This window comes from Eulemur rufifrons, chromosome 29 (assembly GCF_041146395.1).
Source record: "Eulemur rufifrons isolate Redbay chromosome 29, OSU_ERuf_1, whole genome shotgun sequence".
NCBI classification, from domain to species: Eukaryota; Metazoa; Chordata; class Mammalia; order Primates; family Lemuridae; genus Eulemur; species Eulemur rufifrons.
The window spans coordinates 85,953,802-86,075,697 of NC_091011.1; the positions used below are offsets into that span (position 1 = coordinate 85,953,802).

General features: G+C 38.2%; 1 protein-coding gene and 1 non-coding gene across 3 annotated transcripts; one reads left to right on the forward strand and one right to left on the reverse strand.

Moving 5' to 3' along the window:
* Window positions 1-18,787: 18,787 nt before the first annotated feature.
* Window positions 18,788-121,484, reverse strand: PTN (pleiotrophin). 2 transcript variants are annotated; one of them, XM_069462115.1, is made up of 5 exons: window positions 121,197-121,484; window positions 45,231-45,346; window positions 44,160-44,333; window positions 41,953-42,114; window positions 18,788-19,542 (listed from the first exon to the last, which is right to left on the reverse strand). In XM_069462115.1, exons 2-5 carry the CDS (start codon window positions 45,343-45,345, stop codon window positions 19,490-19,492), a joined length of 504 nt encoding a protein of 167 aa, XP_069318216.1. In that variant the 5' UTR covers window position 45,346; window positions 121,197-121,484; the 3' UTR covers window positions 18,788-19,489. The 2 variants fall into 2 exon arrangements, with proteins under 2 accessions (XP_069318216.1, XP_069318215.1); XM_069462114.1 differs by having other exon boundaries at window positions 18,788-19,545.
* LOC138377717 (small nucleolar RNA SNORD81) lies at window positions 65,944-66,020 on the forward strand. Its single transcript, XR_011231873.1, has one exon. It is a non-coding gene; the product is annotated as a small nucleolar RNA SNORD81 (small nucleolar RNA).
* Window positions 121,485-121,896: the final 412 nt, after the last annotated feature.

Consider the following 121,896-nt stretch of genomic DNA (forward strand, 5'->3'; position numbering starts at 1 on the left):
TCTTTTATAAACTCAAAATTACAGACAAATTAAAAGTAATAGAAATACTTCCTTAAAATGTGCTTGCCAAGAACTTTGCATGTTATTCAGGTTTTGTCTGACTAAGGTAAATTATAGTGGAATTTTATCACCTATATACAGACAATGCAATTCTATTAGATCCAACAAAAACTCTACTATAGATTTTTCAGAAGTCTTTTAATATTATTAATTCATATTGAACTTGTTTTCATTTAAAATCTCTAGGGTTTTAATTAATTTTTATATATCAGTAGCTGTTAGAGCTAGATTCTCTCTCTCCTATTTTGTACTCATGAAATTGATTTTTTAAGAAATAATAAAAGCTTTTCTATTTGTTTGCAGTGTTCACTCACATAATTTCTTGGCTCTACCTAAACTAACAGGCAGTTTGCATTCCTGCCTGCATTATTTTCCTACCTGATATCTCTTCCTTCACACACCACTGACAGATCAATTTTTCTAAAACTCCCACTTTGATCATGCCATTCCCCTGCTTACAATTATTATACTTAATAATATTCTACTGTTTAGTGCATGGTATCTACAGTCCTCAGGCGACACATCAAAACACTCCATAATCAGTTAAAGTCTAATTTTCTAATGCTATTTTCCATTTCTCCTCTGCAAAAATTTTTTGCTCCGAACAAACTAGCTTATATATGATCACCAAAATATATATTTCTGCCTCTGCAGCACTCTTTGCTCTTCTATTTTGTTGGGCTTTTTTTTTTTTTTTTTTGCTATTTTTAATTTTTTAATTGGGAAATAATTTTAAAAGTTTAGAAAAGTTGCAAGAATGGTACTAAGAACACTAATGGAGCCTTTAGCCTAGATTTACCTATTGTTAATAATTTTCTATATCTACTTTTTTATTTTGCACAATAAATCTGACCCACCTTGCTTTTATAAATAAAAAGAAATGCTTTTTATTAAATTGAATTTTTTTACTTTGAGAAAATTATAGATTCATATGAAGTTTTAAGAAATTATACAAGGATATACATGTACCCTTTACCTTGGTTTCCTCAACAGTAACATCTTGCAACTCTATACTATAATACAGCAAACATAATATTAACTCTGATATAGTCAAGATGCAGAATAATCCATCACCACAAAGATCCTTCGTACTGACCTTCTATAGCCATGCCCATTTCCCATGTGCTGCTACCCCCTCCTTAACCATTCACACTATCATCTGCCTTCTTTTTCTGTAATTTTGTCTTTACCAGAATGTTTATAAATAGACTTACACAGTATGCAAACTTGTGGTGTTGGCTGTTTTCCCTCAACATAACTCACTGGAGATTCATCAAGGTTGCTGCATGTAGCAATCATTTATTATGCTTAACTTCTGAGTAGTATTTCATGGTATGAGGGTACAGCCGTTTATTCATTCACCGGTTGAAGAACATCTGGATTGCTTCCCGTTTGAGCTATTACAAATGAAGCACCTATGAACATTCATGTACAAGTTTTTGTGTGAACCTAGGTCTTAATTCCTCTATAATAAATACTTATAAGTATAATTGCTGGGTTGCATGGCAGTTGCATAGTTTTTTTAAACAACTGCCTAACTGTTTTCCAGAGTGGTTGTAACATTTTACAATTTTATTAACAATGTAAGAGTGATACAGTTTCTCTGCTTTCTTACTAGCATTTAGTATTATTACTATTTTCTATTTTAGTCATTCTGATACGTGTGTAGTGATATCTCATTTGTGATTTCAACTTATATTTTCCTGATGCCTAGTGATGCTGAATATTTTTCATGTGCTTATTTACCATCTGTAAATCATCCTAAGTGAAATCTCTTCATTTCTTTTGTCCATTGTCTAATTGGATTATTTGCTTCTTGACTATTGACTTTAGAAAAATTTTTAAGTATATTACAGATGTTAGACATAAGATAAACACAAAGAGATCTATACCTACACACAGTATAATTAAAATTGTTGAAAGCCAAAGAGAAAATATTGAAAGCAGCAAACGAAAAATGATGTGTTATATACAATGGAATCCTAATAAAATTAATAGCAGACTTCTCATATTCAAAGTACTAAAACAAAAAAAAACTGTCAACCAACAATTTTACATCTAGCAAAATTTTCAAAAATGAAATCAAAATAAAGACAATTGCAGATAAATAAGAACCAAAAGAATTTGTTGCTTGCAGACCTATCTTTTAATAAATACTGAGAGAAGTTGTTTAAGCTGAAAGCACACGACACCAGAAAGTAATTCATATCCATAGAGGAAAAAACAGAGTAAACTGGTAAAGATAATTATGTAATTAAAAGAAAGTATGTTCTCCTGCCTCAACGGTATTAAATTAGAAATCAATACCAGAAAGAAATCTGAGTAATTTACAAACATATGAAACTTAAACAAACTCCTAAATAACAAATGGATCAAAGAAGAAATTTAGAAAATACTCTGAAACAAATGAAAGTGAAGACATAACACATAGAAACTTAAGGGATGGAGCAGAAGGAGTGCTTGGAGTGAAATCTATGAATCTATACTTAAGTCACAAAAGACCATATATTGTATGATTACATTTTTATAAAATGTCCCAAATGGACAAATCTATAAAGAATAAATCAGATTTGTGACTGCCTATGTCTGGGAGAGTGGGAATATTGGGAGTAATTGGGGAATGACTGCTAATGGGTATGTGGTTTCAATATTTTGGGATGGTGGAAATATTCTAAAATTTGTGTTAGAGTTTTCACAACCCTGTGAACATACCAAAAAAACTAAATTGATTTGTACATTTTAAATGGGTAAATTGTATAGTAATACTTATATCTTAATGAAACTCACGTACAAAAAATAATTTGGGCATATATTTGTGAGTTTATTTCTGGGTTTTCTGTTTCTCTTCTCTTCCATTGGTCTATATATCTATCTACCAATACCATACAGTCTTGATTACTATAGATTAATAATACATCCTTAAATTGGGTGGAGTGATTCTTCTCATTTTATTCTTCTTTGCCACAAAAAAATTTTACCTAACCTAATTCCTTTACCTTTCCATATAAATTTTAAGATAATCTTGCCTATATCTACAAAAAATATTACTGGGACTTTGATGGAAATTTCATTAAACCTGCATATTACTTTGGGAAGAATTAATATCCTTACTATATTGAGTTCTCCATTCCATAAATATAGCATGTTTCTCCATTTATTTAGACTTTTTATTTCTTTCATCATTGTTTTATAGTTTGCAGCATACAAGTCCTATATATTCTTTGTTACATTTATACCTAACAATTTTTTTGCTGAATCATTGCAAATGATATTGTATATTGAATTTTAGTGTCCACATGTAGGATGCATATATTTATACATATATATATAGTATGTGTGTGTATATATATGCTTATTGCTACAACACAGATATAACTGATTTGTGTATGTTTATCTTGTATCCTGGGGTCTTGCTGGACTCATTTTTTGGTTCCTGAAAACATAGGGGGCAGGTTGGGATACTTTGTTAACAGCCTTGCAAGCATGCAAATCAGGGCTCCCCACTCCTCCTTTGCTGGTATGGTGAGGAGTGTGGTGGGGCCAGAGTGTTTTCAGTGGTGTTTGAATGGGTGGAGCAGTTATTGTCTAAAAGTTTTCTGTTGGGTTAGGCCTCCCTGTTCCTGGTCCTTTGGCTAGAGAGAGCAAGCTTTTGCTGGAGTTTTTTTTTTTTTTTTAATCTGCACCCATTGGTGTTTCCAGGTTGCTGGCTTCATTAGCTCCAAGTCTGGAATATACGAGAAAATAGAAAACCCACAAAAGTCACCACTGTACTGTTCTTCAAATGCTGAGGTTTGCTTTCTCTCCACTTTTCAAAGTCTTCTTATATTTGTTTTATGTATCATGTTCTGACTTTTTCATTTTACTTAGCTAGGGGATTAGGTGAAAGTACATCTAATCCATTTTCCCAGAATTGGAAGTAAAATATAAGGCTTTATTAGAACACTGCTCATTCATTTACGAATTTTCTGTGATTGTTTTCACAGTATAATGACAGAGTACACCAAGAGCAATAGAGATCATAAGCCCTAAAAAGCCAAAATGTTTATCCTTTTTGCCTATATAGAAAATAACTGTCAATCCCTACTTTATTCAGTAATTTTCATGTATGTTACACCTACATATATTATAAGCTCTGTAAGACAATGTGTTCTTTTTATTTTAAACAGAATATGTTTTTTAATTAAGAGGAATTACAGTCCTTTATATCTCCCCCAATATTTATTATTCCCAATGCTTTTTATTCCTTTTTCTTCCTTCATGAAGATACAGATTTTGATCTTTTATCATTTTATTTCATCCTGAAGTCCTTCCTTTAGCATATTTTATGGTGAAATTCCTCCCCCTCTCTTATTCTCTCTCTCCTTTCCTAACTTGAATATCTATTTATTTTATTTTCACTTTTGAAGCATACTTTTGATCATTATAATATTCTGCGTTATATTTTTCTTTCTCTCAGCATTTTAAAAATGTTTTCCACTGTCTTCTGGCCTCCATGGAGTCAGATGAGAAGCCAGTAGCCATTGGAATACTTATTCCCCTGGATGTAACATTATTTTCCTCTGCCTGGTATCTATGTGTTCCTTCTGTCATTGAGTTTCCCTAGATTTACTATAATGTACTTAGCAGTGGTTTTCTTCATCTTCATCCTGACTGGAGTTCACTAACCTTCTAAAATTAGAACAAGAAATCACAAAAAATAAATTTGTAACAACAAATTGCAGAATTTTACAGCAATTTAAAATTTTGTTCCTTCGTTGTTCTTTCTCCCTTCTCTTTCTGGAACTTCAATTAAATGTATGTTAGGCATTTGATGTTGTCCCACAAATTCTGGAGGCTGTTACAATCTTTTTTTTCCTTAGTTTTTCAGATAATTTATAATGATTTGTCTTCAAAGCACTATCTCTTTGCTCTGTTATCTCCACATTTTTGCTAATCCTATACAGTAAAATTTTTATTTCAATGATTGCATTTTTAAGTTATATTTTTCCACATTCTATTTTATTGCAAACATTTCCCTTTATAACCATGAGTTAATCATAATCACCTTGAAGTCTGTCTCTGAGAATGACAAATATCACATGTTCTCACTCATGTGGAAGAATATTATATAATATATAATATGTATTAATAAAAATTAAAAATCTGTTTAGTGCTACTAATAATTTCAATATTTGGGTGGTCTTGATACTGTTCTCTGTTAATGGTCTTTTTGTTTGAGAAGGGGTCATAATTTTTTCCATTCTTTGAATACCAAATAATTTTAAAATTCTTTCCCTGGGCATTGTGAGTGTTATGACCAGATTCTGTCATATTGTCCCAATAACTGTTTTTTGTTGTTGTTTATAAACTTCAGTTGACAATTATCTTCATTGGACTCAAACTGCCAACTCTTGGGTGGCATGTGACATATTAGTACAGTTATTTGAATGTTTTGATGGGCTGCTTTTAGTCTATTCAATACGCGTATGAGTCAAGTGTCAGGGATTTGGGCAGATTTTACACAAAGCTTAGAATTTGTTGTCTCTGGTTCTCTCTTTTCTAGGATTCTTCCTTCATTATCTATTGGCTGCAGTCTCCCTGAACTCCTTAGACTAAAACGACTTTAGATTTTCTAGCAGAGATCTTGACATTCTGCATGGTAAAACATAACCTACCCTAAGGCTAGAAAACATAAGAAATTGCTAACTAGTGATTTATCTATTTTGATTATTTTAAAAAACAGGATTTTATTTATTGATTTGATTTGAAGTTTTTCTGTTCTCCACTCTTTTTTTTTTCTCCGAGACAAGGTCTCCCTCTGTTACCCAAGCTATAGCATAATAATAGCTCACTGCAACCTCAAACTCCTGAGCTCAAGCTATCCTTCTGCCTCAGTCTCCTGAGAAGCTGGGACTACAGACATGCACCACCATGCCCAGCCAATTTTTTAATTTTCTGTAGAGACAGGGTCTCACTAAGTTGCTCAGGCTAGTCTCAAACTCCTGGCCTCAAGTGTGCCTCCTGCCTTCAACTTCCCAAAGTGCTGGGATTATAGGCATGAACTACCATGCCTAGCCTCACTCTTTTTTTATTTTTTTATTTTTCCTTCCTTGTGCTTTCTTTTGTTTTATTTTTTTTGTTTTTTTTTAAAGTATTGATAATTTATTTATTTTTACTTTTTTTACTTTTATTGCTATAATTTGACATTGTTATGCATTTTCCTTTGATTACCACTTTCACAGTATCCCATAGTGTCTGATATATGGGATTCTTATTTTCATTAATTTTCAAAATAACTTAAATTTCTGACATTTGTATCCTTTCATTCAAGAGTTGTTTCATTACAAAGTTGAATTTCCATGTAGGAGGATGTTTTTGATTTTTAGTTTGTAATATTTCTATTTTATAAAAACTAATGATGATTTTTGATACATGAGCAATTTTTAAAAACATTCCAAGTGTTCCTGAGATGTTTTCTCCATCATCAGGATATAATGTTTGTACATATCTGAAAAATTCTACTTTATTGATTGTATTATTTAGATGATTTTTATAGCCTCATTTACTTTTATGCCCACTTGTCTTCTTTTATATTGAGAGTGGGTTGTTGAATCCTACATTATTAATGAGTTTTTATCTACGAACCCTTTCATCTCATGTTGTGTCTGTTTTATATTTCAGTTCTGTTATTTGGCAGATAGGTATTTATAGCTGTTATATCTGTGGTTCTTTGAAATGTGGATTTTAGCATTAACTATATATTGTGAAATGTGTTTTTAACATTTAAAATATGTTATTCTTTGTCTTCTTTAATGCTTTTTAATTTAAATTCTACTTTGTTATCAGGATTGCAAAAACACTGCTTTCTTATTTTTTTCTTTTTCTATCAAATCTTTGTACACACATTTAGTACTAACCTTTTGGAAACACTGTGATTTAGGTGTATTTCCAATGTAGAGCATAGGGTAGAATTTGGATTTGTGTGCCAATTCTAGATTACTTTTTTTTAAGGGCTGAAAAAAACATAAATATAAACACATTTCACTATGGAAATATCCAGTTTTCCTAGCACCATTTTTTGAAGAGACTGTCCTTTCCCCACTGTATGTTCTTGGCAACTTTTTGAAGATAAGTTTACTATAGATGTGTGGATTTATTTCTGCGTTCTCTATTCTGTTCCATTGGTCTACATGTCTGTTTTTATGCCAGTACCATGCTGTTTGCATTACTACAGGTCTGTAGTATAATTTAAAGTCAGGTAATGTGATGCTTCCAGTTTCATTCTTTTTGCTCAGGATGGCTATGGAGTTTGGTATTTATTCTAACCTTCTTAGTCTGGGCTTGTCTGAACCCATCCTTCTTGAGAAGGCTTTCCAGACAGTCAAAGGGAATTGAGTGTTGTGATCTAAGTGTTCGGTCACTTTGGTATCATATCAGCCCTGGGGGTGCCCCAAGATCAGGAGTGCTATGACCCTTGCAGACTCCTGGTGGAACCACCTTGGTGGACTTGGGTAAGATACAGGAGAATTCCCTAGATTACCAGGCAAAGTCTCTCTCTTCCCTCACTCTCTGTACTGCACTGCTGGAGGTGGGGAAGGAATGACGTGGGCACTCCCTCATGGCCACGACAGCTGGGAATGTGCCAGGTTACAGCCGAAGCCAGCCCAGCCTCTCCCAAAGTCTGTGATGACTGATGACTGGCTACCCCTCATATTTATTCAAAGCCCAAGGACTCTTTAACCAGCAGGTAGCGAATCCAGCCGGGACTGTGTCCTTCCCTTCAGGGGCAGAGGGTTTCCTTCTGGCCAAGGGTGGGAAGTAGGGCCTGGAACCGGGGCTTCAGGAGTCTGCTTGGTACTTTATTTTATTGTGGCTGAACTGCTACCCAAGTTGCCAAACAAAGTCCTCTGACTCTTCCTTTTCCTTTCGCCAAGTGGAAGAAGGGTCTCCCAGAGCTGCACTGCCTGGAGTTGGGGGAGGGGTGGCACAGGCACTGGCTCGGCCTCAGCTGCTGGTGTTTCACAGGGTCATGTGCATTCCAAGTCCCCCCAGCTCCAAGCCAGCACAGCCACAGAACTTGACCAGGGACTGTAGTCTCTGCGGCCTGACTGCGCTATCAATTTATTCCTAGCCCCAGGCCACTTTCTGTCAGCCAGTGGTGTGGCTGCCTGGATTTGTGGTTTCTACCACTAAGGCAGAGGACTTCCCTCTGGCCAGGCTGGTCTAAATGTTTTCTCCATGGGCAGGGGCAGAATTCTGCCCTGCGCTGTGATCCCCTGTGACAGGGCGGCCCTGAGTTCCACTGCAAAATCCCACAGCCACTTCACTCTCCCTCCCCCAGGCGCGCGGATTCTCTCCTCACCTGGCCCACGGGCCTTGGCACCGCTGGGGTTGGGGGAGGGGTGGCGTAGGCAACACGAGCCTGTCTTTCCTGCCCTCTTCAGTGCCTGTTTCCTTCATATAATGTTAAAACCAGGTACTGTGATCACTTACCTGATTTTTGGTTCTTCTGAAGGAGCTTTCTTGCATAGATAGCTGTTTAATTTGGTGTTTACGCAGAGAGCTAATCACAGCAGGTTTCTATTCCGCCATCTTGCTCTGCCCCCCCCCCCATACCTGTAGTCTTTAATACTACTTCCGGTGCTTAGTACCTATTGAAGGATCACCGAAAATGGGTCCATCAGGCAGCAGAAGGACAAAGGAAATAAATTTCCGTTTGCTACACGTTCTCCATCTCTTTCCTATTAAATTTCCCTTCTCAAATTGAAATTTAAAGTAGCCAGAACATGCTCAGATACTTTGATAATGACACAGTCCATTCACACATTTTCTGTGAACCTTTCTAAAATTGATATAAACACTATAAGAAGTATCATTCCAGTCTTGAAGATTTTTCTTGGTATATAAGAAATCTCCTCCCCTTACTTATCATCTTGTAGTCTCTCTTTTCTCTCTACTCTCATAAAATGTTAGAAGAGGCTTCTTTCAGAAGGTTATTAAAGTTTGTTTTGCTGTCCACTGGCTGGTAATGAGATTTCCCGTCGATTTAATTTTGATGTGTTTCCTAAATTGGGTTTAATTCTCTTCATCCCAATGGATATCAGAATAAAGAACCACATATTACTATGAATGTGTACTATAACTACGAAGCTGATGATATTTTAAATAATTTAATATAGAGCACTTTCTACTCTGGTAATTTTAATGGCCTATATGGACTGCAGGAATTTCAAAAATAGTTACATGAAATAGAATTATCACTTGACAAAGGAAAGCTGTGTCCTATAAATTATCCCATGGGCAGCATTACATTGGCTGGTATTCCATGACCCCAGTTGGCTCAAAATTTTAATTATCAGCATACAAATATTGGACACATACAGCAGATAAACTCACATTAATCATGTTACAGAGCTGATACATAAAATCATGATGTCTGTGTATTAATTTATAGTAATAAAAATAACTGTATTTTGGGCTGCAATACTCACTTTAGCACAGCGTTGATTTTCTTCCTATATGGAGACCTAAACGGGGTATAATATATTCTTCTTGAGATGAGTACTGTCAAGTCAGTGGGTATGAATGAGCGGGTGTTTTGCTGAAGCATCTGCCTCTCCTCAGCACACTCATGTTTGCGCTGCAATATGGGCTGCTGCAACTCCCCTTCCCTACACTCACATCCTTTCTCCCCTCCCTCTCATACTCCACCCCCAACTCCTGCTCCTAGTTCTGATTGGTACCTCCCTGTTTGGTAACTTTGTGACATTAATACCTTGTACCACTCAATTCCTTGATCTAACGGCCATTCTTCCTTTTAAGTTGCATTTTCATGTGACCTATTGAGCACTAATTTTGTAGATTCATTTTCAAAAGGTAATCCATTTCCTGTTAAAATGGCCTTCCAGATTCTTGGAGACTGTGTCTCTGTAGACTCCAACTACTGACAATAGGTAAAAATCAAACTTACCTAATTGATTAGAAATTGAAATGTGATAACTTAAAATAAATCTGAAAAGAGAAATGTATTTATGAATTGTGAAGTAGAGTTTATTATGATAGTTGGCCACTAAAGGAGCTGAGTTCAAAGAACACATCTTGATTACTCTTGTGAATAACATAACTACTTTTGAGTGCCACAGACACAGTACCAACACAAAATAAGAAACAGTAGAGTATAAAAAGTGAGAAACCAATGTTAGAAAAAATTTTCCCACAGTAGTGTTAATTTATAATGACAAAATAATGGTATCTCAGGCAGGAATAATTATTTTGACATGAAATTAATTTTCTCTCTTATATAGATATTAATATCTACTTTTTCAGACTAAACGAATCTTACCCAACACAGAGACAGTATCTGTGGACTCCTTAAAGTCTCATTGGTACCATGGGCCCTCAGAGCCTGGGGAAATGTCTATGACTTCTGTTTCAGAGAAGGAAGATTCCTAAGTGGGAGAATCTCAGCCACAAAAGTGGATGTTAAATACAAAAACACACATTAAGGAGAAAAGTCAAGAATAGGACTATTCATCTATTATTCCGTTTAATATTTCGATAGAATTTTTACTATTTCTTTGGATGTCCTAGCATCCTCTAGACTTAAAAATCTCATAGACCTAGTCAAATACATGAACATGGGGCAAGTAATCTTTGATAGTTCTAAATGTTTTGAATATCAAACTCTGCTACCTAAGTTTATTATTTATTTGCATACATATCTTTTTTATTTCTTTTTCTTCCAATTTTACTACATAAAGGCTAATCTCAAAAAATGTGATACCATTATATATTTTGAGAATCTGGGATAGGAGTAATCACACAATATAGAAAAAGAAAATTGTAAAGCATCACTTGGTGTAAAGGTTATGAAAACTTCTGAAACTTCTTTCCTTTCATACTATAAAAAATGCATTTCCCTGATTTCTAAAAATTATTATTTTGAGTGGAAGTAATCTTGGATCTTAGCTATGAATACTTTCCCTCTATCTTATAAAAGACTACAAGATGCAAACAGGCTTGGAAAGTAAGTTTATTTTTTATTTTTTCCATATCAATAGTTATGTAATAGTATAAAAATTAGTCAAGTCTATACTCATATCCTAGGAAAATTTAAAAATTTAACAGCAACAAGCATTGAAAAATGCAAGGAGTAATGGAAACTGCCATACTTTATCAGTGGGGGTGTAAATTTTGTACAAGAAACCTGCATGAATTTATAGCAATTTGTTTTACTTTAGAGTAGTAGATAGCCTCACAAGCCCATTACCATTAGATGCCTAAAAGTCTTCACTGAAGTGTCAGTTCCCTGAATTTTCATAGGATTTATCTTCCACTCTCTGGATCACAAGTGTCTTACCAAGATTCCACATCCTAGCCACCTCTTGTTCATCCTGCCTGATTTGCTTGATATCATTGATACAATAGTTTGGGTTTGATGTTCTGTGGGATATTCAGGTAGTCCAGATTTCTTCACGCTGTGCCAAAGAGTGGGGCAAAACTATAAATGAATAGTGTCTATTCCATAAACCCAAACTGTTTCTGATCCTTTTTTCTAATTGGAATCAAAAAGAGCACATTTGCCAAATCAATGGCTGGTATAATGTAGCTGAGGCATCGTTAATCTTCTCTACCTATGATACCAGGTCTGGCACTGCAGCTGCAATTGGGGCTTCTTGCAGTATTCTACAGTAATTTTTCAAAATACTTACATTCTGTAGGGGGGCAGACTGTCAAATTAAAGACAGATTTGGAACCACTAGCACATCTTTCAGGTTTACAATGGTGGTGATAATCTCTGCCATACACCTAAGAATGTGATTCTGGTTTTGATTAGCTGTGTTGGTTGCGGTGGGAGGGCAGTTTCAGAGGTTTCCTATAATAGCTTTTATTTGAGGCTAACGACCCAACATGGAGGTTACTACAATTGCTAAGGATATCGATTTCAACTCTACCTTCTGGGACTGGAAAAGTTACCACTGGGATTGTCTGCAGATGAAATGATGCATCTGTGACTTGGACTTTATCCAGGGCATCATTTTTTACTGGTTGCTGTATGCCCCAACTCAAGTAGGAGGCCGTGATGATGTTCAGGTCTTAAGGTATCCGTGCCAAGTCAGACGTTTTGTTTCTTTTTTCTCCAGTATATAGTCATCCTTTTGAGTGTCCATAGATCCATTTGGGGAAGTACTAAAGGAATCACTATGGTCTTTTCTTACTACAGTGTTGCAAAGTCTTTCCTTCCAGTGACCTGAACACCTTTTTCAGTCATTGGATTTCAAACTTAAAAATTAGTTCAGATTTAGGAACTGAGCAAGGAATCATAACTATTTTTGGGGGGTGGGGGTGGCAAACACCTCAGCCTCCTGCTTTTCTAGTCTTACCTTTTCTGGTTGTAAATGTTCAGTGTCACTGATATTGGCTGCTTTGCCTTACTCTTTTGTCTCTGGGAACACCAGACTCCATTAACCATTTCTTAACCTCTCTTCCAGTTGGCCGATCCTCACACCTTCCTGGTCACTAAGGAAATTGCAGCCTCCTAGCAATTGGCTTTTAAGCATAAACACCTGCTGAATTTTTCGGTGAAGCCGGTGTTCCTCTTTACCAGTGCATTCCTGATGGCCTTGGTGAATGGCATGTCCCCTGGGCCCAAGGTGTAACATAATCTCCTGGTGGATTTTCTGGTTTCATGCAGCAGACCCATTTCAGCATGCCCACTTCCCTACGTCTCTCAATATTTTTCTTTACCATTTGACTTGAAAGCACAGCCATTTTCACTCCACTCAGTGTGAATCCTTGTTTTCTACAGGCTCCTAAGAGCCCCATTTAACAGCGAGTTTGGTTCATGTGATTCTTGCCAGAGTGTTAAATTCTGTGTCCCAAGAAAGTACTCCCAAGTCAAAGACTTGAAATCTTGTTTATCTAGTGTTACATTAAACATAGTATCTGAGCAGTGCATTTTCTCAGCCCCCACAGGGGCACAACACCAACGGAGCAGACAGAACCCAGAACCCAGCAGCCAAAAAGTACAGGAGGAGTAGGCCAGAGGTTAGGCAGAACCTGATAGGAGGAAGTCCAGCAGGAAGTGAAAATGTTTGCTGAAATGTAGCCAGGAGTCATGGCAGCAGGTATTCTCAGATGAGGCAAAATAGAGTGGAGATATACTCTGGCCTGGAGATTTGATTTGCATCACGTAAGTCTGCCCAGGTATGATAAGGGATTCAGAGAAAGATTGCATCTGGGATGGAGATGGTGTGTTGGTGGAGGAGGATTGAAAGAGTAAAACAGAGCCCAGTCTTAAGATTGCTAGAATATTTGGCTGACTAGGAAAAAGTTAATTAAGAACAGGGTAGAAAAGAGTAACAAGCTGGAAACTTTCTCAGGTATAAGACATGACCCTAATTCTTACTCCTGGGGCACAACATGAACATGACAGAAGTAAGGCTGACTTGATACCCAATTTCCTATCAAATCAGATCAGGAGGAAGGAATGGCTCACAAAGCCCATATTGGGACCCAGTCTGCTAGTCTAGGTAACCTGATTTAGTTAATAAGAATGAAGGGGTACGAAGGCAGGGAACCAGGAAGTTTATGACAACTTGTCAACTCTCTAAATCGGCTTCACTCTCTGAGCAATAGTCACTCAGCACATGAAGCAAAATGTGTTATTAAGTCAGACCTCCTTGGATCACAAAGAAGATAGTAAGGCAACAGTGATAGAAGCAGAGAAAAGCAATAATCAAGTGAAAAAATAATTGGGTTGCCCAAGGCAAAATATATGACAGATCCGAATGGCCCTCATTATTTCTCAGCTGGAAAATTCCAATAATTTCCTAAATTGCCTTCCCATCTTAAGTGCTTCACTATTCAAATTTATATTATAAGCCATTTCCAGGTGACAGACTAAAATTCCTCAAGTGTAAACATTGTCACTCACTTCAGTCTTCTTGGTGGAAATATTAACAACTGTTCATTGCCTAATAATCTCTTTTTCTTTGCATTCAAATTTAGTCCCAACCCATGCCAATGCTTATTTCCTGGTACTTCTTATTTTTCAATATTTTAATATTGAACATTTAAAATAATTAAAATATTTTTTATTGAATACTTTGTTTTGAATATTTCCTTCTTATTTCTAACAAGTGTGTCCTTCTTCAAGGACTTGCTCATTTAATTGTCCATGTGATTCTGGTGGGCAGCCAATCTGAAAACCATGAATTTTCAACAACAGCAGTGCCACATAGCCCAAGTTAGGCCAACCAGAGTCCCTTTCCCAGGAGGAATGTCCCAAGAACACAAGGACACACAGGGATCAAAATTGATTGGAACTAAGTCGTGTGAGAAACCCTTGTGATGCTCAGATGTTCAGAGAACCTGTGTCTTTCATTGTTCTCAATGTCTCTGTTCTTCTATCTTTCCCTGGACTCTTATATTCAATGCTTTGAGCTACCTAATATCCTTTTAAGAAAATCCTTTACACACATACACACACACACACACACACATTTTTAGGTTTAAGAATAGTAGTTTCTATTGTTCACAACCAAAGAATGCTAACTCAGTAGGAAGGGCTGATAGGTGAAGTTTAGGAAAAGATTAGAAAAATCCTCAAGGATTATTAGACTATGGAAAATTTAATCATTAAGGCAAAATGTCATAAAGTGCAACAAGATTACATTAATATTTTAAATTAGGAAATTAAGAGGCCAGAATACGCAGTGGAGAGCTGATAAATAAGGTTGTTGACTGGGCCACCAGGGATACTGAGGATGAAATTCTTAGGAACTAGTAGGTATTTTAACAGATGGATAAATTAAACTGAAGTTGCTCCTTTTTGTAGATATATGTAGACTTTCTATCTCTATAATATTAAAAAATTAATATTTTCACTGATAGGGCATTACCTATTAGAGAAATTTTATTATAACTAAGAAAAATTTGCATATATTCTCAAAATGACTAATGCTAAGTAGTGCAGCTCCATACCCAGTCAACATGTGAAATACAAGTGAGATAGAATGGAGATTGAAAAAGACAAAGATCGCTGTAACACTGGTAGTTACTGATACAGAAATAACAGATAGTGCTTGAATATAACTGACAAGTCCAAGGGTAAGGACACTAAGGATTATTTTTTCTAGAAGGCAAGAAAAAAAATGTTTAAGAGTAGTTTGCTTAATTCTGAAATCCACTTGTATAATTCTATATAAAAGTCACCATATTATATTATCCTATAGGTCAGGGAGTAGCATACACTTCATTTTATCTTCATTAAGAAGAGACAAAATTTCCATATTCATTCAATCCTATGACCCATGGGCAACACATGAGAAAATATTTACAATTACAGCTGCCAGGGTAGAAAAAAATAACCCAATATTCATGGTGACAAGAATAAGTCTTTAAGAGCAGCCTAATTTACATTTTTCATGTTCTTTTTAAAAAGTAGTGTGGTACCTATTTTTTTTTTTTCAGAAAGATTATCAGGCAAAAATGACTACCTTCAAAGCATATAACTTTCTAAGTCTGAAATTTGTGTCACTCATTGCAAGTATCTCAATTTGTTGATCATTCAAAGTAAGGGAGGCATTCATGTAATTCTTTAAGAATCTTATAAACTAAGATACTTGAAGCTTTTCCGTGTTTGAAGGATCTGACAATCAAAAAAGAAAAAATGACTCTGTGTGGTTAGTTTATCTCATGCAACATCTGTAACTTCGCTAAGAGCAAATAGAGAGTGTGTGGATACAATCTCTATAGCTGTGCGTTCCCTAAGGCATCCCTCTATCCCCAGGAGTTGAGAGATATGATGTCAGGATTTTCCATGTTTTTGTTCTCTAACAAGGTATATGCCTTATTCTGCATTGTCAAAGAACAAAAGAAAGTATGTGGTGATAATCTAGATATATAATACCCTTAGCCCAGCCCCTGACTAACTTAATACAGCAGTTGTAATGGATATATGCATAAGAAACGCATCAATGTTCTACCTGTTAAGGTTTTGTTCTTGTAAAAAAAAAAATCACTTTATAGAAGTTAGATATTGGGGCTGTTTTTCCTTTATAATAATAATGATTTTAAAAGTAAGTCTGCTTTCCTCATTTATGTTGAAATATTCCTGAATTACATTATTTTACTTGTGACTCCAGCCGGATGAAACTTTTTTACTTTACTTTTGGTGTTTTGCTTAGAAGAACAAAGGATTGGGAAAAGCAGATATGGCCGTCGGGGGCGGGTTGTGGGGCGGGGGGAGGTAGTAGTGATTTCTAAGATTAAAATGTTTTTCTCTGTTTAAAAATGCTCATATCTTTTATTTCGGGAGAATTAGAGTCCACATAAGTTTGAAGTGGGCATTACCTGCTGGATGCTTAGAATAGCATTCTGCCCCTTTCTCCTCATAGTAATGTATTCCAAGACCATGTAAGTTTTTTAAAGTAGATTGAATGCTCTGACATTCTATATCCAAGGATGGTGATCTGCCTTATTATTTTTGGAGAGGATTAATGATGAAAAAAGCCCCTTTACTTCACTCCATCAGAAAACTCCATGACTACAGGTTGATAAAGTTCTAATTTTTTTATATTTAGGAATTATTTTAAAATAATTCAATTTGTAAAAGATGATATTTCCTATTGCCCTACTCAGTGCTTCCTAAGGCATATTTACCTCTGTTCTTCATTTAAAGAAGTTGTAAAACGATTAAGACTTTCAGAATTATGGAGCCAAAAATTAAATTTGGAAAAAAGATGTGTAACTCTTATTCTCAGAGAGATGTCTGTCTCCTCAATGAGAAGGCTGTAGCCTTTCCTTTCTCAATAAGACGTCTCGCGGTCAAATGAAAATTATTTCACTTTTTTGTTCCTACATCTTCCTACCCACCCAACTTGGTAGAATTTCCCTTGGTAAATATTCAGAGCATTGAACTGTGAGTTCCACTTCTACAGAGTTAGCAAGATGTTAGGATGTCATTGCAGGAACATATGAAGTCAAAATGTCTTTATCCAACATCCTCTTCTTCACAACCTATATGTAGGAGAATGGGACAGCTTCATTTATTCAAGATAAACTGGAGATCTATCAGAGTACAAGTGTGAGGGATACAACACTGAGGAGAACAAGGATATTTGCTAGTCAGTGAAGGTTTGTTCTTTCCTGTGTCTCGGTGAGGTAGCTTTGCACCGCCCCCCCACCCCAATTATTGGATGGAAAGTTTGTCTTTACTCCAAGGCCATTTAAAGGAACACAGGTGACTTCTTTGCATTTTTCTTCCCTTCCTCAGGGCTTAATGAACTTTGGGTAAAGTTTATAAAACTCAGAACATCTGGGAAGGGATAATTTTCTCAGGTACACTATGAAGTGCCTGATGACAATCTGTTTTTTCCTATTTGTGAGAATCAGTGATTTTTTTTAACTTGTCCTTTTGCATTTAAGTTTCAGTGCTTTAGTGTTATTTAGCAAGAGATGTTTGAGCAAGGAAGATTAGCATTCTGATTCTTGTTTTAATGGAGAATCAAGAAGTTATTATAGGGTTTGCTAAGTATCACAGTTGACACAGCAGGGAAATCTTGCACTTTTGGCTTCCTGCCATGTCCTGTGAATAAGGAAGTATGCCATGGTTATTTACAGGACTTTTTCCCTTGAGATATTTTATTCTAGTTCACCTTAACTTTTATTACTGATTCATGGGCTGATGTTTTGGGCTAAATGATGATGGAGGAGCAATGTGAGGCTAGCAAAATCTGCTGCAGACTCTTCCATCATCCCACCCTTTTGGAACTTTGCTGTCAAAAAATCCACTCAAGACACTGCCTTTCTTTTATCTCTTCCATTCATTCCCATGAGTACTTTTTCCTATTAAGGTCAGCTGGTAAAAGGACTACATTTACTATTCATGTGTCTGTCATTTACACTTCACAAGGTACTCTGTTTTTATTAAGTACCAGTCCATCAAATGCCTTGAAGTTCATCTCTTTTTCTATTCCCTACTGGCAGTTGGCTTCAACTTAGAGGGGAGAAATGGACCCACTCAGCATTCCTGGCTCAAGCAGTCTTAGACTAGATGGCAAAAGTAGTTTAGCAGCCAAGACCCTTTGGCCACATCGTCAGAACAGTATGTGATTATCTACTTAAGAGCTACCCCAGGGTATGTTGAAACCATCATTTCTAAACATGGACTTACAATTATCTTGGTAGATAGGTGTTTATTTATTGAGTCTTATCCATTTACAATTTGAGGTGACTATGCAAGTGAAATACTTTGAAGCTAATCCCAGCCAATTTCCTGAGACTTTATTTCTCTGAATAATAGAAGCACAGACTTGTTTAAAGACTGTGCTTAGAGTCCAGCAGATAAGAAAGTTGTACAGATGGTCTTTAGCATTCATGGTGTAAAAACAAAGTGGGAATTCTTGGTTTATGTAAACTAAACACAAACTACCATTTTGCATATTGTTATTATCATCCTGAGTTGGACCGGTGCTAGCCCAAACTTACTCAATATAAGAAGAGCATTTTCCCATCAAAATCTAGACTACTTTGGGACTTCTGTTGAATTCAGTAGCACAAGTCTAACCTACTAAGTACCAAGAGAAAGTACAAGCAAACATACAAAAACTCTGTGTAACATTTGTGTCAGAGTGATTTAACTAGTTTGTACGATAAATTCTCAGTGCTTATATGTTAAATGGGTGAGTGTAGGTGACAAAAGGAAGAGAGTTACAATATCAAATTACTACACATGAAAGCAACTTTTTTTTTTCAACATCACCTTGATTTATTTTCCTAGTATGTTTTTTCCCTCAGATGGAAAAATAATTTCATCAGGAAAACAAATGTTTCTGCCAAAGTGAAAGAATTTCATGTTTTAATGCTTTCGTTTAAAAAAAAAAATCGACATTAAACTAGGGCATGCTCTGCCCCTCCCCCACCCACCCCACCATTTTGTTGACTACATTTTGTTTTTAATCCATTGGCAGAAAACAAGATATTTTTCTCAAATAGAATGATTATATTTTATTGCTGCTTGGTTTAGTAGATATTTTTCTCAATTGGGAAAAAAATTCTAGGTGAAAAAATTTACTTAATGAACAAGAAGTAGTTTACATGGTCATAACATTTAAATTGCTGCCAAAAGAAAAAAAAAACATAAAAAAAAAGTAAATGTAAAATATCGCATAACTTCAAAAAACTTACCTCAATTCTCTATCATTTATCATGTACTATAAGTCAACTTCCTAAATAAGATTACAGTCCTTTATTGTAAGCCTCTAGTGATACTATGGTATACATTTAAAAAATGCTACTACAAAAAAATTTCTTTTCGTTTTGTTTTTGCCTATTGTGTACTTAGCTATAGATAATTTTTGAATAAAAAGCCTACAGTGGTATAAATGCAATAGTTAACTGATCCTGTTTGCTGATGTCCTTTTCATCTTCCATGGAGGTGGCATTTTTAATCCAGCATCTTCTCCTGTTTCTTGCCTTCCTTTTTCTTCTTCTTAGATTCTGCTACAATTGAAAATAAAGAGAAAGAGAAAAATAAGTGTTAAGTTGTAAGCTTCGGGGAGGAAATAGCCACTTTTCTTATAATTGGCCAGGAATGAAAAGATTAGATCGATAGGCAAGTTGCTTGCTCTTGGCAGTTCTCTTGGTAAGTAGAGAAGAAACTGTGTGTGGGGGTGTGTGCGTGTGTCTGCCTGCTTAACAGAGCATCTATGAAAGTAGGCAGGAGGAACACAGCCTACCTCTGTGTGAATACCAGTAAATGCCTGGTATCTTATTGGTTGCCTTCATTTGATGTGCAAAATGTTGTCCTGGGTCCTGCTTAGAACAGAACTATAGCAGGCATCCCTTAGAGAGTTACCCAGGTCACTGCTCAGCGGAGAGCTACAAGAGCTCTGCCTGGCCCCTCACTTCCCACCTTCCCTTTCCATGGGACTGTTTATTAGCATATTTTCTGAGCAAACAATTTCAAAGTGCTTCCACTTCGGGTCTGCCCTCTGCTTATATATTTGGCCAGCTATTTACCTTGGGAGGACTGGCTATGAACCACATGCACTCTGTCTGGAGCTTTACCTAGATGGACTCCTAGTCTTGGATGAAGCAAATGGAATGTGCCAACTTGGGCAAAACTAGATAAATAAGTCACTGAGTATTTCAGTCAAAAGACTCCATCCTTTTCCATTCAATCATCTTGCTGCCTCCACTTTCCTAACAGGAGAATGAAATATAGAATAGGACACATATAATTTGGCTCCAAAGGTGAGAATGGTCAGAATCGCTGGGCTGGCAAGTGAGAGAATATTGTTCAATATTTCTAACCGCTTCCCCGATTTGGTTGACAGGAGTGGTAGAAACATACTGGTTAAGTACAGGCTTGGGAGCCAGACTGCCAAAGTTTTAATCCTGGATGCATCACTAAGTCACTATGAGACTTTGAGAAAGCTAATTAATGTATTTGTGTCTCAAATTACTCACTTTTAAAGGGGTATGTGACTAGTACCCTATCATATGATAGTAACCACACAGTTTATTTCCAAATAAAATGAATTATATAAAATCCACTGAGAACAGAATGTGATACAATAGAATATACTTAATAAAGGTTACCAGTTATCATTAGTGTGATAACAGACTAAGAACAACAGGTCATTAATCTGTATAATTAAAATTCTTTATCATTATCAAGACATACTGACTGAGCAGGTCAATGAATATGCTAAGGAACAGAGGATCACTGGGACAAAAACAATGACCAACAGGGATTAGGGCATTGCTCGTTGGAGCATCCTGCCTGTGTCCAAAAGGCCCCTAAGACCTGTGATGAGAGAAGACATGATATGATGCCAACCAGAAGTGTTGTATTAATACATTTCCCCACTCATACTCAAACAGAGCTGGAAACTTTTCTGTTCCTATATGCTATCCTCATTACCTCTTAACGTAGGTCCCAAAGTCCATTACATACTAGGTGAAGTAGTATTTCTATTTACTGAAATTGTCCTAAGCTTCCTTTACTCAAGTTTCAAGGGTGTATCATATGCAATTAGGTCAGCAGTTTCTAAGCTTCTGCTAAATTGTTGTCCCAAAATTTATTCATTCTGTCCATGCCTATCCTCAGCTTTCCTCATTTCTATACTGAAAGATTCAATCTTGTTTTTATAAATCTCTCTCTCTTTCAACCTATGAAAGGAGACATAATACAGAATTTCTAAGTCAAAGATACCCGTAAGGTCAAAGAAGGTATTCTATTTAATTTCTCAACAAATAGCCAGTGTCTGAACATTTAGCGATTCCCAGACTTTGGCTGACATTTTAAGCAACAGCTGTACATTAGGATGGTGTCCTCAGGGAACAATCCAGGAGGTCAACTGAGACCTACCTCTTGCTTCTCTTATCTCAGTTTCCTCATTTCCCTTTCAGGGGAACCCTCAGGAATTTGTAACCCTCTAGGTCTCCAGTAGTGCAGATGTTTGTGGCAGTAATTTTCTTATTTTAACTAGCATATCCCTATTTCATATGTAAGTCTGAGTAGATGCCATACTAATCAGGTTTTTGTATACATTTATTTTATAAAAATTCAAGTTATTCTGAATATTGAACACTATTTGATCTACCTCATATAGGTTGTCCATTTCAAGGAACACTTTAGGAATGGGAATCTTTCCCCAAATTCTCCTTGATAAAGGTGAGAATACACCCTCTCTGTTACCTGAGCCTGACATTTATTTATTTGTTATTTACTAATTGACAGCTTTCCAAATACCAGCAAATCAACCACTGGCCTATTAAACAGTAAACAGCAATGGAAAGAGGGAAGAATTTGCATTTGCATTTTCAATAGGGTTGATTTGATTTCTCACATAAAAAAGTGTCTGAATTTTTGCAAATAAAGAAAATCACGTCAGTAATATTACTTCCAATCTAAAGTAGTTTTTTTTTTTTTTTTGTGACTTTTGTGCAATTTAACTGACAGAATAAATGAACTTTGTCACTGCTTCTCTCTGTGGCTTCAAAAATTTAACAACCTCTCAGGCCAGGCGCGGTGGCTCATGCCTGTAATCTTAGCACTCTGGGAGGCCGAGGTGGGTGGATTGTTTGAGCTCAGGAGTTCAAGACCAGCCTGAGCAAGAGCAAGACCTCCGTCTCTACTAAAAATAGAAAGAAATTATGGACAGCTAAAAATACATATAGAAAAAATTTAGCCAGGCATTGTGGCACATGCCTGTAGTCCCAGCTACAAATGAATAAAGAGAAACATTCAGATCACCTCCCTTTACTTCAGTCTTCATACTTCGCTTATTTCAATTACCCAAGAACATCCTTTTTTTCCTCTCTCTCTAGACTTTGGCCTTCAAACCCACTCTTCATTCTATCAACCCCGCACTTTACTACTACCTTTGTCTTGGTAGTGCCTCCCATCCTCCAGGTACCAGCTTTGACATCACTCCTCGTTTGTTGATCTCTCTGTTTGAGTTAGCTTTTTCTCTTCTCTTATGAGATCTCTACTATTGTAATTGCCACCAAAGTATAAGCTGCGAGAGGGCAGAATCTCTACTCAGTGCTGTACCTCCAGCCCATAACACAGTGCCTTGGGCATAATAGCTAATGAATAAATCTTTAGCGAAATAGATGGATCCATAACATGACAAGAATACATCCCACCCATCTTCCTTATGGAGGTTCCTTGAATTTCTTTGCTTCTTTTCGTCTCAGCCTTTATACCTTATGTTCTTTCTGCCTGCATGAGTGTTTTTCCTCCTGCTATCCCAACTTTGCTCAGCAAACACCTACTCATCCCTAAGACCTTAGGCTCAATTTTACTTCCCCAGAGAAGCCCTCCCAGAACTCCCAGACAAAGCAGGTTCCACTCACAGACACTCTCATTGTATTTTCCAAAATCAGAATTGAACTTTTAATTTGTTCCTAATTATTTAATATACATCTTCCCCTTCCTATGAGGGTGGAGACCACATCTGTCTTTTGCATTTGTATTTTCAGTGCCTGATACAAGACAAGTGCTCATGAAATACTTGTTGCACCCAGAGTAGACAAATGAATACTTGAATGGGAAAAAAAAGAGTTAACTATTACTGTATGGAAAAGTAGTATCTCTCAAGGAAAGTAAAGAGTGTAAATTCAATCAGAATCTTGCCACATTTAAGTCTAACTTTAAAAATGAAAATTTTATGAAGAAGAAAATTACCAACATACATAGGTGAAATTTGTGCAGATTTCTTAACAATTTTGTTCTTATCTTTAAAATAGAGGCCTGAATGAACTCTGTAGGTAAAACTAATGTCCCATTTTAGTGGCCTTTCAAAGTTACAGTGAGAGAAATGTTTACAATTAGCATGAGACTACAAATGGGCCTGGTGCTATTACTGAGTGAAACCAAATACTTTGTGTAGAAGGCATAGAGCAGCTACTCTGGAGGGTTTTGAGCACAATAGGCTCCCCACCCCGATGTGAAACAGTAGGGCATCTTAGTTCACACTGAACAGAGCAAAACTAGGGAAGGAAGTATACACATGCCACACATCAAATGACACCCCAGGCTACAGGTCCCTCTTCCCCACCTGGATTGAGACTGCAAAGCAGAAATGGATACAAACAGGAAAGGAGCCATTGTCAAAATGTGACAGCAAAGGGCACCTGCCTGAGAGGTGCCCTCCTCTGTTCTCACCAGGACATCACCACACTGGCATCTTACAGCTGTGCCTTTGGTATGTTTAAACTTCCCAGGTTTGCAAACATTCATCTTTTCTTTGGCCCATTTTTGAGTTGATAGAGGATAGTATTTTTATAATCAGGATATAAAGGTGAGAGAGGATGGTAGGTGTGAAAAACCTTGTTTATTTGAATACAAATAGATTTTTTTGTTTAAGATAGGTTTGAAAGTGTTCGGAAAGTCCTAAGACTTTCCTAAGAAAAAAATACCCTGGAAAGGATTCAGGCTTCTATCCAGAAAACTCAAAATTTAGCCAAGAAAATTCTTTCCATGTATGGTAACTACTGATAGGAAAGAAGACAGGCAGTGAGAAGACAGGAGAAATTAATATAAGCCATGCTACGATAGGTTCTGAGCCTATGTTTTTTTATATTTTGAATAAAAATAAATCTTGATGAACACTAAAGTAGTAAGTGGCACCAGAGTCTTTTGGTTCAGTGAGACAATGAAGAAACAATGAAGTTTTGTTAGGATCATACTGAACACAAAGTCCTAACCTAAAGAATTGGTTCAAATTGATGTCTGCTACTTGCCAGCTCTGTGATGTTGGCCAAATCAATTATTCTGCCTCTATTTCCTATGAACTGGGGATAATAAAACCTATACCCTCCTCAGAGGGCCATTGTGAGTATCATGTGAGATTCTCACACACGAGATTATGATACTCTAAGATGCCATTTACCACCACTGTTCAACAAAACATTCGTTTCTTCATTCGGTAAATATGCAGTCCATATCCACTATCAGGCACTGTCCTAGATGTATAAAGGTGAACAAGACAAAATTCTGCCCCTGACATTTCAAGAAATCTTTTTGAGATTGTGGGAGACTCTTCCAAAATTGTAACGTGTTCTAAAAGCATATATTTATACTAAAGATCATGAGTATGTGGCAGCTGTTGTTATGGTTTCAAGGTCTACTTTCTTCTTGCTAATTTACTACATTCCAGAGGCATGTGATGTAAAACTGCGGTCCCCAAATCCCAGGGCACGGACTGGTATCATCTGTGGCCTGTCAGGAACCCAGGCTGCCCAGCAGGAGGTAAGCAGCCAGCTCATCTGTATTTACAACCACTCCCCATCTCCCCATTGCTCACATCACTGCATAAGCTCCACCTCCTGATATCAGCAGTGGCATTAGATTCTCACAAGAGTGGGAACTGTAAACTGCGCATGCGAGAGAGAGAGATCTAGGTTGCAAGCTCCTTATGAGAATCTAATGCCTGATGATCTGATGTGGAGCTGAGGTGGTGATGTTAGCACTGGGGAGCAGCTGCAAATACAGATTATCGTTAGCAGAGAGGTTTGACTGCACAATAAAGTACTGGGTTTGAATCATCCCAAAACCATCTCCCCACTCCCACCCCCGGTCTGTGGAAAAACTGTCTTCCATGAAACCGGTCCCTTGTGCCAAAAAAGTTGGGGACTGCTGATGCAAAAGATTGAACATCCACTGGGAGAATGAATTACAAGGGAGAAAAAGTATATCTATAGTATTAATAGATTTAGCCTGCTGAATGAAGAGAGCTTATCCCTGAGTTATTTCATTCTTCTTGAAAAATATTAATTATTTTTCTGATTTTAAAAGTATTACAGGCTCATATGGAAAATAAAGATATACATACATTAATGAAAACTAACCATAATTTCACAATATAGAAACAATGCTTTTAACCGTGGGTTCTATTTATGATCTCTTTCTATGACTTTACGTAGGAATCTATTGACAGTTGACATGGTATTTCATGCTAAAAATTCAATTGAATCTATTGTCCATGCCACTACATGTACTTTGAAACATACCTGAGTATTATTCCTTCATGTCATTCTATTCCATATTTTTTGTAACCTTTCCTCTTACATAGGTCAGTTGAATTGTTCTAACTTCTTGTTATAAATAATGATGCAGTGTTGTTTTTGTTCACAAATCATTATATATTTATATTTTGCCTTAATATGTATAGATTATTATTAAATAGAAGAGGATTTGCTAAATGAAAGGTCACGATTTTTTTTATTATTTCAGATTATTATGAGGGTACAAATGTTTAGGTTAGGTTATATATATTACCTTTGCCCCATCCAAGTCAGAGCTTCAAGCATGTCCATCCCCAAGATGGTGCGTACTGCACCCATCAGGTGTGAATATATCCATCTCCTCCTCCCCCCTCCCATCTGCCTGACATCCAATGAATGTTACTACCATATGTGCACATACGTGTGATCAATTAGTACCAATTTGATGGTGAGTACATGTCGTGCTTGTTTTTCCATTCTTGTGATACTTCACTTAGTAGAATGGGCTCCAGCTCTATCCAGGATAATACAAGAGGTGCTAGTTCACCATTGTTTTTTGTGGCTGAGCAGTACTCCATTGTATACAATACCACATTTTATTAATCCACTCAAGTATTGATTGGCACTTGGGTTGTTTCCACATCTTTGCAATTGTGAATTGTGCTTCTCTAAACATTCGGGTGCAGAAGTCTTTTTTATAGAATCTCTTTTTTTCCTTTGGGTAGATGCCCAGTAATGGGATTGCTGGATCAAATGGTAGTTCTACTTTTAGCTGCTCCAAATCAGGACATTTTTAAAGCTCCAGATATGTATTGGCAAATTTATTTCCTGAAAGGAAGTACTAATTTAAATTTTTATCAGTAATTTATATTACAGTCTATCACAGCGAACTCTCAAAAGGCAAATAATCAAACAATGTGCATCATCTTTTTTCCATCTTTTCACAGGCCCTTTACGAACAGGATTGCCATGTAGTTGGTACAAGTAAACATCTACTCCCATTTTCAATATTAGGAAAATCTGGGAGAAATAGGGTTCAGAGAAAGACATCAATTTAAATTTTTTCAAAGACCTTGAAAGGAAATGTTTTTCCAAGAAGTAGAAGAGTTGAGAATTCTGGAATAAGCTTATCTCATTCTTTAGCAAAAAGTATTGCTTTGATTACTTATTTTTAGATGGCCTGTTGTTGTGTATACAGAAAAACTAAAAAGAAAATTAGGAGATGAAATGATTGAGGATTAAGGGGATCCCAGATTTTAACTAAAGTGAGTCAGTCTCTGCTTGCTGCTGACTTAAATAAAGTAACTTTGGGTCATTAAAGCAATGGGAAGAAGTATTGATTAGAATAATAATATGAGATTTGCTCCTTCTAAGAGGTAGAATTTATATTAGAAGGAGGCTAAAAACACTCAGAAATGCACATTGCAGATTCAGAGGTCAAAGAAGCCAGCAGGACAGGAACAGCTGGAGGCATGCCACAGAGATAACTCAAAGTTCACTTTTGGAGACTTGTTTAATAAATCACAAGAACTCATTAAAGGAAAAGGATTATATCACTGTCAAACTGTACTATCACAACATAAATATGTCCAAAAGCCTGGATATCACCAAGATCCTTTTAATGCTTTGTGAACCTATTTAAAAGTAACTCACTTGTGCTTAAGAATTAGCTGCCTAGATACCTGGAAATACCCAATCCCTCATCCCATGCCAGCTGTGCCTCAGAACTGAAAATAAGGCTTGTCAAATTGTGAAATGTACAACTCAGTGATCCAGTATTAGAATCCAGGTACTAGTTGGCTAGGCTTCCTAACATGGCACCATTTATTCAATTTCCAAGTATTTCCATTTAAATTGGAGTAGCATATATTAAGTGCACAACACAAGAAGACATTTCTATTTAAAAATCAATAGTATAAACTTTTAAAAATTTGCTCAAAATATTAACAGATATCGTTCAGTCCAATAGTTATGTAATAATTGTGTTGTCTCTTCTTTGACTTCTTAATTGTAGCACCACTTGCTTCATTTCATCTTTTATGGACTCAGTGCATTTACATCATGTATGAAATTCATATACACATACATGCACACACAGAGCCGCCCCTTAGTGCTACCCACGTGCTAGTACTTCTCTGTCTCCATACCTGTTCTTTCCCTCACTGTCCACCTTCCTTTTCACTCACCATCTCTCTATTTCATGGTGATACCTCCTACTAGTGTTTAACTATCTGCCCTTCTGCACACGTTTGCTTTCTGACGCCAAGTATCTGTGAATAAAAGATTGTGTACATCTATGTCTAGATATAGACTAAACATGTCTGGACCCTTTCAGGAACCTCTGTTTTGCCTCCATTCATTTGGGGAGTGGTTCAGCATTTAACTGCATCTCCTCAAAATAGGAAGTTTAGTTGTAAAAGCACTAGTGAATAATGTAGATTTAAGTACAGATTTAGTGGAGGAGAGGAAGAAATTATTTCATCAACCACACAGAAAAAAATTAATAAACAGTCCCAAATATATGAGTTATTTTTCAAAGCAACTCACCCAGCATCAGTAGCCTAATGCCTCTCCCCACCCCTCTCTGCCATCTTTTCAGCCTCTTTGCCCTCCTGTCTCTCCATTTCCCCTTCTTTTGGGGAACTGGACACACATGAGTATGTTGGGGTCACTTACTGATCTGCCTTCTATATATACATATGTGTGTATATATCTATGTATATACACACACATACACATATATGTATACTAGGTACTCATATTTTTAGCTCAACACATCTGTATCATCCTTATTTATTAGCTACACCTATTTAGACACACACACACACACACACACACACACACAGCGAAAGCCATAGATGGGAAATTAATACTTGGGTTTCTTCTTTTCAGCAAAAGCTTCTGCCCTTCCTCAATCTGTAGGCCACACTCAAGACCTTGCACTTCTTGACTATTACGTCCCTACACCACACAGATTCACTGAATTCTTCCACTCCCAAACAAGAAAGAAGAACAACTATCTCCAGGACATTCAAATGTTTAAGAGCTTATTTCTGCAATAATTAGGGCACAGGTAGAAAATATGCCTTAGTATAAAATATTGTGAATTATATCATTAGCTTCTGTCAGAATTTAAATATATTATTATAATCAGTAGTAAGTAATTCCCACTTAGAACATCATTATTTTCTAATATCGTATCTGATGTCTAATATAATATGACCATGCTACTGGGAAATCAAATTATGATTTATGGAAAAGGTGGACAGCTTGAACTCTAGAATATATAAAATTTCAGTAGGTACACCTTCATAAATCTTTTCTTGTTTGCTCCCTAGTGAATTTCTTTTTTTTTTTTTTTTTGGTTCAAAAAAGTCAGACAGAGATAGAGATAGAGATAGAATCAATGGGCTAAAATGTGTCTCTCCTAAATATTCATGCTGAAGTCCTATCCCCATGCTTCAGAGTGTGAACATATTTGGAGGTAAAGTCTTTACAAAGACGATTAAGTTAAAATGAGCTCATTAGGGTGGGCCCTAATCCAATCGGACTGGTGTTCTTACAAAAAGAGGAAATTTGAACACAGACACATATGGTGAGGACATAAGGAAAAGACAACCCTCTATAAGCCAAGGAGAGAGGCCTCAGAAGACAACAACCCTGCCAACACCTTGATCTCGGACTCCTAGCCTCCTGAGCTGTGAGAAAATAAGTTTCTGTTGTTTAAGCTACTGAATCTGTGGTACTTTGGTCAGGGCATCTCTAGCAAACTAATACATCCATGAATTAGATTTCAGTCTATATTTCACTTTTGTAGATTTTTCAGAATATCCTCATCAGCTATAGAAGTATAAAATGCATGTGAGTTTTTTGTTATTTTTTTATTTGCCCTCCAGAATTAAAGAAAAGTTTTAAATTTTAAATCATTTAATGATGTGACTTTGGTACTAAGTAATGTAGGATTTTACATGTACTAACGGTTTCACAAATGCTTATTGCATTAATCCTTTCACACACCTCCACACCTGTCCTCCCAATCTTAAGCAGGTGAGCTAGGTTTCCCCACCACGTGATTTCCCAACACCTGGTGCTTCCTCTTACCCCCACAGGCCCAGAGCTCTGTCTACAGTAGCAGCAGCAAAGGGTAGATCCAAAGACCTTTCCCTGTACTTCTCTATATTTCCTTTTTAGTTTTGTGTTTGTTTGTTTGTTTTTTAATTTTATTTCGGAGTATTATGGGGGTACAAAAGTTTTGGTTACATAAACTGCTTTTGTACAGTTTGAGTCACAGTTGTAAGTGTGCCCATCACCCAGATAGTGTGCATTGTACCCATTAGGTGTGAATTTACTCATCCCCCTTCCCCCTCCCACCTGCTTGATTTCCGATGAGTTTTATTTCCATATGTGTGTAGGTGTTGTTCAATTAGTTCCAATTTAATGGTGAGTACATGTGTTGCTTGTTTTTCCATTCTCGTGATACTTCACTTACAATAATGGCCTTCAGTTCCATCCAAGTTAATACAAGAGGTATTAGTTCACCATTTTTTTCCCATGGCACAAGAACAGAGACATAGACCAATGGAACAGAACTGAGAACTCAGATGTAGAACCATCCTCATATTGCCATCTGATCTTTGACAAAGCAGACAAAAACATATGCTGGGGAAAAGAATCCCTATACAATAAATGGTGCTGGGAAAATTGGATACCCACATGTAGAAGACTGAAACAGGATCCACACCTTTCACCACTCACAAAAATTAATTCACGATGGATAATAGACTTAAACCTAAGGCATGCAACTATAAAAATTCTAGAAGAAAATGTTGGAAAAACTCTTATGGATATCAGCTTCGCAAAGAATTTATGAAGAAGATCCCAAAAGCAGTCACGGCAACAACAAAAATAAATAAATGGGACCTGATCAAATTATCTACATGTTTTAGACAGTAGTCTTCATACCAGCTTAATTTATTATTCTTGTGCATCTGGGTGAAGATCCAAAAATATTGTTTTCTATTTTCTATAGAATGAAAATGATTTCAAAAGCCTCACAAGAGAGAGTGTTGTGAATGCATTAACCTGCAGTAAATATCTAGGCCTTGCCTCCTACGTGCATGAGCAGGGGCACACCAGGAAGATGTGCATCTGCCTCTTGCCTTTTGGATTCCTGATGAGCTCTTCCACAAATATCATTTACTCCTCTAGAAAAAGCCTTTATTTTTTTCTTTTCACGGCTTCTGTGTGCTGAGCAACAGTCAGCCTGCTCTAATTTCTCTGTAGGTTCCCAGAGGCTTTGCATCAGTGCTTAACTGGGTGGAGTCACTGGTGCCAAGTGTTCCCACTGGCAGTGTCTGTTACCAGAACAGCCATAGCTCGGATGCTGGTGCAGGACTGGAGTCACTGTAAATCTCACAGCGGAGAAAAGACGATCCTGAATCCAGCACAAGGTCCATCCTGGGAGGCCAAAGGGTATAACAGAGTCCTTTGCACTGCTCTTTCTTACTCTCAAGGAATGTACCCCCATGAAAGGACCCCAGCTTTAGAAACGCAACTCCAAAATGTATCACTTGATTTCAATGCAATTGTTATATAAAGACAAGCTTGGGCCAGAAATTATCTGACAGAACTGAATCACAAATGACCCCAAATATGTTTGTATGGATGTTTTAGGATTATCATGGAAACAAAAAACAGATTATGCATTTCTTTTTCAATACTGAAAGAGATCCTTCAGGGAGCACTCGGTTTGGGAAGCACTGGTATAATAGAAAACAACTCTGGAAAGGGACTGTCCTGACTTCAAGTTCAAGTCTGACCACCAGCGGGCTGGGTGACCTTGTACAAGTTGCAACCTTACTGTCCTAGTTTGCAAAATGTGAATAAAACTCCTTTAGGCTGCTGTGAGGATTACTTGAGACAATGCATTCTAAGGGATTAGCATAATGTCTGTCATATCATAAATAATAAACAGGAACTACTTTTACAATGCTTAATAAATGACAATAGCTACATCTTTAAACACAAGTAGAAATCCTCAATTCAGAAGTTAGAAGGGGAAAATGCAAAAGCTTCAGGGGGTAAAAAAAGAAAAAAAGTGGGTCCCTCATCCCAATAACTAATTAGTGTGAACATTGTTCTATTATGCAGCCTTCCTTAATACTAATTATTATATAGCTGTTTTGTGTGTGCACAGCTAATGAGCCTCAGAGCTTGGAATTTACCCATGGAGATGAAAGCAGACACACAGTGTGAAGTAAGCCCTACAAATATTTATAGTTCCTGGTTCTCACATCTGCCCTGGCAATTAGGACCAAAAATTCCTTAATAAAGATGGGAGTAAAACACCCACATGACTCGTATTCCAGGTGAGGTCATTTTGCTTTCATGGTGATTTCTCTGTTAGTTTTTGAAGCCAATGAATGAATGATGAGTCCTAGTGAGCCAGACCAAGACAATTTAGTTGGATTCATCATTCGTTCATTCATTCAAGTCAGTATTCTTCATTGAGTTTCTCTCGTGGACTAGGGACTATGAGATTTAGTAATTTCCAGAGGTGAATAAGATGTGACTTGCAAAGAGTTTCTCTATTAGGAGAGGCAGCATGGCATAATGAAAGCCTTATCAGAGGAGTGACCCCTCTTACAGAAGGCACTGACTTAATATTTGAGAAGGGGATTCTGGGAAGTTTTAACACTGATCTCTTTTCTAGTCCTTGAGCAAAACAAGCTCTTTTCAGCCTCAGGGACTTTGGATTTCATTCATTTGGGACACTAGTATGCCTAGCCCCTGCTCTCTCTCTCAGACCAAGTTCAAAAGTTAACTTCTCAAGGATGCTTTCCCTAGTCACTCTGTCTAACCTCCTCTTTCCAAATTTCTCTATCACTTGACTTTGTTTAGTTTTTAAAGTTGCTTATTCCAATATACACTTACCATTTTAATTATTATTTATTTCTTTTGGTCCTCATTGTCAACCCACCACCACTCCCACTGGAACATAGCAGCAAGAGGGAAGGAAACGTGTTTGCCTAATATCGCTAGCACTTAACATACTGTGTGCTCCACTGCAGGCTCTGAACAGATTTTATAAATAAATGAATGAATCAGAAATGATGCCAAAGGACTCTCCACTTCTCTTTTCCATAGCATTTGTCACTTTGTGTGGTACATTGAGATTTATCACTCTGCTTCTCCTAATGCACTCACTATAAGACCATTAAGGTCACTCACTTACCCCTGGTGCTAACTCTAGCATATAACACCTACTCAATAAATATTTGTTGCATGAACAAGCTAGGTTTTACAGAAAGAGCAGGAATATATGAAGAACAGAAGAAGGAAAACAGTTCCAGGTTTTAAGGACTAATGGTGCAGAGAAAAGGACACATAAGACATCTCAGCCCACTCAGCTGTCTCTGGGAGTTTGGTGTATCTGGGGCAGAGCCCACAAGCAATGTCTGGAGCAAGGATCAGTCCAGAGCCCAGTCAGGATGGTACATGAGCAAGACCTGCCACTGAAGAGTCAGGACGGCTCTGAAATTCATTACCTTTCTTTGATAAGCAACGTACATAAGCTGTATGGTATAGATGCTGGGGAAGGAGCTCTGTGTACCATAAGAGATCTAGAGTCAGACTGCCTTGAGTTCAAGTCCTGGCCCCCTGCTTATTAGCTGTGTCACCTATACTGGGCATCTGACTTGTCTAAAGCCTCCGTTTCCTCATATGTAAAATTGGGGATGATAATAGTAACTATTTCATAGAGTTTTTGTGAATCTTCAATGACACCATGTGTGAGCAATGTCCTAAACTTTACTCAAAACACACTAGGCTCTCAACAAACATGAACTATAATTACTATTGTTGTAATCACCATAATTCTCCTTTTGCCTGAAAAGGTGCTGAGAGAAACACTTCAAGAAATTCATTTGGAAGGAAGGAAATAGTCTTAAAACTACTGCATATTTACCAAGCATTTTTACCTATAGTACTTCATTTTGTTTTTACAATGATACCATGATGTTCTCATTGTCAACTCTAATTTATAGAAGACAAAAGAGGTATCGTTCTAATAAGAAAAGGGCAGAATTAGATCTTTCCGCTTCAAGTTCAGTATCATGGATACAAAATAAAACATAGGTGTTAAAAGACATTTCCACAAGCAGAATAAAAAAGAAACAAAGCTCTTGAGACCAAACTGAGTAGGAATGTTTCTCTCTGATCAAGAAGGACAGAATTCCCACAAGGCACCCCATGCTGCCTCTTCTGGTCAAATACAAGGGCCATAATCAGCAACCTTGCCAGGGGGTCTCCAAGGGGAGGGAGCCGGTCTTGGACTACCCTGTGGTGGGATTCTGCCCCTTCACCTCTCTCAACACAGTTAAAAGTCTCCCAGCCTCGCAAAGCCTGTCCACACAGTGTTGCCATGCTCATGCCTACAGGATGTCAGTGCCCAGAACACAGAAAGAAATGTTGGGGAACTTCTTTTATCTTTAAAAGAACTAACAAAAGAATCCATTTAGCAGGGGAGAGAATTGAGAATGCTGGGAATATCACTTTACTGACCCCATTTTTCCCATTTAATAATCAGCTGCCAAAAGCTGTGTCCTGCACACAGTTGAGTCTTGCACTTCAACAGTTGCCGTCCTTTTGATCTTCAAAGATGAATTGTCAAACTTAAGAGAGGGCTAGGCAACTTTCCAAAAAAGAGCAGCAAGACGGCAAAACTTTTCGAAATAGCTGGGAAGAAAGGAAAGCAACTGGGGTTATCATGAGCAGGGAAACTTAACAAGGGTCTGGTAATAGCAGAGTGTGGATGGGTATGCACGGCAGGAGGGACTGACATTCGCTCCCTGAACCTCCTGTAGCACAGACATCCCTCCATGTGCCCCCACCTCTGCCTGTCCCAGAAATCATTTGAGAATGTCCCTCATAGAGACAAACTTTTAGATAAATGTGAACACCATGTTGGCTTATCAGTGCCAAAAGGAGCTTGACAATACCCCTTATTTATGCATCTTATTTAAAAAGCAGCAACTGATAATTGACAGATGAACAATAACCCAAGATCCTAGAATGTTCCAAGATGATCATTAGGCAAAGTGACCTGTGGCCCCAAGGAAAATCTCAGCTCATGCTGGAGCCTCCCACACAAGCCCCAGCTTCAGCCTCAGCTCCGCTCCGCACTCCAGCAACAACTCCCAGAAGCCTGTCCCACAGGGCTGCACCCACTGCCACAGACAGGACTGCTACAGCGCCCCCACAGATGGATCTGTCCTGGCCACATCACCTGTCCTGGCCATCTTCCAGTTCCACAGTGTGCCCATCCTCTAAGGAGACCACTGAGAAACAGTCGTGGCTTAGGGGAGAGTTATTTGCCCTCTAAAGAGTTCTCTGCTCTGACATTTTATGCAGTGCTATCAGCAAAGACTCTCATTTTCCCTTTCTTCACGGTTCACAGAACAATTATCCCTGTAGGGAAAAACAAACAAACAAACAAACAAAAAAAAGGGTAGCTCCAAGGAGGAGAGACCTAACTCTCTCTACAGTGGGGTAGTCACTGTCCCAACATAAGATTATTCTTGGCAACTTTTCCTCCATGGAGTGGCACCAATGCCTCACCCAGCTCCACAGGAGAGAGGGGGCACGCCCGATGCTATACTCCATCCCATGCCGACATTCCCGCACACTCGGTGGCAGATTAGCTCACCATGTACCAATGCAAGACCCTTTCAGCTTCCTTCTTGTGTCTAGAGGTAGTGTCTGGGAAGTCAAAAACACATTTCTCAGACTCCCGTGCAGCAAGATTGTTCTATGAGACTTAGTTTCTATCAAGCAATCACACCTAAAAGAGACAGGGAGGTAGAAGTGACGAACTAGAAATAGGTGCCAAATTTGAGGAGACTGAATATTGCCACAAGAAAGGAGATGGAAGTGTCTGGTTTTGGGGGGACATCTCTGGTGATGTTTCCAGTGTTCAATTTTTAGCATTATAGATGCTGAGCAGTGGACAATTTCGGCAGAAGGATTTGTGCCAGATGAGTAACATGTGTGATTAGATATTTCTCCTGGATCTGTTGCCTTTGGCTACATTATTCCTGGCCTTGCAGCATCCAAGCCAGATCCTCTAGCCTCCTGGAGAGTCTTTGGACAATATAATACCTTGAATAAAACTCTTTCTGCTTAACTAGCTAGAGTGGATCTTGCTGCATCTAAACACCCTGACAGATACACAGTTTTAATTAATTAAATTAATCTTAATTCATTAAACTCTTAATCTCTTTTCCTAAGAAATTAAAATCACAAGTATCCAACACAATTGTTCAACAATTTATTCCTACTAAACTATGGTCATCGTTAAGCAAATTCCAGTTACCATCTTTCGGTCAAGCAACGGTCCTTCCCCAGAATAACACTGCCTCCATCCTACGTTCCAAATATGCATCCTTCAATTCTTATGTCTCCATAAGAATAACAGTACTTCCTCTTCTTCCAAGTATATAATATAGAAGTGGATGGCTACAAGCTCTCCTCAGATGAAGTGGGTTCCCACACAAGAGGATCTTTAGGTAGGGGTTTCCAACTTGACATCTAGTATCATCGAAATTGTGGACTGAGGCTACAGTATAGAATTTGCACAATATTGACATAGCAATAGGAAGAACTGCTTCTATACCTCTAGAGCTAATGCTTTAGACTGGACTGTGATGAATTTTAAGGCCATTTTTAAACAAAGTAAGTGAGATATTTAGTAATTTCCCAGCATTTGGATGGCAACGCTAGCTATTAAGCCTCCCTCCACCTCCTTGCCGAGTCTTTTAATCTGTTAGCTTCATTATTAGTAATCAAGTCACAAAGATATTCTCCAGCCTCCCCTCAATTTATCACTGGATAGCCACAACCTTACTAACATCTTTATGCTCCATTCTAAAATTTAAAGAGCATATTTTTCACATCGAAAATCAGGCAGTTTGCATATTAATCCACTACCATTTTCCAAAATAAATGAGGTCAGAAACCAAGCAAAGGTGTTCTGTAAAACAAATGAACAAACAAAACACAAACAAATAAACAAAACACAAACAAACAAAACAGAGCCTCATCTTCTATTTGGTAAGAATCATAGTGAAAGGAAAAGAAGGGACTTTCTGGCTCTGAGCTCAGTGACCGTATTATATGAAATGCAGTCATGTGCCCCGCGCAATGTTTCAGTCAGCAAAGGATCACATATAGGACTGTGGTCCCCTAAGAGTATAATAGAGGTGACAAATTCCTAGCACTTGTCGAAGTTTTAGGGCAACCCATTACTCACGTGTTTACGCTGATGCTTGTGTAAACAAACCTACTGTGCTGCCCCGCATATGAAAGTGTAGCACATACAACTGTGCACAGTACATAATACTGTGCATAATTGTATGTACATATATTGTATGTACATAATTGTATGAACACATAATTGGTATGAAAATAAATGTTACTGGTTTATATGTTTACTATACTATAATTTTATTGTCATTTTAGAATGTACTCCTACTTACTAAAAAGAAAGTTAACCATAAAATAGCCTCAGGCAGGTCCTTCAGGAGGTATTCCAGAGGGAGGCATTATTATCACAGGAGATGACAGCTCAATGCGTGTTATTGCCCCTGAAGACCTTCTAGTGGGACAAGATGTGGAGATAGAAGACAGTGATATTGATGATCCTGACTCTGTGTAGACCTAGGCTAATGTGTATGTTTGTCTTACTTTTTAACAAAAAGTTTTAAAAGTAAAATAAAAAATGAATAATTTTAATATAAGAAAGCTTATAGAACCAAAATATAAAGAAAGAAAAAATATTTTGGTATTGCTGTATGATGCACTAGTGTTTAAGCGAAGTGTTACTACAAAGGAATCAAAAAAAATTTAAAGTTTATAATGTGAAAAAGTTACAATAAGTGAAGGTTAATATATTATTGAAGAAATAAAAATATTTTTTCATAAATTTATTATAGCCTAAATGTACAGTATTTATAAAGTTTATGATAGCAAACAATATAATGTCCTAGGCCTTCACATTCACTCACCACTCACTCAGTAATTCACCCAGAGTAACTTCCAGATTTGCAAGCTCCATTCTTGGGAAGTGTCCATTTTTTCTTTTATACCATATTTTTATTGCACCTTTCTATGTTTAGATACACAATACTGTTGTGTTGTAATTGGCTACAATATTCAGTACAGTAACATGCTGTACAGGTTTGTAGCCTAGGATCCAAAGGCTACATACTACATCCACAGCCTAGGTGTGTAGTAGGCTACACCATCTAGGTTTATGGAAGTACACTCTACGATGGTCACATAATGACTAAGACATGTAAGGATGATTTCTCAGAACTAATCCTTTCATTAAGTGACTCATGACTGTAATTAAACTTAAATTTGAATAATTACTGAATTTCCTCAAGACCACAATATCCTATTCTGTTTTTGTTTTTTATTTTTTTTGAAACTCTGACAGCTATAAATTGTACCTTTCCTATAACTCTGTTTGAAATAAGGAAAAATCATGAAAAGAGAACGAAACCTGGAACTCACTCTGTTACTATACAACAGGATGGACATGGATAAGTCATAGATTTTTTTTTGTCCTCATTTGTTACATGAGGGTCAGATCGGATAATAGGCAAGGTCCCCAAAAGCTCTACCATTTAAAGATTCTAGACATAAAGATGTATCTAATATGACCAGAATTTCATGAGTTTATAATACCCAGAAGCAGCATGGTGCACTTGAAAAAACGATGGGTCTTTAGTGTCAGTCTGACTTTGAATTTGAATTCTGGTTCCACCATTTACAAGGTGTGAAACCTATAGCAAGTTTTAACCTTTCTCAGCCTATGCTTTTTCATATATCAAGTAGGATAAATAAAATTCACTGCATAGAGTTGCTTTGAGACTTAAATTAACTGATGAGGAGCTCCTACCCCAATTCAAAATCAGTGAGTTCCCTACTTCTCTCTATCCTCTTCAGGCACTGAATTAAAATGAGAAAGCATTGATGACTTATTCTTTCCTAAATGGGAGAAGAAAACAATTTACGATTATATCACTTTGAGAAAAGTTTAGTTAAATGACTTATTTACTATGGTTTCCACCAGTCTTTGGTGGATTTAGTTTGGAAAACCTTTTTCCATTTAGCATTTATTTATTACACAAATATTTATTCTGCACCCACTATGTGCTACCCCTTGTACTATGCACAGGAAATATAACAGAGAACAGAATAGGCCAGGTCCCTGTCCTCCTGAAACATATATATTCTGGGATGTCTTCCAGAACAGTCTTAGAAATAATGTAGTAGAAAATGTCTTCTCCCATTCAGCCTATCAGTATTGGGCTTTCCAGAGTTCACCTTTTCCTATTTCAAAGGAAAATATAACCCACGGAGGTTAGTTCATACCCATATGTGATTTAGGTGAAAAATCATCAGAGTACAAAAGAGAACATGAGTTTAGACTTAGCCAAATCTTGACTCTGACAGTTATTAGAGATATACCATTGGGCAAAGAAATGAACCAGTGTTCCTCAGTTTCCCTTACAATAATATTTACCTACAAAAATATACAGGTGTTATGATTTACTGTAAGTAAAACACCTAGACCAATGCATAAGAGTAGAAACAGAATAATGATAATGGTAACACAGATTCCATTTTATTATTATTTGCTTTTCCATTGATCAGAAGAAAATGAGCTATCTTAAGGTTAGAGACTCACAAAGGAAAAGCTATTATATCCATTCTGGATTACTTGAAAAAAAATAAGACAGAAATATATATAACTCACATATGATACTTGTTACATTTTATTTAAACTATGAAAAATATGTCATGGAACTTGTGTCTATCCCATTAAGAAAATCTACCTGAAACATTTCCCTGGCTCAACTCCTACGATAAGATTATCCTTTGTGCAGAGTGTCTAGTGTCAAAATGACATTTATAAAACCATCCACTGTTGCGATGGCAAAGATTGGTTAGTTTTAACAAAGGTATGATATGCATAAAGAGAAGTCTTCATTTTAATGACCTATAAATTACATAACTAGTAGTTTGAAATATAGAGCTCACTCGGGATAATCCCATTTTCAATTAATTCTATACCTTAATTCATTTATATGCATGAAAATTATAAAATGTCTATCCACTTGAAATATTTTTACTGCCATTTTAAAAGCTGAAAGCCTGAAACAAACTTTTAACCTTCATTAAATATTATTAGATAGGAAAATGTAAAAAGATGAAATATTCACCAGTACAATTAAAAGGAAGACTTCACTTAATGTATTTACCAAATATCCTTAGGGATCTTTCTTAATCAAGTCTCCTGATTTGCCCTATTTATTCTGAACTTTTCAACAGTTTCCATATTCACCCAGCTCCACTCTTCCCCACCTAATCACTTTCCCATTTTTCTATCTGCCATTCATTAAGCTGCTGTTTCTCTCTTCTGTAGAAGAGAACAAGGACGGGGTGTGTGCGTGTGTGTGTGTGTGTATGTGTGTTTTAAGTGTTATGTGTGCATGCATGTGTGCATTCTCTCTTGTCTATGGATTTCATACCAGAGCAGTTCTCAATTTTGGCTACATCTTGAAACCCTCTAAGGAGCATTTAAAATTTTAAAACTACTGATACTGATTTAGTTGGTCTGGGTTATGCCTGAGCACTGGGATTTTTATAAGTTCCCACTAAATATTCTAATGTGAAGCCCAACTTGAGCACTCCTGTGCTAGAACGTGGAAACGTCCTTAATTTCTTTTCCTTTCCATTCTATATTTATGCTGAATTATTTTGGTTCTACAGCTCAGTTAAAAATAAATTATTCTGAAGACTGTATCTCTGAGTTCTTCCATTTTTGGAAATGTTTCACTTAGTAGATATGGCTACTGATCTTGACTAGATCCATGCGGTTGCCTCAGGACAAGGGACATTTGCAGAGTTGGCACAAGCACTCGAGCGCAGGCCCACTCATGCATTCCCAAAACACACTACAACAAGCAGAGATTTCCATGATCTGGAAAAGGCAGCCTGAATCCTAGATCCATCTCTGCAGGTTCAGCCTATACCTGACCATCCTCAAGTTGGATGTAACCATTTTCATGGACCACTCCATCAAAGCCCAAAAAGCAGGGCCTATGAAAAGAGTCTTTTCTGTCCACTGGCAGCAAACCAGCCAATCCTCAGCCTGTGGGGAATTTTTTTTTTTTCTATTTTCAATTATTATGAGAATTTAGTACATGGTTATTTTCCTGAGTTTCTCCTTATAATTTCTCTGGAAATATTAATTTTTATGTCTGTTTTAGAGTTCAAATATTAATACAGGCCATTAAATGAGCCCCATTGTAATAGTTGGGTACGGTTGCCATAACAAAGTACCACGGAGTTGGCTGCTTAAACAAAAGAATTGATTTTTTCATAGTTCTGGAAGCTACAAGTGTGAGATCAAGGTGTCAACAGGGCTGATTTCTTCTGAGGCCTCTTTTTGGCTTGTAGATGGCCATCTTGTCCCTGTCTCTAGAATGTCTTCCCTCTATGTGTGCCTGTGTCCTAATCTCCTCTTCTGACAAGGACACCACCAGCCGTGCTGGATGAGGGCCCCCTGTATCACTGCGTTTTACCTTAATTACCTCTTGTTAGACCCTGTCTCCAAATATGGCCACATTGTGAGGTACGAGGGGTTAGGACTTCAACATATGAATTTGGGGGAAGACAATTCAGCCCATAACACCCATGAAATAAAAGAATTTAATTCCTCCTTGACTTCCTTCAGCTTGGATTCTGTTTATATAAAACCATGGCCATGATAAAGCTCCACAATTTTAAAACTATGTGATGAATGTAGGTGGGAAGCTAATCCAACTCAAAAAATATAAAGACTCTGAAAGAAGTATAAGAAATACAGAACCTATCAAGTTATGCAGTAGAGAAAGGGACAATGTAAAATAATTTTCCTGATTTTGTGAAAACTACATTTCATATAATCTGGGAGAGGCTTAAATTAAAATTTTCTGCTTCATAAACATCATAAATTTCATCTTGTCAGAATGTAGCTCCAAATTAGAGTTTGAAACATACAGTTGCCCTAGAGTAATTGTCTTAGTTGGCATATTTTGCTAAATTATTTGTGTTAGGAGACTATATTAATTCCCCCATCTATGCAGAGGATTTCAATTTGAACCCATAGCCTGCCTGCTTAAAAGTACTTTTGTGATGCTCAATATATAGAACTTTTCAATTGCTTTCTTTAGGTAATTCACCTAAGATTTCCTTCTGGAAAATGTGGGTTTCCACATGTGAAGATCTTGCCTCATTCTATCAATCCATTAAAATTATGGTATAACAGCAGGGACCTACCTTGAGGTTTGGGCTTGGTCACTTTGCCACAGGGCTTGGAAATGGTGACCGTCTTCTGGCAGTCAGCATTGTGGAGGGCCCGCTTCAGACTTCCGGTTCTGGTCTTCAGGGCCGTATTCAGGTCACATTCTCCCCAGGCCTGGAACTGGTATTTGCATTCCGCTAAAAGCAGGGTAGAACCAAACAGAAATTTTTTAAAGATCCTATTGTACTTCCATGACGATAAAGGCACAGTTTTGTTTTTAAGTTTTTGTATTGAGATGTTAATTGTGGATTCATGTGCAGTTGTAAGAAATAATACAAAGAGTGCATGTCTGTGTGTATTTAATTCTGTGCAATTTATCACATGTGCAGAGGCATATGACCACCATCGCTATTAATACACAGAACAGTTCCAACACAAGGGTCACTTGGATCATCTTTTACAGCCATGGCCTAGCCACTTTCCTCCCTTTCTACCTCCCTAATCCCTGGCAATCCCTAATCGGTTCTCCAGCTCTATGATTTTGCCATCTTAAGCATGTTACATAAATGGAATTATACAATATGTAAACTTCTGAGATCAGCTTTTTTTACTTAGCATAATTTCCTGGAGATCCATCCAAGTTGTGTGTATCAATAGTCTGTTTCTTTTTACTGCCGAGTAGAAGTCCATGGTATGGATATAGCACATTCATCAGTGGAAGGAAATCTGGGTGGTTTCCAGTTTGGGGCTATTACAAATAAGACTGCTATATATATTCATGTACATATTTTTGTGGAAACATAAGTTTTTATTTCTCTGGGATAAATGCCCAACAAACTGCTGGGTTCCATGGTAAACACATGTTTAATTTAGTATAAAAATCCTGCCATACTTTTTTCCAGGGTGGCTGTACCATTTTACATTTCCACTAACAATATATGAGTGATCTAGTTTCTCTGCATCCTTGCATCATTTGGTATTATCACTAGTTTTTATTCTGACCACTTTGATAGATGTACAGTAATATCTCATTATAATTTTAATTTCCATTTACCTAATGGGGAAAAGATATTAAACGTATTGTAAGCTGTGTATTTGCCACCTATATATCCTCTTGGTAAAATGTCTGATAATGTCTTTCCCCACTTTCATATTGAATTGTTACTTTTTTCACCACAGAGTTTTGAGAGTTCTTTAATAATCTAGATGTGAATGCTTTAAGATAGACCTTTTAAGCTTTTTGTAAGTGTATCTTTAAGGTGCCCCTATACAATGTAAAATAAAATATATCTGAACTCCATCATGCCTTCACAGAACTTATCTCCATTAACAAATGGACATATAACCCAAAGGTTATAGAGGAAGAAAAAAGATACATGTGTGTGTATTTACTCTTCTTCACTTGCCTATAGACCATATGGCATTTCTGCAGAATGCAGATAGGACACTTGGGGCATCATGTCTTATCGTGGCTAAGAAAGACCAGAAAGTCTGGCATATGGAAGAAAGAGGTTATTTGGGGCTTCAATAGTGGATTTAAAATTGAAAGCGTTAAGAGATCCTGTCTCAAATAGATCAATCAGGCCAGCATGAGGCTAACAGTAGTAAGTGAGAGAAAAATCTATAATGTGGCTGTGAGGAGCCAAGCTGGATTCAACAAGTAAATCTGTGAACCTGTGCAGAGGGTGGGAGAGATCAAAAGGCAAAGACAGGGACCTGGAGGAGGAGAAGAATGAATAAGAAAAGGGGAAAGTAAAGTAAAAGGAATGTAAAAGTAGAAGAAGGAAAGAAAGGGGACAGAAGATAGATCAATGAACATTATTAGGAGGAATCAAGAGCATATTTTATGTCCCTCCTGGTATGACAATGGTTCTCAACAACGAATGATTCTGACCCTCAGGGAACACTTGACCATAAGTATCTGGAGACATTTTTAGTTTACACAACTGGTGGGAATGAGGAGTGTGACTGGGAACTAGTGAGTAGAAGCCAGGGGAGCTGCTAAATATCCTACAATGAACAAAACAACCTCCACAACAAAGAATTCCCCAGCCCGAAATGTCACCAGTGCCGTGGTTGAGAAACCCTGGGGTTAGGCAAGATGTCTGGCCACTTTGTGTCTGATAAAGTAAACTTATTTAAAATAAAAAAGTACTCAACCTCAAAAAGACATTTGGTCAAACATTCGAGAATTACTTAAGAGTAGGAGATTAAATCAGTAGAACAACAGAATGAGACCTACCTCCAAATTGCTTTTTCCAGTTGCAGGGGATCTTACACCTCTGGGTCTTCATGGTTTGTTTGCACTCAGCTCCAGTCCGGGTGCCCTCCCGTGTGCCCAGCCCACAGTCTCCACTGGTGGGCACACACACACTCCACTGCCATTCTCCACAGTCAGACTTCTTCACTTTTTTTTCTGGAAGGAAGGAAGAAAAACTAATCAGCACTCAGAAAACTCTGTAACTCCCAGATATAACTAAGTTCATCCCAAGCACTGTAACTGCAGGGTCTGTGCTTTTTACCTCTGCCCTTACTGTCCAGTAAATAACAGGAACATGGCAGATGTTAGCCAAATGTTTGAATCCATGAATAATCAAGAGCAGAGAGGAAAAAAACAGAGGAAGGAGCTAGAATTAACATTAACTTAGTTCTTACTATGCGCTAGAGACTGTGCTAAATGATTGACATCTTTTAGAAGCAAACATTTCTACAAAAGAAGAGATGATCAAAAACAGATAAGCCTGAAAAAAGAGAAAACATTCTGTTCGAGGTAACAGTTGTCAGATTAGACATTTCAATGCAAGTTGATATTCCTCCTCTGTCTTGTAGATGGAATGGCATAATTGAAATATGGTGGATCAATGGCATAATTGAAATACGGTGGATCACAGACTTAAACAGACTCCCAGTTCCACAGCCTGCTTGGGACTTTGGGAGTGGCATAGGGAGGGTGCTTCATCCTCTCCAGACTTCAGATTCTCCCTTTATAAATCTGAGATTTAAAAACAAACAAACAAAAAAACCTTGCATCGAGGAAGAGAGATAACATAAGTAAAGCATCCAATTTCTGGTCAATGTTCTCTATATAGTAACCACTAACTTGATCATTATGTTAATGATCATCATCATCTAAACTCGAGGACTTACATTGGGAGATAAATACGAAGGGATTTCTCTTAGGTTTCTCTAAATAATTAGGGGAAAAAAGGAGAAGAAGGAAGGAAGGAAGGGAGGGAGGGAAGAAGGAACAGGTAGTTGGGCTAGATGGACATAAATCAATGAAGAATTTTGCCTTCTCAGTCCTACTGCTTACCTGGTTTCTCCTTCTTCCCTGCTTCAGCAGTGTCCACAGCTGCCAAAATGAAAATGAATGCCAAGAAGGCAGCTGCAAATTTTCGACGCTGCTGCTGGTACTGTTGAGACATCATTCTAGGAATAAACAGAGAAAGAAAAGAAGGGAGCATTAACCTAAGTCTGGGACCAAGACTCATTGAACTCCCTGATGAAGGGCTCCGCTTTCCATTTCTGGAATGTTAGATTTCAGCAAGATTCATATCAATTGTCTTGGGCAGAATTTTATCTTTTCTCACCAACAGCCACTGAAACAAGTGCTATTCTGTAATCAGTCACATATTCACTGACAAAATGCAACAGTTCTCCACATAAGATTTTGCAACCATTTGCCAAGTATGACTTGGGAATAATGGAACTGAAAGAATTTTGAAGGCATGTATTTGAGCACACTCCTACAGGAGTGAAGCTAATAACATCACTTGGTAATATCAACAATTACAGCCATCTTCAAAATTCCTGACGATTCCTAGAAACAACCATGATGTTGCAGTCCACAGGGCTAATTTGAATGGACATGATGAATAGAGTATCTATACAAGTATATGTTTATTGTTTAGATGCATTAATAATGACCAACATCTCTGATTTTTAATCATTTTCCATGATCATTACCATCATTCTATCATTATTCTATTATTTATCAATCTACAGCAGAGTGAAGCCCAGAGTAGAGCTGGCACACTTGTGATACATATTAAACGTACTTATACATTCACATGTGCTAAAGATCCTCTAATTCTAGTACACAGAAACATTTACACTCACTCATAATTTGAAATTTTCCACATTTGACGTGAATCAAAATCCCAGGATAGCACTAGAAAGACTCTCCTAGAACTGGAAGCCACTCACAACAGCCAAGTGACAATATGGTCATCATGTCCAAATTACCCTTGCAGAAGTCTCAGTCCAAGCCCCAGGACAACCTACTTCTCAATGGCTATGCCAAGTCGTTGGCCAGAGCAACTTGCCTGGCAGTTATTTTTCTCCATGTGCTGTGTTAATGGTGTTTTATATTTAATATACAAATGACAGTGATGACCTGTGGCCATTAGCTTTAAGGATTTTTTTTTCCAGAAGTGGTAACACATTAGTTCATTTTTTTTAATTTCAAAATATAATATTAAAAGGGTACAAATGCTTTTGTTACATGGAAAGACTGTATAGATTAGTTTACATGTTTTTACATTTTCTATAGTGTAAACAATAAAACCTTTCGTATCTATGAGGGATTGAGACTACTCTGTTCTCTAATTTATTTTTATCATTCAGAAATGTCTGTGAAATGTATCCTCATCACGAATTTGTCTCCTCTTCTGTGACATTGGACATGCTTTCCCTTATTGGTGGTTTTTTTGACTTTGGTGTGGATGAAGCATATTTTACTTACCAATTAAAATTAATATTTCGGTCATTCTGCTTTTTCACTGAGTCACAAGCCTTGTTTATCTACTCACCATCTCAAACACTTTCTACAACAGAATATTGGATGCTTTGGTCTTCTTCCTCATGCTAAATTCTTACAATTATACCTCGTGGACAGTTACACAGAAAAGTTCCTAATGATTCTGAAGGTTTCCTGTGCTTTTTCATTGGCATGAATGACATGAGAAGCCAGTCTAGACTTCCTGGTTTGCAAGTCTTCTCAGAGTTCCGGGAGTTGAGTATTCTGGTGCATCTATACTACTATACATTTTCATAACACATTTAAGTATCATTTAAAATTATTAAGTGTAAAAGTGAACCAAAGTGGAAGTCCTCCAGCTTTTCCCAAAGGCTGTCTGAGAGCCTTCTTCCACTGACTAGCCACTTTGAAGGCAGAAACTGTTTTCTTAAAAGGCAAATTAATTTTTCAATTCAGAACTTTTAAATGCTAATGTATTTCTTTCCAAGTTAGAATTTTCCTCCTTGTCCAAAAATTACCTACAAATACCTTAAGTATTTACACTGTTGTGAGCTATGTTACTGTGAGAGTCTGGAAATTCCCACAGCTCTTGAGACAATTTTCTGACCAAGCAACGGGACGGTCCTCAACGGTCCTGTAACAACATCTTCAGCAGGAAGAGAGGTCAGAGGTGCCTCAGAGCCCACTGAAGAGACATGGTTATTTGGCAGAAATAGAAAGAATCCTTCCTTCCATAAACAACACAACAACACGCGCACACACGCACACACACACCCCCCAAAGTTATTAATAGAAAGGGGCTATCACTAGTGAGTATTAACCTCAGCATTTCTAGCTTTACATCACTAAGCTCTTACTTATTTGTTTATTCAATCTTGTGTTCCTTCTAGTTTGGTCTTCATTTCTAAAATATTTTTCTTTTATTTCTAATTCTTACCTAAGTTCTGTCACCTCATTCCTAAGTTTTTCTAATTATGATTTATGATGTTCTTTTACTTGTCATATCATTTCTCTAATGTTTTTCTAGCTCATTTTGAAACAATATGTTATAAGGAATTTTGTTTTGCTCTGTTTCTTACGTTCAATAATTCTTTCATTGCCTATAGGGATATTAGTCTACTTCTTTTTCTCTTTATTCTAGCCTTTTCATAGTTACTTTGTATGACATTTGACCTTAATACCTTTCTCTCACTCATATTTATGTTCAAATAGCTTTTCTAATTTCACAAAATCCACTCTATTTTTTTCACATAATAGTTAAAATACCGCAGCTATCTTTCTGAAATTTCCAGGTTCTATTTTCCTCTCCTTACTTTTATCTGGACTTTCCTTCCCTTTCTTTGGCTTCTATTGTTGCTCCTATGGTCAATTTTTATTTTAGTCCCAGCAGTTTATCCTCACTGTGGCTTCCTGTCCTGGGAGGGAGTCCCTGTGGGTCAGCTTTTATTCTGAAATTGGCCCACCAGGATTTGTGGTGCCTTTGGCGCTGTTTGGGGTTCTCCCACCATCAGGTTTGTAGGTTATTTTGTTGCTTCCTTGTGCCCTGTTTTGTTCAAACACCAATACCATGCAAGTCTGGTGATTATTAGTGGTTTTCTCTCATTCACTTTATTTTCAGGTTTGTGGAAAAAGAATCTGTCCTGGTTTTGCTTTAAATCTTGCCCTTGGGTTTTGGTTTTGCTGTCAATCAAGGTAGTCCATCTGTTTTTATGTGAGGATTCAGGAATATCCTAAAACCATCCTGACACCTCCTTCCTCCCAAAATGATTTCATTATACATTTTGGGAGCATCTACCCTATGCCAGCCACTGAGCCATGTTCTCAAGATACAACAGTGACAAGTGATAAGATACAGGTTGGCTTGTTCTCATGTAGCCTGTGCTATATAAAGTTTAAGTGACAAATAAAGCCAATTAGAATTCATTATCCTGTGATAAGTACAAAATGTCATGAAGTATAAGGAAGGGCAACTATTTTGCCTTTCCCTTTCTTGGTTGTAAATAAATTTATGACAGGGATTCAGTTAAGGTCAAAGATTTAATTTCCCTGAAGTTCCTTATAAAGCAAACAAACCCACGTATAGCTAGAAATTCTGTTATGGAACATCAACTATCATCATTCCCCTGATTATTTTATAATTGAATCAAATGCCTATTTTTTTATACTTATCAGAAATAATTGATTTAGTTGAAAGATGACCAATCCTGATTTCATCAGTGAGGATCAGTACAGCCCATTAGAACAATGTTCATTCAGTTAATAAATACATTTATGGTACTTTTTTAATTCAAGGACCTGTTTTAAGCACATCACAAATATTGACTTACGTTAATATTAACTGAAATTTGAATCATTACAAACTGTATCAACTTACTAAATTATTCAAAAACTGTATATTTGTAAGAGTTGAATCCTTTGTGGCATAAATTGTTCTAGGCAATGGAGATAAGGAGTTTAAACGAGATAGACAAGATTCCTGATATGATGCTTACAGTTAGTGGGCAAGCTAGAAAATAGCAAGTAAACAAATACACAAGTAAACAGATTCATAAACAATATAATTTCTGACTGTGGTAAATTGGTGAGAAAAATTAAAAATGATGCGATAAGCGTAATTCGAGGAGGACTATTTAGGTAGGTGGGTCTCAGATGGTTTCACAGACATGACTGAGAAAGACCCAGTGGAGTGTGGTATCTCCTACTGATAAATATTTTTCATCATGGGCCCCCAGTTATTATTTTTCCTTCCTCAGTGTTCTTTCATGAGACTGAATGGTCATGCTTTTGCCTCTAAGCTTTTGTAATTCTAGAATTCAGTAATTAGCCATCCACTTCTCCTTCTCCTGATTGACCTTGTTCTCCTCACTCAACTACAATCTCTGGATCCACTTAATTTTCTTACGTTTGACCAATATCAAACTATTTCTCACTTATATTGGCTCACTAATAGGCAACCTGGTCAAACGTGAAATCTTACTGGTTTATAATCTATACTAACATGTCATGTCATAATTTCAAATTGAAATCCAACAAATAAATAATAATTTTTAAGAAATGTTAGCCTTACCCAAGAAACACAATGGCTACCCTTCATTTATTTAAACATGATATCACAATGTTCTTTTCTCATGGTTTTTGACTTGGTAATATAGTTGAAAATCCATTTTGACTAAAAGCATGTAGACTTTCACCTCTGGCCCCTATTAATCTTTACAAGAATGTGTAGGTTTCTGGAAAATTGCTCTCTACTTTAAAGTCAACTCTAAATATACAGAAGCATGCAGGAATGAGAAAGGAAAAAATAAATCAACTGAGAAATGTATTCAAAGGGAATGCATTTGGTTTTTTCCTTATGATATGATTGTGACTGTAAAAGTATGTTTATTCAATTATTTTGGGATGCCAAGTAAGTTCAAAACGGACTTGGGTTGTTTGTATTATTCCTTTACTACTTTAATTTATTATAATCAAAAGGAAATGGAGATTGACTTTTAGAATTTTAGAATTTTCTAGTTTCCTCCTAATTCTTTTCATATACATCTGCTGCTACTTAGTATAAAGTAACAAGAAAGAGTTTTAGAGTAAGTCAGACCTGAGGTAGAATCCCAACTCTGGCTAGGTAATGTGAAGCAATACATTTAATTTCTCTGAAGCATATTTTTCTTAGGGTATAGTATCTCCCACACAATGTTTTGGGATCAGAGGCAAAGTGGCATATTATTGATTCCATAAAATGTAGCATATAAAATGGAAAAGAAAATGGCATGAGCTCCCTAGACCATTATATCTAATAACCATCACATCTTTAGACTCTTTCAATTTCTCTTCCTTCATTATCAGTATTAGCAGTTGACTCTTTTACAGCTTTTTCTTCCTGAAAAAATAAATTAAGTTAAAATAAACTAAAATCACATTATAATTGTGATAAACAAAGTAGAGAATAACAAAGCTATCCTGAGAGACGGATACTGAGAAAAGTCAACTAAAGTTCTTCAATAGCTAATTGGCTGGTTCCCACACACCAGTAAAGAAGCAAATTCTCATATTAGGAAAACTACCAGCAATATAAGCCATGGACCTTTGAGGTCCTATTAGAATAACTGATACTTAGACTAGCCTCAACTGATGAAGTTCTATCAAAAGCTTTTGAATAATAGTTTAATTTTCTGTGTGGCATGTGTGACTGTGATTGTGTTTGTGTATGCATATATATAAAATAGTGTGTGTATACACAAGCACTTGTATATACAATAGCATGCACGTGTATACACAAGCATTATATACATCATCCTTCAGTAATCAATGCATCTTTTAAGGCAGCAGTCCCCAACCTTTTTGGTACCAGGGACTGGTTTCAAGGAAGACAATTTTTCCATAGACTGTGAGGTAGGGGGGGAGGCGGAGCTCCAGTGGCGATGTAAGCAATGGGGAGAGGCTGTAAATACTGATAAGGCTCCACCTCCTGCTGTGTGGCCTGGTTCCTAATAGTCCACAGCACAGGGGTTGGGGACCATAGCTTTAAGGGACAGAACATTATTTTTTTTTTGGTTCATTTGTAAGGTTTAGAACAGTGTTTATATAGTCATTTATATATTTGTTAAACAAATGAATAAAATAAATTAAAAAGCAGAAAACTAGCCTAGCATCCAATATGATAACTGAACACGGTATCTAAAATAGCACCCACCCACACATCTCCACCCCCTCACCTGGCTTTGTTTTTCCTTGGCTTGAATTAATGTTGCACGTATTACATCTTTATTTTTATATGCTAATTATCTCTCTCTCCTAAGAGGGCAGGCCTAGAAGAACAGCAGCAGGTGCTGGCTATGGAAACCAAATTGAAAACTAGAGGTGGGAGGTACACGGAAATGTAAAAAGACATTCCAGGGGATCTGCAGAGCGCTGGGCATTATCTTCAATGGGAACTATAAGACATTTTCATTTTTTTGCTTTTAAACCTAAAGGACCTTGATTTTAGAAAAGCTCATTTTTAAATTTAAGTCAATTTTCTCCACCTTGCTTATGAAATACAGAGACTTGTTAAGAGTAGTTTTCTTCTAAGGTTACAAGCCAAAAAGTCCGTTTGGCAAATATTCCAATTTTATTTTAGCTTTCCACTTTATAAATTTACTTAATAATGATGATTTATCTCTTGTCACCCTTCTTTATTCTCATTAGTACTTAATTCTATGAGTGTCACACGGTTTGACATTGCCCTAGATCCCTACAGTCTCACAGAAGCAGGCATTATGTTTATGATGGAATCTATTGCTAAATCAGCAACTCACTTTGGCCTTTTTGAGCAACTTTGTTTAAACACCACGCCAAGAAACAAAAGAGTCCCAAGTGCATGTCTATACACCCTCAGGTGTACCCTGCTTGAGCATGGAAATGAATTCAACAGTGTTCCATCTCTGATTTTCACTAAGTGCATATCAATTAGATTAATCAAGTAGGTCATTTATTTAATTTTGGATGATTCAATGTCTCAAAAACAGGGAACTTTTAGGCTGAAAAATGTCAGTTGCATGGTGGCACCTGCTGGAGAAGTGTGATATTCTAGGACATTTGCCTTAGGCCTTCATTGACCAATTTTTAGAGTACCTACTAAGGGCTGTGTCTGTAGTGGAGAACGGGAATATGAGAAATGGATGTGATACAGCCCTCTTCCTAAAAACTCTTGGTCTAATTTGGAGAAAAAATAGATAAACAAGTATTATGATTCACTGTGGCAAATATGAAAAATTATACACCCAGTGCTATCTGAGTACATGAGTATGTAAGCCCAAGTGATAATTTTCCTTAGCAAGATTGAGCATGGTAGAGGGTTGGAAAATATTTTTTATCAGCTTTTTAAAAATAAGAAGTAGCTGAAGTCTTCTGAGTGAAAAAGGGAGGCAAAGAAGGAAATTTCGGGCAGAAGGGACCATGTAAGCAAATATGTGGAGGTGGTGTTTGTAAAATATTTAGTGACAAAATGTTGTTGGAGTGTACAGTGGACAGTAACAAGTAACAGTGAATGGACCTCACAAGAACGAGGAAATGAGCTAATCCTGGGAGCTGTAAGAGAGAGACACAAAGTCACTAAGTAGGGTGGTGAAGAGGCAACAAAAGACCATCAAGAGCGTAAAAGGCTACACACATGTTATATCAACATGGCTAAAACCGGATTTCCCCACCAAGGGGTCAGCCACCACCATAGTCAATAGTTCATCGAAATATCCCTTATATAGCACTTTAGTTATTATTTGTTTGGCTTTGCTTTTATTTCTGTTTAGCAGTCTTGTGGATGTTTTGAGTATTTCAGTTCACTTTTGGATGTTTGTTTATTATAAAAATACTGCAGTACTACAATTAGGAGCCAAAAGCAAGCTCTAGGACCTCCAAATTTCAGACACACACACATACACACACAAATTTCCTCTGATTTTCACTAGAAAATCAAAAGTGGGTTAAAGCAGTGATTTTTAGAGCACTGATATTTCCACACAGGGGCATCAAGGGCTGGGCAAGGCCCTGGGAGGGTCCTGAGCAGGGGCATCGACACCCCCTCCAGGCTTCTCCTGTCCTTACCGCAGCTGCCACCAGACCAGCTCCTCTTTAATTATGACACTTATTGACTTCTTTGTAATATCTTATTTATGAAAAAAGAAAAATAAGTTTAAAAGCCACTGGGCCAGCTAATATCAGAGTCTATCCAGTAGGGGATATGGCAATAACATACAACAATAGCTCTTAAAAAGGTAGAATAGGGAAAATGCCCCAAGGATGGTGATATAAATATGAAATATATTTTGAGTATGCAAAATGCCTTACTCATAAGTACTCAATAAATATTTTGTGGAATTATATTTTAAAATATGAATTTTATAAGTGTATATTTTAAGTATACTATACTTTACAATAGAATCTGAAATGATTTTATCCTCTTATCAAAGATCAAACACATATCCTAACAAGTATTATTATAATTATGAGGAATACAGGACAGAAAATTGTAAGGTATTAGAAACAAATATTAACACCGCAGAAAGAGAAAAGGTTTTGAAGTCAGTCAAAATTTTTCCACATTGGCTTCATCACTTATTATATCTCTGATCTGGGCAAAGTCGTCAATCTCTTTTACTGTCTGTATCCTCCTCCATGAAAACTTAGAATTTTATTATGCAAGCTCATATTTGTTTGAAGATTACAATGAGATAATGTATAAAATGCCTGGCATCTTGCCAGGAACATACTAGGTCTTCCATCAGTGGTAGTTCTTGCGGTTCCTAAAGGAAGAGAGTGGAGGTGAAAGAGTGTGTATCTTTCTGAAAAAATATAGGAGGCAGTTTCATAAAGAGGGAGGTGGTAAGGCAACCTTTTAAGATGGTTTGGATTTGGATAATTAAGTCTGGAGTGGAAAGTATTTCCGATGGAAAAAATAGAATAAACCAAAGTTTCAGGTGTGAAATCAAGAGACCAATTTGAAGTAAATAGTTCAGTTTAGTAGTAAAAGGAGAAAGTGTAGTATAGATAAGCTGAAGCCATAGCCGACAAAGCTTTGAAATCAAAATTAGTATCAGTGAATATTTAGCAACCACCTACTATATGCAAGATAATATCCTAAGCTATAAGGAAGACTCAAATGGGAATTATATATGATATTGTGAACTCTACAAGATTATGGACACATTAAGGAGACTGAGGCAGTAAGAGTATACACCATATTTTTCTGCGAGATATAAAAACACTATAACTAAAAGTGTTTATGATAAAAAAAGAGTCTAATATTCTTGCCAAAATCTCTTGTGGAAAATTAAAAGGAGACTTCTCAATTTTTGGCAGTAAAAACTAAAAGAAACCTTCTGTATTGGCAAACTGAACTAGTTTCTAAACACAAAAATCTCTGGTATTAACATGTCATGGATAAATGCCTGATCTTGACTAAAATACAAATCCATGTTCATGCAGCCTAGCTCAGTAAGAAACCACATTTAAAAATGTGTAAATTGCAGCTTCAAATAAAAAGGTATTTCTGTCAAGATTGTGTACACTTCTAAAACAAATCACATTTTTGTACACTTCTGAAACAAATCAGTACAGCTTTATTAACTACTGAGTTCAGATGGCATTTCTAATAACTGGTGGTTTATTTGTTTAGATGAGGTGACTCGATTAAAAATATAATTAACAAAGCAGCATGCAGATTTTCAGGTTCACTGGCACACCACCAAGCAAATGAAGAGTCCCACATGTTATGTAGCTGGTGGGAGGTAAAGAATAAAGAACATATAGCTGGTCTTGTTTACGTGTGGGAGGGAGGGATGTCTCAGAGCAGCTTCAAGCACCAACTCAGAGAAGCAGCTGTCCAACATTTGCCACAGAGGTCAAACTCCTAAGGAAAGTGCCCTATCTAGGAAGTGAGAATTTTGAAGAGGGACCTCAATTTGTTGATTGGTCTATTACAAATGATTAAATTTGTACCAGAAAAAACATTGATTATTGCAGCACAATCCCTGGATGGCCCCAGCCCTTCCGCCTTTCTCTATTTATAGTTCAAGAATAACTGTAGAATATGCTGGGAATGCGACATCCTGAGTTAAAAAAGGACTGATCAGAATAGCCCAGGATCTGTTCCCATCTCTCCTAGAACGGAATGTCCTGCAACACCTTTGCCCAGAGGTTCCAGGTGCCTGTGGGTATAAAACCAGGTGGGGTGGTCTTTTGGGGTCCCTCTGCTACAGTGCAACATGGGCACATGCAGAAGAGACACCATCTGCCCTGGGCAGCTTTCATGAGCTTTGGGGGACTGGCTTGCCATGAATTCTAGGGTTCTGTTGTCCCTTGATGGCTCTCTGTGAGTTGTATAGCTGCTTTGCTTAACCTGTGTGAGTGTTCTGTCTCACTAGACTCATGCAAATTGACTGACACTGGTGCATGGTATCAGTGAACTGTTTAGTGTCCTCTGATGGGATATATAACGGTACTCAGTGAATTTGATTCACAATTATCGCTTTTGACAGTGAAAAAAAAAAAAATCACAGAAAACCTTTACCCAGTACAGTTTGATTACATCCAGAAGGTCTGAAAGTCTGTACCAGTTTTCTCAATTTGATACTTAGAATTAACAAAGAGCCTGCAAGGAATAGGATTCTATTTACAATTCAATGGAATCCTCAAAAAACTACCAGAACCAATAAGTGAGTTTAGTAATGCTGCAGGATACAAAATCAATATGTAAATATCAATTATATAAGCATATATTTGCAAAATATGTGTTTGTCAAATGACTTATCTAAAATACATAAAGAACATTTATAATTCAATTGTAATAAGAAAGCACTACAAAATATGAGCAAAAGAATCAAACACTTTATTAAAGAAGATACACAGATTGCAAATAAGTGTATGAAGGGATGTCCCAACAATATTACAAAAACCTCAATCTGACACCACCACACAGGCCACTCAATTGACTGACTGACCATAATAAGTGTTGGCAAAAATGTGGAGCAACTTTAACTCTCATATGCTGGGAGTGGAACTATGAAATGTTTCAAACACCACTTTGGAAAACATTTTGGCAGTTCTGTAAAAGTTTAAAAATCCATGTATCATACAACCCAGCCACTCTACTAAGTCACTATTTTCCAAAAAGAAATGAAAACTTATATGCAGACTAAGACTCGTACAAAAATGTCCATAGCAGCTTGCTTTATTTGTAATATCCAAAACTGGAAATAACCAAAAAGTCCATCAACAGGTAAGTTAATAAATAAATTGTGGTATATTCATATAATGCTATCCTAAGAAAAAAATAAATAAAAAGAATTATTGATACATGCAACACGTATGAATTTTAAAATAATTATCCTGAGTGAAAGAAGTTCTTAAAAAATAACATCTACTGTATCAGCAGTCCCCAACCTTTTTGGCACCAGAGACTGCTTTCATGAAAGGCAAGTTTTCCATGGACCAGTGGGTGGGTGGGGGGATGGTTTCAAGATGATTCCAGTGCATTATATTTATTGTGTGCTTTATTTCTACTATTATACAACTCAACATAATGCAGAATCAGTGGGAGCCCTGAGATTGTGTTGCTGCAATTAGACAGTCCCATCTGGGGGTGATGGGAGACAGTAGCTGATCGGAAAGGAGGCAGAGCTCAGGCGGTGATGCAAGTGATGGGGAGCAGCTGTAAATACAGATGAAGCTTCATTTGCTCAACCACCGTTCACCTTCTGCTGTGTAGCCCAGTTCCTAACAGGCCAAGGGCCAGTACCAGTCCATGGTCTGGGGGTTGGGGACCATAGTACTATATGATTCTACTTACATAAAATTCTAGAAAATGCAAAGTCATATATAGCTACAGGAAAACAGATCAGTGGTTATTTGGATATGGAATTTGGGGGAGATGAGGAGGAAAGGAGCATGAGAGAAAATTGTAAAGATGCATACAAAAACTTTTGGAGCTGATGAACATATTCATCATCTTGATTGTGAAGATAATGTCACAAGTATCTACATAAATCAAAAGTCATCAAATGCACAGATTAAAGATCTGAACTTTATGCTTTGTCAAACCCAGTAAAGCTTTAAAAGAGTAGACACCAAAGAACTATGAAAAAGGACACAATCAGGAGACAGACTAGTCAAAGGATGGGGAATGTTTTCATGTTGGAAGGCTGAACTAATTTAGCTATAATCAAATAAGGCCACATTCAAGAAATGTCAATTAGCTATACTAAAAATATACATTATTTTGTAAAAATCTAACTACTATGTACTTGATAATTCAAAAAATGAAAACTATTTCTTCATTTTAGAGTTAACTAACCTTTTGATGATTTTGTTGTGTCTGCTTTTTGTTAGAAAGCATTTGAATATTTGGTTGCAACATGGAGGTCCACAGTTTCAGTTGATCCTCTAGATGGGTATCAGTCATTTGTGACCTTAAGGGTATCTTGATTTGGGTTAGGTAGCAGAATGTAGATTCACAGCAATAAGTAGTTGAAAAGCAAGAAAGCATCTTTCAGGCATGTTGCCAAAGGCGTGGGTATCCTACTGCATTTTCCCATATTTCAGTTGGATCTTTCTTAGCATCAAACAATGACTTTAAAATGTCATTTACTGAGAGATCAATCAACTCCATCTGTAGTTCTTTAGGTGCCTTGGTGATAACCAGTAGGTAAGGCTGAAATGCTAATTTGAGAGTGATGTCATGATTCTCAAAGTCACTGAACCTTTCATTGTATTCTCCAATTAATAGGTCTCTAACAGGTGCGTATTCTTCAAATGATTTTCATGTATCATCCTGCTAATCAATGACCTTTGTTAACTGGGGAAAATGTTCATCCAAAATTTCCTTTTGAAGAAGTGGTTTGAAAAAAGATAGATTTTTTTAAATGCTTGGATTTTTGCCACATATCATATACAGACTTAGTTTTACCTTGCAAAGAAATAAATATTCAAGTCACTTTGGTTTGACATGATATCACACAGAAATGCTGCATTCCTATAGAAATCTTCTTTCAATAATACACATTGCTGATTCTGTTCTTCATAAAATTTAACTATGTGTTCTTACAGAGATAAAATTTTGGCTAACACCTGTCCCGGCAATAGCCAACACATTTTAGAATGATATGGGAAATCCACTCTGAATAACTCACTGTTCAACTTTAGCATGTTATGAACTGATGATTCCATGTTGCATTTGCATGAATATAGTTCACTATACTTATAATTTCTTGCAAAGTGTCACTTAAAATAGTAGCTTTAGCACAGAGATTTTGCTGATGTGAGATACAAGGGAAAGAAATGAGAGCATCTCGGTCTGTTAATACTGTTTTTTATTCTGTGCAATAAAACCTTCATGTTTTTCTACCATGGAAGGTGCACGGTCTGCACATACACCCACTAAATTTACCAAATTCAGTCCAACTTCACATTTATCTTGAAAGTTGTTGAAGATATCTATTCCCCATGTTCAGTTTGCAAGAGTGCCCAAAGTGAGTAACTGTTCGTAGCAAAGAAAATCTTCTGTTATGACCTGAATGAAGTATAAAACCTGTACCAAGTCAGTAGTATTAGTTGATTCATCCAAAGTGATTGAATAATATTAATATATATTTTCCTTTTGAAGTATTACATAAAGTTTTTCTGTTAAGTTGAAGGCTAATTCAGGCTGCTAATCAGTTATGGCTCTCCTTGAAAGAGGCAGTTGTTTGTACTTTAAGTGTCATTGGGGTCTACAACTTTGACAATGTATTCTTTCACAATTTCTATATCACTGAATGGCTTCCCCTTTTTCTCAAGTATATAAGCTACTTTATAAGTTGCTTCAGTGCCATTATTTCCAGGTCTTATTGCTGCCTGAAAGAATTATCTTTGCTTTTGCTTTTCATCTTTTAATTTCTGTAATACAATCATTTGCACCTCTCCCTCTAATCAATATTTGTGGTCCTTATGAGTATTACAGTGCTGATGAGCATTGAATTTTCTTTGATGTTGACATTGCACTATCACAAAGCAGGCAAATCATCTTATCTTTAGCAGAAACAAGATAATATTGCAATTCCCGATCCTCATTAAAAAATCTATTTTCTTCCTTCAGTATTCTCTTGGTCTTATTTGATATGATGGGCTGTTAAGCAAACAGAATTAAAAAGTACTAGACAGAAACAATTATTAATTTAAGGTAGCATTGGTGTAAAGACTGTTTTTGGCCAAGGGATATCCTGTGTGACCCAGCCAAGTTATTATGTTAGAAGAGTCTCATAAATATTCCATGTGAAATAATAAAAGGCTTTTGGAGCTGATACAGTGTAAGGGACAAGACTCTGTCCAAGAGTCAAGGAGCCGAGTCCCTGCTAAGGGATCTGGTATCACTCGAAAGGATGCAATAACAATGACACTTCTCAGAAATAGAACATCATGTGACTCTTTCAGATAATTTTGGTTAGAATGATGAAGCTTTTATTCATAAAAGAAATAAGAGACCATTTCATTGCTTTTGATTGTGATTCAAGGAGTTCTAAGAACTGGCTACTGTGGATTTTTATAAAGCTCTGAAGATGATACATACACCTGTCATTGTCACCCCTTGCTATACAGAGTGCTATTCTGAGGACCAGTAGCATCAGCATCACCTAGGTGCTTATTAGAAATGTAGACTGCCATTCAATCCAGCAGTCCTAATACTGGGGATCTACTCAAAGGAAAAGAAATCAACTTATAAAAATGACATCTGTGCCCATATGTGTATGCCAGCACAGTTCACAATTGCAAATATATGAAAGCAAACTAAGCGCCAACCAACCAAAGATGGGACAAAGAAAGTGTGGGGTGTGTGTGTGTGTGTGTGTGTGTATATAATATATATTATATATATATATATTTTATACACACCCCCCATGGAATATTACTCAGCCATTAGAAAGAATGAAATAATGTCTCCTGCAACAATTTGGATGGAACTGGAGGCCATGATTCTAGTGAAGTAACCTAGGAACAAAGAACCAAGTGGTGAATGTTCTCACTTCTAAGTGTAAGGTAAGCAATGGGTGTGCATGGCCATACAGAGTGACTTAATGGACACTGGAGACTCAGAAGGGAGTGGAGGTACAGGATGAAAAATTACCTATTGGGTACAATGTACACTATTTGGGTGATGGGTGTATTAAAAACCTAGACTTTTCCACTATACAATTCAGCCATGTAACAAAAAACCACTTGTACCCCTTAAATTCTATTTAACTAAAGAGAGAGAAAGAGAGAGAGAGAGAGAGAAAGAAATACAGATTCTCAAGCTGTACCCTAGAACTTTTGAACTAATATTTACATTTTTACAAGATCAAGATTCCCAGGCAAACTCTTATGCACATGAAAGTTTGAGAAAAACTTCTAAACTACCATGTCTCTAAAAATATAAAAGTAAGTATTTGGTAATTATTATTTGATTACTTATTTAATTTATTTATAGTCCAACTTCTTCTGGTAAGTGTTTAAGGCAGCTTTTAAAGACATATCCTCTATAAAGATTAAAAAGTAAAAATTTAAAAAAAAACAAGGGAAAGTAAGAGTAGGGAAATATAATAACCATCATGTATTAAAGTATGCTAAGAGCTTTATCTAACACAACTTTAGAAGGCGGCAATATTATTCTAATTTTTCAGGTGAAGAAAATATAAGAAAATTGAGATACATTGTCCAAGATCACACAGTGTCAGAAGTAGGGTTTGAACCCAGACCTGCTTAACACCAAAGTAGAACTGTGCTTTTAATTACAAAGTTAAATAGTCAGATTAAGCTGTAAAATGCCTGTTACATATTTAAATATATTTACTCTACATTTGGCTGTAAACTTTCTAGAAGCTGATGTGAAGAGAGAATATAAGTGATTGTAACATTCACAGGGTCTGTATTTAATTCTCTGCCTCTCGTAATTTTATTTATGTGGTAGAAGAGAGCTATCACTTTTTTTAGAGGAGCTATATACATCCTTATGAAAGTATGAGTTATGTAAAACTTCAACAAACTGAAATGTATACCATGGGTTTAAGGTCCTGTTTCTTAGCTAATGTGTTTATAAAGACTATCCAGACAGTTTTTAATATTGTAGTATAATCTTATAGAAACTTTAAGTGGTTGACTGATAATTTATTATTCTGATGTAGAAAATGTAGAGAGGGGTAGGTGGACAAGTGGTACTAATCCCTCTCATTGACGGCTATTTTATCATTGGCCACTGGGCAGACTGTCTAGTACCGTAGGCTTTTTGGAGGTCTTTAAAAATCTTTGAGACCATGGGGGAAAAAAAAGATGTGACTAAAGAAAATAGAAGCAATTGAAATTACGGTTTAATAATGGCTACATAACCAAGCATTGTGTCAATTTCATAAATAATAATATTTAACAATGTTTAATATTTTAGAAATTCCCTGTATTTGAAAGCCATCTTTAGATTAGATCGTCTCACTTTACAAGAATCCTTCAATATGCTTAGTGATGCTCCAGAAATGAATCACTTGAAGACAAATAATTTTCAAAAGCAAAATTACAAATAATTTTTACCCCACAAATGTGTGTGTGTGTATATACATATATCTCCTGAAAAAATATTAGAAGTCCCTGCCCTTAACATAGGTACCAGAGTAGATGAGGCTACTTGACTTCCAGAGCTCCTAGTTTCTCCTCTGTCTGTAGTGTGGGCCCCATCCTAGGGGAGAGCACAGCAGGAACTATCAAAGGGCCTGAAGTCTACCCTCTGCACCACCCCCCAACACAAATGATGTAAAATCCCTTCCCACACAGTTCCCACACTGCTAGGAAGTGTCCCGATGGGGGAGGGGGACACTGCAAGGTAAAGATGAGATGTGTATTTTCTTGGCTTAGCTGGCAAAAGCTGGGTTATTAATGCCTGGTTCCATACCGGGAACAAAACCCTGGAATAATCAAACAATTGCCCAGGAAGCCATTTGGACTGCAGTTAGCCTCTCCTTCAAGAACGGAAGAGCTGAACTTGCCAGCTTTGATTTGCACGGCTTTCAGCTACTATTTCCAGCCAATTCAGTTCATACAACTCCAGCTTTCATTTAGGGCTGAGCTCATTGACTAAAAAAATAAAGAAGAACTGAAAAAAAGAAGAAAAAAAACAAGAAAAGAAATCAAGGAAAGGCTTCATTGATTATGCAGAGTGTTGCTTTGGGAAAGAGGAAAATCTTGTTAGAAGCCTGGCAAACTTACTTCATTAAGGGACCTAGTGACATCTTCTAAAACCAGAACATTACATCAGGTTAGTTTGAAACATCAAGTGGCCTTGTAATTTGGTCAGGCTACCCCATCCCCATCCATTTGGTTGCCACATTCTTTGCATTCCTCATCATACTTTTAACAATGGTGAAAAGATTGTTACTAAAAAATATGCTGCAAGAAATGTGGCTTATTAGAAATTAGAAACACCAAAATCAGGGATGGTAATTCCAACCACTCACCCTGTCCTCTAAAAGCCCGTTTTCTTTTTCTGCTTATATCATCAATCGAACCTCATTTCTACTGTACTCCTCTCTCTTACATATAGTCCCACTCAATCTCCTTTCACCTAGTGATCCACTAGACATGCTGTCGATAAATGAATGTGAATATGAACATTAGATCTAAGAATGGTGTGTGACAATCAATTGCTTCTTGTCCCTTCAGAGATCCTCAAAAAAGTTCTGCACCGTTTCTATGTCAAAGAAGGAGGTTGTTTAATTTGTTTTTCCTTCCTTTCTCTGGGAGCACCAAATGCCCCCAACTCACTGACCTCCCTCCTTTCTAGAATTAATTAGCCTAAGAACTAAAACTACCATTGAAACTTATCAGAGAAACTAAGAGATCAAAATGGTTCAGTCGTGCCAAACAAACCTTGTTTAGTTCTGTGAGAAAATGGCTAACAATGGTGATTTTATTGCCATAGATTATCTTGGTTTCACGAAATTATTTGACAACTATTCTGAAAATATACTGCTGAGATAGTGAAGTTTGAGTCAGACAATAACATTAGGAGGTGAATACACTGTTAAATGACATTTCAGAGAAATCAACTTGGAGAGATGCCTACAAGAAATTAACAGAAGATTCCCTCCTTAACCTAGTCTATAAAATATATTATTAATAATTGGAATAAAAACATCAAAAGGATTCTAGTTCAATGTACAGGCTACTTAATATTGGGATAAATGTGAAATTATATTGGTGACAGAATAAAGATTAATTATATTCTCAATGGAACACAATATTGACTTGAAATAAATTAATTAGAATTTTACAATGATCACTGTAAAAATCTTACATTTGAATGCATTTAAATCAATAACTTAAATAAGTAATAGAAGATAAATTGTTTCACAGTAGTTCACAGGATACAGTGAATGTTTGACTTGACCACAAGTGTAATATATATAAATGGTAAATATAGGTTTAAAAAAGGTAATGAAAAAATTAGAATATTCCATTTTTGAGAAGCTCAAATTGTTAGAAAATCCTTCCTTACATTGAGCTGGAATCTCAATGTAGGTTTAATTTAATTTTTCTCAGAGAGAAATGAGGTTGAATTCTTGGCAACTCATACCTAGACAATAGGATACAGAATTAACTCTGATTATAATGTGTCTGATGTGACTATGACAGCAGGGAGCAACAATCAAACAGATTAGAGACTAATACTTTGTTGCAAATTTTAACTGAATTTAAAGTAGTTGCTAACCTAGATCATGGTATTTCCTTAAGACCATACAATAACATCTTTTTTTAATTAGAGTATAAATCCAGCAGATTCACGTATCTTAAAAACTTCATCCTATGTAATCTTCCTACCTCTATGTCCAGGAAAGTGCCTAGTCACCTGGCAAATAATGAATGAATGAATGAATGAATGAATAAAATTAAAAAGACTGACCAGCTAAACCCAATGAAACAATACCACACAGTAGCTACCCTTAGGATATTAGCCATTATCTTTTGAATTTGTATATAATTCTGCTCTCTTGGCGATCAGGTTTTCAAGTCTGTAGGAAATTATAAGGAAGAAAAAGAAATGTTATAGCCAAGTATATTTGCATCAGCATAAAAATAAAGTAAAATATGGGGAAAATATTTTCAACTCATATATATATAGTTTAGAGTCATTTAGGGTAGACTCAAATAACACTCAATAACTCAGTTTACCCTAATGGGACCACCCACAGACTTCACAGTATTGACATACACCAAGATAGCTAAAATCATCAAGTTATATTTTTGTGGCATTATGTGGTCAGCAATATAGGAAAGTATGTGCAATGCCTTTTGCAAGACTACAGCTACAAAGTTTATTAATTGAAAAAAATAGTACATAAAGGCATAAACTCGCAGCTCTCTAAATAAACCCCATTATTCATGGTTACTTGCTCCCTCTGGCACACTGACAGCCTGTTTCATTACATTTCTAGAAAACCTCCATAGCAACTCATGTCACCAGCTTCCAGCAAGAGATCTTTTCTTATGAGTGATCCTATTTTCACCTCAATTGTCATAACACCTCAGAGTGGCAGAATGAGAATATCATGTCCAATTTATGACTGTCTAAACCAAATTAACACAAGAAAAGTAACCAGGATAAAAGTAAGCCAGTCTACTATTCAAGGGTAGAGCTTTTGTTTTGTCATACAATTATTCATTTAGAATGAACGAGTTTATGGTGTGAATTCATACTAAATACCAGGTACCAGGCTCGGTGATGCAAATGTAGACATAAGCAACTCTCTTGAGAAAACAAGACACATAAATATTTAGGAGGGTTTTAGAATGAGTTACAAATCAGAAGGTACCATGCACATAGTACTAAACTTTCTTCATTCAAGTGTATTTCCATACTGAGTTGAACTGAATAAGCCTTAACTACTTTTCAACCCCAAAATGGTATGATTCTATCTTGCTCAATTCCCCAAAATCAGTGTGAAATAAACATGGCAGGAATTGTTAATTTGCAGTTAATAGACTATGAAATTGAAGATTTAATAGATTACATAACTTGCTCCAAACCACAGAGCTAGTTAATAGTGAAGCCAGATAAGAAGTTAACTTGATTCGAGTCCTAATTAATTATTCTATTTTTTATGTAATGCACCTCATCATGTTTTATGATAGGAAATCATCAGCTATCCCATTTCATAGGTTGAAATCTCATTTTGGTGGTATGTTTACAAAGCAGCACATTGAATAAATGAGACTTGTTCCACAAATGATGTAATATTTGGTGCTTGACTAGTAAATTTTTTCTGCCACTTCTCTTGGCATTTCACATGCACAATTTATGAGCCAATTCACTGTTACCTCTACTTATAAGTACTTCTTTCACATAACTGCTGTTTCCAGAAGACTTGTAAAAAGTAATTTAAGTGGCTCAAACCTGATTACTATGTATATTTAAAGCTTATCAGCTATTGCTGGTATGACACGGAGTTCCTTTCTGCTTAAGATCACTCAGGATGTGATCTAAGTACAAACAAAATATATATATTTTTCAGAGAATTTTAGAAAGGGGAATGACCTTAAATTGGTTCTTAAGTTCCTAATCCATCAAGCAGAATTTATTTAGTTCTGGTTTATGTACAAGATCTTATCGACAAATGAAATAAATATAATATATGACCCCCTCATCCATAAAGAACTTAAACTAAAACTTGAAGGTTATCATGAAAATTTAAATGATAGTGTCTATGCTCCATATGACAAAATGTTCCATAAAATTAAAAGTCTTACAAATACATGATGATCTCGCCTCAGTTTGAACTCTCTCACTGATTACTTGATGACAATAAAAGATCTGATATTCTCTGTCAAAAAAAAGAAAAAAAAAGAAAAAGCTTACATTGTACATGCTCTCAAAATTTATGTAAGTGAAGTTCATTCTGAAGCCAGGTTGATCTATTAGATGACTTATTTTCTTTAATAAAGATTTTTTTCCAGATATAAAAAGCATATATGATAATTATTGTCAACTGCTGATTTCCCTCTAGAAGGCCAACCAGAAAAATCTATTGACTAAGCAAAGCTAACTTTACTAAACTACTGCGATAAGGAAGAGTATTACCTTGACTACATTGCAGTGTCTCCTAAGGAGTAGTTGGAGGAGAATATTTACAGGGCTGTGGGGTCAGGTCTCAAGTGATATAAGGTGAATCTTTCAAGGTAGGGAGTTGATTGGAATTCAGCAAAGTTTCTGTTCGTTCAGTGAGGCAAAGGTCTTAAAGTTAGTCTTCATAAGTAGACTGCTGTTTACCCAGGAAAGTAACCGATTGTTCTAATAGGAGAGCAATTTACCCAGATGAGTTAGTTGTTTGGATATATTAGCTTTCAGGAATTTTATGAAGCAACAAAGTTATGCTTTGGTTTTACTGCCTTATCTTCCTGGCCAAATATTTCCTAGAATAATGAGATAACGTGGGAGCTCTGCCTGGATTTAATCTCAGTTTTGTCCCTCAGGCGCCAGGTGACATGGAGCATGCCTTGACCACCCAGTTCTCTTACATGTTCAATGTGATTTGTGATTATTGTTTATGCTTTAAAGGATATCTGACCACATTCTAGGGGCGTCCAGTGAAACTATCATACCCTTCTATTATCACATGTGTTTATTTAATTTTATCTAAAGGTAAATGTGTTTTTAAATTTCACATTGGGACTTAAAATCAAAGAATAAATATTTGCATAGAGATGGAAAAACATTTATTTGGAGGGAAAAACTGTTATTTGGAGTTTGGAAAGTTTGGACTTATTCCTCAAGAAAACTAAAATTATATATACTATATTCATTAATAATGATGTTATTATGGTATATCGCTTTCAGTGAAAGTAGTAGAAGGGCAGAATTAGCTCTTCTCCTGGATAGTGGACTTAATTTCAAAAGGCCAAGAGGAGCAAATATTAAAAATCTGACAATAATATAAACCTCCCCACTGAATAATAATATAAACCTCCCCATTGAAACAGTACTAAGATTACTATTTATTTGGCATTTTCATGTAGGTGTGTATATATATATATATATGCACTTACATTCTTATTTAATAGTCACAATGATCTTACCAAATGGGTAGTATTATCACCATTTCACAGGTGAAAAAACAGAATCAAACAAGTGAAGCATGTTGCTGAACTCATATAGGTAGTGGTAAAAGCAAGATTTGAACTTGGTATATCTGATTTCTAAGCCTGTTCTCTTAGGATTGATATGAGGAGGAAGCCTGGCTGTCATCATGAAATGAGAACCTTGGTATTGACATGTGATCTCCCATCTCCCTAGAGCTTGAACTTAATGACTCTTACACCAGAGGGTTTCTTTTTTTCACAAAGAGTGCGTAGTCCTGTGAATCACTGGAAGAGAACAACCTTGGCTTTCAGGTGTGTGGTAGGCAGAATTCTAAGATGCCCCCAAGAACACACACTTCTCCTAGTCATTCAAACAACCACGAATCTAAGTGTTGCTCTAAAGGGATTTCATAGACGCAATTAATATCCCAAATCAGTCAGCTTTAAAATAGGGAGATTATCTGAGGGGGCCTGACCTAATTATGTGAGGCTATTTAATCTGGGTCTTGTGGTCAGAGACAGAAGAAATCAGAAATTTGAAGTGTGGGAGGGATTTAGCCCATGAAAAATTTTCCTACTGGCTTTGAGATGCAGGGATCACAGGGCAAGGAATGCTGATGGTCCCTGGGAATTAAGTGGCCCCCAGCAGAGAGCCAGCAAGGAAACAGGTACCTCATTCCTACAAGTGCAAGGAACTGAGTATGGCTGACAATCTGAATTATCTTGGAAGGGGATTCTTCCCCAAAATCTCCAGAAAGAAACACAACCCAGCCAACATCTTAATTTCAGTTTCTAGAACCTGAGGAGAGAACCAAACTGCATCATACTTGACCTTCTGAACCACAAAACTGTGAACTAAAAAATGGATATTCTTTTAAGCCATTATGTTTACATTAAATTATTACATGGCAATAGGAAAAAAAGGGAGAGTCTAAATACTTTTATAAAACAAGATTGTTAACCTTTTATTATGATTTTAATGGGTGCTTCAGGTTAACTTGAAAATGAGCTTGCATTATCTGTAAATAGTATAATCAATTCATACAAACACACACTTGCAAGAAAATATCAATGGTGTATAAATAAATAGCAGGTCTATCAAATCCCCCTGGTCATCTGATCATGTGGACTTTAAAAAAATAATGATTGTATTAATAATGGTATGTAAATACTGTTTTGGAATGTTCAATGTACTTATACATTCATTATATCATTTTAAAACCTTTTAAAACTCAGTAAAATAGACAACTATTATTATCTCTCTTTACAGCACAAGAAATGGATATGTATAGAAGACAAGTGATTAACTCAAGACCAACCACAAGAATTTTGGGGGTGTGGTGGGGTGTCTAGCAGATGACAATCAAGGTCTTTTGATTTCTCTCAAAACCACATTTTATTTTCAGGGCTGACCTAAAATATTTTGGGAAAACATGAAGTTATGTTTCCCTTTCCCCCTCTCTTCCTATTTCAAGAAATAAAAAAAAATAACTAGAATATATTATACTTGGAATAATTGTTTTTCTTTCTACATTAAACATTTCTATCCCTCACACAATGCGGACCATTTTAAAGTTATTTTTAAAAAAAGCATTCAAACTGGTTTTGTGAAAGTTTGAACTTAGTTTCAAAATAATTGAAGCAGTATGATGAAAAATCACCCATAACCAACATAGGATATATTACATACATCTATAAAATGGAATTCTATGTAGCCTTCAAAGTGTGATTTATAGCTATCCACATAAAAAGTTGTGATATATATTTATTGATATGAGAAGTTGTTAATTCCATTTGCACACTACAAACCCATTTTTTAAAAAAATGTACATATGCATACATAATACATTCACACACATGTAATATACCAATTTTTGACAGAGGTGATCTGTGGAAAGTGGGGCTTTTTAATTTCCTTTTAATATTTTTCTAAATTTTCTGCACTTTTAAAAATACTATAGTTTATAGTATATGTTTATTGTCAGAAAAAAATGACACTCAAGTCATTTTTCACAAAATAATTCTATTGAAACTGTCCCTCAGTCTAGTTCTATCAAAGCAGCATGGTTATTATTAAATATGCAAGAGTCTATATGAAGGTTGAGAATGAAATATAGAGGAAGGCTTTTATCTCTATCACATATCACTATTTGTTCCCATGAAGGTAGCTGGGCACCTGGACATCACATGCCGGATATCTGCAGCTTTAGTGACCACTGCTTACAGCTCTCTCACCACCAGGTAGTTTTGACTTAAGGAGCAAGTACCAATTAACATCCCCATCAGCATCTCAGATTTCGTAAGGTACTCGGAGCACCAAGGTAAGCCTCAGAGAACACTTGGTTCCTCTGACATAAGTGCTGACTCCACGTTTTCAAAAGCTCAACTGAAGTGAGTTGAGGGGAATTTTCTTGCCTCACTTTCTACTTCATGGACTGTAAAAATGCCAGACTCAATTTTTAAGTCCAGACAGAGTTGGTGAAACCCATAAAGTTCTAGCCAGAGACAGTAAGATAAAAATGACTGTGGGTTGTTTTGACACACTTAAAAAGTAAGGTGTAAACCTGGCCAGGGGTTCAGCCGCCCAGACTTATTGGGAGTATGTCCTTTGCCATCCTCCACCAGTAACCCAAGGTCATTCACTCCCTGTGTTCCTTTATGGCTGAATAAGAAAACTAGGATTGGGATAAAGCATGAGAAAACTTCAGTCTTTGGCTTGACCTGAACCAGTGAAAGTGCACACAAATTTTGTAGCTTCCTGCCCACTGCCACTGATGGAAAATACAGGTGGCCCTCAGTATTCACGGGGGATTGGTTCCAGGATCCCTGTGGATATCAAAATCCAGGATGCTCAAGTCCCTTATATAAAAATGGTATAGTATTTGCATATAGCCCATGCACATCCTCGCATATACTTTAAATCATCTCTAGATTGCTTAAAATATCTGATACAATGTAAATGCTATCTAAAGAGTAGTTAATACTATATTCTTTACGGAATAATGACAGGAAAAAATATCTGTACACATTTGGTACAGATGAAGCCACCCATTTTTGTTGCTTAAATATTTTCAATCTGCAGTTGGTTGAATCCATAGATGTGGAACCCACAGACAGGGAAGGGCAACTGTATTCCATTTGAGGTCTAATGGGTGGGTGAGTTTTGGAATGTTGGTGGGGCCATCTTCAAAAAGGAAAGAAAATGTAGTAGAAATGTGGAATAAGAAATATTTAAACATTTGAAAAACAAAAAACTTAATCCTTAGTCCTAACACCTTATCAAAATTGTTTTAATTTCTAATTACCTTCAACCTTTTACTCACATGCATATTTATGTGTTAGTGCATAGTTGCCATCTCATGATACCATTTTGCATTCTTCTTCTTAAACTTTAACAAGCCTTAATTCTTTCTCCATGCTTTTATGCAGTATCTAATTTCTGTTTTAATTGGCTGCGTAATTCCTACCAAACAGATGTACTACAATTTGGCATGTCCATTATTCCTTCCCCTTTCACCAACTTCCAAAATTTAACATTCTTGCCTAAACATTAGACAAAGATACATAGTAGGCAGCACAGCCATACTGCTCAGCTAATGTGTTTCGAACTAGTTCTACATACCACACACCACACCCTGGATGGCTTTACTTTCCTAGAGCTATTCTTGGCCTTTTTTTTTCCTGAGACAAAATTTTTTTCACCCTCCTTAGAGTGCAGCGGCATCCTCATAGCTCACAGCAACCTCAAACTCCTGGGCTCAAGCAATCTCCTGCCTCAGCCTCCCAAGTAGCTGAGACTACAAGTGCATACCACAACGCCTGGCTAATTTTTCTATTTTTTGTGGAGATGGGGTCTCACTCTTGCTCAGGCTGGTCTTAAACTCCTGGCCTCAAATGATCCTCCCGCCTCAGCCTCCCAGAGTGCTAGGATTATAGGCATGAGCCACTGCACCAATCCATTCCTGGTCTTCTAAATAAGTTAACATAAACTGGGTCTTGTGATGGAGCTAAATACCAGAGTCTCCTTAGGCCTAAGACTGCTTAATATTCAAATTGAGACACAAGAAAGAAGAGGTGGAATCCACAAATAGATGGAGTGGAACCAGCTCCTACTTTCTGACTCATGAGTAGAAATAGGTACATGAAACTAGCGTGTGCTGGTGTGGAGCAGGCATTCTTCCACCTCCTAGCAGGGCAACTATACACTGAGAAAGAATCAAAAAGCAAGCATCCATAAATACCTTTAGGAGCCATTCATCATTCAATTAATAAAGTTTCTGGGCTAGCATACTTGAAATGCCAGTAATTAGGGTGGAATCACTAGTGCAGGGTGCTGAGGAAGACAGACCTATTTTATCTTGGGAAGTGAAGTTCCCAAGATACAGCATCATGAAGGTGGAAAACTGATGTCCTGACTTTGCCTTTTTTAAAAATAGGCTTTTCTTTTTTTTTTTTTTTTAGAACAGTTTTAGATTCACAGCAAAATTGAGTGGAAAGTACAGAGATTTCCCATGTGTCCCCACAAATGAATAGCTTCCACCCTTATCAGCATGCCCCGCCGGGGTGGCACATTTGTTACAATTGATGAACCTGCACTAACACATTACTATCACCCAGAGTCCATAGTTAAACTGAGGTTCACTCTTGGTGTTGTATATTCTATGGGTTTGGCACATTTGTTACAATTGATGAACCTGCACTAACACATTACTATCACCCAGAGTCCATAGTTAAACTGAGGTTCACTCTTGGTGTTGTATATTCTATGGGTTTGGACAAATGTACAATGACCTGTATCTATAGAGTTCTGTGTAGCACCATACAGAGTAGCTTCACTGTCCTAAACATTCTCTGTGTTATAAACTTACTTTTTAAAGTGAAGGATTTATTATGGAAATAGAGATTATGTTAAGAAAGGGTAGAACACTGAATCTTTTTAATTATAACTATCGTATTGTGTTTATAACAGTTAAAAAGCTTTTGTCTTAGAATTTACAGATGAAACAACAAAACGTTTAGGATTTGTTTAAAAATACTTAAGGAAAAGAAAAGTTGTGGTATACCATGAAAGCAAAACATGTTGATAGAGTATTACAAATACAGTTTGAGTCTACTCTTATACATGTATTTACAGTTTCCCTGCCTTCCCCCCTCCTTTATTTTACTTCCTAGAAATAAATAACCCTCATATTTAGATACAAATTCAGATATATAAGGGCTTACATATTATAGACTAGCTGCAAATTGATTTTTTAAATTGTAGTTATTATTTTTACAGCTTAGTTGAAGGGAGTTCTTCCTTCTGGCCATGAGTTTGGGTGTTGAACACAGTCTGCTTAGGTCCTAAAGCAGGCTGTTTATGACCAATAGTGTCCTTACACAAAATTTAAGAAGGTACCTCTTCCTCCAGATGAACACAAGCCCATAGCAGGTTAGAGTGAGCCTATATTTTTCTCCCTATTCTCCCCCTGGCTTGGGTACCTTTGTGAAAGGCATGATTTACATCATGACGTGTAATAGTCTTAGTCCTGAACTTTTAAGTTTCCTTTTAAAACATAGACTCTGGCTGTTTTGCTTGGCAGCCAAGTATCTGCTCAGAAGCCAAATTAAGATCACTTGCTCCCCCCGGGGACATCTCATGCCCCACCAAGAGTTTGGCCTGTTAGCAAATTCCTCTGCCGTCCACCTCAGCCACCAGAAAGCGGCCAAGCTGCAGTTACTGAAAAGCCCAGTATCTATTGTGTCTTGAACTTCTCCCCTCAGCGCTTCTAGCTATGTGCCCTTGTGGCGTTGTGCATTTGTACATTGGGGGGAAGGTGAGCAGGGCAGATAAAAATGGACACCATTTCCATTAGCCAAGTTGCTTGGAGTGGTGATAAAGGTAACCGTTTTGATCAAGTAAATGTGGGATTGGGTGTTGATGTCAGATCTCTCTGCTATTTCCTTTTTTATAAAGTGACAGCAGAATTTTAAATCAGAACTCAAGCTTTCAGAAAGCTTAGAAAACAATAATAAAAGATATAAAATAAGTTGTTCTGGGTCATCATCTGGTGGTTTATGTTGGTGATAGAGTCAGTCTGGTAGCCCAACAACCCAGACCTCTCCTAACACAGTAGCCGCCAGCCGCTATGGCTATTGATCAAACGAAATGTGAATAGTCAGAATTGAGATGTGCTGTAAGTGTGAAATGCACACCGGGTTTTGAGGATTTGGTGTGAACAGAAAGAGGGTAAAAATATCTCAAATATAGTTATCTCATTCATTCAATCAGCCATTACAAATAGAGCAATGAGTAACATGGGCTTGGTCTTGGCCTGTGTGGAACTTGAACTTTCACATGAATACTTTGACTATATATTTGATATTCTCAAAGCAGACACTACTGTAGCTCTGATGCAACATCAAGGCCACGGATGTGAGCCAGGGGTGCATTACCAATTACTGCCTAGCAAAGGTCAGGGCCTCATTGTTCAACAAAATAGCCACTAGTCCCATGTGACTAGTGAACACCTGAAATGTAGCTAGTCTGCGTTGAGACGTGCTGCAAGTTTAAAATACACACTGGATTTCAAAGATAGTATGAAAAAAACAAATATAAAGTATCTCATTTGTATTTTTATATTGAGTACATAGTGAAATATTTTGTGTATCCTGGATTAAATTAAATATATTATTAAAATTAATTTCATCTGTTTATTTTTACTTTTTTTCATGTGGCTATAAAAAAGCTAAGATTACATATGTGGCACACAGGATATTTATACTGGCCAGACCTTCTCTAGACTAGTTTTTTCCACTTCATTGGTGCCAATAACCACACTGAAGGGAGCTTTTCCCTCCAGGAAGCTGGAAGCAAATTGATGAGGGACTTAAACCTGGCTGGGGAGCTAGAAGCTGCCTCAGTCCCTGCCCCCCACCTTTTCTTTTCTGTTTGAAGGGTCACTTGCACCTTGAGTGATTCAAAAGTCTAGGTAGCATGACGCCGTGGAGACGCAGTAGATGTTAACAAGAAAACCTGAGTCCTCTGGTCTCAGAGTTCTTACTTACTTCATGAAAGATCAAGAACAAATCATGAGATCTTGTGGAATTTCCATCTCTTTAGGTATAAATAGAAAAAGAATCCATCCTCTCTATTTCAGATAATATTGTAGCAAGTAAAATAAATACATGTGAAATCACTGGATAAACTGTAAACCATATTGCCACTGTCATCATTTATAGTCATCATCCTAATAAATTCTTCTATAAGCCATCAGGAAAAATTGTGAGAGGTAAAAGATTAAAATACCATAATCCTGGGGAAATTCTAAAATCAACATATATTCAAACAAATATTAAAATACTAATGTACAAAAAGGAAGGTTACAGTAGAGGCATGTTAAAGAGTAGAGACAATTTGGTTTTTGGAGCTCATATCTCCAAAGGAGATCAAAGGAGATCACTTTAATATTATTTGCCTTTCCAGTGAATATTCTCTCATAAGATCTGTTAAAACAGTACAGATTAAAAATAAAATCTTCACTCCATTTATATTGTGGTCAATTGTTTGAGTATTTCTGTGGTGACAGGGGTTGGTGGGTAGGACTCTGATTTCATACTGTGTAAGATGACGCTTGTTGAAACAGAGGGGACTCTGTACAATCTCTGGTTTAGCGATACCAGGCACCACACCACTTAGCCCATAATTGCCTACTGGCCAAACACAGAGGCATGATTATTTTTCTGAGTATCTGAGCTGATGCTAACTTTCCTGGTGCTCCATCAGGCCCTGAAAATCAAGGCAGATCAGATAGTCTCAGTAGTCTTAAATTGGTTGTGCTTATATTATAGTAGGGGAAGCTTGTTATAGTGTGGAAAGTTGAGCTATTTTATGCTTACTTGACTGTACAAAAGATTCAAAAAATATTCCAAGTCAGAGCTAATTTAAGTCAGCAAATGTATTTTCCAATGTGCATGACAAAGAAGTTGATGCCACAGGGAAATGCATAGAATTGAAAGAAGCTTCCACAAAACACAGACAGATAAAATAATGTTGAATAATTTTTTTTTTTTTTAAATAAGGCATGTTATAAAACAGAGCAGGACAATTTTTCCAAAAAGTCTCCACCATCACTTCCCGCATGTGAGCAGTTAGGTTTGGTTTGGGTGTGGTTTTGCAGCATAAAAGGGCATGGGGCCTTCCACTTGTGGAGGTGGGAAAACCACAGCAAATACTGCAGACATGGTGAGTGGATCTTTCTGAATGGAGCGGAGCTCTCATTAGCAGCACAGGAGAAGAATCTCAGCAGGAAGCAGATGGCATCCTCACACGGATTCCTTGAGGAGAGTTTAAGGAATGCATTATTTAAAGACATGTGAGGAGAGCTAAGGACCACCACAGAGAGATGGGGAAGCGTCCTGAGATGAGCAACAGCTGAAAGGTTTTACTGTCTTTATGTGTGTGATGGAAGATTGAAGGGTGACTGTAAGAAGCCAGAGTGAGGAGGAGAGAGCAGCCTGAAGAACTACCTCTAAAATCAGGCAGGGAGGGAGGGACATGAACAGCCCGACATATTCGTTTCCAGCACTTGGTCTCCTGCTAGTGCCTCCATTGGCTAAAGCCAAGCAGAAGCCAGATGGCAAAGGAATCTGTTGCTTTCCATGAGGTTCAGCCTCCCGGTACTCAGGGCAGAATAGAGGAGCTAGGAGAGTCAAGCTGCGGATGCCAACAGAATATATCTGGAAGAGCTTGTGTGTTAGGTCAACAGGATACCCCAGGGGCCAGAAGCTTTGCAACGGTGGGCAGGAATGGGGAAATGCTTACCGGGGCCGTTTGCTGTCTGCACCCAAAAACACTGTCACAAACTTGCTCAGTATCTACCTCCTACTGTCCAATGGCCAAGGTAGTGCACACTGCAGAGAGCAAAGAACTATCACAAGCAGCAAACCTACTGAGTTCCAACACAAAGTACCTAAATCAAGGATTAAGGAGCAGGAATGGATACGACAGAGGTCCACGTGCAACGTTAAGAGTGCACAGAATTCTTAAATATAAAAACATTAGTGTTTCTAACCTTGAATTTTCTACAATCCTGAGATTTGTGTTAATCCAAATTTTGATTAAATTTTGATTGAACTAATCTCCAAGTCTGTATTCATTAGTGAAGTAAATATGCTTTTGATTTTCTTTTTCTTGACTTAGCCAGGTATTGACCTGAACTGTCCAAAAGTTTATATAGTCTCTGATTAGACATTAAACAGAAAAAAAGTATCCCAGTCATGTAATATAGTAGTTTCTTTAATATGGAAAATTACTTTTTTTCAAATTTCCTGATGCTTCCATGTGTTTTAATATAAAAACATTGATAATTAAAGAATTATAAACCCCTTATTAAAATTCATGTTAAAAAATGCATAGCCACTGAGCGGCTGATAGCTGAGAACAGTGAGATCTGTTCTAGATTCTATACACACTCTTGGGGGGCTCAGTACCCCGTATTGAGAACAGATGTTTCCATAGAGGCCCTAGTTTATTCCTAGCTCTGTTGCCTGTAACTACTGTAAAGCAGGACTATTTCCTGCCTTCCTGCCCCAAATAGCAGGAAGCATCCCTCTCTGTCAACTCACTTTGCTCATGGCACCAACTCTTTGCAGGGGTTAGAGTTCCCTGCCAGGAATTTCAAAAAAGCAACTCCATTTTGGTTTCTTCTCCAGAACTCAGCTTGTGAGCAAAGAAACGGAGCGAGATCTATAATATATCCAGGCATTCAGGAGTAATGACATGACTTCAGTTCTGGTTAAGAGCACTGAGCCGAGGTAAGACCATAGCTATTTCTCTCCGCATGCTGTGTCCGAGATTCATTGTAGGAACCAGTTCTAGGTATGTCTCAGTGAGCCTCGGACTAATCAGAAGCAACTGGGGGACTCTAGAGAGTGTCTTATTCAGTACTGATGGCAAAGAGAGTACTCACCCGCTCTGGGGTTTAATAAAAAATTGCACTGAGCCTTCCAACATGTGTCCTATATTGGTCCATACTACTTACCCATGGGCATTTGCAGTCAGAATACTATCTACCCACAATATGTCTAGCCTTATTCCCAGCTTTGGCAGCCCCTGCCGCCATGTTATTCAGGCATCCAGTGCCCAGAGTGGATGCCTTTTAACTATAAGAAAACTTCCAACTATTATAACTAACATTAACTGGATTTTTTGTTGTTCTTTATTGTTTTTTTCATTTGTTTTGTTTTTGGCTTTGGACATACTACTAAATGCTTTGTATGCTGCAATCCCAGTTAAACTTTATCATAACCCCATCAGGGGGTGACTGTTAACTCCCATTTTGCATGTGGGAAAACTGAGTTTTAAAAAGTTCAAGTCATCAAGCAATGTTCACAAGGAGCAGAGCCACGGCCCGAAGTCGGGAACGCCACGCTATCCCCCCAAGGTCCACCACAGCCCTCCCCTCTGAGAACACGGAATGGCACCATGTAGGACAAAGAGAAGTGTTCCCGATGACACCACCAAATGTGATGGACAGTTGTTTCCAAAATAGAGGCAGAAAATGTTGCTGGTACTAAAAGTCATGCTCTGGTGTGAAAATCACACTTCCATCCGACGTACGATCAATCTTTAACCTTTAACGGAGAATCTGTTCTGACTCCTCATCCCTGTTCCTACTCTTGTGAAAAGACAAATATTAAAGAAATAGTACACTTCTGTTTTTTGCTTCTCTGCCTGAGAATCAACCCTGAAGAATTAATATTCTCACTCTTTCGCCAGAGACCCTGTCCTGCTCCTAGAATCATAGTGGCCCCCAAGTAAAAGGTATCTCTCATTGAAAAGGCCAGGGAAGCCCCAAATTCTAGCACACATGCCAAATTCTCAAAAGTCCTCTTCATTGAGTCTAAGTTTAAAATCCTCATGGACAACACGTGGCCTTTTACCCCAACCCTGTGGGCTATGCACGTGGGGAACAAAGGCCCAAGATGAGGTGACTGCCACATGTGTGGGAGCAATGTCACTTCTCCCTTTAAAACACCAGTCCTCTGTCTTTCTCAATAGATAGATAGATGATAGAAAGATGGAATGAACATTGGTATTACATTAAAATTCATGATTTAAGCATTGTTATATCTTTTACTCCATCTGACTCAGAATTTTGTGATCATTACAGTAGCCTTAGGAGCTAAGGACAGGTGTTTGATCCCAGCAGTATAATTTGAAAAGCATAAAAATTCATCAGCTCTTTCAAATGAACTTATTTTTTTCTTTTATTTCCTCATGCATTCATTCTTACGAATATTTATCAAGTGCATCAGAGGTGTCAGCCAAGGTGCCAGAGACCAGAGACACAGAGCAAAACACGGCATGGTACCTGCCCACAAGAAGATCACAGCCTGGTAGAGGAAACTGAAAAACAAGGCGACAGTAGTGTAGAGGATATTGGGGCACTATGGAAAGAGACAAGAGCAAGGACTTAACTCTTCCTTGGGAGTCAGCAGTGAGTTTGGGAAGGATTTTCAGAGACAGGAAGGCCTGGTAGAACCCGGAGGGGGTGAGCAGCCCTCAGCTCATCTAATGGCAGAGACGGAGGCACTTGGGTCCCACAGACCTACCCAGTCCAGTGGGTCTCCCAACCAGTAAGGGGGGACTACGGGGTTTTTGAAAAGAATGTTGCAAAGAGCACAAAGGCAGATCTGTGTCTCAAATTCTCTGCACAGGCCTTTGATTTTCCTCTGAATCCATCCTGCTTTCGCCCTGAGGAACTCTAACTCCAATTTCTGAGCAGTGTCTTGTCCAGCTGAAGCTTCCATTTTCAAAATCCCACTCTGAATATGACGAAGTTTATTCAGCCTACACTGCCATCTTATTAGGGATTAGGCCTTTTATGTTTTAATCCTTCCACCTATGCCTTCAGCTGAATTCTCATTCATTCCCCATTTTTAATGTGGCACAAACCGGCTCCTAAAGAATGTGTTGGATAATTACAAAGAAGTCAGGCCTAGGTTCTAGAGAGAGAAAATATAAAGGCTATGGTACAGTATTTGGTAAGACATGGCTTTTGAAAGCAACATTCTTATATGACTGGAGTCTCCTAAACAATAATCTGAAGATTCGCAATACGTGGTAGAAAAAGATATGAACCAAGGCGATTCAGGGCATAGAGTTGGCGCGTGAAACTAAAGCAGGACTCCAGGAAAAGACTGCCATGGGGAGGCACTCAGGTGCTGCCCATGGACTTTCACTAGAAATGCCCACAAGTCCATCTGGAAGGAGGCAGCAGTGAGAGTTGCCATAGTGCTGAAGTTGAACCAGCTCGCAGCAAGATTGGACTAGATGTTTAAAAAGAGAGAGGAATAATGAGCATATTTGGTCAATTCAGATAGAGAAGTAACAACTGGAAGGAAAGCTTCCTCCTAGGATGCCAAGACAGGCTGAGAATTGTGTATATAAAGTCAACAAATATGTATAGCAAGTCTATTCAGTGCAGAACATCAAAGTTTGAGTTCTGGATTCTCAGGATAAAGTACCAACAAGCTCTTTTACAGATGCAGAACTGGAAGAACTCTAGGAGCTCAGATTGACGTCAACAAATGACCAAACAATCACAACAGTTTTCTTGTTCTTTGAACTCAAAGAAAAGGTATATTTTGTCCTTTTTCAAAAATTAACATCATAATTTAAAAATGTATCTTAGCTTTCCTTTGAAGATTAAGATCTAGCAACGTAAAGAGAACCCCAGATCTCATTATTCTTACATGTCAAAATTTCAGGATAATAATTACAATGTTAATATTTGTATTTTAAGAGTTCTAGTACTTTATTATTTTTGTTATTATTTAATTTTTCAAATACTAAATACAAAAAGCATCTTTTTAAAGAAGTAAACATTATAAAAATTATGTCTGTGTAAAATAAAAAATTATATGGAGATTTAAGAAAAATCAGTATAATAAAGAAAAAAAGTAAATCTCTATATTTAGATAGTAATTTATGGTTTACGAAGAACATTATGCATAATTTCTTATTTGATCCAAACCATGTTGTGCAGCAAGCAGAGCCATGGGTGTTATCCCCATATCCCAGAAGTGAAACCCAGTCCTCAGAGACGCTGAATGTCATCAAGAATGTGACACAGCTAATAAGAAACAAAACAGAGGCAACAAACCATGTCCTCTGATTCCTAATTACCAAACTGCTTGAATGTTGTCAGTATGGTAACGTAATATTTAAGTACTGGTAAATGGAAGAATTTGGTTGTTTTTAAAATGAAAATGAAAAGTTCTAGGCATCAAGTAAAATTCAATGGGAAAAAAAATGCAGAAGGAAAAGCCAGATAAAGCAAAGAAGAAAGGAAATCAAAAAATGGATGCCAAGGAGTTGGTTTTACCACCAACGTGTACCAAATATCACGAGTTTTACTAGATCATCAGTACCCTCCCCCTCAACTTGCTCTAGGGTGTTCTCCAGGTTATTTGTGATAAGGAAGGTCAGGAGTTACCCGATATTTTTATTGCTGCTGTGAAATGAAATTTTGTTAAGAAAAATATAATACTGGACTCCAGCTTATACTCACCTGATGATTTTATCATTTTAAGGCATTTCCGTTTGAATTATCTCATTTTATTGTGTAGGTAAATGGTTGGAACATATAGGATGGGCCATGTAATGGTAGGACACAGTTGCATATATAACTCAGAATAACTCAAAAACGAATCAGTTCAGCTCTGCTCTCCCTGTTCTAAATGTAAACTGTATGCAATTTAGTTCCTTCATGAAACAATAACCATTACTTGTATGGTCTCAAAGAGAAAGCACTTGATGTTCATGTTTATTCATTGTATAGCATTTATTGTAATCATATCAATAAGGTACTGTTTCTGTGGGCCAGCTGCATGAGACGTGGAAATGCTTTGTTTTGCAACACTTTCACTGTATTTTTTGCTGCTATCATGATGGAATTTTGTTATACATGGCTCTGAATTCTACTAAGTGTTTCAGACTTGGAGAGTTTATTTACAAGACTTATTCCCCCTTTACTTTCTCTGTCCTGTGACATTAGTTTACAAAACAAGTTGCACATCAGAATCACCGATTATGGAAGCCAGGAAGAAAAATTTTTGATTCTCAGATGATTCTGATGAGCTATCCAATTTTAAAAGTACTGTTCTATGTAACATTCTTTTATTTTATTGTAGACTCAGGTTGAATCATTGTATTTTAATGATCCAATTGGACAATAATCATATTATTAGAATGGAAACCTGTTTCCAGATAAAACTAGAAGCCTAATCACTTGAAAACTTCTCTTAGTATGACTCTCAAGTTGTACTGGGATCATTTGATATAAACCAAGTAATATATAGCAGATAAAAATGCTTAAGATACTTGAAAAACTTTTAAATTCCCTTTTTTTCATCATTCATCCTTTTTACACACAATTATTAAACACTTACAGAGGTCTGTGATATAGACATGAAGACAAATAAAATGTAGAAGCAGCCCTTAAAAATTCAGTAGGAAAATTATAATTTGATTTTAATGTTAATCCATTCCTCATAAAAATTATATTTAGGGTGTTAAAACAGCACATACGAGTGGAAAAACAAGCATATCTCATTCATTGACTATTTCTATAGAGCTTCTTAAACTTTAGTTATGAGACAACCGCTAAGACACTAAATCAGCTAAGCATAAGTGCATATATCATGTATAAAAGGATACAAATAGCCTCCTGAGTGCTGGTCTTGCAAAGTCTCTAAGAAGTGACAATAAATTTCACATGTAGCATATCCCTCCAGAAAAAAAGCTTTGATGTTGCACAATAGTTTGCCACCTAATTAAATTGTTTTAAATAATGTTTTCTATAAGGTAGGGAAGCTGTAATCTTCTGTAGCTAGACTGCACGATATATCCCCAGTCCAACACTTTAGAAGATATGCAGAGTGTTTCGAAGCATGACTATCATATGGAGTCACCAAACACTACCTTAAAGAACACCACAAAGAATGTCCACTGACCCCAAGATTTAGCATTCCTCCCCTTTTCTCTGATCTTTTCCTCCTTTTTCTCCTCCTTCCCTTTGCTTTGAGACTTCTGACAGTCAAGTACTTGCACAGTTACTTTGGGTTACAATATGTTATCCCCAGTGAAAATCAGAAGCTTTAATTCAAAAGGTGGCCACTCTTGACCTCTGACCCTGGTGCCTCCCACCCTGCTGCTCTCTTCCACTCTCTGTCTCCATGGAACTGAATAGCCAAGTGGAAAAATGGGAACAGGCAAAGTCTATAGCTATTCATAGACCACCCCGCTCCCCCTCCTCCATCAAAAAAAAGAGAGAGAGAAAGATGAATGAAACTCATTCATCAATAAGCAGGAGATGAAGAAGAAAGCCCTAATGGCTGAAAGGCAAACTAAGAAACAGGGAGGGCAAAAGAGAAGGAATGCCAGGGAAAGAACTGAGAGGAGTAAGGAAGTTAGTGTGGAGTGCAAGTTGCAAGCTCTCCAACATAAAAATTCAGAAGATGAAAAAAAAAAAAAGCAACTTTACAGGTCTTCCCAAATTGAGTTATCTGTAAGGGGCGACTGTTGCAAAAACAAATGACTGTTACTTGTATCACAACTTCCTAAGACAAAAGACTACACCTAGAGGAGAATCAAAAGGAAAAGGCGTGGAGCCTGTGGGATTGTCCTTTCTTGAACCATCTTGATGGCACAGTTTGGGATCTGAGAGACAGGCAAACAAGCCACTTGCTCAGAGAATCAGGACCTGGAACTCCTGTAAAATCCAACACTCATCCAGAGGAAATGTTTGTACATACCAGAGAGAAAGTTATAGTGGGAATGTTATTTAGACCACTCGTATAGTCAATCTGTATGTCAATAAGCATGGTTGAGCAATTCGATGTGCCCAGAACCAAACCACAACAGAAGAAAGCAACTCAAATCAGAATGGACAGTGTCCTCATGGTCAACCACCTTGGTAAAAACACAGAGACAGACACACAAAGGGTATTTCCTCTCAGTTTAAAAACGTTTGATATTGGGGGGGAGGGCGGGAAATCAGCATTAAATTCAGATCAACCTCAAAACTGGGTAGAGTTCAATAATTCCATAGCATTCACCATGTATTCCCCTCCCCCACAAGATGTAAACATTCTCTAATGTATTAACCATATATCTAAAAACCTGTTTTGTTTTTATCATATGCATGCCCTCTCTGAGATCTCCAACGAGTTTTCACTCCATGTGAATCAAAGTAAGCACCACATGCTTCAGATTAAATATGCAGGGGCAGGAATATGTCTCCATCACCTTTCAGACCATTCCTCTGTCACCAAGAGGACATCACCTACACCATTATAGCTGAAGAGGATTGTGACTGCAGGAAATAAAGTCCCCCTACTTCCTCACTGACATATTTAAGCTACTCTCAAATAGAATTCTAAATTATTTCACCAGGAAATGTGGCATTAGTCCCAAATATCTGTTTGCACTTTCCCTCTTATTTCATTTCTACTGGTACTTTCTGACTACATTTTCTAGAACTGTCAGATTTCAAGCATAAAAACATGAGTGAGGGGGGTGATATATTATGACTGAAAAAAAAATAAAGAAGCTGACAGGTTGGCAAATTCGCATGAGCTCGAGTCAAGTGGAAACCTCATGGACTCCAAGCATCCATAGTTACCACCATCTGGGGCAGTGACCGTGAGGATCTCTTGAATTCACAAAATGGGATATAGAAATGAATACAGAAGAATCCCTCACAGAATAAATAATCAGAGACTCCATCCATTGTCATCATGCTAAGAAGGACACTGAGATGAACCTACAGCAAATACACTTGTGATTACCCTATCCCTGCACTGTTTCCTCACCTCCTCCCTGTATAATTCTACAGATTTCATGAAAAGGACCAAAATAGGGGACTCAAATGTAGAGGCAAGGTGGATTCAACTCCTTTTGGGCCTCTGCCAGATTCTCATTAGGTTCTGGACATGTGAGCCAATGGAAATTACCATGGCTGATCTACCCTAAATCTGCCCTTCCTGAAACACTAGCCTTTGTCCTTCTAGTCACCATCTTTAAATGGGGATTTGGGTGAAAGCGATACCAAAGGGACCATCATTATTCACCCATTATTATGAAATTGATGGGCTCTAAGTCGTTCTGGCTAAAAGCTCTGACAGGGTGAGGTCACATTGGAGTGCAGAATCATTGCTTTCCCTGGTAAATCGGGTTACAAATGAGAACTGGAGTTGGGAGGGAGGGTAGGAAGGAGGATAAAGGAAGAGTGTTTTTCCTCAAATTCACCTCACTTCATGCTAGAGTGAGAGGCCATCCATACTCACGAAAGGCTAATTATATAAATCAGATGCCCTGGCTGAGTTTCCAACCCCCTGGGAGCAGGGAGAGCTAGGAATAAATGAGGTCTTCTACGAAATGAAAGAAACCCTTTGAAAAAATGCCAAAGCCAATACAGCTTAACTCACCAATTTTTTTTTTATGGGAATAGAAAAATCTGGGCCAAGGATAACAAAAATAGCTGAGTTTTCATCTTCCAGCAGATTTGGAAATGTATTCACAATTTATTTATCTCCTTGCTAGTATTTACTTATCTTTACTTTGCATCACTAAATATGACAACTCTTGAGCTAAATAGACTCTCAAAATGAAATCTGACTTACTGTTTTAGAAAGATCACATCCATGTTAGGACAGCATGATAGTAAGCCATTGTTAGGTGGCCAGGGCTAAATGCAGTGGGGAAAATTACAGCACTGGAAACAGGGATATACGTTCCCCTCTAGTGCTGGCTTTACCACTCCCTCGCACACAACCTTGGAGTCACTTCACTTTCCATGGCTTCAGATGTCTCATATGAAAATAATGGGTTTGACGCACACTAGCAACTAGCACCCCTTGGCGTGTTCCAATTTTCCATAGATGCCGCAAGCAGTCGATGCTCAGCTGAAACACTGAAATGTAATCCAGGTATCAGTGGCATATGTGGCAGCTACTTTGAATATCAGATCTAAAGTTTGGGCTTTGGTCCATTTTGACATTTTATCATCCCTATGGATAGTCTCAGCCTCCATGAAAGTTCACTCTTGTTCTTCTTCCTCCTCGCTAACAGTGCCTCACGCTAGGCCCACTGAGATGCAGCACCTGAGAGCTGCTGAATTCCTGACAATGTGAGCGCCTTTTTAGGGCAGGGCGGGAAAGGCACCTATTCATACTGTACTAGTAAATGAACACTCACTGAATTCCCAAACCTGGTACTTGTTTGCTGGAATAAATCATTACACAAATTTTTGAATGAAACGGCCACTTACAGTTGTTTTAAGAATGCCTCTAATTGGATGGAGAGCTGACTTATTCATACTGATTTTTCATTCCAACAATCCATGTTTTGTAATTTTTATTTCTGACCATAATCAGTTCATTAAAATTCATTCTTGCCAGATTAAGAACCCAGACTAAATACATTTATGACTTTCTCTATACATATGTATTTTATGCATATATATATGTATATATATATAAATATGCACATAGTATATATATTTAACATGGGTAATTCCGGTTGGTGTTTTCTGTATGTAATGTGGCTTATAATTCTGAGATTAGAGTTGGATAGTATGCTTTAACATACACAGACCAATACCAACAGCACTGCCCAATAGAAAGGAATGCTGAGAAATTTGCCCAAAGTCACTAACAAGGGGCAGACAGAGGCAGAGGCAGAATGTAGCCTTGAACTTCTCTGTCAAGGACGGGGGGGGGGCGGGGGGGGGAGGACACAGTGAGGGGACAGCTGGGCATACTCCTGCCCTCGTTTCATGCAGAATGCCATGGGTTGGAGTGGAAGGATATTATAAGATTCCCCATGTTCTTTGGAAGTGAGAAACAGTTTCATCCGTTCATGGAATCTGTAAACCATCTAGGATTATATTTTCTGTCCTCTTTCATCCAAAAAAAAAGTGTACAGAATCCCTACTGAGGGACACACCTGTGTCTTTGCAATCTTGCTCCTTTTGATTTGCTTTTCTTACAGCCTATATCTTCAGTCTAGGAGGAGGAAGAACCACCTCTCACTGAGCCAATTCATTGTTTATTATTATGAATTTTGTGCTCTGAGTCCCCTATGGCTTTGGAGGCTCCAAAATTGATTGCTACTCAACAGTCATGAATTTTATTCTCTTTTCCTGTGCTCCACTATAATCATTCTCCCTTGAGAGCTACGTTATGGTTTTTTCTAGTTACTGAAAGGAAGAAAGGTTATAGAAAGACTGCATTTACTAGTAGGAAAATAAAATCAGTACAGAATGAACCCTGCCATTTAACATCACTAGGTCACAGAAATACAAACACACATACATACTACCAGTGGTGACTAGTTTCTCAATTCAGGTGACCAAAACTTATTAAGACCCTTTGAGGAATTAGCTGTCTGCCTTATTTCATTTTCATGGTAGATTATGCCAGGGCGCTGGGGTTCAGAGCTTGATAGGGCAAATTTTTGGTACAGATATCATGGTAAGGACTACACTGAGGTGATCTGGTAATAATCACAGTCTATAGCCTAAGACTATAGGTCTTAGGTGAGGATTAAAACCTTTGTGGCAGGCAAATAATGACAAGATGGATGTTTTTGGCCCAATCTTCATCTTGCCACCTCTTTCCAGCACATTGGCTCTCAGTAAGTTCCCTGAAGCATAAACACTATTCTAGGAATTGTAAAGATTAAGGAGAAGCAAAAGATTTTTTTTTTTTTTTTTTTTGTAGAGCCAGGGTCTATGTTGCCCAGGCTGGTTTTGAACTCTGGGGCTCAAGTGATCCTCCTGCCTTGGCCTCCCAAAGCACTGGGATTACAGGCATGAGCCACCACACCTAGCCAGAGCAAGATTTGAATCAATTAGATAAACCCAAACTTACTGGATTGCTCTGAATTGTCTGAGATTGACTTTTTGACGCCTGAGAAGCTTAAATGGAAATGAAGTTACCTCTACACTGAAGAGGTTGACTTATTCCATCAGTTTAAACAGCCATATGAAGCAGGGACTGAAAGAGAAAATAAGAAGGATGCGATCCAAAGTATACAATGGAATTGACCCTAAAGCAGAGTGTGAGGGTTGTAGGAATGTAGACTGTAGGAATGTGTAGGAATGCCTGGGGAAACTCATTTACAGACATACCTAGGAGATACTGTGGGTCGGGTTCCAGACCACAGCAATAAAGTAAATAATTGCAATATAGCAAGACCACACAAATTTCTTTGGTTTCCCAGTGCATATAAAAGTTACGTTTACACTATACTGTAGTCTATTCAGTGTGCAATAGCATTATATCTAAAAAAATGCATATACCTTAATTTACAAATACCTTATTACTAAAAAGTGCTAATGATCATCTGAGCTTTCAGCAGGTTGTAATCTTTTTGCTGGCAGAGGGTCTTGCTTTAATGTTGACAGTTGCTGACTGATAGGGGTGGTGGTTGCTGAAGGCTGGAATGGCTGTGACAATTTCTTAATATAAGACAACAATGAAGTTTGCCACATTGATCAATTCTTCCTTTCATGAAAGATTTCACTGTACCAGGCGATGCTGTTTGATACCATCTTAGCCACAGTAGAACTTCTTTCACAAGTGGAGTCAATCCTCTCAAACCCTACTGCTGCTTTATCAGCTGAATGTATGTAATATTCTAAATCTTTTGTTGCCATTTCAACAATGTTCACAGCATCTTCCCCAGGAGTGGATTCCACCTTAAGAAACCACTTTCTTTGCTCATCCATAAAAAACAACTCTTCATCTGTTCAAGTTTTATTACAAGATTGCAACAATTCAGTCACATCTTCAGGCTCCACTTCTAATTCTCGTTGTCTTGCTATTTCCATCACATCTGCAGTTACTTCCACTACTGAAGCCTTGAACCCCTCAAAATCATCCATGAAGGTCAGAATCAACTTGTTTCAAACTGTTAATGTTGATATTTTGATGTCTTTCCATAAATCATGTATGTTCTTAATGGTATGTAGAATAGTGAATATTTTCCAGAAGGTTTTCAATTTATTTTGTCCATATTTGTCAGAGGAATCACTATCTACAGCAGCTATAGCCTTACAAAATGTATTTCTCAAATATAAGTAAGACTTGAAAGCTGAATTCTTTCTTAATCCATGGGCTGCAGAATGGAGGTTGTGTTAGCAGGCATGGAAGCAGTATTAATCTCCTGATACATCTCCATCAGATCTCTTCAGTGACCAGGCACATAGGTGCATCCCAATGAGCAGTAATATTTTGAAAGGAATCTTTTTTCTGAGCAGGTCTCAAAGTGAGCTTAAAATATTGAGTAAACCATGTTCTAAACAGATGTGCTCTTATCCAGGCTTTGATGTTCCATTTACAGAGCACAGATAGAGTAGATTTAGCATAACTCTCAAAGACTCTAGGATTTTTAGAATGGTAATAAGCATTTGCTTCAAATTAAGGTCACCAGCTGCATTAGCCCCAAAGAAGGAAGTCATCTTGTCCTTTGAAGCCAGGCAATGACTTCTCCTCTCTAGCATGGCATCTTCTTCCAATAGAAGACTGTTTAGTCTACATTGAACATCTGTTGTTTAGTGTAGCCATTTTCATCAACGATCTTAGCTTTGGATAAATGACTGCAGCTTCTGCATCAGCACTTGCTGCTTCACCTTGCATTTTTATGTTATAGAGACAGCTTCTTTTATTAAACTTCATGAATCAACTTCTAGTATCTTCAAACTTTTCTCCTGCAGCTTCCTCACCTCTCTCAGCCTTCATAGAATTGAAGAGCATTAGAGCCTTGCTCTGATTCAAGCTTTGGTTTAGGGAATGTTGTGGTTGGTTTGCTCTTCTATCCAGACCACTAAAACTTTCTTTATATCAGCAATAAGGCTATTTCACTTTCTTATCATTCACATGTTCACTGGAGTAGCACTTTTGATTTCCTTCAAGAGCTATTTCTTTGCATTCACGACTTGGCTGTTTGGCACAGAAGGCCCAACTTTCACCCTGTCTCAGTTTTTGACATGCCTTCCTCACCAAGCTTAATCATTTCTAGCTTTTGATTTAAAGTGAGAGATGTGTGACTCTTCATTTCACATGAACACTTAGAGGGCATTGTAGGGTTATTAACTGGCACAATTTTAATACTGTTGTGTCTTAGGGAATAAGGATACCTGAGGAGAGGGAGAGAAACGGCTGAATGGCAGATCAGTGGAGCGGTCGGAATACACAAATTTATCGATTAAGTTTGCCATGGTGGGGTTCATGGCACCCCAAAACAATTGCAATAGTAACATTAAAGATCACTGATCACAGATCACTATAACAGATATAACAATACTGAAAAAGTTTGAAATATTGAGAAAATTACCAAAATGTTACACAGAGACATGAAGTGAGCACATGCTACTTGAAAAAATGGTACTGATAGACTTGCTCAACACAGAGTTGCCATAAACCTTCAATTTGTAGAAAACACAGTATCTGAGAAGTGCAGTAAGCAAAGCCCAATAAAATGAGGGATGCCCGTGCACCATAAATAGGCCATGTCGTACAACAGTAGATGGACCTGGTTTCAAGACACAGGTGGCAATTCCCAAGCTCTAAGGAATCTGTAAACCCTAACTGTCATAGCCAATATGGGAGAATTGTGATGTTTTCCCATTTAAAAGACAGCATATTAACTACTGTTGCTTTTTAGTGCTAATAAAAAGCCAATTTTTTAATTACACACTTGTAATCATTCTCCAGCAAAAATGAATATAAATGAGGATGTGCAGCAATGAGGCAGCCAAGTGAATCCATTCATTGCTCTTTGGGGAGTTTCTGTCGTGCACATTTCTTAGAGCAGTTTTGCTTAAGGGGGCTTTATCTGCTCTTCTACCAGCGACAGAGAGCAGGTAAGAGAGACAAGGAGCTAAGCAGCGGATGCCTGCTAAAATGAGAAACATAAGATGCTCAAAGACAAACTACCTGCTTGGATCATTTGTCTGGGAGGTTTATTCTGCCCATTTGCTTCCTTTATCTGATGCTTAGTCACAATCTCCTCGGTTTCTGAGCCACACTCTTTAACTCAGCTTTGAAATTCTGTTTAATTATCTATCTCTTGGAAAATTGTTGCTATTTATATTTTATCACTCCTCCACCCCTCCCTCATATTTATTAAAAAAATATGCAGCTATTAATCACTGGAGAGATTTTCAATATCCAAGAGTAGACAAAAAATTCAGAGGAGAAGGCTAGAAAATACCATTTTTTAATGAAAATTTAAAAATCTTGAATTTTAAATAGTTATATTCTATTTAAAATAACTTACTGTAATACAAGTAGACCTACCATTTGATCCAGCAATCCCATTACTGGGCATCTACCCAAAAGAACAAAAGACATTCTATAAAAAAGACATCTGTATCCAAATGTTTATAGAAGCACAATTCACAATTGCAAAGATGTGGAAACAACCCAAGTGCCCATCAATACATGAGTGGATTAATAAAACGTGGTATGTGTATACCATGGAGTATTACTCAGCTGTAAGAAACAATGGGGATATAGCATCTCGTATGTTTTCCTGGATAGAGCTGGAACCCATTCTACTAAGTGAAGTATCCCAAGAATGGAAAAATAAGCACCACATGTACTCACCATCAAATTGGTTTCACTGATCATCACCTAAGAGCACATTTAGGAATAACATTAATTGGGTGTCCGGCAGATGGGGGGGAGGGGATGGGTACATACACACATAATGAGTGCGATGTGCACCATCCAGGGGATGGACACACTTGAAGCTCAGATTCCGGGGGGGAGGGAGGGCAAGGGCAATATACGTAACCTAAACTTTTGTACTCCCATAATATGCTGAAATAAAAAAATAAAATAACTTAATGTAAAGCAAATGTATAAACCTTATAAATTGGGGAGTGAAAGGATTAGTTGATATTAAAATTACTTCAAACTAATTCACTACTCTTTACCTGCCACACAGGACTGTTGTGATTGAGCATAATAAAAACTGTGAAATAATTTTATATATTTCTATAAATGTTTATATAAGATTATATAAATAAATAGTTAATATTTTATATACTGTGTTAAATGTTATTTATAATGTGATATTGTTACAAAATACCTCTAGGTGCTTCCCTTTACCTGGTAACCTCTCTTTTTCTCCCTTCTGGTTCCCATCCCTAACCCCCCTCGCTGAAGCCAAGCCCTCCTGGCTGCTCTCGCTCCCCATTTATGTCTCCAAAGAGACATTTTGCCAAGAGCCCTCTGACTTCCCCATCTCAAAGTCTATATCATGTTTTGGCTCCCTCAACACCCACCCCAACTCTCTTTTAGCAAGAGGAAAATGGAAAGCAAAAAGCGGAAAGAAAAACAAAACAAATTTTTAAGAAAACAACAACAACTAAACAACAAGTATATTTCCTAGCCTATCTTAGAGCTACTTTGGAGGTGAGTTAGGGAACTGCCAGTCAGAAGAACTCGTAAGAGATCTGCGTCATGAGGGGACACAGGCAGGCTGTGTGGCATTAGGTATGCAGGTGAGGATTCTGGCCAGACAGCTTGGTTCTGGCGACAGCAGCTCTGTTAGTGGCCTTCTGATTCACCCAGGTTTCCTGATTCCCCTCCTTCCTGTTGGTGACAGAAATGGCACTGTGCTAGAGCCAGCAGCTACGTGAGCAGCTCCCTGGATCGAAACTTTCTCATCGTGGCAGAGGCAGCAACTCCCATGGTGACCCAGCTCTGCAGTGCGATTTTAGGAGCCATTCCTAGAAGTTCAGCATAGAGTGCAGTCATTCAGCCACGCCAGGAATCCCAGGAGCTGTCTCTATCCCTTAATCAATCAATCTCTCGCTGCTTAAGGTAGCCAGAGGGGATTTTGTTGTTTGGGAAAAAACAAAAACAAACCTGTACTCACTACTCACTCTTTCTCTTATTATCAAATTCTCTCTCAGCCAGCCCTTTCATCACTGTCAAAGAATGAAATAAATAAATTCTCACTAACATTTTTTATTGCAATTCACACATGAGTAACTATTGTGAAAATTATGAGGCAAGGTCCTCTCTATCTCCTACAAGGTTATGAAATCTAATGTACTATAGTTATCTGTTGGATTGAGAAGCTTCATTTCATCCACTTAGGAACACAAAAGAACCTCTACCTTCTTGGAACTTAATATCTCCTCAGTACTGGATGTTCATCGTGCCCAGTCCGCCTGGACGGGGCCAGAGGTAGCTTCACTATTCAGTCTCTTTAATCTGCTACTGGGTTATGAGCAGGAGCTGAGAAATCACATTTGGAAAGCAGAATAAAGTTGCACTTATTTTATTTATTTCTATGTATTCATTATTTTATTTTCATCTGTTCTTCTATTATTGAGGGATCCATTATTCAGCTGCTGGGTGACGAACAGGATGGGAATATCCCATTAGAAAGGCAGAATAAAGTACCTTTGAGACTCACGGAAGCTCAGTTTTAAACTATGAAGCACAGCCAAAATGTTCAGAGGACGGTATAACTCCCTGGAAAACACAGCTCCAAGGCAAGCTCTCCGGCACAGGGTGTACACGGAGTACTCTATCAATTAAAGCAGATTCAGCAGTATCTTGGCTCATTATTCTTTTCTGTGTGTATTAGTCTACTTTGTTTCACCTATTGGGCAGGAATAAGAGTCACCAATGACATACCCAATAACGTACAGTTAATGTAAGGTGGACATGTATAAAAATATTTACAGCACAATGCAAAATACACATTCCAGAAGTAAGTGAAAAGTGCTGTACAAGTACAGACTGTCTCACAAGATTGGATAGGATTATAAATCAAGGGAAGTTTTATATATATGCAGTATACATTGTACCTATTTTTAAGTTGTCATCTCTCAGGTCCAAACCCATCCTTCTATATGCTGCCGCTTTGTGATGCCAGATGATTCCTCAGTGTTTTATTTTAGTTACCTAATAACTTTATATACTGATATTTGTGTTCAGGCTCTCTGTTAAAATAATCAGTGTGGTTAATTTTTGGGCTGTCCTGACTTACAAAAATTGGTAGCAGGCATGAGGTCAGAAATCAGATCCTTCTAGACGAAACTGAGGAATTGGTTTTGTTGTGTCCTTGGACTTGAACACGGTGATGGGCTCCTTGCCAGTGGAAAATAGAATACTAATAATTATGCAATGCAATGGTATCACCATTAATCAAATGAGCACCTGTGGTTGATTGTGATAAATTACCTACTGAGGAAAGTGCCTTAAGAGCCCAGATGGCTGCTGTCCTAGACCATTATGGAAGTGATGATGACTATGAAGACTGTGGTGTGGCATGGATTCTTCTGAATACCCTGGAACACTCATAAGAAGAAGTAGCAAGCTGAAGTCTAAATTCTTATCACAAATCACAGAGAAGAACTGAAGTGGCAGCCCTAAATGAATCTCATCTCTTGTAACCTCTGGGCTGGTATTGTTGAAAATAAAGTATGGCATTTAAGAGCGTGTGTTGCAGAAGTAAAAACTAAGTTGACATTATAGTTTCACCGATCTCTCACATCCAAGTTAGGACATTGTCTGGAAAGAGAGTTCCTGAAACTTGGAATGGAGAGACCTCGCTGGATTTCAACAACACTCGGGCTCTTAAGCCCCTGAGTGCCTCTGAGTTTCCCTCTAGTACTCTTTATTGACAGCCTAACCTGGAGCCAACTGGCAACAGAAATGTGATCTGCAGTCTCCCACGCCAGCATCACAGGGTCAAGTACAGAAGGGTGGGTTTGGAGCTGAGAGACAAGACTAGTATCTAGCACATGCTTGCATCTAAATTGTATAGGTTCTGGGATGCAGCATTATGCACTGGAATGACCTAGTTATGCAAATCTGTGATCCTTAGTCTCTGCCCTTATTTCTGTGTTTGCATATTGAAAATACAATACTGTACTAGATTGGTAGCTTCATTTTCATTTTAAGTAGCAAAAACCTCCTATCAAATAAAACTATGCATAAAACTCAAATATATAAAACAGATAAAAATAAGCTGCTCTGATTATATCTTGTACCAAATTGGGGGACCTCCCCTTTGCCTACTGCATCTACCCTGAGGCACCTCTTCAGGGTCCCGAGGCTCTACTGAATATAGTCGGCAAATCTCACTGATTCTGAGATTCTCTCTTCATGTCTAAAGTACTTTGTCCTCTGACCACCAGCATCACCATCACCTGGGGACTTGTTAGAAATGAAAATTCTCAGGACTCTGAACTCAAGCTGCACCCGCTCAATTCTCAACCTGCCCACTCCTTGCTGCCTAAGCTTGGAGCAAAGTGCTGAACCTACACCTCAATCTCCACCCTGCAATTTGAATCCTGAGGGTATCCTTCATATTAAGGGCACACAAATCTTATTACAAAGTCCTTTTGGCGGACAAACAAGTGTTCCCAAGAAATTAAGAGGGAAGCATTTTCCTTGACTACATATGTCAAATGATGCAATGGAAGAGAATTTTATAAAGAGAAACCAAGGTCACCTTTCATTAATAACAGAGGCCTTGTGTCTTTTGAACAGGAGGGGGCTGATTTCGAAAATGACCAACGTCAGATACCAGAGAATCAAGTGGTCCCCAAAGAGAGTAGAGGGCACTTTCTTTGCCGTAGAAAATGGCCAGGCAATTCAGCAAGAACATAAGCAGGGGAGTGAAGCCCTCCTGGGGAGTGTTGGGTTGCAGACTGGGCTCCTAGAGCGTTACCTTTCCAGCAAATTAGCCAGCTGCCAGGTTTGGCAAGCGTCATAAATCTCTGAAAACAGGGCTGCACTCATGAGGTAACCCAGGTGTTTGGCCATCGAGGCTGTGGAAATATGCAAGGCCAGAGGTGCCTGTGCCGAATGGGTCACAGCCACGCCTCTGCGCTGGAGTTTCCCAGGCCCCTTAGTGGAACTGCTCACAATTAACTTCTTTGACTGTCCCCAAGCCTGGCCTGCCATTGGAAGTAGGGTTCCTCTCAGGTTGGTGGGCTCTCTCTTTCTCTCCTTCTCCCTCACCCTTTCATTTTCACACATGCACACAATCTTAATCAGAAATCACATCCGTCACCCACAGCGTTTCCGAGACTGCGTTAGTGAATCCGTCACTCGGGGTGTCAGGCTTGGTGAACAGAGGCCTGGGGGAGTCGGGGGGAGCAGGGGTTGGGCATGCACATCCAGGCTCTGCTTCCTCTCCTCCTTCTAGTTGTCTCCAGATTAGGGGGCCTTTTGTCATTCTATCTTTTGAAATCCTCAGTGCAGAAATCAGAAGACAAGTTTTAGGGTTTTTTGCTCATGTAGTTAGTGAGGGTCAAATTTAAATAGCAAGAATTTTATAAATGGCCAAGAACCTCTAGAATCATAATTCCTTCTTTAAATTTTCTCACTGAGCAGTGGGTGTGAGCATGTGGTTAAAGAACATGGGAGAAATCCCAGAGGTCCCCAATGTGGCAATCCCTGTCTCTCTAGTCTCCTGACCACATGCATGGGAGTCCCATCTTTGGGAAGCCCTCTAGACTGTGGAACTTTACTGTCTCCCTGTTCATCTCAGAAACTTCAAAATGTTCCAATCCCACATCAACAAATACTGTGATGAGTAAGCATGTGTTTATTTTCTTTCCATCTCTGGATTTTATAGGGCCTTCTGGAGAGAATACCTTACTTAAATATGGAGAAATAATTATAGGTAGGGCACTCGATATGTCAACAGTGCTGCCTTGCAGGGTACTGTGCTCTATTCGGGGAGAAACGCACAGTCCCTCCCTCAAATAGTTTATAGCTTTTGCAGGAAGAAGGTGAATCCGCTGAGACAGGAGTGACCAGGACATGTGAGTGAGGGTCAGCATGAGCGAGTGCCCTGGGAGCTCAAGGACTGGATGTCTGGATGGCCAGAGGGCTTAAGGAAGGTTTTCTGAACCAGATGGACTTGAGCCTTTCTTCAGAAAAACTAATCTAGTGGCAGAGAAGCCCCTGGAAAAGAAGCTATGAGATGGACCAAGTATCTCAGCATCTTGTCCTTCCCACGCTGGCCCTGAAAGTAACTCCAGCAATTCCAGAGACTGCAAAGGACAGGGAAGTCAGAGAGAATTCTACAGTCTCTTTCATGTAGTATTTTATCATCTGTGGCTTCATGTTCAATACTTACTTTCTATGTTCTTTGGGATCATATTTATTATATAGCTTTAAGAGAACGAATGGTAGGCTCTAAGTTCCATTTAACTTTGCATTCCCAGGCCTTTCAGAGACCAGACACAGCAGTGTGTGTGCTATGAATGAATAAGTGAACCAACCACCACAGGCCTTTTGTGAAAGGTGTGAGCCTCCTCTCCCACCTTTCTGGGTGTTTGCCTTCATGCACTGTGAGATTATAAACGGAGCACGGACTTGGGAGTCAGAAAACCTGAGTTCAAATCTATCCTTTGTTAATTACCGCCTAGACTTTGAGAAATCACCTTAACCTGCCTGAGACTTCAGTTTCCTTATTTGTAAAATGGGATAGTATTGCTTCAGGTGAGATAAGGTATGAGAAAGCAGCAGCAAAGCACTCAACACAAGACGTAGAATTAACACCCTCCCAACACCCAGATTTCCTCATTTTCTCTCTGGCATTTCAGTGACCAGTATCGTGTGTCTCTCCCTTTCTGCATTACCATTAGAAAGAACCTTTCTAATCTATCCATCTACCATCTGTTCTCAATCCATCAGTCTACCCCAATATCATCTAAACTATTAATTTCAACTAATATTGCATAACTGCTGATTATGAGTTCTGGAGTAATGTAAACACTTTCTTTCAAAGTGTTTATATTTGAAACCCAAAGACCTCGTGCAGTTTACTTAATATCCCTCAGCCTCTATTTCCTCATCTGTAAAATGGGGTTAGTTTCTACACCTTACAGATTTCTTGTGAGGATGGAATCAAACACACCAAGCATTTATCAGAGTTTCTAGCTTGGAAAATGTTAGACGGTACAAAAGGTTAGCTTTTATTCCCTTCTATTTGTTCTCAGGAAGCTTAAGTCTCCAAAGAGGGCACGACTTTAATATCCACAACCTGAGAGTTCTCTGGAAAGTATTTCCTTAAAACTTGACTTTGAATCAAGGCGCTCCACGGGGCTGAAAGCAAACATCTCTGCCATTTCACCATGACCACAATCCTCCTCATTCAGCTCCAAGATCTTTTTTGCCTGTTCAGCTTCCTCCATAGGCATTGAATTGGAAAATCCAAGATTCCTCCCCTGTGGAGTTTTGTTTCCCATTTTATCAGAATCTGACCGAATCTCAGACTGTCTCCAAGTGTTCACAAGGGTATTCAAACCTGTGCAAATGAGGAGCAGGACTAACTGCCAAGACCTGGGACCCAGAGGCTGGGGACGAGACCTGTGCTCTCTTTTTCTGGAAGGGGCCGGGCGGGCTGCCGACTCTCCATCTCCACACAGTTTTGCTGGGACTCCTCGGCACTGTGGTTTTGCACCTTTAGGACAGCATTTAAGTAGCTTACAGTGTGACATGCAAGGGCCACAGGGGATGTTAAGTGGTCTAGGCCAGTCTTTCAGCCCATGCTCAATACCACTGCCCTCCTCAGAAGCCCGCTCTATACCCAGCCCACGAATTAAGAGTCCGAAAGTCTTATGTCTGTGTTCCCACCACATTCCAAAAGGCAGAAAGCAAATCCTTCCCTCTTTCTAGCTCCAAAATTCCCTTCAACAGTATGTATCTGCTCAATAAGTGCTTGCTAGTTCTGAAGACATAAACATATGCACTTATATTTAAATAGCAACCATTGAGCACTCTCAATTTTGTTATTACTATTTTATACCATGGGGAAATAAAAGTCTTTCTATTTTTTCTCTTTCTACACATCTTTGACCATAATCCACTCACACACTCCCATGCACCCCTCTTCCCAATGCTCAAATTCACTCATCATTTACCTGATAGGAGGAATAAGAACCACACGTGGGACTATAAAATCTTTCCCTAGACAGAATATTTTAGTGTCAAATTTCAAGCGAAGACTACATTTTCTAACTGTCCTATCCACTGTAGTCCTAGTGCAACCATTACTAGATCATTCCACGCTTACAGGAAATTTAACATTGCTGTTTTCCTCTTAGAGTTTGATACCATTCCTTGCATAAACATGTATGTAGTGATTGTATTTATCATAGAGAACAGGACCACTTTTGCACCAAGGTAAACTTAAAGCTATTGTTGAAGGAGATAAAGGGGTTGGGAAGTGGGGGAAAAGTCCCTGGAAGGTGTTTAAACAGGAGAGAGAGAACTAAAGCAGGATTCAGGAGAATTATAGCAAACAATATGACTCTGGGTACTGAATACAGAAAAAATAAATAAACTTTATAACACTAGAGGTTTTTTTTCAAGTTTGCATTATATGCTCTCCCTTGATTTTCTGACATTATCAATTGCATTTATTCCTAACAGCAGTTGCCTTACAGAAACCAGACCTCTGCCTTCTCTGGTCCTGTAGCTCATTGTCAACCTGCCCCCCAGGACACCTTGTTATTCCTCTTCACACATCTTGATGTGGTGGTTATTCATCTTGCCCAGCAAGCTGGGGCTGGGAGAACCCTCTGTGTTTCCACTTCTGGCTTTATTTTCACAGACTCAAAGTGAGCTTTGAGGTAAACTGTATGTGCTATAATGAATATTCAGTCATGTACTTTGTGTCCACAGGTGTCCCATTCAGAGCATCCAGGCTAACGGACAGTTAAGGGAACAGCCCGACAGCCTGACAGCTGTCAGGGCTCCCTTGCTATTGCCAATCTTGTTTCCATGCTCCAGGCTGTACTGAATTATAAAACACATGCACAGCTAAACAAGCAAAGGAGCTGCGTGTTCACCAAGCTCTCTCTCCTCTAAACTCTAAGGTTAATACCATTTATCAAACTTGCTCGTGGGCAGGCTTTATACCTGCTCACAGCTTGGCTAAGAATCAAAGAGATGTTTGTTTTGTAAGAATAAAATCCTTTAAGCCAAATATGGTTTGGATTTCTCTTTGGCTTTAAAATCGTATTTAAAACAAATACTTTTACACAAATTTCTCTCTCACACAGTTCACATTTCATATTTCATCACTTAAAATGGTAATCTAACGTATTTATTCATGCTCACTTGCTAATTGCAAAATTAATTAGTGACACTGATGCCAAGTTCTCACATGGTAGGCGATCAAAGATATTTTATATATGGATTTACAATTTCTCTATAACAATGTTGTTTTTGCTTGGTACTGACTAAAGCTTGAATGGCTTTCCTTTTGTCTAATCAACACCAGAACATAGTTTCCCTTTCTTGTCCCAATACTCTTTGATATTCATTTCTCAGTTGAGCTATGGCCACGGTCTGGTCTTTGGAATTCAAACATATGGCTCCATATTTAAATATATGTAATGACAAATAATGACAAAAATAAAATATTGTTTAATGCTTAAATTATGGAAGAAAAGTTCTCATAGTCTTGAATTAAAATCCCATTTATAAATTATTAGCTTTTTATTTGTTTTATTTAAAATAGGGTATATGCAACTAGAATAAGTAAAATGCTATGTTTAATAACTATTTAATTTTTATAAATATATTGTACTACAAGTTACACAATAAGAAATTTTCACTTAATCACTGAAAATGTATGACATAAGGCTCAGTTGTTTTATCTCAGCCCAGGAACAAAAACACGTTCGGCTGAAAGCCAGAGGCCTTTCCTGACACCCTCCTTCCTAAACGACCCCTCCTCCCCTCAGACATACGCAATCATTTTCCATCCCTTTACCCTCTTTTATAGTCTTCATAACCTTTACTACTAAAATTTCATCTGCTTATTTGCTTTTCATTTATTGAGAATGGAAGCTCAATGGAAGCAGGTACCTGTTAGGTTTTTACCCATTTGTTGTCCAGAGTTTAAATGAATAGCATGTGGGCATTCCATAAATATTCAATGAGTGAATAAATGGATAGATGTTTTCAACTGGTGACATCTAAGCCTACTTTAAAAGTACAAAACATATAATGTCATGTAGCTATTTTTCATGAGTGATGCATGTAGGCAGCTCTCATTTTGCACAGAAGTTTAAAACCATAAAAATGGCCCTATAAGCTGAAACCATGGAAAGCAACTTTAATAATCAATGGGGAAAATGATGATCATTCCATGACCTTTTAAAATTTTTGTTCAATCATTAAAAAATCTCTATCATTTATAAATGTATAGGGAAATTAAAATATAGCAAAACTGATATTTACTTAGTATATTCTCATATAAAACATTAGATGTTTTGAGATTTAAAGTGTTGTTTGGCATTTTTTATAAAATACTTAACAAGAGTAGTTTAAAAAGCTTGCTTTTTTTTCTTATAGTTCACAGTGCAATACAGAACAAACATCTTTTCTATGTCTTGGCAAATTGTCATACACCTTTCTAGGTTTGAGTTAGCCTCCAACATTTTATTCTTCTTTTCATGTTTTAAAAGAGATCTGAGAATGCCATTAAAGTGAGTTTTGTCCAGCATCAATTCCAGTGGGACGGCTTTATCCTTTTTGTCATATTTGCTTCCCTCATTTATGTTGATGAATTTGCCTCACTAAATGTGAGGCTGCACATGAAAAGTCTATCAAGAGGCAGCAGCATCAGTGTTCCAACTTTCATGTATTTCTTCTCTAATTCCATTTATGTTTGATTAGAGTTTCACTGCCAGTGTTACTTCTCTTTTCTTGCCTGCACTTTCATCTTTGTTGGCTAATTTTAGCAAAACTGATATTTACTTAGTATATTCTCATATAAAACATTAGATGTTTTGAGATTTAAAGTGTTGTTTGGCATTTTTTATAAAATACTTAACAAGAGTAGTTTAAAAAGCTTGCTTTTTTTTCTTATAGTTCACAGTGCAATACAGAACAAACATCTTTTCTATGTCTTGGCAAATTGTCATACACCTTTCTAGGTTTGAGTTAGCCTCCAACATTTTTTTTTTTTTTTTTTTTGAGACAGAGTCTCACTCTGTTGCCCAGGCTAGAGTGAGTGCCGTGGCATTAGCCTAGCTCACAGCAACCTCAAACTCCTGAGCTCAAGCGATCCTCCTGTCTCAGCCTCCCGAGTAGCTGGGACTACAGGCATGCACCACCATGCCCGGCTAATTTTTTCTATATATATATTTTTAGCTGTCCATATAATTTCTTTCTATTTTTAGTAGAGGTGGGGTCTCGCTCTTGCTCAGGCTGGTCTCGAACTCCTGAGCTCAAACGATCCGCCCACCTCGGCCTCCCAGAGTGCTAGGATTACAGGCGTGAGCCACCGCGCCCGGCCAGCCTCCAACATTTTATTCTTCTTTTCATGTTTTAAAAGAGATCTGAGAATGCCATTAAAGTGAGTTTTGTCCAGCATCAATTCCAGTGGGACGGCTTTATCCTTTTTGTCATATTTGCTTCCCTCATTTATGTTGATGAATTTGCCTCACTAAATGTGAGGCTGCACATGAAAAGTCTATCAAGAGGCAGCAGCATCAGTGTTCCAACTTTCATGTATTTCTTCTCTAATTCCATTTATGTTTGATTAGAGTTTCACTGCCAGTGTTACTTCTCTTTTCTTGCCTGCACTTTCATCTTTGTTGGCTAATTTCTTCTTTGGATTACCCATTTTTGAAAAATGTCTTCTGTGTTTATCACTGTGAGACAAGAAGTCTTGTCAACAAAACTATATGCTTTGGTGCCTGTGCCTAGAGTGAACAACACATTCACAGTGACCATCGACAGGCAGACCATGAAAGAAGCAATACGGTTGGTCACTGTCTATAAAGTGCATCTGTTACATATGTAGTGATTTGAAGACTGAGTAGCCAGCAATGAAATTTGTATTTTTTGCAATTAATTTTAGTTAATGTACTCAAATTTGAACCATGTTGTCAGGGGACTAGTGTTAGTTAATTTAACTGGGGTAAAGTGTGAAGAGTGATGGTAATTAAAAACTTCATTTCTCTGTCAAACTTTCATATACTCTCTGAATATCTTTATGTGTGGAGAAGCTACTTTAGAAACATGCAAAATTGGCTTTTCACCCTTGCAAGTCACGTATTAAAAACAAAGAGAAACTACACTTTCTTAATGTGTTTCCCTTAGAAATAACATGCTGTCCCTTAGATAGCAGATCCTTAGCCACAGCCATAGCAAAGGTTTAGGAAAACAAAACATTGTAATTGTAGAGTTTTATACTTACATTTACTAGTCAGGATCAGAAATGCTTAAATCAATGGTCTCAAATTTCATCATGTATTAGAGTCAGCACGAGGGCTTATTAAAACACAGATTGCGGACCCCACCCTCAGAGTTTGAGGTGCTATCTGAGAATTTACATTTCTAATGAGCTCCTAGGTGAAGCTGATGCTGAAGATGCAGGAACCACATTTTGAGAAGCACCGAACTAAACACAATCAGAAGAGTATTCCACAGGGAGAGAGGAAAGAATCCAGAGCTCAAAAGCTGGCAAGAGCACAGACACTGAATCAAAGGGCTCACTAAAAGATCTTAGAGATCTTTTAGTGTAGCCCCGTTTTACAAGCGAGGAAATTAGAAATTGATTATTAAAATTTCAAGTGATTTAATTAAAATACATAGTTATCCAGTTGTAGAGTCTACCCCAGAATCTAGACTCTATTCCAACAAATTCTGGAAGACTGCTAGTATCATAATAGGCTCTATTTTCAATAGATATATGCTGAATACATTACATACACACACACACACACACACACACACACACACAAATGGATTTTCAAACTTTACAATGCATGAAAGTGTCCTGTGGCCTCCTTAAAAATTAACATCCCTATGCCTGGTGCTGTGGCACTCAGTAGTCCTGTAGACCTGTAGTCCCAGCTACTCAGGAGGCTGAGCCAGAAGGCTCGCTTGAGCCCAGGAGTTTGAGGCTGTAGTGTGCTATGCTCGTGCCTGTGAATAGCCACTGCACTCCAACCTGGGCAACATAATGAGACCCCCATCTCTAATAAATAAAACCTAAAGTTAAAATTCTCAAGCCATCATCCAAAAATTCTGATTTCATAGGTGGAAGATGAGGCAGTTTTAGACAGCAGCCCCATGAGATTCTGAAGAACAGGTAAACTGTTGTTAAGAGACAATGCTCTAGAATTGTGTAAGCCAGGATTTAAGCCACAGAATCTACATACAGGAAAGAACAGAATGACAACTTTTTTTAGAAGTATTTTTACAAAACAGTGTCACAGGCTATGACAACTCCCCCAAAAGATCCTACGAAGTAGTTGAGGCAAGTGTCACTCTCCCTTCTTGAAGAAACCTTGGACAAGTCTCCTGCATTCTTGGAACCTCCTCCTCATCTGTAGAGAGGGTAGTAATATTAAAATTGATCTCATAGAATTGTTTTGAGGATCAAATAAGGCAACAATATGTATGCAATTTGCAAAGAGTAAAATATCACGTGCATATTAGTTGTTAAAGTTGTTACAGAAAAGCCTAAACAGAGTATGATTTTTTTTTCATGTCAAGAGGCTCATCTGCACATAAAGGAGTTTTATTCGTATTGTAATAGGTTCATCCTGGCAGAAGCTTCCTGATTTGTCAACGGAACCAAAGGAGGCAAAGCCCCAATGAAATCACAAGATTTTACCCTCCCAGGCCCCAAATTACCTGGGCCAGAAATTGCTGACCAAACCCTAATCTGGAGCAACATTAAATATAATATATCCTGAGTTAAATGGTGTTCTTAGAAAATATCCTGTCTAATCTCTGTCCCCAAGACATTTCCTGCCTCTTCTGCCTTACAGTTGGGGATTGGAAACCAGACAATTTTTACTTCCTGAGTTTTCTTTTCTTTTAGCAAAGCTGAAAAAATAATTTTGAAGCAACAAAAATGAAAATGATCCATTTATCCTCAACTCTGCCCTCACTTATGAAGGAGGATCCTCAGAGCAGGATAAAGAAAATACAGAGAAGGAAGGGAGCGTCTTCACATCCCAGCGGGGCACCAGGAGGAGGACGTGCTGACCATGGAAGGAAAGAGCAACCCTGTTACAAAACACCCTCCCAGGACAGGGGCCCTTTCAACAACAAGCATAAGAGACTGTTTCTGCCTCTGATGGTAGCCCAGGACTCTGTTTTTCTCTGCATATTTTAATCAATATTCATTGACCCATAACAATCTAGCTTTCACTGTCACTCTGGCCTTGAGTGTCATCTTTTCCACTGGCTGCAGAAGCAATCATTGTATGTATGATTGGCATAACGTTCATCTGAGCATAGGAAAATGAGCAGTTTCAGGGAAAGAGCCAGCATCTCTGTGTGGGTAAATCAGTACACAGCTAAACTGTGGTTACTCAGATTACAGAAGGCTCTTCTAGGCCAACTGGCCTCTTCCAAAGATGTGGCCTCAAACCATTCCATGCGCATGTGAAATGTCTAGAACTGATTGTGGAGGTTTCTTGAAAGCTGATGCATCCAAGGAACCCTTTAGGTAAATGCAAAAATCATAAAAAATATTTCCCAGGCCGGGCGCGGTGGCTCACTCCTGAAATCCTAGCACTTGGGAGGCCGAGGTGGGTGGATCATTTGAGCTCAGGAATTCGAGACCAGCCTGAGCAAGAGCAAGACCCCGTCTCTACTAAAAATAGAAAGAAATTATCTGGCCAACTAAAAAATATAGAGAGAAAAATTAGCTTGGCATGGTGGCACATGCCTGTAGTCCCAGCTACTCGGAAGGCTGAGGCAGTGGGATTGCTTGAGCCCAGGAGTTTGAAGTTGCCGTGAGCTAGGCTGACGCCACGGCACTCACTCTAGCCCAGGCAACAGAGCGAGACTCTGTCTCAAATAAATATATATATATATATATATATATATTTCCCAGAATATAATGTTGTTAACTTGATCTTAACCACATTCTAGTCAAAGTATATTGCAGAGGCTCCTGGGGAGGAAGGTACAGTAATAAGCCTGGAAATTCAGAGTCCAGATGGGAGCCAGGTTACCACTGGCCAAGGGCTACCTACATGCCTACTGCTCATCCAAGGGCTTCCCAGGCACTGAGCGTGTCCAGAGTTTAGAGAGAGATCTCAGAAGCCTGCACCTAGCTTGTGCTCAGTTCTGGAGATAATGCTGTCTCTCCATAATTCCTTCAGGCCTAGAACACCCACTTCTTCCCCCAAATCCGCCCTTCCTCTAGTTTTCCCCTTTCTATTAATGGCACCAGAATTTTTCCAAATCGATGGATTCCAATATCTCATTTTTCACTCACGCTCATGCACCCACCTTTCATCATAATGTCTAGACTCCAGAGAGCTTTTATTTTCACTCATTGCATCTCCAGAAAGGATCCCTCCTACCTACCTACTTAGGCATTAGCAATTCATTCACTCATTCATTTGTTATTGTGCCAAGCACTGGGCTAAGAGATCCATAGTAAAGTACGGAGAAAGAGTCATTTAAAGCACTTGTTATGTGACAGGAATGAAGTAAGGATTCACATCATTGCCTCTACCTAGAACCCACACTTTCTTCATCATATTCTTCAATCATTAAACACAAGTCGGGAGACATTTCCTCCTGAAGGCCTCTCCCAAATCCACCCTCTGCTGACTTGGGTGTCTCTCCTACAGGCTTTCAAAAGTGCCCATCCAGACCATCGCACTGATGAGCTGTTTATGTGCCTGCTCTCCCCGGCTGGATTGTGCGACTTGGGGAAGGGACTGTGTCATATTCATCCTGTATTCTTGGTACTTAACATAGAGCCTGGCACATCGTGTCCACTGCATATTTTTAAATGCATGATTGAATGAATAACCATAAAAGCAAAACCAGGGAAAGTTGTGGAACAGAAAAAGGGGTAAGTATTCATTTTAACTAGGGAAGTAAAGACAATTTTCATGGAGGAGATGGTATTTAAGCAAAGCATTGAAGCGTGAACAGGATTTCCAGAATTTAAAAAGATCAAGGGCTTGGGAGGAGGGGTGGTACACAGAGGATTACTTTTTAAAACCTAACTGATTCTCTCCACCTCTAATCTGTTACTTCTCTTAAAATGATCTTTTTTATACCTTACTTTTACTGACTTTTTTTCTTTCCTGTCATGGAGAACCTTCAGCGGTTCCCTACTATCTAACAATAAAATTCAAGCAGGTTAGCTAGCGCTTGAAGGGTCTTGCTCTTATTCCCAACATTTTTTTCTGACCCTAGCTTCCACCTTCTGACCACTTGCTCTCTGCACAGATCAGGCCCATCTGTTCTCTGGCCCCGACGTCTTGTTTTGCATCATCTCTTTGGCTTTCTTCTTTCCTCATCCCTCACCTGGGATGCTTCTCTCCTGCATTTCTGCCACACACAGCACAACCCCGTCTTTGAAAATCCCACCTGCTACATGCGACCTCTCTTTTCCACTCCAGCCTGGAATGTCTTCCTTTCCTGGAAAACTTGATTGAACCCCTCTTATATCATTTCATCATATGCTATCATTTCATCATATATTCTAACTGCAAGTTTGCCTTGATCCTCTTCTGGGGACATGCACAGTGTCTCAGACAAATATTCTGATAAATAAAACCCTTGAGAGCTGAAGCACTCCTCTAAGGATATATGAGGGATTCCTTACTTTGGGCAGACACCTTGTTATTCAGCTACCAGAGGATAGAAGGTATTTACGGTAGATTTAATATTTAATTCAGTGAAAAGTACTAAAACGTCTATTATCAGTTTGGTCAAGAAATCACTGGCTTTGTTTATGTCATGAAATAAAAACATCCTACTTCCCTGTTTCATTGCTAGAATTATAGTTATAGTTCTTTTCACCACTTCCATGCATCCAGATGAAGGACTTATTTTTTTAACTATGTCACTAGCCCTTTAAGATACATGCATCATTTTTCACTGCTTTTGCTCTAGCTCTTGTAATCGAGGGGTTCCTCCATGCTTTCCAGCCTTCCAGGTTTTGCCCCTCATCAAACGACATCAATACAGGTCTCGAACCTGAATCATAAAAAGACCTTTAAAGGGACAAGGCTCAGTCCTCTATGTAAAGGAGTGACCTCGGCACACACAACAGGCTGCAGGGCATGGAGAATCCATCACCTAACCTTTCCCAGCCTCTGTTCTTCTGTGTCCCACTGTTGGATGTCCAAGCTTGACAGTGAATGCTTTCCAATGGGAAACTGTAGCAGGAGTTTTTTCCCATCCTTCGGTCCCTATTGTATGTTCAGCTGCGCTGGAGCTAGCTGCTAATCAAAGCCAGAGACTCTCATACACAAACAAACCCCTCATTGTGGCCTCCCCCAGAGCTGGAACACAGCGATACAACAAACAATTTAGTCAGGTGATAGCAGGCTGGAGGAACAGACAGAGCCACCTCTAGACCCTCTCCCTCCTGCCTGCACGCCGGCCGGTCCCCTTCCCCAGCACGGGCATGTTGAACCACGAGGCCAGGCAATCTGGTGCTTGAGAAAACAATGGGAATGAAACAATATGCAGTAATACACAATCAAGGAGGGCTAGTCTAACAACGGCATTCTTTATCCAAGGGACTGTATTCTTCTGATTGTAGTGAGGTAGAAATAGATGACATAGCATGAGAGTGTATTCCTGGATGCTGTCTGGGGGGAAGAAGGGAGTGAACCAAAATATCTTCAAAGACTCATTGGGTCCTTGTCATCAGATGGGGGATAGAGGTAGAAGAGCATGATGTTGACGAGCTTTGTGGTTAGAAATATTTGGGCTGAAGTTTCAATTCTACTTCTTGCTGGCTTGTAATCCTGGGCAAGTTACTACTTGAGACTCAGTTTCCTCATTTAGGATAGGGCTGTTGGCAGCATTTATCCCAGCACTGAATGTAAAGTTCTAGTACTGTGCTGCCCACCATATAGAAAGCACTCAGTAAATGTTAGCTATTTATTATTAGTGGTGGTGAATTGTGTTCAGAAAAAAAAAAAAAAAAAGGATAAAAATAGTAAGAAAAAAAAGCAAGCACTTCAGCTTCTAGAAGTAGCTGGTGATAAGGTACAAAGTCTCCTCCTTGCCCCTGGCAACTCCTAGGAACAATACCTTGGAAGGGCTAGCAGGTCCTGGATTCTGACTCACTGCCATGGGTCCTCGGAACGCAGCAAGGGAAGCTGGGGCTGCCAATGGCTGGCGTGAAGGTGGGGTAGAAGACATGCCTTCATGTGATAGCAGGAGGCTAGGCTCCAGGTACCAGAGATTGTTAATGGGAATATCCTCTGAGTACAAAGCATAGAGTAGAACAAAAATAGCTGGAGATGCCAAAGAAAGTGATTTCTCATGTCACAATTTTTGGCTAGGGCAGCCAGTCAATATCAAATCTTGCCGGGGTTGCTGGAGGACCAGAGGTGCGGGGGGTGCAACCTAGGGAGAGGTTACTGCAGTGCTATGCAACAGCAAACATGGACTGGGCACAGACTATCTGCCGGTTGCTACTCAGGCAGTTGTAAAGTGAAAGAACTAAACACGTTAAGGTAGCAGCAGAGTAGGAACAATGAGGTTCAGCGACAAGATACATGGCCACTGAAACTCATAATCGATACAGTGACTTCCTTCAAATATAAAAGATCAGTGATGCCAGATGACTTAGCAATTGAAGTAGCTTCCTATGGACCTCCCAATGGAAATAATGCCAGTTAGACGTGATCTTGAAAGATGCATCATGAGACTTGCAGATTTACTTTAGAAAATACCAGTTAATATTTCTATGCCTATTCTTTCTAATATGTACCTTAAATGTCCCTCAGTTGCACATGACCCACCTCCCTGGGTATTCCCTCATCTGTATTTCAGTAGAAGTCACAGTTATTGGATATACCACATGTTTGGTCCATACTTCACCAGATTTCTCTCCTCTTCCAATTCATAGCTTCGTGGCTTCTCTGCGGGTCTAATTGACACTCCAATCTCACTGCGATATTATGGGGTATAATATTAATAGATACAAACATCTAAAAATTCTCAAGAGACAAAGTGTGATTTTGCTTAAATGCCAAGAATAGAGATAAACAATCCCACGTCACGTTAGATGAACAATGAAATCTATTCCTGTTTTAGGAAAACAGCCTCTAATACTAAGGCTGTCCTCACTGGAGAATCATTAAAACTGCTTTAAGAAGAGAAGTTATGCCTCCTCCTGTCCTGTACTTCTTCTCAATTTCTGTTGCTCAAGTTCTAATGGATGACAATGATGAAACTGGCTACTCCGTGGTGTGAACTTGGAAATCAGCTAAGGAAGGGGGTGATTTGAGATGAGAAGAAGAAAAGAGAATAATGTTTGTTCTTCAAAATAAAATTGGACTTTTTAATAGAAATACCCAAGGCTAAACTTTTTCTGAATTGAAACGAGATGTTTAATGTTACAGATTACAACTGGTAAACACCAGTTAAGGCAGAAAACCAACCCAGGAAGCTAGAAGGCATGAGAGCAGCTACACTCTGGGCTGAAGGGAGCCTGCTGTGCTCCAGCCCATAAAAGGAGCCTCTTAGCCTCCTCCGGGTGGGGAGGACATTGATGGAAACAATGAGTTAGAGGGTGGGCAGCCTGATGAAAGAGTTGACTCCAGGAACCAGACTGTCCAACTTAGGGGCCTGCATCCAAGATTGCTCAGGTCCTATTTCAGGCAGGAACTCCTGACTCTCAGCTGTTGGTGCTTTGGTCTTCAAACACTTCCCTTGAGAAGAGCAAGGAGGAGACAGGGTTCCTTCACAGAGCTAGATGGACTACATGGGATTTTTATGGCAAGAGGTTCTTGGAGCCCAGGAGATGTAGAAAGAAAACAAGGCAAATCCACCCCAAAGAAGTCTCCTAAGGAACATGACCACTGCCAGGTGGCCCAAAGGACCCAGTAGTCCCTCCATGGTGAAGAAAGGCTTGATGCTATCTCATGGAATTTTCTGTGAGGTCTGAAGTTTCCCTCTGCAGGTATAGGGCTGCTTTTCTTAGATGTTTTCCCTAATGCCTCAGTTCAAGTTCACTTCTATTTTTTGTCTTCTTGGTCCTCCTATCTTTGAAGTTAAAGGCTCTCTTGTTTAACTTCTTGCAAGAGAACATCACTGGATGAGAAGTTAGGAACCCACAGAGTTAGCCTGCTTTTAGGAAATGTAGATCTGTTTAGATAGAAATTGCTAGAAATCCACATGGACCCACTTACTCCTACCGAATTGCTTTGGATCTACTTCTCCAAACCAAATTCATTTATGATGCCCTTGAGGTACATCTTTCAAATCCCCAGATACCACATATCAGAAGGCAAACTCCGTGGTTCCCTAACTGAGACTGAGACCACTATTGGAAAAGGCTAAAAATCACTTCAGGCTAACCTTGGTGGGAATTCCAATACTGACATGGACACCAAAAGCGTTTGACTCTCACCCCTGCTCTATGATCAGAAATGTGGTTCTCAAATCCAAATTGGATCTGACTCACTTTAAACTAGAGCCAACTGTTCACAACTCATTCCAAATAATAACAGAACAAATAAATAACTCCCCGAAGGGTGCCAATTCCTGGAGCAACATGCATCAAAGAGGTTTGCTGGTCCTGCAGTGCGGCAGACCCATTTCCCCGGGTCCCAGAACAGCTCACAAGTTTCCTTGGCTCCTGGGACCAGCTAAGGGGTTAGATCAGACTCGGGTGGGACCAGGCAGCTGTGTCTTCCCGGGGGAGACTTTTACCCCTGGACATATGGAAGGGTCCTCTAGGGTAAGAATGAAAGGCAATGTGTACTCAGCTTGGCCTTGAATTGGCACACAGTAAGTTCCTCAGGATTATTCATTCCCATCCAAACAACACATCCTTTGCTGGGAGAAAGATCTGTTTATTTGTTTGCTTCATGGGATATTTGTTTGTTTGCATTTTACCAGTTCCTGCTCTTTAATGAGAGTCCATAAGATTAATGTACTTAGCTTTTTTTATGATTCCAATTTACCCATATCAAGCTAAATAAATTGAATTTCCATCTTAATTGGCTCATTTAGTAGAAACAAATGCACATGTTAACATGCATATAGCTGTTAAAAATATTTCATGCATCAATTACAATGCTGATAAAAAGCAAGACACTCAATTATGCATATAACTTTTAAAAAATTACACCAGAAAACAACAAAGGTATATCAAAGTGCTAATAGTGGTACCTTTTTTGAGGATTATAAGTGAGTTTTTTTGAAAAATTTGAATATCTTGTACCATGAACATATATTTTTCTAGAATGAAAAAAAATAATGTGTTTCTTCAGGTATATTTGTGTTTTCCCAATAACAAACATGATAATAAAAAAATCATTATTTTTCATATGGTTACAATTAATCAACCTTTTCACAAGTTTGACATGCATTGAGCTATAGTTGAGACTCTGCATATTCCCAGAGACATTATTCAATAATGAAATGTATGTTGTAAATAAGAAAAGAGAATGGAAATAAAGGCCTTATTTTATTGTTTCAAGATTTAAGCACATACGCCTGTTAAAAATAATCTAATAAACTATCTGCTTTCTTTCCTAGAGCAGCTTCAGTCTTCTCATTTGAACCCTTTAAAACATATCTAAAGAAATGCATTGCACACAGAAAGTAATATATTTTTGTAATAATATTTTTTGAAGAATTAAGTTGACCCTTGAAATCAGGTTCTTCCAAGTTGCAAGATATTTTTTAAGCCAAAGATCTGATGTTCTTATGCTCGTAAATGAAGGCCACTTTATGTTAAAACCTCAGAGATGATTCTGGTCTTACAAATAATGATGGCATATCTAGATCTTGAAAATGTTGCATTCTCAGCAAATAAGGAAGGCTATTATGAAAATATCGTTCTAAAGTTTTGTATGGTTTCTGCCACAGATTGGATATTTATCCTCTCCAAATCTCTTGCTGAGATCTGATCCCCAATATTGGAGGTAGGCCTAATGGAAGGTGTTTGGGTCATTGGTGGTGGATCCCTCATGAACAGATTAATGTCCTCCCTGGTGGGGGAAGGGGTGCGTGAGTTCCCACCCCATTACTTCCCATGAGAGCTGGCTGTTCAAAAAAGCCTGGCACCCCCCCAACCTTGCTTCCTCTCTCACTATGTGATGGTGGCTCCCTTTCACCTTCTGCCATGAATGGAAGCAGCCCAAGGCCTTCACCAGATGCCCAGTCTTGAACCATCCAGCTAGCAGAATCACGAGCCAAATAAACCTTTATTTTTTCTCATAAATTACTTAGCCTTAGGTATTCCTTTGTAGGCAACATAAAACAGACTAAGACAGTTTCTATCTGTTCTAGCCTGAGTGAAGATTTTCTCTGCGACCTAAAATTGTTACCAAGAGATGTTCCTTATTGATTAAACTTGGGCTCTGAGGCAAAAAGCCCTGGCTCTTTCTCTGGGCAGACCAGTGTCTTTGAGGAAGTCACATAGATCTGTACTCTTCCCCATTATAGTATGGAAGGGGACACTCAAATGGAGTAAGAGATGTTAAAACCCTAAAGGGAATACTCTAATGCTAAGAAAACATTTTATAGTATACCCTTTTCATATTAAGAATGATGTTTCCTGGCCGGGCGCGGTGGCTCACGCCTGTAATCCTAGCACTCTGGGAGGCCGAGGTGGGCGGATCGTTTGAGCTCAGGAGTTCGAGACCAGCCTGAGCAAGAGCGAGACCCCATCTCTACTAAAAATAGAAAGAAATTATATGGACAGCTAAAAATATATATAGAAAAAATTAGCCAGGCATGGTGGCGCATGCCTGTAGTCCCAGCTACTCGGGAGGCTGAGACAGGAGGATCGCTTGAGCCCAGGAGTTTGAGGTTGCTGTGAGCTAGGCTGACGCCACGGCACTCACTCTAGCCTGGGCAACAGAGTGAGACTCTGTCTCAAAAAAAAAAAAAAAAAAAAGAATGATGTTTCCTAAACACTTTCTTTTACAGCAAGTTAGGTGAGCAACATTTGGGTCACTGAAGCACTGGCAAGGAGGTGGCCCAAGTGCCACACCTGGCTGGGAGCCTTTATGCCTAAGGGAGCTTCAGTCAGTTGAACAGCAAATCAGGTGGTGTATGCAACTTTCTTTCATAAATAATCCAACTTTGTAAATATTACTTGGACATGAAGATGTAAGTGCGTGCAGCTTTTTCATGTAGCACAAAGCATTACTACCAATGATCATCATAGTTTTTTATGAAGCTGTGGATACTGTGATTGGACAGTGCTGATCCCTCTCCTGCTCCCTCCAGTTTGTAGAACTACTAAACTATTGCGGCTTGCTACTCAAAGTGCGGTCCCCAAGCCAGCAGCACTGCTGTGACCTGGGAGCTGGGTAGAAATGCAGACTCTGTGAGCCCACTGGAGACCTGTGGAAGCCGGCAACTGGGATGCACATCACAGTTCGAGAACCACAGCTATCCTGGAACACAGTGCTGCAAGCCAATTGTTAAGGCCGAATGTAAGGAGAATAACCAATTGAAAAATTTGGTGCATATCCTTTAAGATGCTTGAGAAGGAACTGTAATATAGCATTTAGTAAAAGAAGTCATGACTGTTTAAATTAGCCTTATTTAGGATTGCCTTCTCACTCACTTTTTTTTTTTTTTTTTTACTATGACTCAGATTTCCTTTTCTTCGTTCCTGTCACACATCTTTCCTCCTCCTCGCTCTATCAGGTCAAACTTACCTTGAGGCATCTTAGGCAATCTCTGGGTGTCCTGAGAAAATGACAGTGACAAGGACAGTAGCAGAATCGGGAAAGAAGAAAGGCAGACATTGCCCCACTGACTTTATTAACAGTAGTTCATGTTTCGTCTCACAGTTTACAGTTTACAAACGCTGTGTCATGACCATTTACCTTTACCACCAACCTGTGAGGTGGGCAAAGCAGGGAACATCACCAATTCCAACTGAGAGCTGAAAAACCAAAGGTTTCAGGAGATTCAGTGACACATTCAGCAACCTACACCAAAAAACAGGCAGATCGGCGGAAAAGTACTGGTTCCTGAATCAGAACCTTAACTCCTCCCTCTGGACTGAAACCTCCATCAGCAGGGGTCGGAGAGGACATGGATATAAGCATCACTAAGGTCAGCAATGAGGTGGCTGCACCTTTCATGGGAGTCCCCGGGATGCAAAATGCTCTCCTAGACCTTATGAGAAAGCTCAAGGTCAAACAGTCTGAACTGGCAACTTTATATGCCACACCCCTCAGGTCTTGAGCATAATCACATGTTCTGTGTGTTTCTTTTCAGAAAAAAAAAAAAAGTTTTCAATTTGCATTTAGAAAGAAGGGACAGAATGGTCTGAGAGCGTGGAGAGGAGAGGCCTTTTAAGAAGCAGGAAGTCTCTGTTTGTATGTTTCCTGGAGAAGCGAACTGGGCATGAGAAATAAGAGAGGACTTGCATTTGGTGCTGATGCACCGTAATCATCATTTTCATCATCCCCATCAAACACTTCCAGCAATCAGACTTCAGCGTTCAGTATTTCGCATTTACTTGCTCGATCAACATTCATATGTCAATCCTAGAAGGTAAGTCTGTGGCCCCATGTTAGAGACAAGGAAACTGAAATGAGAAAGACCACAGTATTTGCTCATGGTCACACAGCTAGTAAGAAGTGTAGCTAGTGGTTTATACTTTGATTTCTTTGACCTTGGAGCTCATCTATTGGGCCATTAGGGCTGAAGTTTCTAAGGGATCATCTGCATCCAGGGGCCCTGTCAGCTGTCCAGGCACCTTGACTCCACCTCTTAAATCGGAACCTCTGAAGACGGGCCCCAGGCGTACGGCAGACAGACTTGACTCCAGTCAATCTGGCTGACACTGAAGATGGTTGTCTGGCCTCTTATGGTATATACATTGGGTTTTAGGTTTGATGTGAGAAGCAACCGGGAGATAAAAGCAGTTTATTAGCTGAAGAAAGAGAAAACATTATATTAGAGAGGAGAAAACCCAAACTAGGAATTTTAAGACTTTTTTTCATATCTGTATGTCATTTGTTGAAGCCACCTTAACTTCTCTAAGCCTGAGTTTCTATATTAATTTTGAAAAATCCTACTCAGTCTACCTGAGTAGAGTTGTTATAAAAATATCATGGAAAAATAAATGTGAAAAATTCTGAAAAGTAAAGGCCTTATAACTACATTGGGGCTATAATAAAAATAATACTTCAAGTGATCGATCTTGTAGCTTTGAATAAAACGGTTTGTTAAAGAAGGGGTAGGGGTTTCTGTCTCCATTCTGGAGGTAGCCTTGAGTCAGAAACTACGAAAAGTTTAAAGTGATCAAGGTACAGTATGATAAGGAAGACACTTCAGAAAACTGGCCAGCCTATACAGCTTTGGGAATGAAGGAAGTGAAGGAAAGAGAGCTGGAGAGGCTTCTGGAGGTTTGAGGTTCAGAATGATGAGGGTGCTTGGGCTGAAACAGAAAATTGGCACCAGGTGATGTTTAGTAAGGCAAGGGGATTACTTGTGGGGGAAGGGGAAGACAGGCAGCCAAGGTGATTGTATCATGATGGGCAAAGAGAACGAATGGTATTTTCTGGCACATTCACCAGAGATTTATTGGGTATCTTCAATGGTCCTATGCCAAATATTCTAGGGTTCTTGAGATGAATGAGAGGAGGTGCATGTCAGGGGCGCATGGTGGGGTGGAGCTGCTATTAATGGTAAGTCATTACGAGAAAGGAAGAGCCTAAATTACTGTAAGGGCTGATGGGAAGGCTTAAAAGAAAATAGGACGGGAGAAGTACAGCTCCACCTAGACGGAGGATTTGCCTCAGAAAACAAACTTTCTTTCCCTTCATGCAGATGTTTTCACTGAAGGGCAGTCACCTCATGTCTAGTACAAATTTTCCTGAAAAGGACACTTAGGCCATGCCTTTAAAATTATATTTATTCTAAATAAACTAAAGCTGACTTCTTAAGATATCACTTCCAATAATTTTTTCTCCTCTATTATGTCAAAAATGTGAAACAAAAATATGAAGGAATTGAGAGTTCAATTTCTCTTCCAGAATAAACCACATGAAAGCAACAAAAAAATAATGCTTTTGAAATAAATATTGAGTACCATTTAGTGTTCAGTACATTCCACTTTGCTTTTTCTCATAAAAATGTGATCCCATTGTTACTGGAACTGATTAGGACAAAAATCACACATATCTTACTCTAACTTACATTGCAGTAATTAGTAATTCTTACATATACATTGGGTAGATCATAAGCTGGATGAAGACATATTTATCTTCTCAGCCCCTATCAGACTATGTGACATGTGGTATGGCAGTCACTATCATAGAAGTCTGTTAGGGATAAATATAAAGTAACAAGTCCTTTACTTCAATCTCCTTCCCCAAATACAGTTGTGCCCAAATGATTCCCTTCAGTATTTATTTAAATAAAAATGTGAGTCTACAGCACAGTAGAGAGAATGGGGAGATTTGAGAGTTTTCCCAGTGAAACTTGGAGTTGAAGCTCAAAGAAGAGTTGTGACAATATCGAGGCATTTTAAGAAAGAGAGAGAAAATTGAAATATTTGGAAATGAAATTCCATATTTGGAAATTGAGGGAGAAAAAGCAAAAAAAAAATGGAAAAAAGTGAACAAAAAAATTGGAAAAAAGGTAACAATATGAGAAAAAGGAAGAAAAACATGAAGCCATTGGTTTGAGGGAATGATCTGTGACTCTGAAAGTATTTTTTCCAGAGATAGGTGGGGGTATAATGGATTTTAGCTGTTTGAGATCTCCTTTAAATACATGTCTAACAAAGAATTTCACAAGTTAGTACCACTTACCAAACACAAAGTGTTTAAAATTGTAAAACTGTGAATACCTACAGAAAAGAAACTATGTCATATTTCTTAAATATGCTACATTGTCCAGCACAGCATTAGGCATCCAACATACACAACAATAAATATTGTTAAATTGACCGGCCATAGCAGGAAGAATTGTATTATTGGGACAGGACCCAGAAATGTGTGATGGAGGTGAGTAACTCTAGCTGTGCCCCTACATTGAAGTTGGGGAGTTGGAAGGAGAATTAAGTCAATATTAGTTGCAGCGACTAAAGTATAAGCTGACCTTAGTTTAGCCAGGGTCTGAATCAGAAAAAGGAAAAAGCTGGTTGAGTAGGTAGAGAGCTCACTGGTGCTGAAAACGGATTTGAATGGACCAGGTCAGAAAAATGTCAAAATGTCAGCTAGCAAGGTCCAACCTTCCATGAATGCCAAGATATGGGCAGATATTCCTGAAATACATGCAATCATATGAGGAGGGAATTGGGCAAGACATCCTCAGACCTGTTGGATGGGAAATAATAGCAACTGGATTAATAAAAGGGAGAAATGAGAGCGAGGAGGGAAAAATCGGTAAGTGTAAATGTTGCAAGAAATGGGAACAGAGGGTTTGAGACACAATGTGATATTTGTGTTTTAAAATGATGTTTTAGTTTTCACTAACAGCAAGTCTTAGAATCAAGATTCCAATTATCAGTTACAATGACTTACTTCTTTCAATATTAATATACTGCAATAAGATTTTTTTTTTTGGTTACACTATGTATGTAGTTAAAAAAACATGAGAATTCTGCTTTTGGAAAACCTACCATGACATTTTTTTTCCCCATCTGAAATGTCACTTTCTCTAAACCTACTATAAAGATATGGCTCAAAAAATAAAGCCCAGAAGAAATTAATCCTTATTTCTCAAAATATCTTAAGCATGAATGATTTACTATTCCTTGCCTACCCTTAAGAAATAGGGATTTGTGGTGAATGTGATCTATGTAATTAAATCCACATTATCGTAATTATGATACCCTCAAATAATGTTGCATCATAGCCACCCTTTTAAGGCATCACACCAGAACTTTTTACATCTTATTTACTAAACGCTAAAATAGGGAGGGAAAAAAGGCTAGTTAAATTTTACAATCTTGAAATATTGTAAATGAAATGAAAATTATGCCACATAGAAGACTGGCTTGAAGTAGACGGGAAAATGGCCAGTGGGGGGAAACTTCATTTGGCCACAAACATCAAGAATGGAAGACAACTTTCCAAACCGAGGCCATGGGCAAAGTTCCACTCAAGCCAACTGACTCTGGATGGAAAAAAAGCAGGTCCAGCTCACAAAAAGAAGGTTCATATCTGAATATTATTTTACCTCCCCTGCCAGGGCAATGACATGGCCTTGTGCCAGGAGGAGACAAAAACTCTTTGATTATTCATTAGGATAGCAGCCAGAGGAGGAAACATTCCTCACCCATATGGAGAAGACAAGCTCAGCATCATCAGCAAAATGACAGAGCGAAGGTTGGAGAGCTCTACCCAGCCTGACGCTCCCCAGAGCAGACCTTAAACCGAGCTGAGGTGCATGCAGGGGTAGAGTCCACCTGCCGTCTGCTCACTCTGGGCGGTCTCAATTTGGACATTACCTCTAGGAGAGAAGTCAAGGACAACTTTGTTCATCACTATGCCACCAGGTTAAAAAGCGTAAGAGTTTCGAGAACTGAATTTATATTCTTAATTCTGACTTCTGGCCCTTAATCTACCGCTAACTCATCACACCATTTTGAACAAGCCAGCTAAATTCAGTTTCCTGGAAAAACATTGAATAGTAATAAGAACACCACATCAACAATAGGAATATAATTAGAATTCACGTAAGAATGTCATGTAAGTGAGAAAGCAAGAGTTATCCTCAAAGGAAAATTAAACATTTAAACTTAAAATATTTTATTTCTAACATTGATTTTTTTGAAAAAAGCAATTAAACTATCTGGGGATCTTTTTTCTCTCATGTTATTTTCAATAACCAGGTTTTGTGAAAATTCAAACAAAGCCATTGGCTTTACTGGACTGAAAAAAAAAAATGCCCATTAAAAAGAAATGCAGGTCTGCTACATGTTGCTATGTGTGAAGGCCAAATAAGGCACATGGGAACTTTCAATAAATTACTAAATTTATTATTCCAAATCTCAAGGAAAGAAGTGTAGGAAGACAGAGAATTTTATATAATACATATGCCATACTAGACTCTATAGTTAAATATATTTATTATTCTCATTCCCCATAATACCTCATTTAAAGTCAGATAATTAAAAAGCCATGTAGTAACAGTAGTTTCATTTCTCTCACAGCTGTAGCTTTGAGAACATTTGTATCCACAAGCAAACAGCTGGAACACAGCACCTAATGTGGCTATGTGCTTCAGGTGTGTGTTCCTCATAGAGGCTTTTCACTAAATGAGGGGAAAAATATCCTAAAGAGAGTCTGCGAGCAGTGGCAAAGGAACCTTCAATTTAAAGTACAATTAGAGAACTTAAAGCACAAAAGTTTCTTAAAGCGCAAAAGAATGTCATTAGAGTTTTTAAAAGTAAAACTTTTTTTTTTAATTTCATCTTCTAATTTAAATGAGAAAGTATAAATGTTGACAGTCTGAAATAACTCAAGCCCCATAGGAGGGAAAAGGATAATATCCACTCTAATTTCCTTTGAATTTAACTAGATTATAAATGTTTTTAATGATTTGGTCTTTAAAGTGCATAATTCACTTACAAAGGAGCCTAATGAAGATGAAAAAACACAGGCTTTTTTTTCTGTATTAGGAGACTTCTCTTTTGTTTCACTTCCATTACCTTTTAATATTTCTATATATCAATTCATTCCCAGATAATCAAGGCACTAAAATGGGCTCTGCTGTTTCACCAATTCCACATTTGCTTAGGATCGTCAAATTGCTTCATTATGTTATTAGTTCAAAAGCTCTTTTTGGTAGTTCCTAAATCTCCTCCCAGGCCCTTCCCTCCAACACACACACACACACACACACACACACACCCCACCCCTTCCTCAAGCTGCTTCAAGACTAGAACTTTGATATTCCCTCATTCTCCCCTCTTAGGCGCCACCACCCCAATACAATTTTCTCACTGTATCCCCAAACTTACAAAGCAGCTCTTAACAGAGACAGGGGTGTGATAACAATAGAGTGTAAGTAAACTCTGTGTGTGTTCTTGTGTTTGTGTGTGTGGTGTTGTATTACAGAGAAAGGTTGTGTGTGTGTGTGTGTGTGTGTGTGTAAGGAGAGAGGAAGTTTAAAGTTTTGTGTATTAAGTAAGGAAGAAGTAGAATACATTTCTCTCAAAAAATATTGTCTTAACTTATTAGAAACAACAACTCAGAAACTCTGAGTATCTGGCAAATTAGTAACCAATATACCCTACGTTAAGTGGGTGAAATTAAAAGTTGAAGTGTCTTTGTACAGGGCAGTTCTTAAAATTAGCATTCAAATGAGATTGCATTCAAGGTGTGTCTTTTATTTGGACTCAACCGTTTCTGGAACCATTCCTGGTTGTCAGCCAGGACAAGGAGTGCCAGCAAGGATGCTCAATGTCAGCTAGCACTGGCAGGAACAAGCTCCCACATCTTACCTAGAAGTGCCAGCCACAGTCATCGAGCCCTGAGGCATTAAATCAGAGAATCAGAGCAAAGGGTGGGAAGAGGAGAACTGCTTGTTCAGGCTGCCTTACTTTCTCTCTCTTCACTACCCAGCCACAGACACACCTACTACAGCTCCAGGTTGTACAGGGAGCAAAGCTGCACTCTCCAGCCCAGCCTGGCGTGTTGTCCAGCCCGTAGCTGGAACACCTTCCGCATGCACGCTTGACATCGCAAAAGCCTCCTCACCTAAGCACGCCCTAACTAACCTGTCCCGACTCCCCCAAAATACGCGTCCGTTTGCCTCCGGAGCAAGTCCGTGGGGAAAGCAGCCCTAACAGCAAAGACACGAGCGGCGTCTCTCCCCTCTAGCACCGTCATCTGCGGGCACAGGAAAAGTGGCCCAGGGTGAAGGCAAACTCCGCTGGCGACCCCGCGGAGAAACCGCACGTCCCCTCACACTTACTTTGAGTTGCAGAGGTCCTCTCTGGGGCTGGGCTGTCCTTGCGGCGAGGGGCGAGGTCTGCGGCGGCGAGTCCAGGTACGCGGCTCCCGAGGCTCCTGCCGGGCGGCTGCGGCTCTCCCCGCCTTCGACCGATGACTCACTGGGCTCTTTCTTCCCCTCGCTCCACTTTGGGTTTTCCTGTGCTCTCGGGCTCTCTTGGCGGGATTTTTGGACTGGAAGGCGGGGAACCCGATCCTGCCTTTGACTCAATTAAGCCCTGACAGGGAGGGAACGGAAGGGAAGTGCAGAGTGGGAGGGATGAGAGGAGCGGGCAGGGCGGACGCAGGCTGGGCGCGGGGGGAGAGCGCTCTGCACGCGGGAGCTGATTGGGAAGCTTATTAAAAGCACAATACTCCAGGGGCAGCCTCTCCCCGCGGAGCAAGAAAACGGATTTGAACCGAGGGGCCGGGGGTTGGAGCATTGTTTTGTTTTTAGCAGACAGACAGACCATGATATTTCTTTTCCAAACTCTATGCATGGTCTACATACTATCAGTATGGCTACGGTTGGCTACATACTATCTCAAATGGACAATTGATGGCATTTTAGATTACAGTTTGGGGCCCACGCAATTTTTTAAAATGATATTCAGGATGAAAAGCAAGCTCTTGAAAAGGAACCGCTCCTTCCTCCCACAAACGCCCTCCCTACTCTCAGCTGC

Bases quoted from the DNA above. Each gene is read 5' to 3' on its own strand.
- PTN (XM_069462114.1), bottom strand. From the start codon at position 45,345: ATGATGTCTCAACAGTACCAGCAGCAGCGTCGAAAATTTGCAGCTGCC. The intron at 44,334-45,230 runs GTAAGCAGTAGG...CCTTCCTTCCAG, and splicing joins AGGGAAGAAGGAGAAACCAG to AAAAAAAAGTGAAGAAGTCT. The intron at 19,546-41,952 runs GTAGGTCCCTGC...TTTCAATTGTAG, and splicing joins GACCAAGCCCAAACCTCAAG to CAGAATCTAAGAAGAAGAAA.